Source organism: Pelophylax lessonae, assembly GCF_965119305.1.
Source record: "Pelophylax lessonae genome assembly, chromosome: 13".
Taxonomy (NCBI): domain Eukaryota; kingdom Metazoa; phylum Chordata; class Amphibia; order Anura; family Ranidae; genus Pelophylax; species Pelophylax lessonae.
This window is the reverse complement of record NC_138780.1, coordinates 109,400,224-109,544,402: the sequence shown is the minus strand read 5'-3', so window position 1 is coordinate 109,544,402 and position 144,179 is coordinate 109,400,224. Positions and strand designations below refer to the sequence as shown.

At 44.8% G+C, this 144,179-nt stretch overlaps 2 protein-coding genes across 3 annotated transcripts in view; one reads left to right on the top strand and one right to left on the bottom strand.

The window, feature by feature from the left end:
- LOC309569437 (formin-like) overlaps nt 1–35,373 on the top strand; it is a 673,199-nt gene extending 637,826 nt beyond the window's left edge. For both annotated transcript variants that reach the window (XM_082275263.1, XM_082275264.1), the window contains 2 exons: nt 22,679–22,763; nt 35,323–35,373. In XM_082275263.1, coding sequence (XP_082131389.1) covers nt 22,679–22,763; nt 35,323–35,367 — 130 coding nt within the window. In that variant the 3' untranslated portion in view covers nt 35,368–35,373. The remainder of the gene's footprint in view (nt 1–22,678; nt 22,764–35,322) is intronic.
- Nucleotides 35,374–77,251: 41,878 nt separating this feature from the next.
- GREM1 (gremlin 1, DAN family BMP antagonist) lies at nt 77,252–133,323 on the bottom strand. The gene is made up of 2 exons (XM_082275125.1): nt 133,105–133,323; nt 77,252–78,270 (listed from the first exon to the last, which is right to left on the bottom strand). The coding sequence occupies exon 2, from the start codon at nt 78,267–78,269 to the stop codon at nt 77,721–77,723; it is 549 nt and encodes a 182-aa protein (XP_082131251.1). The 5' UTR covers nt 78,270; nt 133,105–133,323; the 3' UTR covers nt 77,252–77,720.
- Between the last annotated feature and the right edge of the window lie 10,856 nt (nt 133,324–144,179).

The window sequence follows — 144,179 nt, the reverse complement described above, 5'->3', positions numbered from 1 at the left end:
CGTCTCTGTCTTGGGATATCTGGACGATATCTTGCTTCGGTCTGCGACCAGTCAGGGCCTGGTGAACGACTTGTCCACCACGATGCAGACTCTGCAGGAGTTTGGTTGGATGATAAATTTTCCAAAATCAACTTTGTGTCCGTCGGTTCGTCTTCCCTACCTGGGGATGATCCTGGACTCTGCTCAAGCGAAGGTTTTCCTGCCGGAAGACAAGCTCCGGACACTTCAGGACGAGGTCGGGTTCCTCAGGGACACTCAGTGCTCGTCCCTCCGGACATGTATGAGATGTCTAGGTCTAATGGTCTCGGCTTCCGAGGCGATTCCCTTCGCCCAGTTTCACACGCGGGGTCTTCAAGCGGAGATCTTGGCCAAGTGGGACGGGCGTCCGCAATCTCTGGATCTGCGGATTTCATTGACCCGCCACACCCGAAGGGGTCTTTTGTGGTGGCTCCAGTCCCCGGCGGTGTCGGGGGGCAAGCCCTTTCGTCCTTTGTCGTGGACGGTGATCACCACGGATGCCAGCCTGTCGGGCTGGGGTGGTGTTCTGGGCGTTCTGTCCGCCCAGGGAACTTGGTCGGAGGAGAAATCCTCCCTTCCGATCAACATTCTGGAATTGCGAGCGACAAAACTTTGCCTTCTGCATTGGTAGGAAAGGGCTTCAGGGCCGTCCGGTTCGGGTTCAGACGGACAATGCCACAGCGGTGGCCTACATCAACCATCAATGGGGCACCAGGAGTGCCCGTGCTGCTCGGGAAGTAAACAGCATCCTGTCGTGGGCCGAGACGCACGTCCCGGCGATATCGGCTGTACACATCCCGGGGGTGGAGAACTGGCAAGCGGACTATCTGAGTCGCCAGACCCTGGACCAGGGGGAATGGTCCCTTCACCCGGATGTCTTCCAGATGTTGTGCGCGAAGTGGGGTCTTCCGGATGTGGACCTGTTCGTGTCTCGTCTGAACAACAAGGTGGAAAGGTTCGTGGCAAGGACGCGCGTTAGTGGTGCCCTGGCATCGGTATCGTCTGATGTATGCCTTTCCACCGATTCAGCTGCTGTCCAGGCTGCTTCGCAGATTGGCCTCGGGACCGCACGCGGTGATTCTGGTGGCACCGGACTGGCCTCGCCGGTCTTGGTACGCAGACCTCGTAAATCTGGCAATCGACGCTCCGTGGCGTCTGCCGCTTCGAGAAGATCTCCTGTCTCAAGGGCCGATATTCCATCCTGCTTTACAGTCGCTGGCTTTAACGGCCTGGCTGTTGAAAGCCAGGTCCTGAAGGATAGGGGTCTCTCCCCTGAGGTCATTCCCACTTTGATCAAGGCTAGAAAAGCCTCTTCGGGAACAATTTACTACCGTACTTGGAAAGTGTACTTTGCCTGGTGTGAGTCCAGGGGGTATTCCACTCGCTCATACTCGGTGTCGAGAGTGTTTGCTTTCCTCCAAACTGGAGTGGACCAGCGTTTGGCGCTGGCCACGATTAAGGGTCAGATTTCTGCGCTGGCCGTTCTTTTTCAGCGCCCAGTGGCGTCCAATTCATTGATTAGCACCTTTGTTCAGGGGGTGCGACATTTGGCCCCTCCTAGGAGGGAACCTTTGCCTCCATGGGACTTGAACTTGGTTCTGTCCGTGTTACAACAGGCTCCCTTTGAAAAGATCAGGGAGATCTCGTTGTCTCTGCTGTCCAAAAAGGTTGCCTTTTTGGTGGCGATCACTTTGGCTCGCAGGGTGTCGGAGCTGGCGGCTTTGTCCTGCAGTTCTCCCTACTTGGTGATTCACTTGGATAAGGTGGTCTTGCGACCTAACCCATCTTTTCTTCCGAAAAGGATCTCGGAGTTTCACCTGAATGAGGACATTGTCTTGCCTTCGCTTTGCGCGAAGCCTAAGCATCCGAAGGAGGTGGCTTTGCATGCCTTGGATGTTGTTCGGGCGATCAGGGTTTACCTGTCATCGAATAAGTCCTTTCGCAAGTCGGATTCCCTATTAGTCCTTCCAGAAGGACCTCGGAAGAGCATGGCGGCGTCGGCTGCTACCATCGCCAAATGGATCAGACAAACCATTGTGCAAGCCTATGCTTTGAGGGGGAAGGTTCCTCCTTTCCCTGTGAAGGCGCACTCTACCAGATCTCTGAGTACGTCTTGGGCTTATCGTCATCAGGCTTCTGTGGCCCAGGTGTGTAAGGCGGCGACTTGGTCGTCCGTTCACACCTTCTCAAAATTTTACAAAGTGGATGTTCAGGCATCGGCAGATGCTTCCTTTGGCCGTAAGGTTCTTAGTGCGGCAGTGCCTTAGGGTCCCTTGTTTGGGCCCTTGGCTGTTGGGGTGTTTTTACCCCTGGGTTACTTGTTCTTCCTGGGTTGTTGCTCCTGTTGAGCACGTTTTCCTGTTGCCAGGTTGGTTCTCTTACTTTGGTAAGGTTCCTTTCTCTGATGTGGGTACTGCGTTGCTTTATGCGTGGCTGCGTTTTTTCCCACCCCTCATGTCTACACTGCTATGGGACGTCCCCATTAGTGAAGATTATGAAGTGGCGGCGACTGTCGGAGGACATAAGAGAAAACTGAATTTTTGTAAAATCTTAACGTAAAATTCCTTTCTCTGAGTCCTCCGACAGTCGCCGCCCCGCCCCTCTTTTGGGGTTTGTTTATGTACTCTACTGCTATGCTACTGAAACTGAGTTGAGAATGCTGGAAGCAGGGAGGTATTGACTGAGGTGACCACCCCCTAGGGGTGTGATATGCTAAAAGCTTTGATATTAACAAATCTTGTTGCCTAGCTACTCCTGCGGAGCAAAGGTCAATTACCTCATTAGTGAAGATTATGAAGTGGCGGCGACTGTCGGAGGACTCCGAGAAAGGAATTTTACGGTAAGATTTTACAAAAATTCAGTTTTTCGTGCCTCGGGGGCACAAGAAAAAAGTAAACCGTTCAGAGCCTCTGGAGGGAACAAGAAGGCTTGGTCGAGTAAGCCCAAGACTAACCAGTACGGTTCGGTTGACAAATCCTCTTCGGCATGAAGGGGCACCCTCACCCGAATCGGGGGTGGGGGGACATCTTCCTTACTTTCAGGAACCCTGGACATCTGATTCAGGACAAATGGGTTCACAAACTGATTCGTTCAGGGTACCAGATTGAATTTCGGTCTCGCCCAGAAGACACATTTTTTTCTCTCAAATCTTGGTCTGTCTCCAGATCGCTTGAAGGATCTCAGGGAGGCAGTGCAGGATCTCCTTGCACAAGGAGTGATTGTGCCAGTTCCTCAGCGGGAACGGTTTTGAGGTTTTATTCAAACCTGTTCACGGTGCCCAGAAAGGAGGGCAAGGTGCGCCCAATTTTGTACCTCAAGTCACTGAACCGTTTTGTGCGGGTGCAGAAGTTACCTGGTCCCCTTGCAGAGGGTGCAGAAAATGTCCTGGCAGCATGCTTCAGTGTTTGTAGCTGATGGTGGCCATTTTATTAGTCTGGCTGATCTCTGGTTTGCGGCCATGTTTGTGTAGTCGGATGATGTCACGGAGGCCATTTTAATTTAGTCTGGGAAATGCTGGAGACAACTGAAGCCTTGTGGGGATGCCGAAGCTCCTCCTCTTCCTCCTTAGTTTCCTCTTCCTGTGCCCGGGACATATGAACAGGTATAGTGTCCATGATAATGCTCGGTTCAAATTTTTGGCGCTCCTCTGGTCAGTAGGGTGAGTCTTTGGGGGTCCTTGTTATCGCTCTCTCCTGATAGGTACCCTGAGCTTTGAGGGGATCCTTTAGTGGTGCCAAAATATCAATATTGTACTGCAAGGTCTTCCTTTCCTTATGGAGCCTCAGAGTCACATCTCCCCCACTGACCCCTTATGGAGGTGGCAGGTCCCTTGGAACCCCAGCTTCCCATGGTTGCACTGACGGTTTTCCTGCAGTCCTTAGTGTTCTGGGTAGAAGTGGCGTGTGGGCAAAGGCCCAGGAGGAAGCATCCCCCCCCCCCACCTTCCCCTGCTCAGGCTTTCTCATCTGATTCTGAGCCTGATGCCGCCGTGGACGCGGCCCGTCCAGGGGGACGTAATATCATACCCCCTGATCATCCAAAAGTGAGGGTGATTCCTCCATGGTCGCAGCAGCGCACTTATCACTGCAGTGAGTGAGACCTTAAAAATGGAGGATGCGGCTGATGTAGCCACGGACAGGGATGTGTCTTTTGGTTCGCACAAGTCGCATCGTACTACCCTTTTGAGGAGTCCCTTAAAAAAAAGTGGGCTAGTCCACCAGCAGTGGACCCTCCGGTTTCCAGGTTGAATAAAGCAACCATGTTGCCAGTAGAGGAATCCCCGTCCTTTAAGGACCTGGCTGACAAAGCAGAGGCTGTGGCACGCAGCATGTTTACTATGGCTGGTTAGGCATTGCGGCCAATCTTTGCCCCAGCCCTGGTGTCTCAAACCCTAACTGAATGGGCCTAGCTTTTGCGCCAGGGCCAGGGGGGTGAGCAGGTCCCCACTGCTTATGTTGATTTAGCGGACCAGTTGGTCCATGGGCTGCAGTTGATTTGTGATACAGCTTTGGATACAGCTCCTGTGCTGTCCAAACCTTCTGTTTCAGCAGTGGTGATTAGGCATGTGCTTTGGCTTAAGAATTGGTCTGCAGACCAAACCCCTAAGAAAGGTCTCATTGATCTGCCCTTTCAAGGCGATCGCTTGTTTGGGGCTATCTTGGATGACCTCATTAATGGTATAACGGGGGGGGGGGAAGAGTACCTTCCTGCCACAGTCAAGAAAGGGAAGGAGCCTTGTCGTCAGCCCATAGAAAATTATTTTTGTGCTTCTGGGACGAAGAATAAGGGAAATGGATCTTTTTAAATCTTCCCCGAGATGGTTCCAAGGAACCTTAGTCTGGTAAGCCTAGAGCTAGCTTCCCCGACAAGCAGACAAGACTCCTTCAGCATGAAGGTCTGCCCTCACCCATTTTAGGGGTGGGGGGACATCTTTGCTGGTTTCCGGCCCGCAAAATGTTTCATTTGGGGGTACCCAGAAAAGGAGACAAAGCTTGTCCTTTTCAGGTTTTTTAGGTCCTGAGTCTCCTTGTGCGGATTTAATTCCTGCAAAGGTTCAGGTGATATCTGAACTACCTAAGGTCCCCCCTATCCCAGTCCAGGGAATTGATTTACCTAGATCTGATTCTTTTTCTGACCGGGGTGGTCCTTCCTCTGGAAAAATTCAGGGACCACAGGCTGTGATTCACCGGCTGCTGTCACACAGATAGTTCTCTCTCTCTCTCCCATTTTGCATATAAGTTCTGAGTCTGGTGGTATCCACCTTCAAGACACTTCTGTTTGCACAGTCTTACATGCAGCTCCTTTAGCAGGTTCGGCTCCACAGGAGGATACCGAAGTTCGTGACGAGGACACGGGGGTCCCTCTGATAGACTCCACAGGCATCCAGGGGCCACCGTAAGGCAAGTATCATCCTCAGCTAAGGCTTCTCCGCAGTTCCTGTGAGGAATCAAGAACGAGGATCTTCCAAACATCCTGGTGGCTGTAAACCTTCATTGGGGGCTTCCTCTCAGAGAAGACCAGTTGTCCCAAAGGCTGATCTACCATCCAGCTTTACAGTCACTGGTTTAATGGCTTAGCTATTGGAAGCCAGGTACTGAGGGATAGAGGTCTGTCTGGATCAGCGATCCCTACTAGGTGAAGGCGAGGAAGTCCTCTTCCAGCAAGATATACCATTGTACGTGGAAAGCGTACATTTCTTGGTCGGATCTTAACCTTTTTTTTAACAGGGCATGGATCAGAAGTTGGCCTTAAGTACCATCAGGGGCCAGGTGTCTGCCTTGGAAATCTGCTTTTAGTGACTCCTAGCCATGCACTCTTTAGTTTGTACCTTCATTCAGGGGGTTCAACATGTGGCTCCACCTGTACGGTCTCTTTTGCTGCCATGGGATTTAAATTTAGTACTTTCGGTTCTCCAGAAACCTCCATTTGAGAGTATTCAGGAGATTCCCTTGCCTATATAATCCCAGAAAGTCACTTTCTTGGTGGCTATTACCTGGGCTGCAGGGTATCGGGATTGGCGGCATTATCCTGTTGCAGTCCCTATTTAGTGGTCCAATGGGATAAAGTGGTTCTTTGTCCTTGTCCATCAATTCTGCCTAAAGTTGTCTGACTTTCATTTGAATGAGGACATTGTGTTCCCTTCCTTGTGTCCCAAGCGGGCTCATCCCAAGGAATTTGCTTTGCATACCTTGGATGTGGTTTGTGCGATTCGGGTGTATCTGGCAGCTACTGAGTCTTTTCGGAGGTCAGACTCGCTTTTTGTGGTTACGGACGGACCAAGAAAAGGACTGGCCGCTTCTTCAGCTACCATCTCCAGATGGATCAGACAGATGATGACTCAGGCCTAATCCATTAAAGGTCAGGTTCCACCTTTCCCTGTCAGGACACATTCTCCTCGGGCGCTGAGTGCTTCTTGGGCCTTCCGTCATCAGGCATCAATATTGCAAGTTTGCAAGGCGGCCACTTGGTCGTCTGTGCATTCGTTCAAAAAATGGTAGATACTTTGGCATCTGCGGATGCTTCTTTTGGCTGCAAAGTTTTGCAAGCTGCTGTTTAAAAGGGACTGTTCCCTCTTGAGGGGTATTTTTCTTTAAATTTTTATTTTTCATATGGGGCTCCTGTGACCCAGTTAAGGCTCCTTTGTCCTGTTTAAGGGCACCTATGTTTAGCCTTGGGTTATTTTCCCCACCCCTCATTTTCCTTTTGGCACTGCTTTTGGACTTCTCAGTAGTTCTGATTTATGGAGCGCTGTGTCCATCGATGAACGAAAGAGCAAATGGAATTTTTGTATTTATCATAAAATCTATTTCTCTGAGTTTGACGAACGCAGCGCCCACCCCTCTGTTGTTCTGATACTTCTATTACTGCCTGCTACTAAACTAATTACCTAGAGCAAAAAGGGGGGTTCTATACCAGCTGAGGACAGCCCATGGGCATAGCTAGGTATTTTTTGTTCTGCCTAGTCCTACTCCTGGAGGAGGCATTATAACCCACTAGTTGTGATTTATGGAGCGCTGTGTCCGTCTATGAACTCTAATGTTGGTGCTCTTGGGCTGCATGCAGGGGGTAGCTTTAGGTCTGTTCTTTTCCTTTTTTCCTTCTCAATTACTCAGGGCTTTGCTCAGCCTAGTCCCCCGCCTGGAGCACCAACATTGTCTTACCTTTGTTGCTCTGGTTACTTTCCTTTTTGCGGCTTTGGTATTTTTGGATTTTTATTTTGTTCCCGCAGGATCCCTACTCCATGCATCTCCATTCTAATTTTTTCTGCGTTTTACACACCCCCAGATAGGGCGGTTCCCTGCCGGAGTACCTAGTAGGGATATAACGATATCAAAATCTCACGGTACGATACAATTTCGATATTGACCTCACGGTACGATATTTATTGCGATATTGTGGAAAAGCTCATGGTATTGTTAAATAGCTCATGATAGTGTTTGTGATGATAATAGCGAAAAAATACCGACATTTATTCTGCTTTTGCCAGTCAACAGGCAATTTATTGTTGTATTTATGGATCCATGACAACATAAAACACTGATCACGTAGTGCTTTTAAAGTGCAAGTTGTAGTCAGGAACATCAATATTCTGTATAGTAATATTTGGTTGCATAACTGATTCTTCTGTGCAATGTTCAAGTTAAGAAGCAGCTAGAACAATTTTAAACAAACAATAGGCAATTCCCTTTAAGTGCAAACAAAGATCAAGTTAAGTCAGGTTTAAATGTGCAAGGCAAATAAAGGCAGCCTTTTAAAACTGGTATTTAGGAACATAACTTAAACTTAAAAAAAATAGTCAGTCAAAAAGCCTTTAAAAAAAAACACTGACCTATCATTTAACTTATTTTCACGTTTTTCATCAGAAAGATCAAAATATCTACATTGCAAGAAAAAAAAAAAAAAACAGTAAAAAAAATCCTTAAACTCTGGTCTATGTAGTTAACAATGATTTGTTCCGCGGGACTGTGTTTATTCCTCTTGCTTTTTGACGGACACCTGTCCTTTTAATATTGTAACCCAACCACGACGATATCGAGACACGACGATATCGAGACGACCACGGCGATACGATATCGCGATATCTTCGATATCGTTACATCCCTAGTACCTAGTGTGCTCCTTTAGGGACCCAAGTAATACGTGTTTCTTTTTAGACTACTCCTTTCTTCCCCCTTGCACTTCCCTCTTCATTCTTTTTCCCTTTCCTCCTCCCTTTTTCTTTTTTTGTGGTCTTTCTCTCTCTACCCCTGGGCTGGACGGTGAAGTCCTTTTCTTTTGGCCCTTCATCTATCAGATTCCATTGTAGTCCTCCATGGGTTCCTTAAAGGTCACCTTCCTCAATGCACGAGGTCTGAATGAAACGCTCTCGGCTGCTAGCCGACTTATGGAAAAGTAAAACTCAAGTTGCCTTTCTACGAGAAACGCACTTTAGGATCGCCAATGTTCCCAAATTTACCAACAGAGACTTTGCGTTGGCGTACCAGAGCCCTTCGCCTATTAAAAAATCTAAAGGGGTCAGCATCCTTGTCGCCAAATCTGTGCCATGGTCCTTTGATGTGGTGCGGCCAGATGGCCATGGTCGATTCCTTTTGCTTAAGGGGAAAATTCTGGATTTACAGGTTACCTTTGCCAATATCGGTTTCCCCAATGTAGACCAATCCCAGTTTCTGCAGGACCTTCTGGTGCAGCTGGAGTTCTTAGAGGGACTTTTGGTCTTTGGTGGGGATCTCAATTTTGCTATGGATCCTTTGCTAGATGTGTCCAGTGGTGCCTCCCACCTTTTTTACTCTGGTCTGAAGTGCATTAGGGCGGACTTACAGCTTCTGCATTTGGTAAACCCCTTGAGGCTTCTGTACCCCCCAAGAGTGGGACTATTCTATTTTCTCTCAAGTTCACCATACCTACTCACGGCTGGACTACCTCATGGTTACATATAAAGACCTTCCCAGAGTCGTACATGCACACATCGATGTCTTCTCGTTCTCCGATCGCGCTTTTATCCATATGATACTTCAATTGGGTTCGGTTACCCAGAGCTCTCCATGTTGGAGGCTGAATAAAGCACTATTACAATCGGCATACTCAATTCCTGAGCTAGGGACTACCTTGATGGAGTAATTCTTCATCAATCGTGACTGAGTTGACAATCCTTTAGTGGTTTGGGAAGCTCATAAGCCAGTTAGGGGTGTTCTGATTAGAATTGTGTCGCGCCTCAAGAGCGGAGCGTACACGACGAACTGACAAGCTCTTATCAAAGCTGCATAGTTTGGAATGTTCCTACAACACGCATGCTCCACATATCAGGATCTCCTTAGGGTAAGGGAAGAACTCCTGTCTCTCCTTTCCCAATAGACGAAGCATAAATTTGCGTGGGCGCAACGCGGCATGTATGAATTTTCAAACAAACGGGGCTCTACGTGGGCCTCGAGCCAGAACTTACCCCTTTGACCACACTATCTGCTATCCAGACCTATATAGCCTCTCAGGTATGCCATCTCTTACCCCTTGAGGTTAGGAGGCGCTAGAGGAACCTATTACGGTGGAGGAAGTAGGGGTAGCTCTGGCCTGTTCCAAACCTAGGAAAGCACCTGGTCCTGACGGGCTTATTCCAGCTTACTACAAGGCTTTTGCTGAGGTCTTGTTCCCACATTTAGTTTACAAGCTCAATTCTCTTACAGGGCCTGTATAATTCTCTTATAGGCCTCTGCCTATAGATGCCCTAAGGGCCTGTATCTCCTTGGTCCCTAAGGAGGGGAAGGATCTCTTTGTGGAAGCTACCAACCCATAGCCCTTTTAAATTCCAACCTCAAGCTGTAAGCTACTTCCTTGCATCTCCTATCTTGTTCACCGAGATCAGCAGGATTTGTACTCCTGCGAGAACCCAGAGATAACTTTTCGGGTTGTAGACTTGATCCATGCTGCCAGATCTGCCCATTCTCTTTCTATCTACGGATGCAGAGAAGCACTCTGGAGCATATTGGGCTGGGGTCTTTCCATGTTGGGCTGGATCTTTTCTCTCCACTCCTGCCCTTTAGCCGCTGTCAGGGTCAATGAAATGCATTGTCATTTCTTCATTGTCCTGAATGGCACACGCCATGGCTGCCCCTTTTCGCCCTTCATTTTTATACTCTCTCTAGAGCCTTTTTTATGTACAATACGAACAGATCCTGGTACTTGGGGCTACAAGAAGGCCTCCGGGATACACAAGGTGCCTGCTTTCCTGAACGATTTGATCTTCCTCTTGACGGACCCACTGGTATCTCTGCCAAAATTGCTTCAATCATTGCATACGTATGGCAACCTTTCCTATTTTAAATGACCTTGTCTAAGTCCTCAGCTCTTCCTATTTCAATAGACCGGCAGTGGTTGATAATCTCCGCCCCTCTTCTGCTTTTCCATGATTGCCTTTCTGCTGCCGAAGGTTCTTCGTTATCATTCCACTCGTGGCTCCTCGATTTCTCCAGTGCCTTCCGCCATGGTTCCTACTTTGGGTAATCTGGAATTCAAGCCTCGCCTCCAGAACCCCCTAGTTCCTCCACCTGGTGTCGGGCGGTCGTCTCCATCTGTGGGACTTCTTGGGGTCAGATGACAAACTTTAATCCACAGCACTTGCCTCTGCTGTAGACCCCCCCTAGTCTTTTGTAGTGGCCTCGTTTTCCAGGCATCTCTCGACAGCTCACAGAGCTCCCCCTTATACACCCTTTCATTCAGTTTGGATATTTTGCCATGCAGTTTTCTGCTGCTATTGTGTACCTGATTATGTTGTCTAGACTTTACGTTCTTATTGGGATATACTGGCCACAGGGGATTCTCTCCTAACCCCAGTATTTTCTCAATATATTTTCCACAAGGTTGCATCACTAAGTTGGGGCTATCCTACTGTATATATGTTGGTAATCCTGGAGATCTTTTCCACTGTTCTTTCTCTGATAGATTCCTACCTGCCCAACTTAGAACTCGTTGTTTGTACATGCTCTGCTTTGTTGAGCTACCTGTGTAGCTCTGATGCCATTTATGTTACCAGAATAACTATGTAATTGTATTTTGCAGTACTCTTGTTTTGGTATGTATAATGCAAGTTCTGGTTAAATGGATAAAAAAAAAAAAATGTGGTAGGGGGCGTTTCTTAGTGATGGCGGAATGAGGGCACTGATTCCAGAGTTCTGCATGGACCGGAAACAGCCTGTAGAACCACGCTGCTCAGCCTATCTTTCATGTCTGGGGACTGGAGACTGCCACTGACAGCTGGGGATACTAGGGGACGCGAAATTACCCACTACTTCCTCCCGCGGCCTCTTACAAGATGGCGCCGCAGCGCACCAGCTCCGCCGGCCAGGCTTCCTCAAAGAGGGCTCCATTGACGCAGGCCTCTGCTCAGGGGAACGCTGCAGCAGCTCTACTTCGGCTGGATTCACCAATCCAATAACCAGAGATCCCGCGGGCGTACTCCCCGACGTGGTCTGTTCTGACACATGGTCTTGACAACTGCACTGAGGGTGCCATTCTGGAGATCATGGCAGATTTACCTATGAAACAGGACCTGCAGGACATGGCTGCTTCTATTGTTACTACACTCTGCAGGGAGCTACAGGAGATTCGTAAGCAAGTGGACACTGTTGAGGAGAGAGTGACATACCTTGAGGCAGCTTCCACTTCTATGGACACTCAGCTCACTGCCCTAGAGGCTGACCAACAGGCACTCCACTGCCATTTTATTGATGTTTAGCTGCTGCTGGACGATAATTTAAAATCTCAGCCATTCCTCCACACCAGACTCTCCCCTGAATGCATCATCCGCAATTCAGTCCTATATAGGCTCTTCGGGTATGCCATCTCTTTCTACCAAGGTGGGAGAGGAACTAAAGGAACCTATTATGGCAGAGGAGCTGGGGGCGGCCTTGGCCAATTCAAAACCTAAGAAAGCTTCCAATCCTGAGCCCAGCCTATTACAAGGCTTTCTTTGAGGTCCTGTCTTCCTACTTGGTATCTGATCTCAATCCTCTCATGAAAGGGTAGTCTATGCCAATCGATGCTTTGATGGCCTAGATTTCCCTGATCCCCAAGAAGGGGAAGGACCTCTCTGTGCGGTAGCATCCCATCGCCCTCTTAAACACCGACTTTTTTGCTAAAACTGTTTGCTAAGATTCTGGCAAATAGGCTGCTCCACCACATCCCTCGTCTAATCTGCCGAGATCAGGCAGGATTTGTACCTTTACGTGAGCCTTGAGACTATATGGGTTGTCGACCTATACCATGCTGCTAGAACGGCCCGCCCCAACCTTCTCTTGCTATCTACGGATCTGGAGAAGGCTTTTGATAGGGTCAGTTGGCAGTCCATGCGTGCCACCCTAGAACATATAGGGCTGGGGTCTTCCATGCTGAGCTGGATTTCTTCCTTCCTACTCTCGTTCCTCAGCTGCTGTTAAGGTTAACAAAACGTGTTCTATTTTTTTCATGATCACAAATGGAACCTGCCAAGGCCGTCATATTTCTCCTTTAATCTTTATTCTTTTTATTAAAGCCTTTTCTTTACAGTTCGGGCAGACTCCGGAATTGTGGGATATCAGAAGTCATCCAGGGTTCATAAGGTTGGCACTTTTGTAGACGACCTGATCTTCTTTTTGACTGCCCTGCTGGTGTCTCTGCAAACGTTGTTGCAATCGTTGCGTACTAATGGCACCCTATCTTACTTTAAAATTAACTTGTCTAAGTCCTCTGCTCTTCGTTGATAGTCTTCGCTCCTCTCTCTTTCGATGGGCAACTGATACCATCCGCTGCGTGGGAGTTAAAATTACCTCAGACCCTGCTGCCCTTTATGCAGCCAATTTTGATCCTCTGCTTATCTGATTGTGGGCTGATCTACTTCACTGGCACACGCTCATTTTGACCTGGTTTGGTTGCTGTAGTGCCTTTAGGATGACGTTGCTACCCAGGATTCTATACTTGATGCATGTTCTTTCTATCCATCTGCCTTCCTCTTTTTCAAATGCATAAACTCCATGTTCCAAGGGTTTGTATGATCCCATCAGAAACCACGCCTTCAACTTCAGCTTCTCCAGCTTCCCAAAAATCAGGGTGAAGTTAGCCTACTGTAGAGTGGCTAACCTCACTAGGTTTGTTGACTGGCATTGTCATGCCAATGAAAAGCACTGGGTGGCCATGGAGTTGGAGGACTCAGGCGGCATGGCAAAGAGTTTGCCATGGATTGACTGGCTGTTGCCGAAGGTGCTTGCTGATCATCCCACTTTGGGAAGTAAGTTACTGGTGTTCAGGGATGTTTTCTGTTGCTCCTTGATCTCTCCATTACCTTCTCCCATGTTCCCTATTTTAGGCAATCTGGAATTTGAGCCCAGTCTCCAGAGCCCTCAGTTTCTTAATCTGGTGTCCAGTGGCCATCTTCATTTCTGGGAATTGTTGGGGTCAGATGGCAAACTCTCCCCTGCTTCATTTGCTTCCGCTGCAGAAACCCCCCCACCCCCTTAGACTTTTCTCCAGCTTCCGCACTTTCTCTGCAAATGCTTCCGTCTCCCAGGGACCTCTGGTCCGCTCACGGAGCTGGAATTTATGTGGCATAGGAGAGAACTGACTCACCATAGTCTCGCTCTCATCTACACTGCCCTAATTCGACCGGCGTCTGATTTTACCCCTACCTACCTACCTTTTTCTCTCTGTGGGAATCCGACCTTGCTATGCAATTTACCAACTCAAAAAGAGAAAATCCTCAACTTTGTGCAAAAATCCTCAATAGCCTCAAAGGTCCAAGAAACCAGTTATAAGAATTTGACAAAGTGGTATAGGGTGCCCACGACCCTACAGCGTATTTTTTGCAGGTGCCTGACACGTGCTGGCCTAGGTACCATGTTGCACATTTTCTGGGAATGCCCAAAACTTAAACCATTCTAGCAAGCGGTGGCTAGTATTATCAAACACCTGACTAATGTCAACCTAGCGGACAACCCTGCCACATGCTTGCTGCACCTCATGCAATGGCCTATTAAAAAATATAAGACCTTGCTTACCATCTAGCTTTTAAATGCGGCCAAGGCATGTATTCCCTTGTGTTGGAGGGGGGGGGCTCTGATGTAAGGGGTCTCTGTGGGGGGGCTCTGTGTAGCGGGGTCTCTGATGTAAGGGGGGCTCTGATGTAAGGGGAGCTCTGTGTGGGGGGGGTCTCTGATGTAAGGGGTCTCTATGGGGGGGTCTGTGTGCTGGGGTCTCTGATGTAAGGGGGGCTTTGTGTGAGGGTCTCTGATGTAAGTGGGGCTTTGTGTGGGGGGGGTCACTGATGTAAGGGGACTCTGTGTGGGGAGTCTCTGATGTAAGGGGGGCTTTGTGTGGGGGGTCTCTGATGTAAGGGGGGCTTTGTGTTGGGGGTCTCTGGTGTGAGGGGGGCTTTGTGTTGGGGGTCTCTGGTGTGAGGGAGGCTCTGTGTGGGGGGGTCTCTGATGTAAGGGGGGCTTTGTGTTGGGGGTCTCTGTGTGGGGGGTCTCTGTAAGGGGGGCTCTGTGGGGGGGTTTCTGATGTGGAGGGGTTTCTGATGTGGGGGGGGCTCTGTGTGGGGGGGGGCTCTGATGTAAGGGGGGCTCTGTGTGGGGAGGCTCTGATGTAAGGGGGGCTCTGTGTGTGGAGGCTCTGATGTAAGGGGGGCTCTGTGTGTGGAGGCTCTGATGTAAGGGGAGCTGTGTGTGGGAGGGCGCTCTGATGTAAGGGGAGCTCTGTGGGCGAGGGCGCTCTGATGTAAGGGGAGCTCTGTTGGGGGGGCTCTGATGTAAGGGGGGCTCTGATGTAAGGGGAGCTCTGTGTGGGGGGCTCTGATGTAAGTGGAGCTGTGTGTGGGGGGGCTCTGTGTAGCGTGGTCTCTGATGTAAGGGGGTCTCTAATGTAAGGGGAGCTCTGTGGAGGGGGCTCTGATGTAAGGGGATCTCTGTGGGGGGGGGCTCTGATGTAAGGGGGGCTCTGATGTAAGGGGTGCTCTGATGTAAGGGGTCTCTGATTTAAGGGGGCTCTGTGGGGGGTCTCTGATGTAAGGGGGGCTCTGCGAGGGTCTCTGATGTAAGGGGGGCTCTGTGAGGGTCTCTGATGTAAGGGGGTCTCTGTGAGGGTCTCTGATGTAAGGGGGGCTAAGTTATTAGTGATCATAAAAAAGAAAAGTCAAAGTGCAAAAAAGGTGCAAGAAAATGCGTGGGGGGCCACAGGATTAGCTCGCACAGGGCCCCTGAACACCTAAGACCGGCCCTGGTTGGAGGTCTGCGCATCCGCCTTTGAGGTCTTTCTGGTTCTCTGAAATTATCGAACTCCGGGAAATGGAAGGCCTTACGGCTAGCCTCCATAATCGGGAGGAGTCCTTTCATGACATCTGAAGACCATGAGAACACTTTGTTTCTCTATCGCTCATTGACAGACGTAGTCTTCTTGATTCTCAAGAGCTGGGTTATGTTGTCTCCGCAGGAGTAGGACTAGGCAGAAAGACAAAACGTTCTGGCTCCACCTTAGGGGCAGTCCCTGAGGGTATATCCTCCCTCTCTCTGCTACAGGGAATCAGTTTTTTTCTGTCTAGTCAGGAGTAAGGACCTAAGTTCCTTGCTGGGATCTTTTGGTCCTGGCAAGACTTTTTTCTTTAGAAAAAGACATTTTTTAGGTAGTTTTTCTCCAGTGTTTTTCCTGTGAGATCTTCAAGCAAAAACGCCGGACTGGGCGACACGTGTGGTCACCCCAGCCGGCCTACGAGCGCGCGCAGACCATTGCATTGCGCTTGGTCGGCCGCGACACATTCAAGTAAGTATGCGGGGACGGGCTGGATGTTGAGATCCAGTGGTCACCCCGGTTTCTGCCTACGAGCGCGTGCAGACCAGAGCTCCGCGCTGGGTCGGCCGCGACGGAGTCCCAGTGGAGGGACTGACCTTGCGAGTTAAAAGTCTCGCTTGGACGCCAGGAACCAGAGAGTCGAGGCGTCCGGAGTGGTCCACAACCCCCCACCCCGGTGGAGAGGGTATTGTGAAGAGAGGGTGCCTGTCGGTTTGGTATGGTGAGTAAACGTTCCCCTTTTTCTTTCCTCGTTATGAGGCAGTATGAATTATGGGCCCCTCCATACATGGTCAGTATATACCTGACACTAAAAGTCCCCCTTGTAAATACAGTATGTGTTTGTGGGAAGTGGACTTGGTTTGAGAGCTAACACTCTACCCAGCAGACTGTAGCATTACAGTAGACATAGGAGGTATAATCCTACCTTATTTGTACTGTATCTCCTGTAGATCAATCAATCGCCACTCAGCAGAGATGCAGGTGGATGTGCTGGGAAAAACGATTTCGGCGGTCCGCCGCCATTTTGCCGTAGACCAGGTGCATGCATGTCCTCAGGTCACGCCGGCCGCCATGTTTTTGGAGTCTAATGTCTCCTGTATGGGGGCGGCCATGTTTCATGAGCCTAGCTACCTCGTGGAGAGCTGGGAACGCCGGAAGGCGTACACAGGGGGCGGAGCCACGTCCTTCTACCCGGGAAAAAGCAACAGCTCCTTCCAGTCTGTAAAGACAGACGCTGACTGCAGTTGGTTGGAAACTTCACTGCATCGGTTGGTGAGCCTTGGGGGTCCCTCTCTCTCTCTGTGGGATCGAGAAGCAGGTACTCTGAGGGGCGCTATTGCGCTAGGGGGAGACACATAAAAAAAAAAAATTAAAAAAAAAAAAAAAAGAGGTATTTTTTATTTAAAAAAAAAAAAAAAAAAAAGTTTTTTTGTGTTTTCTGGCAAAGGTGTCCTGAATTAACATGGACCCTGCCACTCATGTATCTCCTCCGGATCCCCTCGAGGGGTCTGCGGGATCCTCCAGCACCCCACTGACGATTGAATCATTGTCTGCTATTGTGGAAACTTTTGTGTCCCGGGTGGAAGTGGCTTGTCAGGGACAGGGCGCAAGTAAGCAACCCCCGCCTAACCCCTTATTATCTGAAACCTCGGATTCAGACTCTGAGCCTATTTCTGCAGTTGCAGGTACTTCATCTGGTATTGGTGTCTCGTGTACTGTCTTTTCAGACAGTGAGGAGGATGTTCCGGCATCAGCCATAGCCAGAGAGGAAGCGTTGGTAAACGCACTCATTGTATCTGTTCAAGAAACCTTAAGATTACAGGGTATTCCGTCAGAAATAGCTGAAACTGTAATCCCTTTTGGGACTAAAAAACGCATCAAAGTGGCGAAGGTTTTTCCATTGCCCAAATGTTTTGGCAATCCAATCAAAGAAGAATGGAGTCTGCCAAAATGCATTTCTACTATTTCTAAACGCATTAACAGGCGTTATCCGTTTGAGGAAACCCTCATTAAGAAATGGACAGAACCACCTGTGGTGGATTCACCAATTGCTAGATTGAATAAAGCCACGGTTATTCCTCTAGAAGACGCTCCGTCTTTTAAAGATCCAGTGGATCGCAAGATAGAAGCTATGTCTCGCACCATATTTACCTTGATTGGATCAGCTTTCAGACCAATAATTGCTATTGGTCTGGTTTCGCAGGCTGTAACTGTATGGACCAAGTGGTTACGCCGGGACCTAGAAGAGGTCCCTCAGGCGGTATCAGATTTGTTGGAACAGATGATACAGGGGTTACAGTTTGTGTGTGATGCGGCGTTAGACGCCACTTCATTATTGGCGCGAGCATCTGTCTCAGCGGTGGTTCTCAGGCGTACACTGTGGCTAAAAGGTTGGTTAGCCGACCAAGGTTCCAAAAAAGCATTGGCTAATTTCCCCTTTTTAGGAGAGCGTCTATTTGGAGCCAACTTAGATGAGATCATTAAGGATCTCACGGGTGGAAAGAGCACCTTTTTACCGCAAAATTTTAAAGGTAAAGGAACTCGTCAAAGACAAGGGCCTTCTTTTTCTGCTCACAAGAGGTTTTTTCGTCCCGCGGGTGAAAAAATTAAGTCCTCCAAAGCTCCTGCAGGAGGCGTCAGGGGTCGTTGGTCGGGCAAGCAAAAGCCCGCCCCCTCTAGACCTGAAGATAAACCGTCCAAAGCCTGAAGGTGCGCCCCCACCCATAACTGGGGTGGGGGGACGTCTTCGCCGGTTCCCGGATCCATGGCCTTCCAGAATCCCGGACAGATGGGTTTGCGAAGTCATAAGGTCAGGGTACAAGATCGAGTTTCGATCTCTCCCTCCGGCGCGATTCTTCCCTTCCAATAGCCGACTATCCCCGGATCGTTTAGACGATCTGCGGAGAGCAGTCACAGATTTACTACAACAAGGAGTGGTAGTCCACGTTCCTTGGACTGAACGCTTTCAGGGGTTTTATTCAAACCTATTTACAATACCCAGGAAAGAGGGCAAAGTGCGTCCAATTCTGGACTTAAGGGCACTCAATTCTTTTGTCTACATAAGAAGATTCAGAATGGAGTCCATTCGCACAGTAGCAGCCTTTCTGCATCCAGGGGATGTCCTAGCGTCCATAGACATCTAGGACGCATATCTTCACATTCCCATTTTTCGCAGGACATCAGCGGTTTCTACGCTTTTCCGTAGAAGAGAACCACTATCAGTTTGTGGCGTTACCTTTCGGTCTCGCCACGGCTCCGCGGGTCTTCACGAAGGTGTTGGCCCCAATGTTGGCACTTCTGCGCCAAAGAGGCATATCGATTCTAGGTTACCTAGACGATCTTCTGCTTCATGCAGAGTCTCCTCAGACCCTGCTACAAAACATAGAAATTACTATGATTTCTTTACAGGAATTCGGGTGGCTGGTGAACCAGCAAAAGTCATTTCTGGTTCCCACCCAGAGGCTCGAATATCTGGGTCTAATTCTAGACACAGTCAGAACAAGAGTTTTTTTTTTCTTCCGGTAGGGAAACTCCGAAAGATTCAATCAGCAGTCCAGTTGTTACTATCCAACAGCTGGTCTTCCCTTCGGACTTGCATGAGGGTTCTGGGGTTGATGGTGGCTTCCTTCGAAGCAGTCCCATTTGCCCAGTCCCATACCCGAATTCTTCAGCAAGAGATTCCTCTCAGATGGAATCGGAATCCGGAATCCCTGGACAATCAGATCCGATTGAGCAAACAGACCAGAGAGTCTCTGGTCTGGTGGCTTCGGTCTCCGATGCTCAGCCAGGGAAAGTCATTTCTGCCAATATATTGGACGACAGTGACCACGGATGCCAGTCTATCTGGATGGGGAGGAATTCTCGGTCAATTATCTGTCCAGGGACTTTGGTCCCCGGAAGTATCCAGGTTACCGATAAATGTATTGGAACTGAGAGCGATCAGACTTTGTCTGATTCACTGGACCGAGCAGCTCCAGGGCAGCCCGGTTCGGATCCAGTCGGACAACGCCACGGCCGTGGCTTATGTCAATCACCAGGGGGGCACCAAGAGTGTCCGAGCGGCCAAAGAAGTGGCTTGCATTCTTCGCTGGGCAGAACGATTTGTTCCAGCAATCTCTGCGGTGTTCATTCCGGGGGTGGAGAATTGGCAGGCAGATTATCTCAGCCGTCAGACTCTGGATCAGGGGGAATGGTCCCTCCATCCAGACGTTTTCCACCAGTTGTGCCTACGATGGGGCACCCCGGATATGGATCTGTTGGCATCTCGATTCAACAGGAAAGTTCAGAGATTCGTGGCTCGCTCCCGCGATCCTCTAGCAGAAACCGCAGACGCACTGATCGCCCCGTGGGGGCAATACCAGCTAATGTATGCCTTCCCTCCTCTTGGGTTACTGCCAAGACTTCTTCGCAGGATAGAGGAGGAAGGAATTCCAGTAATCCTGGCAGCTCTGGACTGGCCTCGTCGAGCTTGTTACGCCGACTTGGTCAGACTGATGGCGGACGTCCCGTGGAGACTTCCTCTCAGGGAGGATCTACTGTCTCAGGGACTGATCTTCCATCCTGCTTTACGATCGCTGGTTTTAAACGGCCTGGTTATTGAGACCCAGGTGCTGAAGGACAAGGGATTGTCAGCTTCAGTTATTCCTACTCTAGTTAAAACAAGGAAAGCGACTTCCAGAAAGATTATCATCGTTCATGGAAGTCTTATATTGTGTGATGTGAATCCCTTGGGTTCCATCTACATCTTTATTCGGTAGTCCGAATATTGGCTTTCTGCAACAGGGAGTTGAGCAGAAGCTGGCCTTGAGTGTTATCAAGGGTCTGGTTTCAGCATTTGCTATCTTCATTCAGAAGCTTTTGTCTACTCATTCCTTGGTGCGGAATTTCATCCAGGGGGTGCGACACCTGGCTCTGCCAGTGCACGCGCCGTTACCATCCTGGGATCTTAATTTGGTGCTGTCGGTTCTTCAGACACCTCCCTTTGAAAATATCAGGGAGATTCCCTTGCTTACTTTATCCCAGAAGGTGGTCTTCTTGGTGGCTATCACTTCTGCACGCAGGGTGTCAGAACTGGCTGCATTATCCTGTTGTTCCCCAGATCTGGTGGTTCATAGGGATAAGGTTGTTCTTCATCCGAATCCATCCTTCCTTCTAAGGTGGTTTCAAAGTTTCATTAAATAAGGACAGTGTATTGTCCTTCCTATGTCCTTAGCCCAATCATCCTCGAGAATTTGCATGGCATTCCGTGGATGTAGTTCGGGCGATCAGGATATACTTGAATACTACGGATTCAATTTGTAAGACGGATTCACTGTTTGTGATCACGGATGGCCCTAAGAAGGGGTTGCCTGTTCTGCTGCGACCATCTTTAGATGGATCAGACAGACGGTGGTATAGGCTTATTTTATCTAAGGGTCGGGATCCCCCGTTCCCTGTTAAGGCGCATTCTACTCGGGCGCTTAGAGTTTCCTGGACCTTCCGCCATCAGGCGTCAGTGGTTCAGGTTTTCAAGGCGACTGTTTAGTAGTCGGTTCATACCTTTACAATATTGTATAAGGTTTATGTGATGGCATCGTCAGATGCCTCTTCTGGCCGCAAGGTTCCTGCAGGCCACTGTTTGAGGAGACTGTTGGTCTACCTCGAGGATTTGTGGGGTAGGTCTCATCTGTTTACTCGATGAGTCCTTTGATACTTCTGGTTGGCTCCGGTTGGGCCTTCTAGATTGGATTTTGATTCTGTCAATCCCACCCCTCATTTTGTGGCACTGCTTCTGGATGTCCCAGCTCTTGAGAATCAAGAAGACTACGTCTGTCAATGAGCGATAGAGAAAAATGGATTTTTGTAAGATCTTACCGTAAAATCCTTTTCTCTTAAGCTCATTGACAGACGTAGTACCCGCCCCTCTATCATTGAGTTGGGTTGGGTTAAATTCTCTGTTACTGCTTTAGAACAGAACTGATTCCCTGTAGCAGAGAGAGGGAGGATATACCCTCAGGGACTGCCCCTAAGGTGGAGCCAGAACGTTTTGTCTTTCTGCCTAGTCCTACTCCTGCGGAGACAACATAACCCAGCTCTTGAGAATCAAGAAGACTACGTCTGTCAATGAGCTTAAGAGAAAAGGATTTTACGGTAAGATCTTACAAAAATCCATTTTTTCACGGATGCAGATGCACATATACAGGAGGTCTTGCAACATGGCTTATTTTTCTAAGGCCTACTTAGAGGCTCTGGACGAGAGAATCCAATTTTCACGTCTCTGTAGGTCCTTGTCTCTTTCCTCTAATGTGCTTCCCTTTCCTCTTCTCCATCCATTCCTCCCCATCTCTATCAGTTGTATGTATGTTCTCTCTCTCTTTATATTTACACATTTAGCTTGCAAACCTCTCCCTTGCAGTTTTCCTGCTCTTATGTTCATGTACATGAACATGTTTGGTGGACCTCATTCCCTTTTTTGGGGTAATTGGCCGGGGTAATTGGCCACCCTTGGATCTATCCCGACCCCGGTATTCTACACTCTATATACCATTAGTTTGCATTATTACGTTAGGGCTTTTCTATATAGGCTGGGAAATTTGAAGATACTTAACACTATGTCCTCCTGGTTATGTTTTATCTGTCTGACTTGGAGTTTGTCATATTTGTGTACTCCGTTTTGTTGAGCTGTCTTTGTAGTCCTATTGCTGATGTCTACTGTCTGTTAGCAGCAGACTTACTTCATTGTACCCCCGCCTTGGTTTGTACAATGCAACCTTTGGGTAAATAAAGGCATTACCAAAAAAAAAAAAAAAAAAATAACATGGTAAAGCTTCACTTTTTGTACAGAATACCCAACCAGGTGCAGAGTAAATAAAAAAAAAAAAAAACATTTTTGCTTGCTGGATGATGGAAATCAGCAGGGCTTTACCACATTTACTAAGCTCTAGGAAAAATTAGTGCAACTGCACTTGTAAAGTGCGCAGTCCGTTTAATATAGTAAATCCACCCAATTGTGTTCATTCGTGGATATCCGGAACACTGTTCTCATGTAACAAACTTCTTCATTGGGTCCTGTATAGGCTTCTATGGCTTGTAGTGTCTCTGTATATTTATGATGTGGATATCCAACAAGTTGTTATGCTCCCTTTTTCTCCACTTAAACTTCACATTTTCATGTATTCTAGGTCAAACGTGTCCAGTCTGATGGTAAAGTCTTGTAAGACTTGCCAAAAGTTGTTGCTATTTTGTATGACTTTTATTGACATATTTACACTGCAATATGGAGCAGAGTTCTATTCCCAGATACAAACTACATTCAGATATCTCCATGCTGAGCATTACATCTGCAATGTCTTGAAGCATTTTCCCTCTTACCTTTCAGGCTCCGACTGGCTCAGGAGTCTGTTACCAAGCTGACAGCAGAGAAGAAAGTGGAAACAAAGAAGATTAACCCTGCAGCAAGTCTGGTAAATTTTGTGAAATATTTCATTCATTGTATTAATGATTATTAAGTTTGACTGCCAATCTCCTTTTGCCTGATATACAAGAATAGAAAAAAATGCTAGAAAACGAAATATGGAAGACTGCTTACATCTCTATTACTTTACTGTTCATTGTTTTGTATTCCACTTGGTAAAACCGGCCTGAAGACAATTAGGAGTACAGAAAAGTAAAGTTTACCATACACTTAGTGAAAGGGTCACCATGCTTGCTCAGTCTGCTTGTACAATCCGCTTTAGTGTTACCAAAACTAGGTATCCATCCAGTCAAGCAGTCTCTAGCACTACGTAGCTGTTGGTAGATGCAAAGGAGATTGTACAATCCGATTATAACATTTAACGTGATATGGATAGATGTACAAATTTGAAGGAACTTGATGTGTTGCTATAGGCAGCCTCTTATCTATGTTTACACTTTTCCCTTCAAGCTTTTATTGAAGTTTAACACTGTATGCATACAATTATCAGTAAGTAGTCTGAGAGTTAGCAAAGTGTTCATCATTTTTTCAGCTTTTCAATGCACACAGACCTTTATTATTTGAAAGGCTACTGTGAATAACTATGGGATCCCTTTGAACACTTAACTGCCTGGCAAACATTTCACTCACTTAGCTAATGAGGAACAGACAGCATCAGATAGCTGTCAAGATATGTGAATTTTTAAATACACAAAAAGGTCCAATTGTTTGTAATGTCAGAGCAAGATTTTACACACACAACTTGGTTATTTTTACTATTCCTGTCCTGTTTATGGGTAGCTCTGGACAAATATACAACAGCACTTTTACATCGAGCATGCAGCAATCCTTTTTTTTTTTTTTTTGCCGGTAGACCATAACTAAAGATTATAGAAAAAACCCTAGGTACACATTCAGATTTGTTTTTTCTTTTCTTATCACTTTTTAGTGTAACAGAGGAGACTAGTAGTGGAAATGTATTTTCCCATATAATCTCTATATACAATGAGAGGGTTGTTGACGTCCTCAGCAATCTGTGTGCATAGATAGTTGAAAGCAGTAAGACAAAACGTGGCTATTCCTTCCCTATTACTTATCAGTCTTGTATGGGAGAAGCAAGTCACTGAGAATAAGGAAGTGTACATGCAGAAAATGATGGGCTCCTTGGATACAGTAGAGGAGGGTGTAGGAGGCAAGGTACCTTCTTTGTGATGCGATGTCTGACCTAGGTTACCCGCATTATATATTCATACTTAACCCCTTCTGGTAGTTGAACAGGTTGATGAAAATGATTCTAAATTTATCATTTGGAAATTCTAGTTCATTACCGTGGTAAGCCCTGCTTATCTGCTCTGATTTATAAGAAAACTAATCCAAGGAGGGCAAAACAATGTGAATCATTTCCGCGTTTTGGCTGCACATTTAATTGCTACCCCAGAGCAGTGGAATTTCCCAGGCTGTAATAAGCTGTCAAAGTATTGTGGAAAATGTATCTTTGCCCTCAGACCGATGAAAGTGAATCTGATCCAGCCCGCGTCAAGAGCAAGACGTCATTACACAGCCTTAACGAGAGATGTCTCTGTGTTATGTCTGGTGCAGCAGCCAGTCTAAGAAGCAAGGAGGTGGCTCGTGACCACTTTCACTGAGGTGCTAAGAACCAAGACATGTCTGTAACCCATTAGAGAAAGTTGCTGTTGCCCAACTGCTATAATCCCTCAGGGTGGCCACAGTGACATCTGTCAAGCAGGTGATAAGCAAGAATGAATACATGTCCTTTTTTCCTCGTTAAAGCTTTATGTAAAAGCAAAAATCTGAAATATTTGTAGAACTTATTTAGTGGGATGCTCAAAAACAGTTGTATGGCTTGTTGCCTTGAGATATTTAGTATCATTCACATTAGCTTCTTGTAGGATTTTTTTTTGTTTTATATGTCCATATATATATATATATATATATATATATATATAGGGAAATAATAAATCAAATTCAGAAACAGGTAATTATATTGCTACAAAAATGCATAGAGCAATACAGGCTCTTCTCAACGACCAGGTTCCATTCCAGCGACCAGGTTGTTAAACGAATTGGTTGTTAAACGAGGAACCACAAGTAATCAATATTTTAAGCATTCCTAACTACTGTACTGTATTCTGAAAAAAAAAGTCTTAACCCAAAACTCCAATTTAATAACATTGTTTTAATTTGGATAAGTACAGAAAACAAAAATATAAACAACAAAAATCCTGTACTGTACTGTACAATACAATGATGTACAGTGGCCAAAAAGCTGGTCGTAAGTCTGAGCAGTTGTTAAATGAGGAGTGTCTGTATACAGTGAGATTTAGATCTGTCAGTATCCTATTTAAGGCAGTGGAGGTATTACTGATGCAGCATACAGCGTTCAAGGCTATTTTCTAATACAGGGAAGCAGAAAGAACTGACGTTTTAGGGCCCATTTAACCACTTAAGCCCCGGAAGATTTGGCTGCTAAAAGACCAGGGGGTATTTCTCTGTCGCTCATTGACAGACGTAGTCCTCTTTGATTAATATCAATTGGGTTATGCTGCCCTCTACAGGAGTAGGACTAGGCAGAAAGAAAACGTTCTGGCTCCACCTTAGGGGCAGTCCCAGAGGGTATATCCCCTCTCTCTCTGCTACAGGATGTCAGTTTTTTTTCTGTCTAGTCAGGAGTAAGGACCTAAGTTCCTTGCTGGGATCTTTTGGTCCTGGCAAGATTTTTTTAGAAAAAATTTTTTTTTTCCTTTTTTAGGTAGCTTTTGTCTCCAGTTTTCCTGTGAGATCTTCAAGCAAATCACGCCGGATCTGGGCGACGGGCTGGATGTTGAGATCCAGTGGTCACCCCAGCCGGCCTACGAGCGCGCGCAGGCCATAGCTCCGCACTGGGTCGGCCGCGACACATTCAAGTAAGTATGCGGGACCGGGCGACGGGCTGGATGTTGAGATCCAGTGGTCACCCCGGCTCAGCCTATGAGCGCGTGCAGACCATAGCTCCGCGCTGGGTCGGCCGCGACATAGTCCCATTGGACGGGGACTGACCCTGCGAGTTAAACGTCTCGCTTGGACGCCAGGAACCAGCAGAGTCACGGCGTCCGTATTGGTCGACAGCCCCCCACCTCGGTGGAGAGGGTACTGTGAAGAGAGGGTGCCCGTCAGTTCCGGTATGGTGAGTAAATGTTCCCCCTTCCCCCCTGTGGGGTTTTTGGGATACGGGCCCCTCTGTGTATGGTCGGATCCTTTTCTGACATTAAGGTTCCCCCTTTAGCCTATGACAAATTCACATATCCCCTGTGATAGTGTGATCTGGTTTGGGAGCTGACACTCCAGCAGGCTTGGTTTGGGAGCTAACACTCTAAGCAAACCTTGGTTTAGGAGCTGACACTCTAGCAACCTTGGTTTAGGAGCTGACACTCCAGCAGGCTTGGTTTAGGAGCTGACACTTCAGCTGGCTTGGTTTGGGAGCTAACACTCTAAAAGCAACCTTGGTTTGGGAGCTAACACTTCAGCAGCCTTGGTTTCTCTAGCAGATTGATCCAAGGAAGCCTGGTTCGATTTACCATAGTAAACATATAAGCATCCAGAGCAAAGGAGGTTATAGCCTACCTTAGACTGTAGCTATCGCCATGCTCCCGCAGGCCGCCATCAGCCGTTCCAGAGCCGTTCACAGGCCGCTGCACTGGAGGAGCCACGCTAGATCGGCAGTCTGCCGCCATTTTGTTGTAGACCGCATGTCTGCATTGCCTACACAGGCCGCCCGCAGGTCACGCAGGCCGCCATTTTTTCGAAGTCTATTGTCTTCTACATGGGGGCGGCCATGTTTGATGTGCCCAGCCGACCTCGAGGAGCAGCTGGGAACGCCGGAAGGCGTGCACAGGGGGCGGAGCCACTTCCTTTTACCCGGGAAACCTAGTACAGGACTTCCCAGTCTGCATAGGACAACGCTGACAGCAGTTTGATAAGGAAACTTCTCTGCATCAGGTGGTGAGCCCTTGGGGTCTCTCTCTCTCTCTCTCTCTGTGGGGGTCCAAAGCAGGTACGCTGAGGGGCGCTATTGCGCTGGTGGATTACAGATAAAAAAAAAAGAAAAATAAGGTATTTTTTATTTTTTCAAATTTTTCACTGGCAAAGTGTCCTGGATTAACATGGACCCTGCCGCACATGTATCTCCACCTGATCCCCTCGAGTTGGCTGCAGGACCCTCCAGTTCCCCACTGACTATTGAGTCATTGTCAGCAGTTTTGGAAACTTTTGTATCCTGGGTGGAAGTGGCTTGTCAGGGACAGGGCGCAAGGAAGCAACCCCCGCCTACCCCCATTTCATCTGAAACTTCAGATTCAGAGTCTGAGCCTATCCCTGCAGTTGCAGGTACCTCATCTGGGGTTTGTGTCTCGGGTACTGTCTCTTCAGACAGTGAGGAGGATGTTTCAGCATCTACCATAGCCCGAGAGGAAGCGTTAGTAAACGCATTAATTGTAGCCGTTCGGGAAACCTTAGGACTACAGGTTAAACCATCAGAAGTAGCTGATACTGAGATTCCATTTGGTACTAATAAACGCGCCAAAATGGCAAAAGTATTTCCCTTACCCAAGTGTTTCAGTAATGTAATTAAGGAAGAATGGGGTCATCCAAAGCGAGCCCCTACTATTTCCAAACGCATTAATAGGCGTTATCCGTTCGAGGAATCCCTCCTCAAGAAGTGGACAGTACCATCTATGGTGGATTCTCCAATCTCCAGATTGAACAAATCTACGGTTATCCCATTGGAGGATGCTCCGTCCTTTAAGGATCCAGTGGATCGTAAGGTGGAAGCCGTGTCTCGCGCCATCTTTTCCCTGATTGGGTCAGCTTTCAGACCAGTAATTGCTATTGGTCTGGTTTCTCAAACTGTAACAGAATGGACCAAGTGGTTACGCCGGGACTTAGAAGGGAGTGATATCCCTCAGGCGGTATCAGATCTGTTAGAACAGATGATACAAGGGTTACAGTTTATCTGCGACACTGCGCTAGACGCCACTCCATTATTGGGGCGAGCATCAGTCTCAGCAGTGGTTCTCAGGCGTACACTGTGGCTAAAATGTTAGTCGGCAGACCAAGGTTCCAAGAAGGCTTTGGCTAATCTCCCTTTTCAGGGTGAGCGCCTATTTGGGGCCAACTTAGATGAGATTATCAAGGATCTCACTGGAGGCAAGAGCACTTTCTTGCCACAAAGTACTAAGGGTAAAGGACCTCGTCAGAGACGGGGGCCTTCCTTTTCCGCCCATAAGAAGTTTTTTCGCCCCACGGGCGAAAAAGCAAAGCCCTCCAAAACTCCTTCGGGAGGTTTTAAGGGGCGCTGGTCGGGCAAGCAAAAGCCCGGCTCCTCCAGACCTGAAGATAAGACTACTAAAGCCTGAAGGTGTGCCCCCACCCATAGCTGGGGTGGGGGGACGTCTTCGCCGGTTTCCGGATCCATGGCTTTCCAGAATCCCGGACTAGTGGGTTTGCGAAGTCATAAGGTCAGGTTACAAGATCGAGTTTCGATCTCTCCCACCGGTGTGATTCTTCCCTTCCAATATCCGACTATCCCCGGATCGCTTAGAAGCTCTGCGGGGAGCGGTCACGGATTTACTACAACAAGGAGTGGTAGTCCACGTTCCTTGGACAGAGCGTTTTCAAGGGTTTTATTCAAACCTGTTTACAATACCCAGGAAAGAGGGCAAGGTGCGTCCAATTCTGGACTTAAGAGCACTCAATTTTTTTGTCAAGATACAAAAATTCAGGATGGAGTCCATTCGCACAGTGACAGCCTCCCTGCATCAGGGGGATTTTCTGGCGTCCATAGACATCAAGGATGCCTATCTTCACATTCCCATTCACGCAGGACATCAGTGTTTCCTGCGTTTTTCTGTAGAAGAGAACCATTATCAGTTTGCGGCGTTACCCTTCGGTCTCGCATCGGCTCCTCGGGTCTTCACAAAGGTGTTGGCCCCAATGTTGGCGCGGTTACGTCAACGAGGCATATCGATTCTAGGTTACCTAGATGATCTTCTGCTCCGTGCGGAGTCTCCACAGACCTTGTTACAAAACCTAGAGATCATCATGATCTCTTTGTAAGAGTTCGGGTGGCTGGTGAACCTGCAGAAGTCATCCCTGGTTCCCACCAGGAGGCTCGAATATCTGGGTCTAATTCTAGACACATCCAGGGCAAAAGTGTTTCTTCCTGCGGGGAAACTCCGGAAAATTCAATCAGCAATTCAGTTGTTACTATCCGACAACTGGCCTTCTCTTCGGACTTGCATGAGAGTCCTGGGTTTGATGGTGTCTTCTTTCGAAGCAGTACCATTTGCCCAGTTCCATACCCGAATCCTTCAAGGAGAGATTCTTCTCACAGTACAAAAATTCAGCCCAGCGCTCACTCCGAATGGGAAGACTGGCGTGCTGCTCTCCTCAGGCAGGGAACTCCAATACGGGTACATAGAAAAGAAAGAAAGAGGAGGCGCAAACACCTAGTGCATTACCCGTGGTCAATTTGCAAATTGTTTAATAAAAAATGCCAAATGCATACTCACAGACGTAGAGATAAAAACATGTTACAAGAATCCACCATGTGTGAACTGGGACACGTCCTTCAGTCAGGACCGCTAACGCATTTCGGGGGTCAGGCCTCCTTCCTCAGAGCTCTTTTTATCTCTACGTCTGTGAGTATGCATTTGGCATTTTTTATTAAACAATTTGCAAATTGACCACGGGTAATGCACTAGGTGTTTGCGCCTCCTCTTTCTTTCTTTTCTATGTACCCGTATTAGAGATTCTTCTCAAATGGAATCGGAATCCAGAATCTCTGGACAATCGGATCAGATTGAGCGAGTGGACCAGGGAGTCCCTGGTCTGGTGGCTTCGATCTCCGACGCTCAGCCAGATGAAGTCATTTCTGCCAATATATTGGACGATTGTGACCACGGATGCGAGTCTTTCCGGTTGGGGAGGAATTCTCGGTCGATTATCTGCCCATGGGCTTTGGTCCCTGGAAGAGTCCAGGTTACAGATAAATGTATTGGAACTGAGGGCGATCAGACTTTGTCTGATACACTGGACCGAGCAGCTCCAAGGCAGCCTTGTTCGGATCCAGTCGGACAACGCCACAGCTGTGGCTTATGTCAATCACCAAGGGGGCACCAAGAGTGTCCTGGCGGCCAGGGAAGTGGCCCGCATTCTTCGTTGGGCGGAACGGTTTGTTCCAGCTCTCTCCGCTGTGTTTATTCCGGGGGTGGAGAATTGGCAGGCAGATTATCTCAGCCGTCAGACTCTGGATCAAGGGGAATGGTCCCTCCATCCAGAAGTTTTCCACCTATTGTGCCTTCCTTGGGGCACCCCGGATGTGGATCTGTTGGCATCTCGACTCAACAGGAAGGTGCGGAGGTTTGTGGCTCGCTCCCGCGATCCTCTACCAGAAGCCGCAGACGCGCTGGTCGCCCCGTGGGGGCAGTATCAGCTACTGTATGCCTTCCCTCCTCTCAGGTTGCTGCCGAAGCTTCTTCGCAGGATAGAGGTGGAGGGAATTCCAGTTATTCTGGTAGCTCCGGACTGGCCTCGTCGAGCCTGGTACGCCGACTTGGTCAGACTGGTAGCGGACGTCCCGTGGCGACTTCCTCTCAGGGAAGATCTGCTGTCTCAGGGACCAATCTTCCATCCTGCTTTACAATCGCTGGCTTTAACGGCCTGGCTTTTGAGACCCAGGTGCTGAAGGACAAGGGGTTGTCAACTTCAGTTATTCCTACTCTAATTAAAGCTAGGAAAGCGACTTCCAGGAAAATATATCATCGCACATGGAAGTCTTCTATTGCGTGGTGTGAATCTCTTGGGTTCCCTCCACGTTCCTATTCGGTTAACCGAATATTGGCTTTTCTGCAACAAGGAGTTGAGCAGAGACTGGCCTTGAGCACTATCAAGGGTCAGGTTTCAGCATTGGCTATCTTCTTTCAGAAACCTTTGGCTACTCATTCCTTGGTACGGAATTTCATCCAGGGGGTGCGACACCTGGCTCCGCCAGTGTGCGCGCCTTTACCGCCCTGGGATCTTAATCTGGTGTTGTCGGTTCTTCAGAAACCTCCCTTTGAAGATATTAGGGAGATTCCCTTACCTACGTTATCCCAGAAGGTGGCCTTCTTGGTGGCCATCACTTCTGCACGCAGGGTGTCAGAACTGGCCGCATTATCTTGTCGTTCCCCATATTTGGTGGTTCATAGAGATAAGGTGGTTCTACGTCCGAATCCATCCTTCCTACCTAAAGTGGTTTCAGAATTTCATCTGAATGAGGATATTGTATTACCTTCCCTGTGTCCTAAGCCCAGCCATCATCGGGAGTTTGCTTTACACTCCTTGGATGTGGTTCGGGCGATCAGGGTATACTTGAAAACGACGGACTCGTTTCGCAAGACGGATTCACTTTTTGTGATCCCAGATGGCCCCAAAAAGGGGTTGCCTGCATCTTCCGCGACTATTTCCAAATGGATCAGACAGACGGTGGTACAGGCTTATTCTATTAAGGGTCGGGAGCCCCTGTTCCCTGTTAAGGCGCACTCCACTCGGGCGCTTAGTGCGTCATGGGCCTTTCGCCATCAGGCGTCAGTCCTTCAGGTTTGCAGGGCGGCTACTTGGTCGTCAGTGCATACCTTTGCAAAGTTCTATAAAGTTGATGTGATGGCATCGTCAGATGCCTCTTTTGGCCGCAAGGTTTTGCAGGCCGCAATTTGAGGAGACCGGCGGTCTACCTCGAGGGTTTTTTTCAGTTGGATTTTTATTTGAGTCTCATCCCTTTGGTCTGATGAGCCTTTGAACTTCTAGTTGGCACCGGTTGGGCCTTCTAGATTGGATTTTGATTTCCGTTAATCCCACCCCTCATTTGTGGCACTGCTTTGGGACGTCCCAATTGATATGAATCAAAGAGGACTACGTCTGTCAATGAGCGACAGAGAAAAATGGATTTTTGTAAGATCTTACCGTAAAATCCTTTTCTCTTAGCTCATTGACAGACGTAGTACCCGCCCCTCTACTTTTGAGTTGGGTTGGGTTAAATTCTCTGACACTGCTTTGTGACATAACTGACATCCTGTAGCAGAGAGAGAGGGGATATACCCTCTGGGACTGCCCCTAAGGTGGAGCCAGAACGTTTTCTTTCTGCCTAGTCCTACTCCTGTAGAGGGCAGCATAACCCAATTGATATGAATCAAAGAGGACTACGTCTGTCAATGAGCTAAGAGAAAAGGATTTTACGGTAAGATCTTACAAAAATCTATTTTTTGCGATTCGGAACTGCGTGACTTTAACGGACAATTGCGCGGTCGTGCGACGCTGTACCTAAACGAATTTGACGTTCTTTTTTTCCCACAAACAGAGCTTTCTTTTGGTGGTATTTGATCACCTGTGCGATTTTTTGATCATGCGCTATAGACAAAAAAAGAGCGTCAATTTTGCAAAAATAACAATATTTTTCACATTTTTTTTTATATGAAATTCCTAAAAAAAAAAAAGTAAAAATCAAAATTTTTTAACATTTTCGGCCAATTTGTTTTATGCTACATATGTTTGGTAAAAAAAATCTCAAAAAATGATTGGTTTGCGCAAAAGTTATCGCGTTTACTAACAAAGGGAAAGATTTTTGTCATTTTTGTTGTTTTTTTTTTTAACGCGTAATGGCGGCGATCTGCGATTTTTTTTTTTTTTTTTTTTGCGGTACTGCGACATTGGGGCGGACAGATCGGTCCCTTGACTGACATTTTTGACACTTTTGGGGTTACCAGTGACATTTCTACAGTAATCAGTGCTATATGTATGCACTGTTACTTTAAAATTACACTGGCAGTGAAGGGGTTAACTTTATTTGAGAGGGAAGGGCTGTGTGTGTCCCTAGGGGCGTGATTCTAACTGTGATTGGCTGTGGCTTGAGCTGTAGGAACAATGATCAACGGTCCTACATAGTAGAACCGTATGATCATTGTTTCTACACAGGGGAGAATGACAGGCGGCTTGTTTACACTAGCCGCCTGCCTTTCTCCCTCTCCCCCGATTATTGCAGAGTGACCGGCGGACATCGGGTCCGCCGGTCACACGCGCGGGGGGGTCCGTGACCGCGTGGGAGCGTGCCGCCAGCGGTTCGCGCTTGCTCCCCAGAGCCTCACAGGCTAGTGACGTACCGATACGTCACTCTGCCTGTGAGGGGCTGACCGCCACAGTATATGTACTTGCGGCGGTCGGCAAGCGGTTAATTGTATTAACATTGCATTATGTAACGCATTTACATACACTATGGTGAAGCATACCTGGAAGATACAATTTGCTGCCTGCCCCCTGCCACCCAGGCAAAATTTGCTTACATTTTTTTCTTTAACCATTTCTGGACCGGAAGGTTTTACCCCCCTTAATGACCAGGTCATTTTTCGTGATCCGGCACTGCAATACTTTAATGGAAAATTACGTGGACATGCATTTTTACCACAAATAGAGCTTTCTTTTGGTGGTATTTGATCACCTCTACAGTTTTTTTTTTTTTTTGCGCTATAAACAGTGCAACAATTTTGGGGAAAAAAATATTTTTTACTTTCTGCTTTAAAACCCATCCAATAAAAATAAAAAAAATAATCATTTTAGGCCAATATGTATTCTGCTACATATTTTTTGGGGGAAACCAATTCCAAGAAGTGTATATTGATTGCTTTGCATAAAAGTTATAGCGTCTACAAACTAGTGGATAGATTTTATGGCATTTTTATATATATATATATATTTTTTTTTTTTTTTACTAGTAATGGTGTATTACTAGTAATGGTGGCGATCAGGGATTTTTAGTGCGACATTGCGGCAGACAGATCAGACAACTGACACTTTTGAGGGGACCAGTGACATTACTACAGTAATCAGTGCTAAAAATATGCACTGTTACTGTACTAATGACACTGGCAGGAAAGGGGTTAACACCAGGGGCGATATAAGGGTTAAGTGTGTCCTAGGGGAGGCTTTCTAACTCTGTGGGGTACGGACTGACAAAATGAACACAGAGATTGGTGTTCTTAAATAGCAGGAACACAAGATCCCTGTGTTTATCTCTGACAGAACGGCGGCTTGCCTTGTTTACATCAGCAGACCGCTGTTCTGTCTCTTTGGGTAGCGATCGCAGGTGACCGGCAGACATCGCATCCACAAGACCCGCTGATTGGCTCCCCCTCAGGCCAATCAGTGCGGGCGCACGCCACTGGCTATGGCACGAAAAGATGAACAGGTACATTGTTTCACGCAACAAAGCCAACTTGCCGCAGTATATGTACTGCTGGTGGTCGTTAAGTGGTTAAAGAGGAACTGCAGTCTGCTCACATAATTTGTAATAAAAATGGATTTGCCATTCTGAAGCTTTCCTCCAACCACTTTGCATCTTATTTTTTTTATACTGTGATTCTTTACTTTCCAAATATGCTGCAGAAATCTCCCTCCACGAAGTCTGGCTGCAGCCATTTTAACTATGGACAGCTTCAGCTGCTGCCTGTTCGCTTCCTGGATTTACACACATACACGTGTGTATATATATATATATATATATATATATATATATATTTTTACTCGAATACTCATAGATCTCTGCAGTCTCTTGTTATCTCCAACCTCATCCAGCCCCCTCCAGCTTTGCAGCTCTCATTGGCTTTCCTATAACTCAACCCTCCTCCCTTGCTGGCAAACTCTCACGAGAGTTGGGGAGAGAGCTGTGCATTACGTCATTAGCCTAGGCTTTTTACCAGAGGAAGTATAAGGTATTTACTGACAGAAAAAAAAAAAAATTACTATCCAAAGTTAAAACAACAAGAGCAGAGGATATAATAGATGGAAGGATGAAAAAAAGGCTGAAGAGCCGCTTTAGGAAGTATCGCCATAAGAATAAAATGTATGTTAAATCCCCCTGAGAAGCATTTACATTTTCCCTGGATCAACTTTACCTATAAATGTTATTACCCAGTTATCTGATGTACATTTAGGAAAGAATCCAGGCCTTTTTTAAAGCCTTTTTTTAATCTACTGAGCTGGCCAGAACCATTTCTGTGAAGGAGTCTATTCCACATTGTCACAGTTCTTACTGTGAAGAAACCTTTCCGTATTTGGAGATTAAATCTCTTTTCCTCTAGACGTAAAGAGTGCCCACTTGTCTTCTGTGATGACCTTAAAGTGAATAACTCAAAACCAATTTCACTATATGGAACTCTTATGTATTTATACATGTTTATCATATCCCCCCTTAATTTCCTCTTTTCAAGAGAAAATAAATTAATTTCCTCTAATCTTTTCTCATAGCTGAGCTCCTCCATGCCTCTTATCAGTTTGGTTGCTCTTCTCTGCACTTTCTCCAGTTCACCGATATCCTTTTTGAGAACTGGTGCCCAAAACTGAACTGCATATTCCAGATGATTAATGATTTGTACAGTCCATACCTCTCAATACTAAAAAGGACTTTGCTCGCTTAGGAAACTGCAGCTTGGCATTGCATGTTATTTATTTGTATTTTTTTTTTTTTCTTTGCTCTTGCTTTACAGAAAGAGAGACTACGACAGAAAGAGGCAAGTGTCAGTGGCAATTAATTGCATCCAACCATAGAAAGGAGTTTCATTGAGAGTGGCTCTTGCAGTCAGAAGCAAGGCTGCAAGGCATACTGAGAAGAATCATAAACTGCTGGAAATCTGTAAATTACTTCTATTTGACTGAAGCTGAAATCTTTTGTATAGAGATTCATGTAAATATACAGCTATATGGCCTGTTTAATAGTGGGCTGGATCAATAACCTGTATATATGTTCAATGAAAGACAAAGCTTTACGCTTGCAGATAGGTTCCCTATTTAATCTGGTGCTAGGCAAACTGTTTGAAATGCTCCAGACTTTTAATAAACATATCTGCAGCAATTATTTTATTTCTGTTACTTTTATAGAATGCACTTGTATATTGTTGTATAGTATATTTGAGATAAATATAAATCTATTTATGTACCTGTGCAGGATAAAAAAAAATCTATTATATATTTAATGCTCTTCATGTATTGTATGTAAAAATTGATTTTTATAGATCCCCCCTCAATGGCACCTGCTTTGTAATCTGACTCATGTTGGTCTAGAATGGATGTTTGTTTTTTGATGTTTTTTTTTTGTTAACTGAGCAACTGAAAGCTTGCACTAGAGACCTGTTTTAGACTTTTTTTAAACAGAATTTGTGGAAAGTAATGGCATCTCTTTTACAAGAAGCTTTTTGGGATTTTAAATGTCAGCTTGTGAATCCCACAAGCACTCTCTGCACCAATCAATAAAGTCTGTGAAGGTGCTTTACTCTTCTTAATCTGTAATATGAAGTGAGAACCCTCCCATGCTAAAACATATTTTGACTGGCATGAGAAGGGGGAGTTAAGTCCCCAGCCAGGTCTCCATCACAGCCAAAGACCTTGATGGTGACCTGCCCCCCAAATCTCCTGTTAGCCATACCAGGCTGGGTTTGACTTTTCTGCCATGCTTTTCTTTTCACCTGCCTGGAAGTTCAGCGTGTATTCCTATGGGTTTACCACAGAGCTATATTGAGAACACTTGGGCCATTGATAGTTTGGCTCCCAAGCAAAGCTTAGCCTGTCACAGCTGTATGGATAGCGGGAGACCCCTTGTCATGGTCAGTAAGAAACTTCAGGATCCAATCTTTTCTAAACAGGACAATCGATTTTCAGTTATTTGTTCTGCAAAAGATGACTTATGGTCATTTTAGAATTCATGTATTTTTGACAATTTGCAGGAAGATTGTACTTATAAATTCCTTTTCAATAGTATGGAAGGTTAAATTTGAATATATAAGCATGCAACAGGTGAAAGTAATAAACATGCATAGTTTTTGTCTTGTTTTGTTTTCTGTTTGTTTGTCTTCTGAAACGCTTGTGTGTATTGTTTCATGGTACAATACAGGCAAAAGCAGTTGAAGGAAATCAATCTTAGCTTTGCACAGTGTTGTTTGTGTTTTACAGGTCTATGCAACTGCCAGTCGCCATAATATACAACATTTGTTACCATTATTATTCAAAATGAAGTTCTCCATGTGGAGTATTTTGCTATTACTATTCAATAAAATGCCTTTTTAAACTATTTAACCAGTATTTTGCCTTTCATTTATTTCTATCCTGGAATGTACCTTTTTTAAAGAAAATCTCCAGATTTTATTGCAAACAAAATTGCTTTCTAAGCGAGCGAGACACATTGCAAGGATTTCAGCAAATGGTAATAGATTTTCCTGTGTCTATAGTGGAGCACCTTCCAAAGGCAAGTGCATATGACTGAATAAAGGGTTAGATTCAGAACAATACACAGAACGACAAATGGTTTGTTGGGTGGCAGGCCTTAGTGGGCACAAAACCAAAAAACACGATACTTGGATACAAATCTTATAAAGCTTTATTGCAATAGATAAAAAATAGGTAAAATACTAAATCCAAGCCATCAAATATCCACAGAAGGGTACTTCAGATGCGTCCTGTAAAAGGAACCCTGCGTTGGGATGGTCTATCCAGCAAGCCGCTCCACTATGGTGGTGCAGTGATTGCCGGAAGAACCTCCCCTACCTTTTTTGTGATTTATATCTGTCCAGACAGCATGGCTGAGGCTGATGCATCCAAATTTGGATGGTGGTGGTTGGTTATGCTGCCAGATTGACCCGAGCATGTTTACATTGGAGACTAGTGTTAAGTTTTGGGCCTTTTTTTTTTTTTGATTACAAAAAGTTTTCTCCTGCATTCATTGATGGAAACAGCTCTTTTATTCTTGACCTTGGGGTTTATAGCCCCACCTAGAAAAGTAGGACACTAGGTAGAAAAAAAGCTGGGCACTGCCTGTGGGCTGTCCAAGCTGGTATAAACCCCCCTCTCTGCCTAGTGTTAGATGAGTAAGGGCCTAGTTTTCTGCTGGGACCTGTGGTTCCATAGCCTTTTTTTTGGGGGGTAGATTTTGTTCCTGCGGAGATCTGAAATCAATAGCCGGGCTGGATAATCTAGATCCAGTGGTCACCCCAGTCTGGCCAGTGAGTGCACGCAGACCTTGAGCAATGTGCTGGGCACCTGCAGTTCATGTCACAGTGATTTCTGGACAACAGCCTCCCCACTTTGGTGGTGAGGAGGAACTGTCTTGGGAGTGTTCCCCTCAACCTTAGTGGATCGGTAAGCAGATGCCCCCCTCCCTGGGCATAAGTGGGGCGCAGGTACTCTCTTGAGGTGTCAGCCCTACGGAGTTCTCCTCTCCTTCAGGGCCTGCATCCCCTACTACCCCTCTCTGCTCCTATACCTTTTGGGGCAAAATGGTGTTGGGTTGGGTACCTGTTCCCCTAATCTCCAAGGGGAGGGTGAATCTGATGGGACGCTGGGCTGTGTGTGCCTGTGTGCTGTCTCCTTCGCCATACCCCCAGATAGACAGGTGGCCCCCTGGCCTAAGAGTTTACTGGTACTTGGAAACTGATGATCCACTGCTTCATGTGCATCTCCCTCCCCTCTCTCCAGGTGGATTTGTAAATCCAAAGAAAGCAGGGGCCATGCAGAGTGGGTTTTGAAACCTGCAACCTTTATATTGAATTGGATTACTCAATGGTAGTGGGGATGCTCTGGCTCCCCTTCTTGTCTGGGACTTTGTTTTTTGGGCCATCTCGAGACAAGAGGTGGGCTGGGGTACACTCAGATCAGGCTCAATGTACAGCCAACAGCTGGCTGTCCCCCCAACAGCTACTGCTGTCAGTTTGCGTAAGTTGCAGCAAGGTGGGCGGACGCAGTCTGAGAAGACAGGTCCATTGCTTTGCTAACCCTGCTCTGCAGTTCAGCACTGCTCCCCTGTAGTCTGAGGATACTGTTTAAAATCCCTGATCCCTCTGAAAGCGAGGATGGGTCCTATGCCTGTGTTGCCGTGCAAAAACAAATGCTATTGCCTGCACCTTTTATCTCAGGAGGGCGGAAAGGTAAAATGCGAGGACCATTCAGGAGGCTGTAGTTAATGCCACTTTTGTTATGCCTCGGCCAGCTATGATTAATCCCCAGTGGGCAGGGTTAAACATGTCAGGGGGCTTGGTTTTTTGACCGAGACTTGCTGGCTGAAGCAGATCTTACTCAATATGGGGGCTTGTCAGGAGAGCAACATCTTTCATTTGATGTCAGCCAGCTAAGATGTTGAGGTTTTTCCTCATCCTTTCCTATTTGGTACATTTGTTTACAAAGCATGTCAATGTGTGAAGCTCCCCTAATTTCTGGGTTGACTGATGCAACCACGTACTAGTGTCTGAGTTTCCTTCCTTTATGGATTCTGCAAGCCGTAAGGCAGTATCAGTTGCTCGATCTGTTTACCACTGCCGGTTCAGTGCTGCGTCCCGTGTTGGCCCTGGTGTCTCATTTCCTTAGGCATGGACCAAGCTCTTATTAGAAGGTGTGAGCTCAGGACATCTGTCCAGGGCCTTATGTGCAGGATATATCCTTAAAGGCATCCCCACTGCTCTCCAAGCTCTCTGCCTTAGTCCAACACCTTGAGTACATTCATACTTCGTGACCTGGATTAAGTATTTTATCTGTTTATTCCAATAAAGCTTTATAAGATTTTTATAAAAGTATTTTGGTGTTTGATTTTTTTGCCAAGTAAGGCCCCTGCCGCCTGACAAACCATTTGTGTTTCTATATATTCAAGTTGTTTGGGGTTGGGCACCAATGTAGTTTCCAAACACAACTTTTTCTGTATTTCTCAAATTCAGATTGGACCTGTTTCGCATTCCCATTCCTGCTGTGCAGTGCTTTCCTATTCAACAAATCTGATATAATTTACTGTGAATCTGAGTAAGATCATTTTTTTCTGCCTTGGAACTAGTATAAAGCTTAAAAGTCTGGGAATGCCTGCTTCCATCGAAGGTTTCTGACAGGTGGTTTCCTAAAGACAGATTTGCTTTAAACCAGTACATGTTTACAGAGGGGAAGATGCAGACATGAATTCCCCCTAGAGAGGGTTGTATAATAAATTAAAGGCCCTGTGCGTGACCTGTCCCATACCTTGTATTTGACCCTTGACAGGCTTTGTCACAGGTCCACATAATTTACCTCTGATGCTGCATATCATCTGTCACTAAGTTGTGCTGAGAGTTTTTTTTTTTTTTTTAAGGGGAAAATTTGATCTTTTGTACACTGCCCTAAGACGCCATTACATCATCATTCAGTGACAGTTGTCAGACCGACTGAGGAGGAAGATACATTGTTGATTCTAAACAGAGACCATATCATGTTTACTACATGCTGTTATCCTAAAAGCAACGAAAGTCCTATACTGCAGTGCTAAACACAATTTATTACCAAAAGTGTTGTAACGCCTGCCTTTACATGAACTTTATTGGCATCCCAGTCTTTTTCCGTAGGGTTCAAAATTGAGTTGGCCCACCATTTGCAGCTATAACAGTTTCAACTCTTCCGGGAAGGCTGTCCACAAGGCTTAGGAGTGTGTCTTCAAGAATGTTTGACCATTCTTCCAGAATCACATTTGTGAGGTCAGGCACTGATGTTGGAGAGGAGGCCTGGCCCGCAGTCGCCGCTTTAATTCATCCAAAAGGTGTTCTATAAGGTTGTGGTCAGGACTGTGCAGGCCAGTTAACTTCTTCTACCCCAAACTCGCTCATCCATTTCTTTATGGACCTTGCTTTGTGCACTGGTGCCCATTCATGTTGAAACAGGAAGGGCCAACCCCAAACTGTTCCCACAAAGTTGGGAGCATGAAATTGTCCAAATTGTCTTGGTATGCGGATGCCTTAAGAGTTACATAGTTAGTGAGGTTGAAAAAAGACATCAGTCCATCCAGTTCAACCTATGATGTGTGTGTGTTTGCTTTTAACCGTACATTGTGTACCCCTGTATGTTGTGGTCTCCAAGGTGCCCACCTAATAGTTTTTTGAAACTATCAATGCTCCCAGCTGATACGACTGCTTGTGGAAGAGAATTCCACATCCTTACCGCTCTTACAGTGAAGAACCCTTTACGCATTTTAAGGTTAAACCGCCTTTCCTCTAGTTTTAGTGAATGGCCACGTGTCTTATTGTATCTCCTCTCTCTGAATAGTTTGTTCCTTATGCTAGGGTCGCCAGTACAGTATTTGTACATTGATATCATATCCCCCCTCAATCGTCTCTTCTCCAGAGAGAATAAGTTCAGTGCTTGTAGTCTTTCCTCATAGCTGATGTCCTCCATTCCCCTAATTAATTTTGTTGCCCTTCTCTGGACTTTCTCCAGTTCTAGCACATCCTTCCTGAGGACCGGTGCCCAGAACTGGACAGCATACTCCAAATGTGGCCGGACCAGAGTCTTGTAGAGCGGGAGAATAATCTCTTTATTTCTTGAGTGAATCCCCTTTTTTATACAACCCAGTATTCTGTTGGCTTTGCTTGCGGCGGCTTGGCATTGCATGCCACTGCCAAGCCTGTTGTCTACCAGTACCCCGAAGTCCTTTTCCATCCTAGACTCACCCAGAGGTTCCGCCCCTAGTGAGTAGCTTGCTTTCTGGTTTCTGGCCCCCAAGTGCATTACTTTACATTTTTCAACATTAAACCTTATCTGCCATGTAGTTGCCCACCCCGTTATTTTGTTCAGGTCCGCTTGTAAGGTTTCCACATCCTGCATAGAAGATATTGGCATGCTTAGTTTAGTATCATCCGCAAATACTGAGATTGTACTAGATATCCCCTCCTCTAGATCATTTATGAATGAATTAAACAGGATTGGTCCCAGGACAGAACCTGGGGGACCCCACTTTCCACACCCGCCCAATCCGAGTACTCCCCATTAATCACCACCCTCTGGACTCTCCCCTGGAGCCAGTTCTCTATCCAGGTACTCACCCTATGGTCCATACCTACCTTCCTTAGTTTGTACAGTAAGCGTTTGTGGGGAACGGTGTCAAAGGCCTTTGCAAAGTCCAGATACACCACATCCACCGGCTTACCTTTATCTAGGTGGCAGCTCACTTCATCGTAGAAGGTTAATAGATTGGTTTGGCAAGAACGATTTTTCATGAATCCATGCTGATTACTACTAATAATACAGTTTTCATTACTAAAGTCTTGTATGTGGTCCCTTAACATCCCCTCCAAAATCTTGCAGACTACAGATGTTAGGCTGACCGGCCTATAGTTACCCGGGATACATCTCGGCCCCTTTTTAAATATTGGTACCACGTTGGCTTTTTTCCAATCAGCTGGCACCATACCCATCTGTAAACTATCCTTAAAGATCAAGAATAATGGTCTGGCAATCACCTGGCTGAGCTCTATCAGAACCCTCGGGTGCAAGCCATCCGGTCCCGGTGATTTATTTATGTTAAGTTTCTCTAGTTTAGTTTTAAGTCTATCTTCTGTTAGCCATGGTGGCACTTCCTGAGGTGTGTTGTTTAGTTTGGCCTTACAAGCTGGGTTTGTGTAGCCCCCCGATTCTTTTGTGAAGACTGAAGAGAAGAAATTATTTAACACTTCCGCCTTTTTTCTGTCCTCAGTGGCCATATTTCCTTTGTCATCTTTTATGGGGCCAATGTGTTCTGGCCTCGCTTTCTTACTGTTTATATACTTAAAAAACTTCTTGGGGTTCTTTTTACTCTCCTCCGCTATATGTCTCTCGTGTTCTATTTTAGCCGCCCTGATTTCATCTTTACATTTCTTATTACACTCTTTGTAATGTTTAAATGCTTCCAATGACCCCTCAGTCTTGTATTTTTTGAAGGCCTTTTCTTTAGCACTAATATACATTTTTATGTTGGAGTTTAGCCACCCAGGGTTTAGCTTTGCTCTTTTAAATTTATTTCCCTTTGAAATGCACTGGCCAATCCCCTTGTTAAGTATGGTCTTGAAGCACTCCCATTTTTCCTCCGTGTTCTTTGTTCCCAGGGTTCTATCCCAATTGATATTTTCTAGCAGTGAGCGCAGTTTTGGGAAATAGGCTCTTTTGAAATTCAGCGTCTTAATATTACCCTTGTGCTTCCTTTTACTGTAATTAATACTGAAACTTATTGACCTATGGTCACTGTTTCCTAAGTTCTCCTGTATTTCTATATCCGTGAGCAGGTCTGCATTGTTAGTAATCAGTAGGTCAAGTACCGCATTGTTTCTTGTCGGTGCATTCACCATCTGACCCATGAAATTGTCCTGCAGAACATTTAGGAACTGCCGAGCCTTTGCTGAGTGTGCGGTTCCTTCTGCCCAGTCTATATCAGGATAATTAAAGTCCCCCATTACAATGACATTTCCCATCCTTGCTGCCAATCCTATCTGTAAAATGAGGTCCACCTCCCCCTCCTCCCTCTGGTGGGGGGGCCTATAGCATACGCCCAATATTACCTTCCCCACCGTGCCTTCCCTTTGAAGCTCTACCCATAGGGATTCTGCCTCGTCCTTAGCTCCATTATTATCATCCCTCATATTTACCTGTATGCTGTTCTTAATATACAAACATATCCCTCCCCCTTTTTTACCTTCTCTATCCCTGCGATAAAGGGAATACCCCTGAATGGTCACCATCCAGTCATGAGAGCTGTCAAACCAAGTCTGTTATCCCCACAAAATCTAAGTCCTCCTCCTTCCCTTGACTGGAACGAAGGGCCAAGCCCTGAAAACCAGGGTCCATAAATACGTGGATGAGCGAGTTTGGGGTAAAGAAACTTGACTGGTGTGCATAAAATCCTCTACCTTAACCTGATAGAACACCTTTGGGATGAATTAGAGCGCAGAGGTCCATATCAGTGCCTGACTTCACAAATGCACTTCTGGAATAATGGTCAAACGTTCCCATGGGAACATCCCTAAACCTTGTGGACAGCCTTCCCAGAAGAGTTAAAGCTGTTATAGCTGCAAAGGGTGGGCCAACTCAAAATTTAACTGTACGGGCTAAGACTGGGATGCCATTAAAGTTCATGTGCGTGTAATATAGTGTATGTATGTGTTGTTTGCCAAAAAAAAATTCAAGCAAAATCTTATTTATTGTATACCCTGTATTAGCAGATTTTAATTTCTGAAACTGCTAATAAGGTTACACTCCCTCTGCATAATACATAGCAAAAATAATGCTTTCCTGACAGACTCCATGGCAGCATACGTTTGAGCGGGTAGGCCCCGCCTCCTCTCCTACCTCATAGGACCCCACTCCCATAAATCTTTGCTCCCTTTCAGCATCAGTGTTCTTTTTTCGTCCTCCTCATACATACGGTGTTATGTTCCTACTATTCCAGTCCTATACTTTGGAGCAGAAGGGGTCGTAGAGTCTCCGCTAAGCCCTGGCTATTAGCAGGGTATGGAGGGGGCAATGGAAGAAACCCCCTTGCAGGAGCCTGGGGGTCTGGCCGAGAGAGCCCTGCTGCCGCGGGTGGCCTTAATTTGCCCGAAGATATGGACCGGTGGTGCGCCTCTGGGACTCTTCTCTGCTCTGGGCAGGGTGGTAAGCCCTGTTATGGGACCTCTTTTTACTTCGTTTTACTTTGTGTCAGTGTCTTAGGTACTTACTGTGGCTTGGTTGAGTGTGGGTTCTGTAGCTGAGTGTCACTTCACAGCGTTTTTGCCCCTGTTATCGGTGCCCGGCGGCTCCCGGTCTTGCCGTGGCCGCAATTGCGGCCGCCGCTTCCGGGTTGCGCGGCGCTTCTGCGCATGCGCGGTAGTCGTCGGGCACAGGATTCTGTGCGCATGCGCGGGGATGACGCGTGACGTCACTCGCGCATGCGCGGTAACGTTTGGCGGCCGCAAGGCGCCATATTTAAAGCCTGTGTTTGTCAGAGCTGGTGGGAAGGTCGGCAGCGTTGATACAGCCTCCCCCAGACTCTGACTAGCGTGATTCAGGTAAGATTCGCATTTTTATGGGATCTTTCGGCAGTTCTCTCTTTCCTTTAGTATTTTTGGTACAGTATGTCTTTTGTATCTCACTGTAGGAAGAGTGTTTTTGCCCTCTATTGTTGTGACATGGACACTTCTCCGCCCCCTAGTGGCCAGCCCGCTCATACCAGGTATGTGCTGGGCATTTAAGGGGGGGGGGAATCTCTCGGTGTTTCTCTTATATACCTCTACATGTTTCTATCTCTAGCTCTTCTAGGTCTGATCAGCAGCCTAATGAACGCAGAGATGATAGACGTTCAAAGTCGCATCACCGACACTCCTCATCCAGGTCCAGACGCAATTCCCCCCATAGTAGGGGACGTGATGGCGAAACTTCTGGTTCAACACATCATGGCCGTTCTGATCGCCCGCACGGGAAGAAATGCTGGGGATGTGGTACCATAGTAACAGATGGTTCCTCTCTGTGTAAACCCTGTTATGCCCAAGCTACGGGTGAAAGGGAGAAGTCGGACCATCATATTGAGGAAGTGGTACGCAGAGTCCTCAAAGACTCTCTGGCTGAGTTACAAAAGCCAAGTACTTCTGCAGGGCCATCCCGCTCTCCGGAAAGAGATCTTCTGGTTCAGGATCCTTTTGAGTCCTCCCAGCCCAGCCATCCTTCTATCCTTCCGTCAGAGTCCGAATCTGATTCAGATGACTCCGGTTCAGGATTTGAGTTCAGCCATGTCTCCCCTCTAGTGAAGGCGGTGAGAGAAGCTCTTGAATGGGAAGATCCAGCTGTCTCCTCCCCAAAACAACGAAAATATTTCAAGCAGCTATGCAAAGAGCGCTTGGACTTTCCATTTCTTTTTTTTTTAAACTGCGTTTTATTAAATTTATCACCTGAACAGTACAAGAATACTACAAAACATTGGAAATACAGAGAGTCATGGAGTAGTACCGGTCATCAATGAAATAACACAAAGGTTCAATATAGGTAAAGGATATCCCATAGATACGTAGATACAGAGATTTACAAATTTGTCAGAATAAAGCAGATATCCTTAGGTATAACACATGCAACACATGCTCGTTATATGCAGAAACAAAACAAAAAAAAAAAACCCCAAAGAAAAAGGAACAACTCAGCAGAAAAATGCAGGTGGTGGTCAGAGTCACAGCCTTACTCGTCAGCGGAGCGTGGGCCCAGAACAGCCCCCCCCCCCCGTACCCGGACCGCCCTCACCCTTAGGGCGGTGTGGAGCTGCACGTGTCAGATAAAGCAACCCAAGGACCCCATACTTTCAGGAACTTTTTTGGACAGCCCCTGGCCTCATAAGTCAGCCTATACAGGGGTAGGACATGGTTGACTAAATTTTTCCAAAGATCAAGAGGGATCCTGTCCACCTGTGTCCATTGCATCACTACAGTTTTCCTGGCATAAAACAACAAGAGTCGGAGAAGCTGTTTCCGATGGGTGCCGAGATCAATCTCCCCGAAAATCCCCAGTAAGCACCACTTAGGGCTGCAGACATTAGGGAAATCCAAGGAGGTCGAGAGAAAGTGCGTAACTTGGGACCAAAAAGGTCTAACTTTCGGACAACTCCACAGCATATGAAGCAATTTTCCCTGGTCCCCCCCACATTTATGACAGTCTGGCGCGGGTCTCTGCTTCATCAGAAACAACCGATAAGGAGTATAATAAGTCCTATGAAATATACGTAACTGTATCAGACGGTCCCTGGCTGAGATGGGTGTCCTAAAATATACCTCAAGCACTTCTTCCCAATCATCGTCCGAGATATCCGGGATGTCTCTCGTCCACCCGGCCCTAACAGCCTCCAGGCGCGATGGCACACTAGTAAGAAGGATTCCATAGTAGGAGCTAGTCAGCTTAGTGTGCTCATCCCGCAACAATTCCTTTTCCATAGGAGAATTGTCTAGCATGACACTGCCCGGCCCAAATTGGGCCAAGGCAGCGTGTCGCAGCTGGAGATAACGATATTGCCAAGAGCCGGGCACCCGAAAGTCCGCCCGGAACTGGGAGAACGTCTTAAAATTCCCCCCCTCAAACAATTGATGGGCATACTTCAGGCCCCGTTCTGCCCACCGCGCCGCATCCTGAGACCCAGCGAAGTGAGGCAGACTAGGATTGCACCACAAGGGTTGATTCGGGGAACAGAGGCCCGGAGTCGCCGCCAACAGAGACTCACATCTGACATATATCTGTAGAGAGGATTTCAAGAGTGCCGTACCCTCGGAGGACGCAACGCAGCGCCGGTAAATAAGATTAGCAAGCGTTTCATAGGAGGAAACCACCGCTGCTTCGACAGCCGTAGCCGCACTGCTCCTCCGAGGGAAGAGCCAACCGTGGACATGTCCCATTTGTGCTGCATAGTAATACAAGCGCAAGTTTGGAAGGGCAAGGCCCCCCATCGCCACCGGCTGCTGTAAGGTGGCAACAGAAAGCCTAGGCGCCTTCGGGTACCATAGGAAACCGGAAATAAGAGAATCAAGATCCCTGAAAAACTTATTCGGCACAAACAGTGGAGAGTTGGCAAGGAGATACAGAAATTTCGGCAACATAACCATTTTAAATAAGTTGACCCTACCAGTCAGAGTTAAAGGCAGATGCTTCCAGTGCTCCAGTCTAGATTTGAACAGGTTTAGGCAGGGAACAAGATTATTTTGGAAATACAAGGATATAGGTTGCTGAACTTGAACACCTAGATATTTAAATGAGAACGTAAACTTCAAGGGGCAGTCAGTCGGCAGCGAGAGCGGGATGTCCATATCGACAGGAAACAGGCTAGACTTAGTCCAGTTAACCCGAAAACCAGAAAAAGAACCGAAATGTCGAATAAGTCGGAGAACGGGCATAAGCGATGTGTGTGGATCAGTTAAATACAACATGTCGTCGGCATAAAGAGAGACCCTCTCCTCCAGAGACCCCACCGACATCCCTTGGACAGCGGGGGAAGTTCGCAGCAGCTGAGCCAAAGGTTCTATTGCGAGCGCGAAAAGCAAGGGGGATAAAGGGCAACCCTGCCGCGTACCCCGTCGTATCTGCAGTGGACCAGAAACCATCCCATTCACCCTAATACGGGCAAGAGGTTGAGCATATAGGATCCGAAGCCAAATCAAAAAATTCTTTCCAAACCCAAATCTCTCAAGTACATAGAACAGGTACGGCCACTCCACAGAGTCAAAAGCCTTCTGTGTATCAAGTGAGAGGACCACCCTTGGTAAACGGGAGGGGTTCGGGACCTGCAGATTGGTGAACAACCGACGAATATTCGCATAAGCCGAGCGCCCCGGAATGAAGCCAGTCTGATCTATCCCCACAATAGAGCCAATTATCTCATTAAGACGCAATGCGAGAATTTTAGTAAGGATTTTAAGCTCTACATTAATAAGCGATATGGGTCTGTAAGAGTCACAGTATCGCGGGTCCTTATTAGGCTTAGGGATCAAGACTATGAGGGCCTCCTGGAGTGAAGGAGGGAGGGAGCCACCATCAAATATCGACTTGAAGAGCACCAGGAGTCGCGGCAGCAACAGTTCCCCGTGCTGTACATACCATTCTACCGGAAAACCGTCAGGGCCCGGAGTTTTATGTTTTGGGAATGATTTAATGGCTACCCCCACCTCCTCCAGCGACAGAGGGGCCTCCATACTAGCTCTCTGCTCAACACTAAGTGTGCGGAAAGGAATAGAGTCCACGTAAGCATAAAGCTCTGGGGGGGTATAATGGGCCCGAGAGGTGTACAGGTCCGAATAAAATTTGTGGAAGGCGCCAAGTATGTCCTCCGTAGCCAAGAGAGAGTGCCCCGCATGATCCAAAATAACAGGGATAGCAACCGGTTCCGGAACAGGGCTAGCCAAAAAGGCCAGCAAACGACCGTTCCTGTCCCCGGTCTCAAAAATACGTTGGGACTGGTACAGGAGACGCTTCTGGGTCCTCTGCACCAAGGCCAGCTCGTAAGCCCGCTGCGCCGCTTTCCACGTTCTATTATTCTCAGGGGTGGGATCCAAAGTGTAAACCCGTTCGGAGGCACTCAGAGCATCTGCCAATTCCTCGATTTCTGCTGCCACTGCCTTTTTGAACTTAGAAACCCCCTGCATGTATGCCCCGCGCAGGACAGCCTTAGAGGCGTCCCAACAGGTGAGGTCCTGCACCCCTTCCGCATTCTCCGCCCAGAAATGAGTCATGGCAGTAGCACATTCAGCCGACACCATCGGTTCCGCGAGCCAGTAAGGGCTCATACGCCACACCGATCCAGCCGGACGCCTGGCCACCGTCAGCGTCATCGCCAGGGGTGAATGGTCTGAGATTGCCCTCGGGAGGTACGCCACGTCGGAGACCAGTGGAAGCACCTCCGAGGAGACAAACCACATATCCAATCTAGAGAAGGTACCATAAGAGCTGGAATAACAGGAGTATTCCCTTCTCTGCGGATATTTCCATCTCCACGTCTCGGTGAGACCGTACGCCGCAGCCCAGTCAGCTAATGCCAGCGACTGTCGCCCCGAGCCGTGGAGACGATCCATTTGAGGATCCAAAACTGCATTAAAATCCCCTCCTATAATTAAAGACCCCTGAGCCATGGAGAGGACCGTCCGCATACAGTCATCAAGACGTCCAACCTCCACTGGCGGAGGGAGGTATAAGTTAACTATTGTAAATAAACGTTCCATAAAATTCAATACCACTATAACATAACACCCATCCCGGTCGGTCTTCACCTCCAGCACCCGCACCGGGCACGCCCTGGAGATCAAGATCGAGACCCCCCTTGAATAGGTGGAGTAAGTAGCATGGAATGCGTGAGCCACACGTGGTCGCTTTAACGCCCTTGTTTTGGGGTCCATTAAGTGCGTCTCCTGCAAAAGGAGGATGTCCGCCTTAGAGCGCTTGAAATGATCAAACACTAGAGACCTCTTAATCTTGGAGTTCATACCCCGCACATTCCATGTCAAAAGCCTCAAAGACATTTATTAACAGAAAGTAGCATGAAGAAACGCGGCCCACCCAGAGGAGAACCCCCTCCGAGAGCGCCCCGCCCCCACCTGAAAAAACATACATACCAGTACCTAGCGGGCGCACGGGCAGGGAAAGCCCCCGGGGGGCCCGTCCGGACCACACCTCCGCTGAAATACCACCTAATAGAGAGCTGACCACCACTGCTGAGAGAAAAAGCATACGGAGTAAAAATAAAACAGAAAACTGAAATCCACAACCCCATGAACCCACCCCCCCACCCCCCACCCGGCTCCCTGTCATAAAAACGGGCAGAGAGCTTTAGCCCAGAAACACGAACAACCCCAGAAGGCATAACTATGCCAGAATGTCTTTAGTTCAGTGTCCCTAAAGGAGCAGGAACACACCAGAAAAAATAAAAATAAAAACAAGAAAAATGGAAAATGGGGGGGGGGAGAAAAAAAGAAAAATTTCCCCCCCAAAAAAAAAAGGGAAAAAGACAAAAAGCTGCGGAGGTGGCGGCACCGCCTCAGAGTATAGAGGTGCAAGTTCAGGGGATGAAAACCTCCTCAGAGAACACATGAGGGAGACCGTCCGGTCCAGTATGGAGTCGCCCAGCCATCAGGATAACAGCACCCCCAGACAGGGGATATCAGCAACAGAGTCCGAGCATCAGTATGGAGGGGGCCCAGGTAGGCCCAGACCCCCGGCAAACAACAGCTGCAATAATCAAAGCATGTTCAGCCCCGTCTTCCCAAACCATCAAGCCAGGCCGATGCATCCTGCGGGGAAAGGAAGAAGTGAGCCTTTCCCTCATGGATCACCCTCAATTTAGCTGGGTAAAGCATGCTGTAGCCAAACTGCCCTTCCCTAAGCCTGCGTTTGACCGCATTGAAGGCCATGCGTAACTTCTGTGTAGCAGCAGAGTAGTCAGGATAGATAGAGATTTTAACTCCATTGTATTGAAGGTCAGGAAGATCGCGTGCAGCTCGCAGGATATTTTCCTTGTCCCGAAAATGAAGGAATTTTGCCAGTAAAGATCTTTGAGGGGCCCCAGGAGGGAGAGGGCGCATAGGAACCCGGTGTGCTCGTTCAATGGCAAACAGGGGGGAGAGATGTTCCACACCTACAGTATCCTTAATCCAGGTCTCCAGAAAATCCTCAGCATGTCTCCCCTCAGATTTCTCAGGAAAGCCAACAAAGCGGAGATTATTTCTGCGCATCCTGTCCTCCAAGTCCCCAAGTTTATCAGAATGGACCTGTAGATCCTGCCGTTGTGTGCGGACCTCTGCCTGCAAGGGGTTAACTGTGTCCTCAACATCACTGATACGCTGTTCAGCAGCAGCGATCCGAGTGTGAATCTTCTGCACTTCATGTTTAACTATAGATAGGTCCAGCCGGACAGTCTCAATTTGAGTGGTCAGAGTGGATTGGCAAGTGTGAATAGCCTCCATGATGTGCTGTAACGTGAGGCTCCCAGAAGCTGAATCTCCCGCCTCAGTAGCCCCCTCCGGAGCCCCCCCTGCTTGGGAGTCCCCCGCATCCCATGTCCCATCTGCCGCCCAGGGATCTGAGCCCTCCTGCAGCCCCGGGGATAGAGCTGGGGGTCCCTTAGACAGCATGGGGGAATCAGCGAAATGGTCCCGAATAGTGGTCGGGGGTCGGGCCTTCTGGGGCACGCCATCAGGCTTACCCGAGGAAGCAGGGATCCGTGAAGGAGGCTGTCCGGCCCGGCCCGACTTCTCCTTGGGCGGACGCTGCGGCTGTGAAGAGGGTCCGGCGCCATCTTGGGAGGCCTCGCGGCCCGGGCTGTTTCGGAAGGCCGCACCTGCCTTGGTGCCCTGGGGGCCGATTTTGACCATGGTGGCCGGCTCCGGAGGTGCCAGGATAGGTGTGTCAGCGAAAATTGAGGGGTTGATCGAAAGGATTAGTGCCAGGATCACTGAAGGATCACCAGGTGCCGCCGGAGCTCCGAGACCGCGCTGCTTACATGCCGATCGCTAGCCACGCCCCCTGGACTTTCCATTTCTAGGGGAGCTGGGAGATATAATTACAGAGGAGTGGAGCAAAGTGGAAAGGAAAAATTCTCTGACCACAAAAATGGCAAAGCTGTATCCATTTAAACAGGAAAAGGTGAAGTACCTGGAATCTTCCCCAAGTGTGGATGCAGCCGTGATGCGTTTGGTCAAACATGTCACCCTTCCAATGGAGGATACAGCCTCTTTTAGGGATCCGTTGGATAGGAGGATCGACGCTGACCTTAAACGAGCATATCTTTCGGCCGGCATGGCCTGTAAGCCAGCTTTGGCTTTGGCTACAATTTCTAAGGCCATGGAAGTCTGGATTAATGCCCTCGAGGGCACTCTTGGAGGAGTTTCGGAAGAAGTGCTCCAGAGCTCCCCAATCCAGGAGCTGAAGATGGCTGCGGGTTTTCTGGGGGAGGCGTCTCTAGACACCATTCGCCTTTTGGCTCGAGTTATGCTGGCTTCGGTTACGGCTAAACGCGCCCTTTGGCTTAGGCCTTGGGTTGCTGATGCTGCTTCCAAACAGGCGTGGTGCCGAATTCCCTTTGAGGGTTCTTCCCTCTTTGGGAACAAATTGGATGCAGCCATAACTCGGGCCACGGGTGGAAAATCTGGGTTCCTCCCTCAGGATAAACGCCCAGGCGCTCAGAAGCACTCTTTCCCGAGAAGACAAACTACCAATCGTGCCAGGGAAGCACGCAGCTACAGACCAGGCAAGTCTTACGGAAGAGGTTGGAAGTCAAGGCAATCCACCTTCCAGAAAGGCCCTAAAGGCTCTTCGTCTGGTGACCGGGAGGCCACCAAATCCTTTTGAGGTTGGGCCCGTCCAGGCCTTCCCGGTAGGGGCCAGGTTGCTCCAATTTCGGGATGTCTGGGCGGCCTCGATCCAGGATCCCTGGGTGTTAAACATCGTGTCCCAGGGACATTCGTGGGCGTTCAACAACGTTCCCAAACCCAGGTTTGTCGCAACCTCACTTCCTCTTTCGGCAGAGAAAAAGAAAATTCTTCTCGCCTACGTGGACTCCTTACTGGTTCAGCGAGCTGTTGTGCCAGTTCCCGAGGCAGAACGAGGGTTGGGAGTCTATTCACCTCTGTTTCTCGTTCAGAAGAAGAACGGCACCTGGCGTCCGGTAATAGACCTCACATATCTCAACAGGTCTATCCGTCAAGAGAGGTTCAAAATGGAGTCCCTAGTCACCATTCAACATTCCATCCTTCCAGGAGATTGGTTGGCATCGATCGATCTAAAAGACGCATACTTCCACGTTCCTGTGGCAAAAGAGTACCATCAGTTTCTCCGGTTTGCTGTAGGTCATGCCCACATGCAATTTACGTGTCTTCCCTTCGGGCTCTCAACTTCGCCTCGTACGTTCTCCAAGACCTTGCTGGCAGTTGTGGCTCTCATCAGGACCAGAGGCATCAGATTGCATCATTATCTGGACGATCTTCTCCTTCTGTCCCAGGACAGACATCAGTTACTCTTACATCTGGACAAGTGACATCGACTCTTCAGGAATTCGGTTGGATTCTGAATCTAGAGAAGAGCCATCTGGTGCCTACGCAGTCGCTGGTGTTTCTCGGGGCACTGTTCAACACGGTGAAGTGCACCATTTCCCTGCCAGAAGAGAAAATTCCTGTAGTCCAGAGCAGGGTGTCTCACGCTCTCGCTGCCTCTCGTCTCACTGCTCGTCAGTGTCTAAAGGTAGTAGGGACGCTTGTAGCCACCTCGCCCATGGTGAAGTGGGCTATGTGGAAACTGAGACCCTTCCAGAAGGGGTTTCTCCAACAATGGACGACGGAGAATTTGTCACAGGTTATTCACCTGACTCCATTCATGAAGGGATGCCTTCCCTGGTGGTTACGTCGTACAAATCTGACCAACTGCCACTCAATCGCTCCGATTTCCTGGATAACGATAACCTCCGATGCCAGCAGTACCGGTTGGGGAGCCCACTGTCTGACCGAAGTGGCACAAGGCAGATGGAACTTCCCAGGTCACGGAGTAGTGTCCAACGTTCTAGAACTACGAGCCGCCTTCAAAGCACTCCAGGCTTTTCACCATCTAACACAGGGGGCTTCAGTGCTGTTAAGGATGGACAACACCACGGCAGTGGCTTATGTCAAGAGGCAGGGAGGAACACGCAGTTTATCTCTCCTCCAAGAAACAGAGCCGATCATGACATGGGCTCAGCATCATCTGGCCAATCTTTCAGCGGTCTTTGTTCCGGGAGTGTTGAATGTGGAGGCAGACTTCCTATCCCGTTTCCAACTAGAACTAGACAACAACGAGTGGTCCCTCCATCAGGAGGTGTTCAACTGGGTGCTGTCCCTGGGGATTTCACCCGAAGTGGATCTGTTTGCGAGTCCACGCAACAGGAAACTTCGGAAGTACTACACGAGATTCAGAGATCCTCAAGCTTTCGGAGTGGATGCCCTCACGGACAGGTGGGACTTCCAGTCTGCTTATGCCTTTCCACCAGTGCCAATAGTACTCCAATTCCTGCGGAGACTGAAGATGGAGGAAGTAGAGATCGTGGCAATAATTCCCTTCTGGCCCAACAGGCCATGGTTTCCCCTGCTGTCCCTTCTGAGCTTCAGGGATCCAATCCCTCTACCTCTCAGGTCAGACCTTCTGTCTCAGGGTCCTACTCTGCACCCTTGCCCTGCACGGCTGCACCTCAGGGCTTGGTTTTTGAGAGGGGGAGGTTGGAAGCTCTCGGATGTCCAGAGGAGGTGATTCCGACTCTCATGAGTTCAAGAAGGCCCAGCACCAACAGGGTATATGAAAGGATATGGGCCAGGTTCATGAGTCATCAGGCCCAGGGGTCAGGTCCAGTAGGTACGCCTACTGTTCAGCAGATTTTAAGTTTTTTGCAGTCTGGTCTGGATCTGCCCCTCTCGGTTAGTTCTCTCCGGGTGCAAGTATCCGCCATTTCAGCCTTTACCGGAATTCAGTGGGCAAGCCATCATCTGATCCAGCAATTTTTTAAGGGAGCAGTCAGGCTTAGGCCTCAGAGAAGGCCAAGATTCCCAAAATGGGATCTTCCTTTAGTTTTGGACTTTTTTTCTTCAAAGGATGTTGCTTCCATGTCTGTCAAGGAACTTGCGTTGAAAACAGCATTTTTGGTGGCTATTTCCTCTGCTAAGAGGGTCTCCGAGATACACAATCTGGGTCACAAAGAACCTTTTTTGACCTTTTTTCATGACAGGGTGGTCCTTATCCCCATGCTAGGGTCAAATCCAAAAGTGACCTCTGTCTTCCACGAAAATGCTGAGATAGTTCTTCCCACCTTCAGAACTGATGAGAATTCTTCAGTCCATCCTCTAGACGTGGGCAACACTCTAAGTCAATATTTGGAGGCCACATCCTCCTTCCGCCAATCGGACTTCCTTTTCGTTCTGCTACATGGCAAAAAGAAAGGAATGCGGGCATCTTCCAGAGCAGTGGCTGCGTGGATCGTTCAGGCTATCCAATGGGCGTATAGAGCAAAGGGCTTGGCTCCTCCAGAGGCGATTACAGCTCACTCTACAAGAAGTGTCGCTACGTCTTGCGCAGCTTCCAAGCACGTCGCACCTGACGTGATCTGCAAGGCAGCATCTTGGTCATCTGTTAATACTTTTCTTTCCCATTATTGTTTTGAACCTGCTGCTTTGTCTTCCGTTAATTTTGGCGTTCAAGTCTTGTCAGTTGACAGTGCCAATTAAAGTTTTCTTTGTTCAGCATCTTCCCACCCGGGAGTGTATAGCGAGTTATTTCCCAAACGTATGCTGCCATGGAGTCTGTCAGGAAAACGGAAAATTGATATCAAATACTTACCGTAATTTTCCTTTCCTGATGGACTCCATGGCAGCAGGAGTCCCCTCCCAATTCCTGAGTAGGCTAGTTACAGAACACTGATGCTGAAAGGGAGCAAAGATTTATGGGAGTGGGGTCCTATGAGGTAGGAGAGGAGGCGGGGCCTACCCGCTCAAACGTATGCTGCCATGGAGTCCATCAGGAAAGGAAAATTACGGTAAGTATTTGATATCAATTTTCCGTTTTTCTACCCCCACCACCATCAAACTATTAAAAATAGAACTAGTTAAGATAAACCCAATAGTTAAGTTTAAGGTAGATCTAAATCCACTGACTAAAATCTTATATAAGATTTAATAAACCCACTGGCTAAAATGTTATATAAGTTTTAATATGATAATGTCATTTGCAAGTTGGTTTTATTTATTTTTTTCCCATTTAAAGTAATACATGGTAGTGATTCTAGCATAAAAGTACTTGGTCAGGCACTTCTTGCTATGGGGTGACAACTCTGTCCCAACGGTATTCCCATGTTGTCTCCCTGTTGTATATGCCCTTGGTAGCTCTACCAACACACATTGTACCGGCATGGTCCACTATTGTATGTCTTTATTTGGAGACTTGTTTAGACAATTGATGTGCAGCTGATGTTGGCGCTAGTACATGTAGGCAAGAAGTGTCTGAAAGTGATCAGTGGCACTGTGATGCAAAACAACATGAGAAAAATGAAAACTGACAGTTTTATGATGTGCAGTGCTTTTAAAAGTCATCCAGTTAGGGTTTAGCTACACTTTAATTCTCTTTAGATAACAGTAGCTCTATCTGGCTTTAGCAACACAGTCCCCCCCCCCCATTTGGGGAAAAAGATCATTTGAAAATGTTTGCAAATCTTGCTCATGATTTTTTCTCCCTAAGATAAGTGACACAAGGAGCTACACTTACTCCATCCAGTCAGGTAAGCATGTTCCCGGATTAACGGACAGAGGCCTTTACGTTACGTACACCTCAAGGCTCCGTTCACACTAGCCAACTCCAAAGTTGCACGGTTTTCAGTGCAACTTTGGAGTCCAGCTTTGATACGACTGAAGTGACTACCAGAGAGTGAAAAAGTCTTATCAAAATAGTGCAGGAACCTTTTCTGAAGTTGCAGCAACTTCAGTAGTGTCAATTGGAACTGCTCTTATAGAGATACATGGCATTCCACATGTCCTGCAACTTTTTTTCTCACAAGTTACTAAGGCCAGCCATACACGGAGCAAATTTCTTTCCTGCCTAAGGTTGCAGGAAAGAAATTAACTAGATCACCACATCTACACAGACAGTGTTGATGTGGGAATCCCTCCTGCCAGGCCATTGTCTTTTGGCTGGTAAAGCCGTCCCCGCCGAAAGAAGACAGTGATTATTGCTATAACAGCCATTAGCGATAATCAGAGGTAAAACCCTGCATGCTGCTTGTACCCAAGTTGATCGATCAATCAGCTTGGTACATTCAGCCTGCCCGTACATGGTTCAAATCTTGGCCAGCTCCTGCAGAGCCTTAGCCTTTTGTGCAGAATTTTATGATTTATGTATGTTTAGCAATGTAAACTGAACAGCCAAGAACGGATAGAAGAAAAGCATTATCCTAATGGAAACTGCCTATATGTCAATTTATAGCATGCTAATATCACTATATTACTGGAGCTTGTATATTGTCACCTATTACGTGTGTAGGAGAAAATTTTCAATGTTTCTGAAGTCTAATAAGTGTCGTTGCATATAGCAACGTGTCTCTGGCAAAGTCATGTTATACAGTTACCTCCATGTTTACTCACACAATTGTTTATATTGCCAAATTTTTGAAGCAAATGGTACATATGGCTATAATACCTAAACTACATTTAGTAGTTATTGTAACCGCCTTGAGTAGCAATACTTTCAGCCTATCAACATTTATTGCGGCCTATCAGATGGAAGGTCACTAAATAAGTAGACAGTGCTGGGATTTTAAACAAAAAATCCAGAACAACATACAGATTTAATTATAATTTTAAAGTTTTTCAGCATGTAAATGTTTTAAAAAAAAATGTAAGTCAGGGGTATCGAACCTTTTATACAAAAAGGGGCAGCGCTAAAATGACTGATTCAGTCCAATTAAAGTATCATAAAATGATAGAAAAGTGAAAAAAATTGATGGGTAATGGTGAGTCCCAAGTATTGAAGATTGAAGCATAAATGTGGAACCATCAAAACTTGCACACGTGATCAAATAGGAAAGAATTTCCACACCAACACACTGAATATTGAATGCGCTCACCAGAGGATATGGACCCAAGTACCATATAGCTAGAGAAGATCTGAGGTTTTGCCTGTAATGTGACCCAATTGGGTGCTGGACCCTAGTCATGAAACCCTGGGTTTTATTATCCCAAGGAGTTTTCAGCAGGGTGCTCTACAGGTCCAAGGGAGTGGACACCATTAAAAAAGGGGGACCCGGTCCCTGAAGGTCGGATTGACCAAGCTCGCCGTGATGAGTGATGATTGAGTCCTGCTGAGGACCCTGCGGCAGGACTGGTAATGGTAAGTTATTCCTTTTCTCTCTCTTAGAAAGAGTTTTAATGGAAGAAATGAGCATGTTTTCTCCTAGCTGGAAGTCTGTTTTTGGTCACTAGATGTCAGTATTCTGCAGTTTTGGTTTTTACCTGTCTCTGTAGTCTGGTCCCGGTCAGCTTGATGAGGATTTTTTCCCATGTGGCTATGAGAGCGGAACTCGCAGATGACGTCACGGACATGCACATGAATGCCCTCACCTCATTTAAAGCAGGCTGCTGGCTGGATTGCGCTGGAGCAAGCTACTGGAAGTTTCTGGCCCTGGATATTTTGGGACACAGAGCAGGTGGATCAGACTGTCTGGGCATGTGAGTGACCGTGGGACAGGTTTGGAGAACGGTAGTTCTGCGATAGCTTTATAGTGCTGGATCACAGTATGCTCTACCATTGTGCAATAGGGCCTCACTTCTGGGTCTTACTTTACTAAAAGCAATGTCTTCCAGAAAGAGAAGTAGGGGGGCACAGCAGGGAAGGGGTCTAGTGTCCCCAAATCAGGATTGAACAGTCCTAGTCTGATTCCCGCTGTACTCTCCTCCCCTGATAGACCTGATGCTACTGGCCAGTCTGAGCCATTGTGCTTGTCAGGTATGGTTGCTTCCTCTAATGCCTTTATCTGCTTATGTTACTAAGGACGATTTGGCATATGCCTTGGCTTGCCTGGAAAGTAGAATAGCCAGCATGATTGCTTCTATTTCACAGGGCGAGAAGAAGCGGGATAGATCCCATCACCTGCACGGGTTTCCCTGCTATAAAAACCTTGCAGTTGCCTCTGGTTTACAGCCAGATTGGGCAGAAGATATTGAGGAGGTAGCTATGGGTAACTTGGAGGGGGGAGCAGGCTAAAGATGGTGCCTCTTCTGAAGACTCCGATTCTGAGGTACCGTTTGTGGCATCTCACACTCAGAGGTTACTAATCCAGTCCCTTACTGAAATGGTGCGGACTGGGTTTAAATGACTTCCCCTGGAGGTATCAACGGCCTCTTTTTCCTCTCTGGGATCTTTGCGTCAGCAGAGTTCCCAGGCTTTTCCCTTACACCCTCTACTAGAGCAGTTGATGTATGAGAATTGGGGTCACCCTGACAGGTTGTTTATGCTTCCAAAGAGATTTTCTTTGCTATATCCAATGGAGGAGAAATTCAAAAGGAAAAGGGGTATGCTGTCTGTTGATGCAGCTATTTCTTCTGTGAATAGGAACTTCACCTGTCTGGTGGACAATGCCCAAGTCTTTAAGGGCCCAGCAGATAAAAATCTGGAGTCGTTGCTTAAAGCTTCCTTTTCTGTTGCTGGCTCTGCTCTTCAGCCTGTTGTGGCAGCTATAGGAATCTGTCTGTTCTTAAGAGACCATATTAAACAACTGACCAAAAGTTCTATCCAGGAGGAATCTGTCAAAAAATTGGCAGAAATGCCTTGTGCTTTCTGTTTTGCGATTGACGCCCTCAAACATTCTATCCAACAGATTTCCCGGGTAGCCCTTCTCTCTGTCCATATGCACAGAGTTCTGTGGCTTAAAAATTGGTCAGCAGAATTACCTTGTAAAAAACTGCTGACATGCTTTCCCTTCCACGGTGAACGTCTCTTTGGGGAGGATCTGGATCAATACATCTTAAAGATCTCAGGGGGAAAAAGTGCCCTGTTGCCTATAAAAAGGAGGAATAAAATTTCATCCTTTAAGGCTCCTAGTGTTACTGTTCCCTCCAACGTATTAGTATCTAAGCAGTTTCGACGGCCTTAGCCATCGGGTTTCAGGAAAATTCAGGGTCAAGGTCAGAAAAGACCCTGGGTCCAAAAGCCTGGTAAAACGGGCTCCAAGTCTGCCTTATGAAGAGGCGCCCCCACTCACTCCGGTGGGGGGAAGACTTTTGCTCTTAAGAGCTTGGGAAAAGGTGGTTCAGGACAAATGGGTCTTATCCACTGTAACTCATGGCTACATGATAGAATTCAGGGAGTTTCCTCCTTTTCGGTTTCTGGGTTCAAATGTTCCTATGTGCCTGGTAAAAAGGGAACCCTTGTTCCGGGCTCTGAAACACCTGTGGGTACAGAGTGTAATTGTGGAGGTTCCAACCAGCGAAAGGTTCACGGGGTTCTACTCGAACCTCTTTACAGTGCCAAAACCAAATGGGGAGGTAAGACCCATTCTGGATCTCAAAGCACTGAAAAAGTACCTGACCGTTCAGTCGTTCCGGATGGAATCCCTTCGCTCAGTTGTAGCCTCTTTAGGAAGAGGAAATTTTTTTGGCCTTCATAGATGTCAAGGACGCATACCTCCATGTGCCAATCTTCAAGTATCAGAGGTTTCTGCGGTTTGCAGTAGGGCAGTGTCATTTCCAGTTTGTAGCACTACCGTTCGGTCTGGCTACAGCTCCCCGGATGTTTACAAAAATCTTGGCCCCGGTGTTAGCCTTTCTAAGGTCCCAAGGCATCTCTGTCATGGTATACCTGGATGACCTGCTGTTAAAGAATCATTCAAGCTTAGGGCTAACTCAAGACATGTCCCAAACAATCCAGTTTCTAGAGGGTTTGGGTTGAATTACCAATCTAGAGAAATCCACATTAAAGCCTGTTCAAGTCTTGGAATATCTGGGTCTGGTTCTCGACACAGTTCAGGCAAAAGTTTTTTTTTTTTTTTTTTTTGTTTTTGTTTTTTTTTCCGTCAAAGGTTGTGGCCCTAAGAAGCCTGGTTCAGGTCGTAGGGAGAAAAAAGTTTCCCTCCATACGACTATGCATGATGCTGTTGGGCAAAATGGTGGCTTCTTTCGAGGCAGTCCCTTATGCTCATTTCCACTCCAGACTGTTTCAGAACAGTATTCTCTCTGATTGGAACAAAAAGGTTCAAGCATTGGATTCCCCTATGTCTCTTGCTCTGGGGGTCATGCAGGATCTAAGCAAAGGAAATAATTTTTTGCCAGTAACCTGGAAGGTTGTAACCACAGATGCCAGCCTGATTTGCTGGGGGGGTGTCTTGGAGGGTCTTTCTGTCCAAGGGACTTGGTCTTGGGTAGAGAGACTCTTGCCTATCAACATCTTGGAAACCAAGGCAGCCCGTTTGGCACTGTTATTGGACAACCAGGTTTTTAGGGGTGTCTTGTCAGGATTCAGTCAGACAATGCAACCCTGGTGGCTTATATAAACCATCGGGGGGGGGGGCACCAGGAGAAAATTGGTTCAGAAAGAAGTGAACCACATACTGACATGGGCAGGTGTGTTCCCTGTTTGTCAGCAGTATTCATCCCCGGTGTGGACAATTGGCAGGCAGACTTTTTAAGTCCCCAGCAATTGTGTCCAGGGGAATGGTCCTTGCATCCCGAGGTGTTTCAACTGATCTGTCAACATTTGGGTACCCCGACGTAGATCCATTGGCATCCAGATTCAACAACAAGCTGAACAATTTTGTGTTCAGAACCAAGGATCTGAACGCTATCGGAACAGATGTCCTAGTGATCCCTTGGTCACATTTCAGCCTGATGTATGCATTTCCTCCGATCCAACTTCTGCCACAATTGTTGAGCAGAATTCAGGTGGACGGGAAGCCGGTGATCCTGGTGGCTCCTGCGTGGCCCAGGGGGCCTTGGTTCGCACAGGTGAGGTTAGCTATGGGGGAGCCATGGTTGCGTCCATGTCGACCAGATCTGCTCTCCCAAGGTCCCATATTCCATTTTGCTTTACGGTCGCTGAATTTGACGGCCTGGCTATTGAAACCAGAATCTTGAAGGATCTGGAGATCTCGGCTCGGTTTTGGCTACTCTGATTAATACCAGAAAACCCGTCTCTAGGAGAATCTTTTATAAAGTTTGGAAATCCTATAGCTCTTGATGTGAATACAAGAAATGGCATCCTCGTAAGTAGGTCATTGGTAGAATTCTTGCATTAGGGACCATTAAAGGTCAAGTCTCAGCCTTGTCGTTTTTTTCCCAGAGACCTTTAGCGACGCACTCTTTTGTGAGGACGTTTATGCAAGGTGTGATTCGCATGGTTCCGCAATTAAGCCACCCCTGTGTCCTTGGGACCTGAATCTTGTACTCTTGGTGCTGCAGAGGCAGCACTTTGACCCTTACAGGCAGATTCCCTTGGTATTATTGGTAAGGAAATATTTTTTTTTGGTTGCTATAACCTCAGCCAGGAGGGTCTCAGGGTTAGCAGCTCTTTCCTGTAGAGAGACATTTCTGATCCTTCATCAGGATAAAGTGGTCTTTTGGCCTCATCCATCCTTTTTGCCTAAAGTAGTGTCAGGGTTTCACCTAAACAAGGGTATAGTTCTGCCTTTTTTTTTTTTCAAATCCTCAGATTCCAGAGGAAAGTTTATTGCATTCACTAGATGTGGTTCGTGCAGTTAGTCTATTTGAAGTCATCTGCACTAATCCGTAGTACCGATGCCTGTTTTTGTGTTGCCAGAAGGGCCTAGGAAAGGCCAAGCGGCAACTACTTCCACTATTTCTAGGTGGATTTGTCAAGTCATTGTTCAAGCTTATGGCTTAAAGGGTAAGATTCCGCCTTTTAAGTTAAAAGTGCATTCTACAGGAGAGTGCTTCTTGGGCAGAACATCATCAAGTATCTATGTCTCAGATTTGCAAAGCTTGGTCTTCAGTTCATACATTCACAAGGTTTTATCAAGTGGATGTTAGAGCCCAAGAAGGGGCTCAGTTTGGTATTAGTGTGTTGCAAACAGCACTATAAGTTCCTATTATTCTTTGCTCAGGGGGCAGTTATGGTATTCTGTGTCCCTTCTCCTCAAGGGCATGGCTTTAGGACATCCCAGATAGTCATTATTACCTGCTCTGTGTCCTGTGATGTACGATAAAGAAAATAGGATTTCTCTTACGTCCTCCGACAGTCGCCGCCCCCTTCCAAGTCCTCACCAATGGGTATTGACCTTTGCTCTGCAGGAGTAGCTAGGCAACAAGAATTGTTAATAGAAAAGCTTTTAGCATAGACACACCCCTAGGGGCTGTCCCCTCAGTCAATACCTCCCTGCACCAGCATTCCCAACTCAGTTTGATCTTGCCTAGCTTAGGAATAGCTGGCTTTCCTGTGCTGGGGCTCAGTCTCAGCCTTCTTCCCTTTATTTGATTTTATTTCAAGTATTTTTCTCTTTTCCTTGCTAGCTGTTATTTTGTCAGCCTTAGTTTAGGGATCTTCTGATGAAGAATCGTCATGCGGAGCTGGGTCTCGGACTGGCCGCCCTGGATCCCAGGGCTGAGAGCCAGATGGATCCCTAGCCTGCCATCGAGCGTTCAGCTTACGTTTTACCCTGGCACATTGAACGACCCATCCCTGTTCGCTGCAGGGATGCTGCCTGTGAGGTGGCTACCTCACTGGACGCCATGACTGCGGTCCACAAGCGTCCTGGCTGCGGCACTCCCTGTCTGCCTTGATAGCGGTTTGTCGCTGGAGACGGCTCCCCACGCCATCTGGTACGGTAAGCAACTTCTGTGTGGGGACCTTTCTGTATGGGTGTCAGTCTGTGGCTGTGTAGTACCCTTCATGTCTTTGTAACTGCGGGCTCCCTGTCAGATCCCTGTGTGGCTGCACTGCCTGTGGGCTGCGAGGGGGGGTCATCCTGCTCTGCTGTTTATTATGCTCTGGGTGCAGTTTTTGTGTGCAGACATGTGTGTGAGCGGCGGTCGCTGCGGCGATCCGCCATTTTTTTCTTTGCCTAACTACTGTGACCGGCCCTGTCCCTGTGCAGCGCCGTGTTTTGGCGCCATTCACCGCCATTTTGGCGGGCGGTGCTCATCCATGCACATGGCGGCCCCATTTTATTGTAGCCTTCTCCCCTGGCCGAGCGGCCATTTTGCCGGAGCCTTAAATAGGCTATATCAGTCAGCCATCATCGCATCACTTCCTCTTTCTCTGGGAACAGCGATCGGTGGAAGCAGTCTGGTGTGCTCTCTCCAGGTTTTTACCTTCTTGTCCTGTCACTCCTTGCTCAGTATTGTCTATCCCTGCGGGGTCAGTGCATACAACAGTGTGCGGTGGGCTGCGCTCGCCATGGTATTAAAGGGCCAGTACCTTTATATTTTTCTGCTGTACTGGGGAATGGATTCTCAGGATAGCAAGTTTCCCCCCGCCCTGGGGGGGGGACCAGGGGCTGCTGCTACCCCCGAGGGGGCCGATCTGACCACTGTAGTGGCTTCCTTAGTGTCTCAGGTGCAGATGCTGTTGGCTGAACGATCCGCAAAAAGGGCCAGGTTATCCATTTCCTCTGATTCAGAGGGCGATGTGGCTGCTGTGACTGGCGTACCCTTCTCAGGGTCCCGCTCATCTTTGGACCTTGTGGGGTCCGAGGGGGAGGCAGAGGTGGAGGGGTTGATGTTTCTCCCCCTGGCTCGCCTGAAGAGCTTGCACTCATGAATGAGCTAATTGCTTCCATAAAGGATACCTTGCACCTGGAGGATGAGCCTGCTCCTCCTGCTAGGGTGTCTTCTTTTGGAACACAGAGGACTCGCAAATCGGCGCAGGTTTTTCCCTGCCCTGCTGAATTTCACCATACGGTTAATGAACAGTGGCACAATTTAAAGAAGCCCTTTACTGTGCCAAATAAGTTTAAACTGCTTTATCCGTTTGCGCCTGCCACCGACGAGCGTTGGTGTGTGGCGCCTCCGGTGGATCACGCGCTGGCCGTGTTGAACAAAGCTACTGCGGTGCCTTCTGAGGATACCCCGGTTTTCCGGGACCCTACGGACAGGAGAATAGAGTCTCTTGCCCGTCATGCCTATTTGGTGGCTGGTTCTATGCTGAAGCCTATTTTTGCTTCCATTATGGCGGCACAGGCTGTTGCTGATTGGACTAAGATGCTCAGGCGCACCTTGGTGGCTGATTCAGCTTCACCTACCACGTTGGCTATGGTGGACCAGATCCATCAGGGTGTCATGTACTTGTGCGATGCGGACTTGAATTTAGCTCCCTTGGCTGCGCACCTGTCCAGCGTGGCGATACTGAATCGTCGTCTGATTTGGCTGAAGAATTGGTCGGTCGACCAATCTTCTCGCAAGACGCTGGCGGATTTTCCCTACGCTGGGTCTCGCCTTTTTGGCGAGGCTTTGGATACCCTGATAAAAGGGGTTACGGGGGGCAAGAGTACTCTCCTGCCTCAGTCCTACAAGCATAAGTCCTTCCGTGGTAAACGGAATTCCTCGTCTAGGCCCTCTCAGGGGTCCTTTCGTGCCTTTCGGTCACAGTCCAAGGGCAAGCCCTTCAAGGGCCAAGGCTCCCAGAAGAAGCCGTGGGCGGGGAAACAGAAGTCCGGCCAGTCCGGTTCCACTTCCCATACCACTTCCGCCTGAAGGGGTGCCCTCACCCGTTTCTGGGGTGGGGGGACGTCTGCGCGGTTTCCTACAACCTTGGCTGACCCGCATTCGGGACAGATGGGTTCAGGAAATCGTTCGATTTGGTTACAAGATCGAATTTCTCTCTCGGCCGGCGGGCAGATTTTTTCCCTCAAATCTTCAGCTGTCTCCGGAGCGCTTGCAGGATTTGCACCTGGCGGTGCGGGACCTGCGGGCCCAGGGGGTGGTGGTCCCGGTGCCTCATCGGGACAGATTTCGGGGGTTTTACTCCAATCTGTTCACTGTGCCCAGAAAGGAGGGCAAAGTGCGTCCGATTCTGGACTTGAAAACTCTGAACCGCTTTGTACGGGTTCGCAAGTTTCGCATGGAATCCCCCAGCGCTCAGTGGTGGCTGCCCTGAGTCCGGGGGAATTCATGGCCTCCATCGATCTGAAGGATGCGTACCTACACATCCCCATTTTCGAGGGTCACCAGAGGTACCTTCGATTCGCCATTGCGGAGGATCCCTACCAATTCGTGGCGTTACCTTTCGGTCTCGCTTCGGCTCCGCGGGTTTTTACCAAAGTGCTGGCGCCGGTTCTGGCCCTGTTGCGAGCACAGGGCATTGCGGTCTTGGGGTATCTGGACGATATCCTGATAAGGTCAAACGCCAGTCAGAGCCTGGTGACCGACCTATCCGCCACGATGCGGACGCTGCAGGAGTTCGGTTGGACTATAAACATTCCGAAGTCGACTCTGTGTCCTTCGGTTCGTCTTCCCTACCTGGGAATGATTCTGGACTCTGTCCAAGCGAAGGTCTTCCTGCCGGAGGACAAGCTTCAGACTCTTCAGGATGAGGTCGGGTCCCTCAGGGACAACCGGAACTCGTCTCTCCGGACATGCATGAGATGTCTAGGTTTAATGGTCTCGTCTTTCGAGGCGATCCCCTTTGCCCAGTTTAACACGCGGAGTCTCCAAGCGGAGATTCTGACCGAGTGGGACGGGCGGCCGCAATCCCTGGATCTGCGGATCTCGTTGAGCCACAGCACCAGAAGGGATCTTCTGTGGTGGCTACAGTCCCCGGCGGTGTCGGGGGGCAAGTCTTTTCGTCCATTATCGTGGACGGTGCCCACCACGGATGCCAGCCTGTCGGGCTGGGGTGGTGTTCCTGGCGTTCTGTCCGCCCAGGGAACTTGGTCGGAAGAGGAGTCCTCCCTTCCGATCAACATTCTGGAACCGGGGCCGTCCAGTTCGGGTTCAGACGGACAATGCCACCGCGGTGGCCTACATCAACCATCAAGGGGGCACCAGGAGTGCCCGAGCGGCTCAGGAAGTAGCCGACATTCTGTCTTGGGCCGAGACGCACGTCCCGGCGATAACGGCAGTTCACATTCCGGGGGTGGAGAACTGGCAGGCGGACTATCTAAATCGCCAGACCCTGGACCAGGGAGAATGGTCCCTTCACCCGGATGTCTTCCAGATGTTGTGCGCGAAGTGGGGTTCCCCGGATGTGGACCTGTTTGCGTCTCGTCTGAACAACAAAGTGGAAAGGTTCGTGGCAAGGACGCGCGATCCTCGGGCAGACGCCTCAGACGCGTTAGTGGCGCCCTGGCATCAGTATCGTCTGATGTATGCCTTTCCACCGATTCAACTGCTGTCCAGGCTTCTTCGCAGGTTAGCCTCGGAACCGCACACGGTGATTCTGGTGGCGCCGGACTGGCCTCGCCGGTCTTGGTACGCAGACCTCGTAAATCTGGCAGTTGACGCTCCGTGGCGTCTGCCACTTCGAGAAGACTCCTGCTTTACAGTCGCTGGCTTTAACGGCCTGGCTGTTGAAAGCCAGGTCCTGAAGGATAGGGGTCTCTCCCCTGAGGTCATTCCCACTTTGATCAAGGCTAGAAAAGCCTCTTCGGGGAAGATTTACTACCGTACTTGGAAGGCGTATTTTGCCTGGTGTGAGTCCAGGGGGTATTCCCCTCGCTCATACTCGGTGTCGAGAGTGTTGGCTTTCCTTCAAACGGGAGTGGACCAACGTTTGGCGTTGGCCACGATTAAGGGTCAGATTTCTGCGCTGGCTGTTCTCTTTCAACGCCCTGTGGCGTCTAATTCATTGGTCAGCACCTTTGTTCAGGGGGTGCGACATTTGGCCCCTCCTAGGAGGGAACCTTTACATCCATGGGACTTGAACTTGGTTCTGTCCATGTTGCAACAGGCTCCCTTTGAAAGGATCAGGGAGATCTCGTTGTCTCTGTTGTCCAAGAAGGTTGCCTTCTTGGTGGCGATCACTTCGGCTCGCAGGGTGTCGGAGCTGGCGGCTTTGTCCTGCAACTCTCCCTACCTGGTGGTCCACAAGGATAAGGTAGTCCTGCGGCCTAACCCATCTTTTCTTCCGAAAAGGATCTTGGAATTTCACCTGAATGAAGACATTGTCTTGCCTTCGCTCTGCGCGAAGCCTAAGCATCCGAAGGAGGTTGCCTTACATTCCTTGGATGTTGTCCGGGCGATCAGGGTTTACCTGTCCTCCACTAAATCTTTTCGCAAGTCGGATTCCCTCTTTGGCCTTCCTGAGGGACCTCGGAAGGGCATGGCAGCGTCGGCTGCGACCATCGCCAAATGGATCAGACAGATCATTGAACAAGCCTATGCCTTGAAGGGGAAGGTTCCTCCCTTCCCTGTGAAGGCGCACTCTACCAGGTCTTTGAGTACGTCTTGGGCTTACCGGCATCAGGCATCTGTGGCCCAGGTGTGTAAGGCAGCGACTTGGTCGTCCATTCACACCTTCTCAAAGTTCTATAAGGTGGATGTTCAGGCATCGGCTGATGCCTCCTTTGGCCGTAAAGTTCTCAGTGCGGCAGTTTCTTAGGGACCCTTGTTTTTGTGGGCCCTTGGTTATTGGGGTGTTTTACCCCTGGGTTACTTGTTTTCCTGGGTTGTTGCTCCTGTTGAGCAAGCTTTCCTGATGCCCAGTTGGTTCTCTTACTGTGGTAAGGTTCCTTTCTCTGATGTGGGTGCTGCGTTGCCTTTCTACAGTTGCGTCTCCCACCCCTCATGTCTACACTGCTTTGGGACGTCCCATTGGTGAGGACTTGGAAGGGGGTGGCGACTGTCGGAGGACGTAAGAGAAAACTGAATTTTTGTAAAATCTTACCGTAAAATTCCTTTCTCTGAGTCCTCCGACAGTCGCCGCCCCCCGCCCCTCTTTTGGGGTTTTTGTGTACTCTTACTGCTATGCTACCAAACTGAGTTGGGAATGCTGGTGCAGGGAGGTATTGACTGAGGGGACAGCCCCTAGGGGTGTGTCTATGCTAAAAGCTTTTGTATTAACAATTCTTGTTGCCTAGCTACTCCTGCGGAGCAAAGGTCAATACCCATTGGTGAGGACTTGGAAGGGGGCGGCTACTGTCGGAGGACTCAGAGAAAGGAATTTTACAAAAATTCCGTTTTTTCCTACTGCTTATCTGTAAAATCCTTTTCTTGGAGAACATTACGGGACACAGAGGTCCCTCCCCTCTTTTTCGCGGATCTTCATTGCTTGCTTCAAAAATGGAGCTTCTTCCTGTATGGGAGGGGTTATATGGGAGGAACTTCCTGTTTATTGGTTGCCAGTGTCCATTCACCTAAAGGTAGCGAATAACCCAGATAGTCATTATTACCTGCTCTGTGTCCCGTGATGTACTCCCAAGAAAAGGATTTTAGAGGTAAGCTGTAGGAAAAATCCTATCTTTCACTGTTTTATGATAAAAATGTCTTACAAAAAAAATGAAAAAATGAAGTTACATAATCTATATCCCTGATCATTAACTTGTAATCTGCTCATCGGCTATTCTCATTGTTAGTGTATTTTATTTGTAGCCCAAAATAATTCCTTCTCTTCCAATGTGGCTCCAAACGTTGGACACCCCTGAGCATTATAATATTTTATGGGCTAATTTGAACCATTGCTGTATTTACAATAGTATAATTGTATATTTTTAAGTTGTTTTGCCTACTTTTAGCTAATGCCACAGAATTTCAAAGGAATTGAGGTTAGGGCTTTGCCTTTCTAAAAACAAAAATACATTTCTTGCTAGAGCCGCTGTGGTAATTTATTCCTATATTTTAGCGCATTGTAATTTTTAATGACCCAGTTAGTTTTAAGATGACAGGTAGCCTTGATGTTGTAGAATTTAATACAAATACAAACTGCTACTCCTTGGTCCTTTAGTCTTTGTAGTCATCCATTTCCCAAGGCACCCAAATTATTCTGCTTCTTCCACAATCATTTTTTTTTGTGAGGATGAAGGCTCTGGACTTGTCATCCTTTCACAACTTGGTGAGCTGCTGACAACATCTGTTCTGCACCCTTGACTAAGTAGTGAAGAAGTAATAGGGAAGCAGCACGTCTAAAAACAAGTCAGCAATGGCAGGTTTCATGATATCTATCTTGATTGTTTCCTCTTTACTCCTAAAGCACCTCATTTGTGAAATTACACTCCCTGTGACACTGCCTTCAAGATTTACTGCTGTGAAGTTCACAGGACAATTTGTCACTTCTCTTCCACTGTTTATGTATTGGAAAATCCCCCACTGACATCAATGTGGCTTGCATTCTGACAGGAAGGAGCATGAAGTGTAAAAGATTGCTGTTAAAACAGATCCAGCAGGTCTTGGGAGGCTGGAGATTTTGCACACTTAGATTCTGATTCATCAACCTGCACAATACACTTTATGGTTTCCAAAATAGCACCCAAAGGCATAACAAAATGACATACGATGATAGACTGAAAGGTCAGTTTTAGCATACCTTAGGCACACTTTTAAATGCTGCCTATCTCATGATGAATCAGGGCATACATTTACTAAAGATTTATTTTTCTTTCAATCTTTCAATAAAAAATAAACTCACCAAAGTTATTTTTATGGTCGCTAGCAAACCCAATCATATCAGTATCTTTGCACTAGAATTCCCAGCTCCTCCCACCTTTCTCAGTTATCACTGTATAAAAGCAGTCACATAATATAGTTGGGGAAAAAATTTATGTAAATGCCACTGAAACTGGAATTTCTATGTTATGAACTTATGATGAGGAAAAGAGACAAACTACAGTGGAGAAATCATACCATTGTAATGTATTTAATATAATAAAGGACAGATATCTCACCTGAAAAGAGCCCACACAAAACTGACCTCCAATTTGGATGGAGCTGGGGGAAGGGAATTGCTTCCCCTTGTTCCCCATAGGTAAATACATGAATGAGTTTCTGATCCTTTCCTACTTTTTCTATTAAAATTTGAATGCAGTTCAAAGTTTCCTACCTGTAGAGAAGTAATCTAATAATGTGGCTATATACAGTGGGTACGTAAAGTATTCAGACCCCCTTAAATTTTTCACTCTTTGTTATATTGCAGCCATTTGCTAAAATCATTTAAGTTCATTCTTCTTCCTCATGAATGTAAACATAGCAACCCATACTGACAGAAAAACACAGAATTGTTGACATTGTTGCAGATTTATTAAAAAAGAAAAACTGAAATATCACATGGTCCTAAGTATTCAGACCCTTTGCTGTGACACTCAGATATTTAACTCAGGTGCTTTCCATTTCTTCTGATCATCCTTGAGATGGTTCTACACCTTCATTTGAGTCCAGCTGTGTTTGATTATACTGATTGGACTTGATTAGGAAAGCCACACACCTGTCTATATAAGACCTTCCAGATCACAATGCATGTCAGAGCAAATGAGAATCATGAGGTCAAAGTAACTGCCTGAAGAGCTCAGAGACAGAATTGTGGCAAGGCACAGATCTGGCCAAGGTTACAAAAAGATTTCTGCTGCACTTAAGGTTCCTAAGAGCACAGTGGCCTCCATAATCCTCAAATGGAAGACTTTTGGGACGACCAGAACCCTTCCTAGAGCTGGCCGTCCGGCCAAACTGAGCTATCGGGGGAGAAGAGCCTTGGTGAGAGAGGTAAAGAAGAACCCAAAGATCACTGTGGCTGAGCTCCAGAGATGCAGTCAGGAGATGGGAGAAAGTTGTAGAAAGTCAACCATCACTGCAGCCCTCCACCAGTCGGGGCTTTATGGCAGAGTGGCCCGACGGAAGCCTCTCCTCAGTGTAAGACACATGAAAGCCCGCATGAAGTTTGCTAAAAAACACCTGAAGGACTCCAAGATGGTGAGACATAAGATTCTCTGGTCTGATGAGACCAAAATAGAACTTTTTGGCCTTAATTCTAAGCGGTATGTGTGGAGAAAACCAGGCACTGCTCATCACCTGTCCAATACAGTCCCAACAGTGAAGCATGGTGGTGGCTGCATCCTGCTGTGGGGGGTGTTTTTCAGCTGCAGGGACAGGACGACTGGTTGCAATCGAGGGAAAGATGAATGCGGCCAAGTACAGGGATATCCTGGACAAAAGCCTTCTCCAGAGTGCTCTGGACCTCAGACTGGGCCGAAGGTTTACCTTCCAACAAGACAATGACCCTAAGCACACAGATAAAATAACGAAGGAGTGGCTTCACAACAACTCCGTGACTGTTCTTGAATGGCCCAGCCAGAGCCCTGACTTAAACCCAAGTGAGCATCTCTGGAGAGACCTAAAAATGGCTGTCCACCAACGTTTACCATCCAACCTGACAGAACTGGAGAGGATCTGCAAGGAGGAATGGCAGAGGATCCCCAAATCCAGGTGTGAAAGACTTGTTGCATCTTTCCCAAAAAGACTCCTGGCTGTATTAGATCAAAAGGGGGCTTCTACTAAATACTGAGCAAAGGGTCTGAATACTTAGGACCATGTGATATTTCAGTTTTTTTCTTTTTTAATAAATCTTCAACAATGTCAACAATTCTGTGTTTTTCTGTCAGTATGGGGTGCTATGTGTACATTCATGAGGAAGAAGAATGAACTTAAATGATTTTAGCAAATGGCTGCAATATAACAGAGTGAAAAATTTAAGGGGGTCTGAATACTTTCCGTACCCACTGTATGATTAAAGTAATCTAAAGAAAAATTGTTGTCACTATCTCCCTGCTTTGAAAGCTTAAAGCCCAAGGACTCATTCAGACAGGCATACTAAGCATGCACCCCTGCAAGGACCATATTTGCTAGTACAGGATGCACAGGTGTTGCTTGTATTCCCATTCATGTCAATTGTGATGCAGCGGCTGCACGGACACAGCAGCTGCTTTCAATTTGACATCTGTGTAGGTGCACAGCCCTGAATGCAGCAAACGGTCTGCATTTGAGGCCATACACCCACATGGATGTCAAATTAGAAACAGCAACTGTGTCCATGCAGTCCCTGCATCCCAGTTGGCATGAATGGGACTGCCTGCATGGGGATGCAAGCAACACTGGCCTCATGTGGGTGTACACCTGTGTGAAGGAGGCCTATTTCTGGCCAGTAAAGTAATAAAAAGTGGATACATCCCCTTGGAAGGGGGTAATAGCAGGCACGCTGTTTGCACAAAGAGGTAAGGATGCCAGTGCATTGTAAAACTGTAGGCTAGCTTTGTCACACTGGAATAAGAAATGGAAATGGCACATCTGGATTCGATGAAATATCAGGTAAATTGTAATAGATAGCTAGAGAACAAAGAATAAATATTTGTCCACCAAGATTAATGGGACATGAAAAATATTGAAAATTTTTAATTTGGCTATTGTGTACCTGCAATTTGAAAAATACATACAATGTGTAAACGAATGATGTCACTCATGTAGAGTGGGGCCCATGTTCTTTGTAAATGTTTGGTTAACATAACACTTTTATTTTTAACTTGTAAAAAGCACAGTATTTATGGCACACAGATGTAAATATGCTCAGCGTCACTTTTAATAAAAACCTGTTCTCGTGTGTCTGCCGCTTCATGCTGTTTGTTTTTATGAGGTTCTAAATTTCCTCCCCTTAATATACTGCTTCATCACAGAAGTAGGAAGACTTCTAAGGCTAGGGAGGGGAGTTATGCAGTGATCGGGCCTCAGACAGTTCAAATATTGCAAAATCCCTCAGTTGGCAAAGCTGTAAGATGTTTTAACTGCCAAGCTCAAGCATCCCGAGGTCAGCAGGGTTAAAAATACTAAAATGGGCAACGTTTTGCAATGGATATGGTAAATGTTTGACTCTGAATCATGTCTAAATATGTTATATTAAAGGAGGACTACTAACAAAACACAGCATTCTGTAGAAAGTATGTTTGTTTGAATTTTTATATACCTTATCCTTTTTTTTTTTTTTATTATTCTTGACTACACTGTTTTGCAAGCTATTCTGGGCTACTGTATATAACATAACTCTTAAAACCTCCTACTGATCTTAGTGTTTGTGAAAGTGCTGTCAAAGCAAAGTTGGTCTGAACTAGGAAAAAGTCTGTAATATGTCTGTTTGCAAACGTGTAAGCATTTTTTGTCATTCAGTATGAAATGAGGTGAGTGTTTTATTCATTACGAAAAGAAAAGAATATCCCACAGGGCCTTGCCTTTTTCCTGTTGCATTCCCAAGCAAGACCTACAGCCACTCCATTTTCCCACTTCTAGTGAGTGCAGTAAAAAGCTGTATTCCAATTTTCTGGAAACTGCACCAAGCTCCCTCAATCAATGTTTGCTTGGCTAAAGTTCTGAAAATCAATGAGGCGGAGGGACCCAATCACTGCAGAGAGGAGTCTAATGCCAGTAGAATGATTTTTTTCAAGAATTTGTCATTTAATTTGTGTATTCCAATTACAAATCATAACTGTAGATGACCTAAGCTCAATCATGGTCCCTTCAAAAGGTGAAAGGACTGGGCATCTTTCCCCCGCCCCCCCCTCTTCTTCTTCCTCCTACACCCTTTCTTCTCTCCCTTGCGCAACCTCCCTTCTTTTTTTTTTTTTTCCTGAATTTTATTTGTGTACAGGGGTCTATACGTGCAATGCTGCATGCAGTGGTATTTTATGCCATTCTAAACAGGTGCGGTCATGGCAGGCAAGGTGACCAGACATGATGATGATGTTCTTTGACTTTGTATTGTAAACCTAACCGTTTTAATTTTGTCATACCTAACATCTTAAAGCTCCTATCAGGAAGTATTTGTACAATTCTGTGTTGTCTCCCTCTTTTTTTATGTATACCTTCTCTATCTTGGTATATTGATAAAGATTCGGGGGGGGGGGGAGTGAAAAACAATATATAAAAACAACTCTAAGCTGTTAGCAACTGGGCTACATTAACAATTTTCCTATTTAAAAAAATGTGGGTAAAGTATTAAATGGACGTTCTTAGCTTTTTATTTTAAAACAGTATAAAACATTAAAGTGGAACTTCACTTTCTTAATCAGGTCACATACAGCGGAGGAACACAAAGGGGTTAATGTACAGCATAAGAGGTGAAAAGTTAATATACAGGTCACATCAAGAGAGAGTGTGGAGATCATTAGTGTAGGATAGGAGGGTGTGAAAGGGTAGAGAAGTAGTATGGCCAAAGCTTTTTACTATACTTCTCCTGTGGGTCACAGGAGTGCACTCAGATGACATCCCATAGACCGTCCAGGCTTGTCAGGGATCCCGACAATAATCTCGGAATCTGCCCAGATGCCCCGACCAGCAGCTAGCTCAGCCGATCCTGCCCCCTCCCCAGTCGAGTGCTACAGTGAGCTGACAGTCGCCACTCTCTACTCACTGAAGATCAGGAAATAAATGATCCGTGTTCATGTGATCAGTTTCCCAGTCTTAGAGTCGGCAGGGGACAGCTGAAGACAATTGGATTGGCTCTGTACACAGTGGCTGTTAATAGAGCCATTGGAGGATGCCTCTGTTCACCAACATTAACAAGCAAAACGTTGGCCCGATAGTGCTTTATCCAGAGCACGCTTTGCTGGGATTTTTTTCGCCTTCCTCTGGATCAACTGCGGGTATAGGATTGTGTATATGGGATTTTATGGTTTGGTTTTCTTTACTGATTTTTGTTTATTGGTTGAGCCAGATGGACTTGTCTTTTTTCAACCTGACTAACTGTGTAACTATGCAAGAGCTATTTATAAACTGCACTGAACAAATAACTCTCCACCTCTTAACCATTTTAAAAGGTAGGGCAGTACAAAAGTGGATAAAGGATGTCAGCATCTCAAAGTTCTGAAGCCATTAGTTCAGCATAATTGCAAGGGAACTAGCAATTTCAGTAGAGATTACCAATGACAGCCTAGATATGTATATCTCTCATTGAAGGTTTTTTTTCCCTCAGGGATTTTCCTTTACTTCCTGTCAAACAGAACAGGAAGCAAGAAGAATATATATTTTAACAATAAAGGAATATCTTAACTTGGCTCCCTTTTCCCCCTTACGTCCTGTTCTCAGGGCAATCTAAAATTTTAAATTACCCATTGCTCTGTGTACTTGGGACAACGGTCGCTAGGATCAAGGACCAGGGCAATCTCCCCAGTAGGAACACAGGCAGTAACACAGACCACATAAAAACATTTTGTTTTAAAAGTACTTTTTAAGTGATTTCATTCCCAAAAAAATATTTCTCATGCTTCAGCTGTGTTGTATAAACGCAAGCAACTATATTCAGTAAATTCTATGTTAGTTATATAAATAGAGTTCACTTGCTCTTGTGTGTCTAGCTTTGAATATGTTTGAAGTTGGGAAAAGCAGTCATCATGTGAAATCCTATTCAGTCTTGCTTTTGATTTGTCCTTCAAGTCAGAATTTGAAATCAGAGACACCTTTGCCTGTTGCCTCCAGGCTTTTTTTCCCTCTGTGGTCCCTCCTCGTGCGGCCAGCGCGTTGGGTAACAAATTTAAAACTCATCAGTGTGCAAGAATCAAAGGCACAATAAATTGTAAACCAATCTTATTGTCTGAGCCCTGACGTGTTGTTCAGATCAAAGGAAACACAACATCTGGCCAGTCCGAGTGGGGAGCTTGAGAAGAGGCCAATAAAACAACTTCATCTCCTTTAGGGGATGCCTAAATCTGGCCTACACTGGTAGATCTGTTAACTGCCTCTGGTTATGGTACACACAGTGGTATATAATAATACAAGTACCATATTCTAATACTTTCTGATTACAGCACATAAAACAGATTAACTTTATAGGTTGTACTGTAAATGTTTTGCCGTGCAATGCTCAGCTGTAGGAACGCTTCAGATATCACTGACTCGGAAATCGCAAACTAGAGCTTTGACTGTGAAGGTATCTGGGGCATGTTGCTTGGTCAGGCTGGCAAGTAAAAGCAGCTATTTACCTCTGTCAGTGAGGGGCTACAAACCAGGTAATACACAATCATTGAGTGGCTTGCAGTCTTGTGTATGAAAGCCTATTACAGAGTCAATGGTTCTACAGGCCAGGGGTTCCCAACTCCACCTATTAAATCTTTTTGGAGATTAATTTTGCTTACCCCAACATACAAACGGATGATTCACTCTCCCACTCTGTATCAGTTTCTTTAAGCACAAAGATTACTGTTAAATCTGGGGCACAGATTTGTATGCTTTTGGCTCTTGATAACTTATGTACAGAGTTTGAGGGCCTATTTACTCCAGGTAGATGTGTTGCAGTACATTTTACACAAGCTTGTTGCTTCAAGGCCACCTATTCATTAAGTGTACTAGCCCTTAGAAAATTGCATTTGCTAGGTTACAGCTGAGATTTATATGGTAAACATTTAAAAAAAAATTGTACGTGAACCCACTGATCATTAATCTGGCAATAGTGGTCCCTACAGCCTCAGCAGACATGGCTATATAATGCCATAATAATGTCATGGGTCAGTTATGATACTGGTTTTCATCTAGAGTTGTTGCATGCCAAATTAGAATGCTTCAGTAGTAACATTTCCTTTAAATATTTCAAGATCATAAAATTGGGCCGTTTGAAAGATGTACACAGGAATACATTAGTAAAATAAGTCAGTTGATGCAGCCATTTTTTTTTTTTTTCAAAAAGCTACTTCAAGTACAGTAATATTCTTTTCCAATATAAAGTATGGAATCGTGCAACCCTGTCAGTTTCTGTGCATTTTCATCCAAAAAGATATATTGTAGCTGCTTTAAAGATGACCAATTTCATCAAATTTTATTACATGTAATGTAATTATGCCTCACTATATGGTGTAATTTGAAAAGCATCATCAGTTTATCCTTACAGATCATTCAGAAACTAACTTTGGCAGATGGAAACAGTCCAGGTACTGTGGCCCTCTTAGCTGTATCACAAACATTTAAGTGTGAATAAATAATATATACACAATGTATACATGACAATTTGCAATAAGGGGCTTGTATACTCCAAATAAGAATGCACTTTGTGCATTAAAGGAGCATTTAGTTCATAGTCTGTAGCAAGGTAGATATTTTACATAGCAGAGTAACAGGTTTAAGTAGCACTGAGACCAGCTGTCTTAACAGATGTCCATAGTTTGATAAACATTACATGTTCTCCACATATACAGGCCACTAGCATCTTTTAAGTCAGTGATGTCCCAAGCATTGGAGAAACCAGGTCATATCTAGTCCAGATCTATGGAGATACAGCGACACTGCTTGACACGTGTAATTCTTTTCTTCTTTATGGGTGGTTGTAATTCCGGGCAGTTGAGTGTGACCACCATATTGGTGAATTTTTTAGGCTTACAGAAAGAGCAAGATTGAAAGGATCCCTCCTCCCGGCGAATGTGCCTAGGGATGTAAAAGGAATTGCATTGCCCATAGCAGAATCGGTTAAGGATGGTACGTTTGTTACATCCCTCTTCATGAATAGTTTGCTTGAGTGGCTGTGTCTTGCACCAGTCCCTCTTCAGATACTTTCTCTCAGTAACTTGCAAAGCTTCCTGACTGGACTCCAGCACCTCCTCAGCCACTAGAGCTTGTCCTTTACCTTTTCCCCCATTTCGACTGCCTGGATGTGTCAGACTTTGTTCAGAGTCATTTGCCTGCCCTTTGTCTGGTGGAGGGATGGCCCCTTGGGATCCACGAACCTTTTTATTTCCTTCAATATTGGGTAATAGGAGTCCAAAGAGCAGGAACATTGGTCCCAATGTATAAACCAAACGGTTCATCCTAGTAGAGACATGAAAAGGTGTTATTTTACATAAAAAATTAGGCAGAAAAACATAAAAACTACAGGTATATTTTACAAGGTAACTCCACATATGTGGAAAAAATATAGCATATGAAATTGCTACAAAAGCCATGTTGTAATTTTAATGTTTTTAAAAAATGACCTTTCCTTTTCAATCTGCAACACTGTAATTTTTTGGCAAAATTCAATGCAACATGGCAACCTGGAGGCCTTCTGTACACAGTTGAGGTACAGAACACATCCAAAAATTTAATTTCCTGCTTGTGTAATTGGCTAACTTATTTTCCCACAAGTCTAAGATAAGTCAGATTTTATACCAGAGTTTCTCAACCTTTTTCTAGTCAGGGCACCCTTAAAAAATATTTTCAGTCTCAAAGCACCCCAGTCTAAGGCTTGGTTCACATTACTGCGAGTTGGGAATGTGTGCAAAATTATGTGCATACCCAACATGCAGACAAACATGCTGCTCTTCAGTAAATGCACAGGGGTGCATTTAATTGGTAATCGTACCCCCACACATTGTCAAATGCAGTTCTTTTTTTGATGCGGTGTGCTTTCAAAAAAAGGATCAAGGACTTCTTACTCTGCATTTATGTGGATAGGGCAGCCTATTTAAATGAATGGGCTGCCTTACATGCAGTTTCACAGATGTAAACCAAGGATTCGCCCACACAAGAGGTGTGGGCAGTAAAACCAAGTGATTGAGCCATATTTTTACCACCTCCCTTTAGAGGCAGCAGGATCATACTCGAATACAATTATATACTGTATACAAGCACACACATGCATACAGCCTTCATAAAAAAAACTGCACTGCTGTCCCTTCTGGGTATTGTACTGTTGGGGGAGGGGGAGAGGTCTAGACTCAGGAAGCTGCCTCGCCCTTCCTCTGCACTTTACTTCTCTGTCCTGCTCAAGCTGCTGTTCTTCCAAAGTACAGTTTGGCAGAGGTGCAGTAGCTCGGCTCTGATCCAGCAGCCTTTCTCAGCCAGGATGCCGTGGCAATCTTGATGACCTCAGGTGGCACCCCAGTTGAGAGAGGGTGTTTTAGATGACCATTGCAACAGAAATCTAGGCTCTGGTAAGATAATCCCAGTTGTTAAAGAGATGCAGACTCTGTAGCTTTCGTCATTAGAACCCAGAAATTGCATCAACTGAATATTAATGAACCAGATCCTCGTATTCAAAGTGAATATGTGATCAGTATGGTGAAACAAAGGGCCATTTCGTCACAGCAACAAAAGGTAGGAATCTGCTTCTTTGTTAAATCCTTGCAATATACATTGATCACCCAGAACATCTTGTATGTATTATCAACAAATGTGGAGTTAAGCCTCGTACACACGATGAGATTATCAGACGATCTTTCGTCCATTTTTTGTTGCATGCTAGTCTCATATGGAAAGTGAAGAGGTTACTTTCATACGAAAATTCTTGTCTGGCAGAATTCAACTCCAGAAGTGATGTCATGTGTTGAATTGTTTTGTATGTGTTCTTTCGTTTCTGAGCATTCCTAGTCTTGCTCTTACGATTTTTTTGGATGAAAACTGTACTAATTAAACAAAAATCGGACGTTGTGTTGACGTACGATAAAAATTTTATAGCCTGCACATCCAATTTTTGTCATCCGAAAATTCGTAATCGGGGCTGTTGAAAGCACTATACTAACAACCCGAAAATTGGCAGATCGTTCGTCTGATGAAATTTTACTTGCGATTTTCGTATCGTGTGCACGGGCCTCTCTTTCTCTTTTAACTCTTTAAGGTTAGTGACCATGATGAAAGTTTCATAGTTGTAAAAAGAACTTGTAATACAAAAATATGGTAAAATATGGCTCCTTTGAATTGCGTTGACTGAAAATATGACAGTATGCTGGAGATGTTTGTTAAAGTTTTCTATAGTGTTAATAAACCTAATTAATAAAACATAGCTACCATTCCTTTTATTACTTTTTCACTTTGCTTTCACTGTAATGTCACAATTAATCCTATGAATTTTCTAACTTGACTATCCCCCTTTGGAGTGCATCCATTCACTGGCAGGGCCCCTTTGCAGCCATGACAACATGAATGCTCCCCCATGGAATACAGATCAATGTTAAGCCACTCTGTAAATAGAAATGCACAGGCAGCACAGTGACTTCCTGAAGAGGAGGACACTTGCCTTTGATTGGCATGAGGACAGACGGACCTGCATAAATGATCTTTGATTCATCACACATGTGCATCAGCAATGCACGCAAATGGAATCATGGGACATGTAGCCCCACCAGTGACCATGAATGAGAGCGAGTATGCATACTACCTGAATTGAAATTTAAGGAGCACTGCACTTGAACCATGAGGTTTCTAAAACAAAGGTAAATTTAAAGTTTTCAAGAAAGATGATTTGAAATTTAATAGATTTCATAAAGAGCTTATATGTAATTTTAAAAATACAGATAGCTTCTAACATAAGGGTTTATTTACGCTTTAAGCTTAAAATGGCTATTAACATAGAAAAGGTAGAAACAAGCAAAGTTTGCTACTGTTTTAGGCATCCTTAAATTTTGCACAGGAATGGTACTTTCTGCAATTATTATGTTTAGGAAACTGTTAGGGGTACCTTTTAGAAATTAGATCAGCCTTTCTCAACCTTTTCAACACAGAGGAACCCTTGAAATAACTTTCTGGTCTCAAGGAACCACTGCTAGAAATTACTATATCTACAACTCATGATAATCAGTGAGAAGAATGTTCCTTGCCCTTGTGGTCATTGGGAAGAATCAAATGCATACAATGTTGGTGCTGCACTATCAGATACCAGCTAATAAGTAATAGGTGAAAGAAATAAAGGGATAGTGTAAGTGCCGGTTAACACTGAAGCGACACGACTTCGAGGGCGACCTGTGAAGTCGCGTGCACCGCGACTTCGGCGCGACTTGCACAGACTTCATAAAATGAATGTCTATGCAAGGCGCTCCAGGTCGCCCCGAAGTAGTACAGGAACCTTTTTGTAAGTTGGAGTGACTTGTGTCGCTCCTATTAGAACCGTTCCTGTACCACACAATGGACCGCGACGGTGCGCAACTTGTCAGGCTGACCAAGTCGCCTGACAAGTCGTACTAGTGTGAACCGGCACTAAATGCTACAATGGATATTAACCACTTGGGGATAGTGTAAATGCTACGATGGATATTAACCACTTCAATAAAGGGTCCTTCCACCCTCTTCCTGCCCAGGCCAATTTTCAGCTTTCAGCGCTGTTGCAATTTGAATGACAATTGCGCGGTCATGCTACACTGTACCCATATGACATTTTTATCATTGTTTTCACACAAATAGATATTTATTTTGGTGGTATTTAATCACCACCACTTTTATTTCTTACAAAAAAAAGAAAAAAGACAAAGTTTAAAAAAAAAAAAAGTTTTTCTTATTTTTCTGTGAGTAAATTTTGAAAATAAGTCCTTTTTTCTCCTTCACTGATGTGTGCTGATGAGACGGCACTGATGGGCACTAATGAGGAGGTACTAAAATGCCGCACTGATAGGTGGCACTGATAGGCGCCACTGATGAGCACTGATAGGCAGCACTGGTAGGCACTGAAAGGCAGCACAGATGAGCAGGCACTGATGGGCATTGGTTGGGGGGGGACTTATGGGCACTGGTTTTTTACTCTAAAGTGAGTGAGTGATGATCAGTGCCCCGATTACCTGTCCTAGGCTCCCCTTTAAGGAGGAGCCGCTGATCGGCTCTCCTTGCCACACACTCTGACAAAATGAGGCGAGGAGAGCAGCTAAACTGCACTTTCTCATTTACATGTGACTGGCTGTGATTGGACATGTCATTGGCTCTTTACCAAGATTGGGGTCATGCCGTGTCCTAGCAATACGGCGCTTCCACGATCGCCGCACTGCGCACCCCCGCGAGAGAGGCCGTTTTGGAGCGCCATCATATGATGTCCCAGAACGAGAGCCTCACCGCTCCGCCATAATTTGACGGTGGGCAGGTGGCAAGTGGTTAATAAAACAAAATAAGTGATGAATCCACTGTGCAAACCAAATGTGAATAAAGAAATAACTTCAACAAATTCAAATGTGAATAATGATAACTTGAAGCAACATATATATGAAACCATTATTAGGCTAAGTGGTCAGAAGATTTTTCAGAGTGACTAGTTACAATGAATAAACCTGATGGCCAAAGTCAAACAAAAAAGGGTGATTGATAAGTGAAAAAAATAACAGAAAAAGTATAATCAATATAAATGCATAAATAACATTCAGTGCACAGATAAATAAATCGGTGTAAGGTCCCTTCATCATGTGGAATTAAAGGCAAGTGACTGGTGTCTTTTCATTCAAGTGCAGTGACACCTATGTGTGCGCTAGCCTCTCATCTTTCAGCTGTAAAGTAACAGCATAGGTGGATATCTTTCGCTGAGTGGTCCTATACTTTCAGTAGCCTCTAAGGATCCTCCTGGTGGCTCTTTATGGTGGGTAGCATCTCTTCTATGGTGATCGGGGGGTCTCTTTAAATATGTCCTCTGTATTAGTATATGTGTGGGGAAAAAAGGTTCCAAATAGTGTGGTATTGTTTCCCAAACTTTATTATATAAAAATGGCTGATTAACTCACTTGTATAATAAAAGCAAACATATAATCCACAAGCATTGAGGACATGTCAACATGGGCAATTATTTTAAAATTATTAGTTAGGAGATGTAACTAGAAAGGTTTTAAATATATATTTTTAAAAAGTGTTATTTTTGGGATTGTACCGGACCACATGACTCGGACAATGCGAAGCAGAAATTGTCACTCCTACATAAGATTTGGAAAAACCCAAGTGGAGCTAATTGATATACATCTTTCAATCCAATCATTTGATCGATTAGTAATATCCCAACTAATGGGAAGCCAAAAGGGGTATAACAGACACCGAAAATATGGCCGCTATACGACTTCCTGATGATGCCTTCCAGGGAAATGCATTGAGGTCCAGTGTAGCGGTGATGCTTCCGGTTTTGTCATGTCCGGCCCAGGTGGAATGCACGCCACTTCGGATAGCGAACGGCGAGGATTGTATTAAACCAGGCAATTCATAGTGGGTGCCGCTTGTGGGCACACCTAAATGTGAGTTTTATGGCATATGAATTTTATGTGAACACTTTTAAATAGTGTATTGCACGATTATTCTATTTGTTTTTCTGGGAAATCTCTGCTGATGATGCTCAGCCTGATCTGATGTTAAAGAGATTAATTTTTAGCTGTAAGGCCCAGGGGAGCCCAGTGGCATTTGGTTAACTAAACTGGTAGTTTTGGACATAAGCTGAATCCCTCCTGGAGTGAAGGATTTCCATATAAGCTGTACAGTTCCTGGTGGCCCAAAGTCATCTGGTGAGTGGCCCCCTTACTTAAGGTGGAGGAGCACAAAAAAGGAGCACTCTTTAAGAAGAATATAGAGCAATCATATGCACGTGGTGTTTTGAAGAAATTTTATTATGGACAGTCTTGATTTAATTTGAATATAGAATGTTTTGTTAAATGAACAGCACTGTTTTTGTTCATTTATGCATTTGTTGGGTTCTTATTGATATTTAAGTTAGCACCTAAATTATAATTAATTGATATATATGTCGCTTCAAGTTATTGATATATGATAATATTGATATTTCTCCTTTTCAAGTTATTGATATTCACATTTGAATTTTTTAAAGTTATTTCTTTATTTACATTTGGTTTGCACAGTCGATTCATCACTTATTTTGTTGTATTAATATCCATTGTATCCATTGTAGGATTTAAACTATCCCCTTCTTTCTTTGATCTATTACTTATTAGCTGTGTATCTAACAGCACAGCACCAACATTGTATGCATTTGATTCTTTTCGGCCACGGATTAGCTGATCGGTGCCTGCGGCAGTCAGCCATTAGACCATCTTTAAAGTGATAGCATGGGAGTACCACCTTATATTATTCACATTGGGAAGAATAATCCCTTACAGGTAGTAAAAAGATCACTCGTGTCGGTAACTTAGCTTAGAGGTAGAAATTGCTCAAGGGACCCCTAGAAAACTTTGGAGGAACTCTGGTTGAGAAAACCTGCATTAGATGAACATTACCGGTTCTGTTCATTTTGGCAGTGGTGAGTGACTATTGTTACTGCAAGTGTTACTCTTGACTGTTAGATCCACCATCCTGGGAGTATTTTTACTAAGAGGCAAATATACAAAAATATAAAAAATCAGCTCCTGTGTCCCTTTCAGCTATCAGGCACCTAATGTGTTGTAGGGTGAAGGATCACTTTGTGATATACATCCACCTCTATAAAAGAAATCAGAAGAGCTAATAATCACACATTATCATAGGTAACACAATAAGTTTTTTTCAGTGAGATCACAAACAGACAAAAATTTCCTAGCACACTTACCTGCAAAAAAAAAAAAAATAATAATAATAATAAAAACAAATGACCCTGTCTAACAATTTACAAAATAAAACAGGTGAGATCAGCAAGATCATCAGCCCCTCTACATCACAACCGGAATATTTTTTTCTGATTTAAATAGAAAAGGAGGGCAGTGCTGTACAAAGTATCTGAGTGCATTTGTGCAACTATTTGGCAAAACAATGTTGTTCCTTCATTTTATTAATTAAGACATATAAGTAAAAGTAATCCTTAGACAGGAATAGATATTAAAGAAGAACAAAGGAAAAGCTGTTACTAAACGTCTCCATTAGGCACATAAAGTACCATGAAAGACTTCTTGATCATACAGATGAGAAAATTAGGATTGTGAAATAGCCCCCTTATCCACCTAACATCTCTAACATATGTCTGCTACATTTGAAATCATTTTATGAAGATTAACAAGACATCTGCATAAGTGTGTAAATAATTTTAATTGGTGCTCTGGATCTAACAACTAAAAGACCAATTTAAATGCTTAAAGACCACAGGAAAGAATATAAAAGGTTTCTTTGGATCCATTTATACAATTAGGCTAAGTCTATAATAGTGTTATGTATTACTCTTGAGGTTTAGAGCCACATGCAGCAAGTAACTGCCTATGTATTTCAGATTCCTGACTGCCCCTAATACAGATACAGCTTTTCATGATGTAGCTGGTCCATATGAACAGGACATGGGTGGCATACTTACCCTTAATCCTTAAAGAAGCATTGCAATTAAAAATAATAATCATATGCTGTTAAAATGCTGAAATCTAGGTAATTAAAACAAAGCATATGATGAAAAATATATAAAACATCAGTAAAAATGATCAGAAAATCAAGAGATGTGAGCCATTTCCTCTTCTGACTGCCAACACCATATCTACTATGTTTTGGTGCTGCCTTTCTGCGTCTGGCACAGGGTGCCTTCAATTTGTGCAGGGAACTAAAAACATCTCCAGTTAATCAACGAAATCTGGAGAGAAAAGTTCTGCCCACTATAATTATGAGATCGCTGAAACAGTTTGCTCAAGAAGAGTAGGCCAAACTACCTGCCTGTTGGCAGGCACAAAAGTCTGACAGAGATCTATAGAAACCACTTCTTTGCAGTGTTTTTCCTTAATTGTGCAACAAATATTGGGTTAAGGGTCTCATCATTTTCTCCATGCCATTTTCATTTGTTTTATTTAAAATATTCTGTTGTATTAAAAACCAGTCTGATTTGTATTAAATATGTATAATAAGCAATGATGGTTGCTAATTACTTTTGTCAGTTTCAAGTAATTTCAGAAAAAATTGTGGGTTTTTTGTTTATTAGTGGAAAGGTACTAACAAATTTTGTCCACAGTTGTGTATATATGTACAAACCACACTTTACAAACTTGATTTCTGAAAAACATGAACATACTTTGATCATTCTTTATCTAATATCTACTATAACAACAATCAGAATTCAGCGCACTCAAGAAGAAAGGTCCTTCAGCTTTGTGTGTTGAGGTGCACGATCCCACATCTGTGGCCTAATTCTTGGATCAAGGTCACAGTGCAGCACTAAGAAATTAGAAAATAACAGTGTAATGGCTAAATATTGTCTGTTGTGTGTTCATGTACTAAGGGTTACCATACAGCAGTGGTCTCCAAACTGTGGCATGGACCAAATGCGGGCCTTTGCTTGTCTTTATGCAGCCCTTGGGACATTTTTCCTCCAGCTGACACAAATGATAAATTTAATGTAAATGTAAAGGTATGCACTTGGGGGGCTAAGAATATGCATGCATCATATGTACGAGGGGGAGTACAACTGGGGGGAATCAATGGTGGAGAAGGATCTGGGTTCTGGTAGATCATAAGCTTAATATTAGCATGCAATGCCAAGCTGCAGTTTCCAAAGCGAGCACAATTCTTTCTTGTATTAAGAGAGGTATGGACAGCAGAGAGAGATAACATTTTGCCCCTGTACAAATCATTAGTAAGTCCTCATCTGGGATAAGCAGTTCAGTTTTGAACACCAGTTCACAAAAAAGAATATTAGGGAACTGGAAAAAGTGCAGAGAAGAGCAACCAAACTGATAAGTGGCATGGAGGAGCGCAGCTATGAGGAAAGATTAGAGGAACTGCATTTATTCTCTCTTGAGAAGAGATTAAAGGGGGGGGGGGGTAATAGGGTCAGCCTGTATAAATACATGAGTGGTCCATATAGTGAACTTGGTGTTGATTTATTCACTTTGAGGTCATCACAAAGGACAATCTCTTTACATCTGGAAGAAAATATATTTAATCTCCAAATGCAGAAAGGTTTCATCACAGTAAGAACTGTGAAAGTGTGGAATAGACTCCCTCAAGAGCTGGTTCTGTCCAGCTCAGGAAATTGCTTTAAAAAGGCCTGGATTCTTTCCAAAATGTACATAATATAACTGGATACTAACATTTACAGGTAAAGTTTTTTTGCCACCTTCTGGATCAACTGTGGGTATAGGATTGTGTATATAAGATTGTATGTTTTTTTTCCCCCTTTTATTGGTTGAACAAGATGGGCTTGTGAATTTTTTTAAACCAGAATAACTATGTGACTCTGATGGGCATCATTCCTCCCACTGACATCAATGATGGGGCATTATTCCTCCCCCTCATACCAAGAAAGAGACACCATTCCTTTCACAAAAACAATGATGGGGCATTTTTTACCTCCAATGGCTAAAGTCCGGCCCCCTGAAGGATAGTACACTGGCCCTTTGTTTAGAAAGTTTGGAGACCCCTGTCATAGAGGAAGAGGTTAGCTCTGCAAGGGCAGTGGGTCTCAGAAGTGCTGTAATGACTTATTTAGCAGCAATGTTTCAGATGAGATTGCTGCATAGAGTAAACTACGCTTGGCCAATCAGGGAGTTAATAAAGGGGACCACTTTCATGTGTTCCCTGTTTGGTAAATTGGAGAATATCCAGTAAGAAGTTTTCTTCCTTTTATTCCTTTTAGCCCTTCTCCAGCAGTCTGCAGGCCCCCCTCTCCCACCAATAGTCCCAGCCAAGTTCAGGTGAAATGTTGGGAGCACTGTGATGGCACCCCCCCCCCCCCCCCAATATGTGTGTAATTACAGTGGGTACGGAAAGTATTCAGACCCCCTTACATTTTTCACTCTTTGTTATATTGCAGCCATTTGCTAAAATCATTTAGGTTCATTCTTCTTCTTCATGACTGTACACATAGCACCCCATACTGACAGAAAAACACAGAATTGTTGACATTGTTGCAGATTTATTAAAAAAGAAGGACTGAAATATCACATGGTCCTAAGTATTCAGACCCTTTGCTCAGTATTTAGTAGAAGCCCCCTTTTGATCTAATACAGCCAGGAGTCTTTTTGGGAAAGATGCAACAAGTCTTTCACACCTGGATTTGGGGATCCTCTGCCATTCCTCCTTGCAGATCCTCTCCAGTTCTGTCAGGTTGGATGGTAAACGTTGGTGGACAGCCATTTTTAGGTCTCTCCAGAGATGCTCAGTTGGGTTTAAGTCAGGGCTCTGGCTGGGCCATTCAAGAACAGTCACGGAGTTGTTGTGAAGCCACTCCTTCGTTATTTTAGCTGTGTGCTTAGGGTCATCGTCTTTTTGGAAGGTAAACCTTCGGCCCAGTCTGAGGTCCAGAGCTCTCTGGAGAAGGTTTTTGTCCAGGATATCCCTGTACTTGGCCGCATTCATCTTTCCCTCGATTGCAACCAGTCGTCCTGTCCCTGCAGCTGAAAAACACCCCCACAGCATGATGCTGCCACCACCATGCTTCACTGTTGGGACTGTATTGGACAGGTGATGAGCAGTGCCTGGTTTTCTCCACACATACCGCTTAGAATTAAGGCCAAAAAGTTCTATTTTGGTCTCATCAGACCAGAGAATCTTATTTCTCACCATCTTGGAGTCCTTCAGGTGTTTTTTTAGCAAACTCCATGCGGGCTTTCATGTGTCTTACACTGAGGAGAGGCTTCCGTTGGGCCACTCTGCCATAAAGCCCCGACTGGTAAAGGGCTGCAGTGATGGTTGACTTTCTACAACTTTCTCCCATCTCCTGACTGCATCTCTGGAGCTCAGCCACAGTGATCTTTGGGTTCTTCTTTACCTCTCTCACCAAGGCTCTTCTCCCCCGATAGCTCAGTTTGGCCGGACGGCCAGCTCTAGGAAGGGTTCTGGTCGTCCCAAACGTCTTCCATTTGAGGATTATGGAGGCCACTGTGCTCTTAGGAACCTTAAGTGCAGCAGAAATCTTTTTGTAACCTTGGCCAGATCTGTGCCTTGCCACAATTCTGTCTCTGAGCTCTTCAGGCAGTTCCTTTGACCTCATGATTCTCATTTGCTCTGACATGCATTGTGATCTGGAAGGTCTTATATAGACAGGTGTGTGGCTTTCCTAATCAAGTCCAATCAGTATAATTAAACACAGCTGGACTCAAATGAAGGTGTAGAACCATCTCAAGGATGATCAGAAGAAATGGAAAGCACCTGAGTTAAATATCTGAGTGTCACAGCAAAGGGTCTGAATACTTAGGACCATGTGATATTTCAGTTTTTCTTTTTTAATAAATCTGCAACAATGTCAACAATTCTGTGTTTTTCTGTCAGTATGGGGTGCTATGTGTACATTCATGAGGAAGAAGAATGAACTTAAATGATTTTAGCAAATGGCTGCAATATAACAAAGAGTGAAAAATTTAAGGGGGTCTGAATACTTTCCGTACCCACTGTATATGCTATATGCAATGTATAAAGGCATGTCTGTCAAGAAAACAGAGTAAAAACATAGAACTTGTATATAAGAAGGGTGGGCCTGTAACAGCTAAAAACTTATAATAGCCAACTAGTTATTATAATATAGAAAATTGGTCATCATGGTTCCGCATTAGAAACCAAATCCCTCTGCTCCTGTTTGCCTATTCCTCATTTTGGTTTGATTTATATGCCCCTATTAAAATTGTACTTTATAACTATCAATGATCTACTGCACTTTCATCAAACCTCCAAATTATTACATTTTTTATTTTTAAAAGCCAGTGTAAAGGAAGTGTTGGTGGGAATGCGCTTGTGGTTTCAACCAATGATTTTTTGCATTTCTTTCCTCACTATCAGTGTAATTGGGGCACAGCAAAGGTGTGCTACAGTATCTCCCATTTTCAGCTCAAAAAGTTGGGAGGAAGGGAACAGTTCTTTCAGTTCTCTAAGGTGGGATGTTCTAAACAGAGAAGTGAGCTGTGGTTATTAGTTAGACCAGAAAGAATGATCCCAGACGGTAAAAAGTAACAGAGTAAACACTTGGTTTTCTGATGCATTTTTCTAAGCATTATGAGAAGGGGTGGTTAGCTTGGCCTCTGTCATCTATTAAAGGGTTCAAACTAAAGGACAACAAAGAGGTTTTCTGTGTCCATTGTGCCTAACAGATGGTGTCCTCACCCTCTTTTACACGTATAGTGTTACAAAAATGATTGTTTACATTCACATTTCTACCAGGTGAATAATGCAAGACTAGAGAGGTATGAGGAAACTAATACTAGAACAATAGAAAATGTCAAGGCTGCAAAATGGTGAAGACTCCAAACCCCAAATATTTACCAGAATAATCTGATACTAGCAAACAAACAATTCCACATTCATTAGATCATTTTAAGATGTCACTCCCAAATAAAAATGTCATATTAAAATATTTGTAAGATGACCAAATTTTCCAAATAAAAACCACTGGCACAGAACTGTGCGATGCCACTTTAAACTGCACTATAAAATGGCATGCATTTTGTTAATGAGACACAAAAATACTTGATTGCTTTTTGTTATGTCATTTATTGTCTACTAAACTGTATTTTTAATGAGTAAGGAGTTACTGACTGAAAAGATGAACCAGTAGATTCCTATTGCAAAAGAGACCATGTGCGGGATGACAAAACTTGTTATCCATCAACAACTCCTAACAGTCATCACTGTTGTTCCTTACATTTGCGCGTTCGCATACCATTAGGTCAATGTGTCTGTGTCCATCACTAACTTAAAACGCACTTGCACTTTTCCCTGCAAGTGGAAATGCCCTTTTGGGCTCCTACGTAACATTTCATGCACTTCATCCAGCTGTGCTTTTGCTTGTATCGTACTCCATTGTGTTATCAGTATTAGAGAGCCCAATTTATATTAGTATTAAATGTGAAAAAAGGTATAGTGCGCTCAACACAATCATAAATATTAAACATATGACATCTGGGATGTCATATGTTGACCCAAATATTATGGTGATCTTCATACAGGGTGAAAAATCATATGTGAAAATTCTTTATGTAAAAACATATAATTTATAACAATCGTGAAAAAATATATATATATAAAGTCCTCCGATTGATCCAGATAATCTCAAATAGCCAAAGATCAAGCTTCCATCAATAGGGGATCTTCAATCTTGCTAATCTTAGACCCATATGTGAGGGTGAAAAAGAAGAAATAGCCTCTTATCAGATAACACTAAACAGTGAGCCTTATTGGTGAATAGGCACTTTCCACACGTGAACAAATGAAATCAAGTGAGGTGACACCTCGGTGGTAGTGCAATCTTCTTACCAGAAGTATGTAGAGGGTAGGCATAAACCACTGTTTTTTATATGGATGCCCCAGATAGAAGGTATCCAATGGCGGCTTCAATGCGTGGGCTGAATGTTTCTCCGCTCTACCACATCCAACTCACCGACGTGGCTGGCGATACTGTACTCTAATGTAGCTCCCCCATAACAAAAGATATAAAGTGTCAATAGTGCATTATCCTTTTAAAAAAACTTTATTAAAAAAGAAACACACTTACATGGCAAATGGAAGGAACTGGGCATAAACAATGGTTCCAAGTGTACCGAACGTGACCGCCTGCAGTGAGGAACAAAAGTGCTTACAGAGTGAGGGTTCAACACCACCCTAATGTCAGTCCTTAAAGCAGAAGCATGCCTCCTAACTTTGGAATTTTCAAAAGAGGGTAATTTTGGGATAGAGAAAATATGCTTTGCACAGCGCACACCACATAGAAAATGGGGGTGGCTGAACTGCTTTGACTATTGGGCATGGCTTAAAGGAGGATGGTTAAATAGTCTGAGTCTATAGATTGTATACATTGTACACAGTCTTCAGTCCTTGTACCATAAAATACTGCAAAATTACATCTGTGAGTGAGAGTCTCACATAGACTTAAAGGACCAAAAAAAAAAAAATATATACACAGAGAGCGAACACTTTGTCTGAGCCTAACTTTAACAAGAATTCCATCTGTTGGAAACTGCAATGCATAGAGCAAGTATTGAAAAAAAATAAACACTTTGGGCAGGACAAGGTAATACACATAATAGCTTATAGATTGCAGAGGTCAGGTCTGTATGATCCTTTACACCAGCCTTTCTCAACCTTTTTAACACAGAGGAACCCTTGAAATACATTTTTAGTTTCAGGGAACCCCTTCTAAAAATAAAAAATCTACAACTCATGACACATTAGTGTGACAGTCAATGGGAAGAATGCTCCTTAGTCATGTCATCATTGGGAAGAATTACCCCCTACAGAGAGCTAAAGGGAACAACTGTGTCATTGGGAACTTATCTGAGAGCCAGAAATTGCCCATTTCTCAAGGAACCCCTAGCAACTTCAGGAGGAACCCTAGAGTTCCACGGAACCCTGGTTGAGAAACCCTGCTCTACGCAGTACTTACAGTGCAGCAGTTAGGACAATGCAATGTACAAAATAGTGTAAAAAGCACAGCAGTAAGGAATACGTATTATAAAGTGTCTTACATTGCTGGCCAGTGGAAGCAAAACTGCAACAGTGTCATTTGTGGGGAAAAAAAATTTAATTAAAAAAAAAAAAGTCTGAGCCTAAAGTAAAGAAGAGCTTTGTTAAAATGTTTGCGAACTACACAGCAACTGGCAACTGTTATGAACATAAAATCAGGTCTATGTAACACACAACATTGTGTATACATTGTAGGGACCCGGTCTATATATCTCAGAATAAAGGTCACTGATGGCTGCAGGGGTACAATGGTGGTCAGTGGGGTTGGGAGGGTACACTCAGTGCCATCTTAAGAGCATTTAAGGGTCCATGGGCAATGCTGTGCACTGGGGTTCTGCCTATACAATAACCCACAAGAATAAAAATGCAAATTATGGATAAGGCGATATTTATTGGTACAGCAGTGCCAGGCTAATGACAGCTTCCAAGTTCGGCGGTTGGGTCCTGTGAACACAAACACGTACGGGAGTCAGACTCGACTGTCCTGTGTGTGCCTGTTCCAGTGGAGGCGGACAGGCATTCCTGCAGTTGTGGGCTCTCCCTCCACGACCCAAGTGGCCTGACGGCAGCACAGGGCCGACGGGATGCACACAGGAATCAGGACTAATGCTTGGCTGGGGCTGGGGCTGCGTCACTGGGCAGGTGGGGCCCCCTGGCCACTGCCCAGTGCTCCTATTCGGTAAGATGGCCCTGGGTACACTAGAGATCAATGCAGTCTGGTTTAGTACATTAAAGTTCAGTGGAGGCGGGAGGGGTACATTAAAAGTCAGTGGGCACTTAGAGCATGACATCAGTAGTAGTATTATGAGCTCTCAGCTTTATTTGTTAAAACATTACATGCTTGCAGAGAGAAAGTTCTCTGATGAACCTGCACAATTCCACTTGACAAGAACAAATAATAACCTACACTGATCAGCCATAAATGTATGACCACCAACTATAACTTGTTGAGGAATGGACTATACTAGACCTCTGAAGGTATGCTGTGGCATTTGGCACCAAGCTGTCAGTAGCAGATCTTTTAAGTCCTGTAAGTTGCGAAGTGTGGCTGCCATGGATCGGACTTATTTTTTCAGCATATCTCAGAAATGCTCTATTGGACTAAGATCTGGAGAATTTGGAGGCCAAGTTTATATCTTACTCTTTGTGTTCCTCACCCAATTCTTGAATTCATTAGACCAGGCCACCTTTTTCCATTGCGGTTCAGTTCTGATGCTTATGTGCCCATTGTAGGTGCTTTTGGCTGTGGACACGAGTCATCATGGGCACCCTGACCAGTCTGCGGGCACACAGCTCCATACACAACAAACTGTGATACATTATATATTCTTTCAAGAAGAGAGAGAGAGAGAGAGCCCAGCGCCGATCTGAGTGTAGCACAGCAGTACTTTAATGACACACAAATTACAATGCTACTCACAAGAGGTAGATAAAAGCAGGCATCTAAAATCAATGGGGGGAAGTCTCTGTAGTCACATCCACGGTGGAAGGTCCGGTCAGGCGGGAGCGCTGTGATGAGGGAGGGCAGCCGATGTCCTCATGTGGGAGGCAGGGGACGTGCCGATCCTCTTTGATGTTGATGCAGCGTGGGACCGCCGGTCGGATGGGTGCAACGTCACTCAGTAGACACCAGGGGATCAAACGGTGACGCGTTGCGGAGCTCAGCTCCTTCTTCATGCCGTGCGGGGGCCATGTTGGTTGTGGTATTTATGCCAGTAGTCCGGGGTAGGCAGTATGGTGGCTCGGGAGGGACAAAAATGGGGAAAAGCAAACCAGCAATGGGATAATATGTTGAACGAAGGGGGGAGGAGGCTAGAGGGCGGAGGAGGGGAGGTGTGAATGTGTGGGAAAGGGGGAGGGGGGGGGGAACAGGGAAATGGATGTTATTGAATTAAAGGCAATAAAGGCAATGTAGGTGTGGCCATACAGAATGAAGCTGTATGGAGAGGAGAATGATGTACATGAAGGGGCCAAATGTTCTTTTGGGTGCACTCGGGTGCGTGTATAGAGCGACCCGAGGGATGGGAGCGCACTTATCTAGGTGTCTGTGAATAAGGATGTTGTTATGATGTGAATGGTTATGTATAGGGTGTCAGGGAATGTTGGGAGTTTTTAACATGATAAGATAGATGGAATCCAAGTGATGTTAGTGAGGTATATGGACCTACGCTTGGAGGCATACATGGGGGGGGGGGGGGAAGGATGGAAAATGTGTGTGCGTGCTAGCATGCATAACTGTGCACGCATGTTGACAGGTTCTAGTTCATGGTCGGAAGTTACGGATGCCAGCCCACAGGCTTGCATGTATGTGTATATAGAAACGCACACTCACAAACATGTACGTGGCGCATTGTGCATACAGATACCGAATTAAAAGTCCAACCACACACGCACAAGCACACACATGGGAATCGTGCCAGTGCGCGGGCGGTTATCGAGCGGGGCATGTACAAAAGAGAGTCGTGCTGGAACTGGGATGTTGGTAAAGAAACTGTATGAAGGGGTTAACTTATATACGGTACTTACTTTGGAGTAGGCTTGGTGTAGGGAAGCATATGTAGGAGGGTTCACAAAGATCTCTGGAAGGCGGAGGGAAGAACCTGGGCAAAAAATGGTCATGTTAGTAGAAGGGTTAATGCTTGGGGAGATGGGCTACAGCAGCACATTGATTTCAATTTCTTCATTCAGGCCTCCAGGCGAGAGCGTTTCAAGGGAGTAGATCCAGAAGGTTTCCCTCTGGCACAACCGCTTGAAACGCTCTGTCCTGGGCAAGGTGTTCGGAATTGATTCGATTACCCACACCTTGAGTCCAGAGGGAGATTTGTTGTGGGACTCTGCAAAGTGTCTGGGGACACTGTGTTTGTCCTTCCCTTTTTCGACCAGCCTGCGATGCTCGCCGAAACGTTTTCTGAGGGGCCTGATGGTGCGGCCTACATAGAATAGTCTACATGGGCAGGTTAGGCAATAGATTACATATTCTGTGGAGCAGTTGTAAAATTGTTTGATGGGATATGTTTTGCCTTTCACGGTGAACTCAGTCTGGCCGTGTTGGACATGGGCGCAAGTGAGGCACAGAGGTTTCCGGCACTGGTACATCCCTATGAGGGGGATGAGGCAGATGGTGGTGGCGGGGTGGGGAGTGTTGGGTTTGAGTTTACTCGGGGCAATGAGATTTTTGATATTTGAGGATTTTCTGTAGGAGACTTTGGGTACAGGTGGGATGGAGGAATTTAGATGGGGGTCCTCTGATAGGATGGACCAGTGTTTTCATAAGATCTTTTCCATTTGTTTGTGTTTGGTATGGAATTGTGTGGTAAAACGGAGTGGTTGGGGCAATGAGTTCTTTGGTCGTGGTGAGGCCTGGGGAGCACTAGGGTCATATTTGGACAGATAATCTGAGTGAGCTTGTTGGACCAGGGATGCGGGATATCCTTTATCTACGAATTTTTGGGTTAAGAGGGCACTTTGTTCGCGGTAATCCTGTTGTTTTGTGCAATTACGTTTCAAGCGGCAGAATTGACTCTTTGGGATGTTTGAGATCCACCTGGGATGGTGGCAACTATGGTAATGTAGGAATGAGTTTCCTGCGGTGGGTTTTGTGTAATTTTTGGCTACGATGTTGCCTTCTTCATGATATAGGGTGAGATCTAGAAATGCCAATTGAGCCGAATCACATTCAGAGGTGAAGGATAGATTGAAGGGATTTTGATTGCAATGTTGTACAAACTGTGTGAAGGTGGGAAGTGAGCCGTCCCAGATGACGATAATATCGTCTATGTATCGGCCATAGAATATGATGTGAGGTGTGAAGGGGTTGTTATGCCAGATGTATTGGGCTTCCCAGAGACCCATGGTGAGGTTGGCATAGCTGGGTGCAAAATTGGCGCCCATCGCTGTGCCAGTGACTTGGAGATAGAAGTCTCCGTTGAACTCAAAGTAGTTCCGGGTGAGGCAGAATTCAGTGGCATCTAGGATGAATTGAGCTTGCTGGGGGTGGATCGTAGGGTCTGCAGATAGGAAGTGTGAGACGGCCCTGAGTCCAACTTGATGGGGGATGGAGGTGTACAGGGAATTGACATCCAGGGAAGCCCACATGTAAGTGGGTTCCCAGGAATAGTGGCTGAGGAGGTCGAGTAGGTAGGCTCCGTCTCTGATGTATGAGGGAAGGCTTTGTGCTAATGGTTGTAGGAATAAATCAATGTATTGGGAAAAGGGGCTGGTGATGCTGTCCATGGCGGCTACGATGGGTCGGCCGGGGGGGTTGGTGCTGTTTTTGTGGATTTTGGGTATGTGATAGAAATATGGGGTGGAAAAGAAATCTCTGTTGAAGAATGAGAGTTCATGTTTGTTGATTATTCTCTCTTCCATAGCGTCTCTGGCGAGGGACTGCGCCTCTGCTTGGAACTTAGTGAGGGGGTCCTGTGGGAGGGGGCGGTATGTGGAGGTGTCTGAGAGAAGCCGGATGGCCTCCTGGATGTAGTCGGCCCTGTTTTGGACAACTATGCCTCCACCTTTGTCCGCGGTTTTGATAATGAGGCTATGGCTCTGGGTGAGGTGTTTCAGGGCAAGTTTTTCTGCTTGACTGAGATTGGAAGCTGGAGCATGGGAGGGATTTTTTGATCGTTTGCACATTTTGAGAATGTCCGCGTAAACTACTTGATAGAACGTTTGGAGATACGGACCTTTGGACTGGGTGGGGTTGAATGTGGATTTGGGCCTGAGTGAGGAATGGCGGACTGGGGGGGAAGAGGAGGGGTGGAGGGTAAATGGAATGAGGTCCTCATCATTATGGTGTTCTATGTGTAATTCTTCTAAAATTTGGAGGGCCAGTGCGTCCATAGAGGAGTCAAGATCAGGAGTGGGAGGGGGGGAGGGTTGTGGGTCAGGAGGAGGGCCAAGAGTGGCCTTGGAGGATTGGATGTTGTAATAACGTTTCAGGGTGAGGTTCCGAATGAACCTGTTGAGGTCTTTGAACAGGGTAAATTGGTTTGGTGGGGTGGCCGGGGCAAAGTTAAGGCCTCTGTTGAGTAAGGAGGTTTCTGCAGGGGATAGTGAGTGGGAGGATAGATTATATATTTTTACTGTGTTAGTAGTTTTGCTCTTTTGTTTATGTCTAAGTCTGCCCCCCCCCCGCTTTCCTCTGTGTCTAGTTTTCTTTTGTTTGTTTGAGGAGTCGGTACATGCGGGGGGGTTGATTCTAAAAAATGGTCTGTGGGAGGGCAACTGGCGAGTTCGTTGGTGTGTTGGTCAGGTGGCCTGTTGGGATCATGTGCTGGGGATGGGGGGACCCTGTCCGTGCCAGTGGAAGAGGGCTCGGATGCGGGGGCGGGGACCGTATGGGGAGGTGTGGGTTTTATGTGAGCTCTGGGGGAGCTGCTGTAGCCCGTTTTGGGGTTGGATGTCACCACTGCTGGGTTGGAGGGGATTTTCTGGGGGTTGGTAATGCGGTGTCCTTCTTGGACCCTGGGTTGGGGCAGTGTGGTTCTGGGTCTTCTAATTCTTTTCGGTTTGGGGGTGGGGGCTGTGGGATGTGTGTTTGCTTGCGGGGTCCAAATGAGATTAGGGCATAGAGGGGGTATAGGCGGGGCAGGGGGTGGATGGAGGGGGCGAGGGAGAGGACCCAGTAGGGATGGGGGTTGGCCTGGGGGGCGTGGAGCTATGGGGCGGCTGGAGGTCTGGGGTGGTAAAGGGTTGGGTGGAATCCCTTGTTTATTCTTTTTCCAGTTGAAAACTCTTTTGTGGTTGTAATCATCCAGATCTCTCCTAATTTTGTTCAACTTGGTTTTTAGTAATGTATCTTCATCTTTTTTGGTGTGTAATTTTAGTGTGGAAAGCCAATTTTTAGGAGCATGGGGAATGTGTTGTGAGAGATTGGATATGGTTAGGATGATGTTGGACAGGGTGTCTTTGTATTTTAATTCTCTCTGTTGGGCGATGATCTGCATCCATTTTTTGGTGCAGAACTCGGATATGTGTGACCATTCTCTGTCTAGGTCTGGGTTAAGGAAGGAGCATGTTTTGAGGATGCGTAGGCCCCGGGGGGAGATGTTCTGGGAGATGTAATGTTCCAAAAAGAATTTATCCCACCAATGGTGGTTTGCTGTGGATATGAGGCGTTCAATTTTTCTAAAAATGTGGCAACTGCCTTGCAGTTTGTCTGTGGGTATATTGTATAGGGGGCAGAAGAAGTTGGTGGGGAAGGGTGAATAAAGTTCCTCTAAATTTTGGTATTTGGTGGATTCTACTTGTTTGAGGAACTCCATGTGGGATTTACAGGGGGGGGGGGGGGGCACGGAGTGTGCTGTGGATGGATGAATGGATGGAGGAGCACCGGGATGGGGCTGACAGGGGGAGTGTGGGTGTAGGGGGGGGGGGGGAAGTTAGGTATATGCGAATAGATGGCCAAATGGGGCGGATGTTTATGTTGGGTTGTCAGTGGGGGATGTAAGGATGCGGATGGATGGAGGGGTGGGTCAGCACAAGGATGTTAGTGCGACAAGGGAGTTGCTGGCAGAGGGATGAATCAGGATGGTGGCAGATGTGGGTACAGTGGTATAAAGGATCAGTGCAATAAACATAATAAATACAATAAAAAAGGTAAAATAATGTCAAATGTTCTTAAAACATGAGAGCAATGAGCATACAATTTGTGTGAAACCTTTTCGGGTAAGTCCATATGCTGGTAGGTAAACCATTAGAGTTCTGGCTGGAGAAGAAGGGGGGGGGGGTAGGGGGTTATTTAGTTATGGTGGCAGTCCCGTGTCTGATGCTGCTCAACAATAGTACTTCTGTTATTCAGGTAGGCAGATGGGGGAAAAAAGTTGGCGCAATCAGACAGTGTGGGTAGCTGCCGCAGTGTCACCTGTGGGCAGAAAATGGGGGGCGATCCGATGGCTGTGCACTGGGATGGCTGCAGGCTTGTAAAGGGTGAAGTAACCCTGTAAGATACCAAGAAGAGAGAGAGAGAGAGAGCCCAGCGCCGATCTGAGTGTAGCACAGCAGTACTTTAATGACACACAAATTACAATGCTACTCACAAGAGGTAGATAAAAGCAGGCATCTAAAATCAATGGGGGGAAGTCTCTGTAGTCACATCCACGGTGGAAGGTCCGGTCAGGCGGGAGCGCTGTGATGAGGGAGGGCAGCCGATGTCCTCATGTGGGAGGCGGGGGACGTGCCGATCCTCTTTGATGTTGATGCAGCGTGGGACCGCCGGTCGGATGGGTGCAACGTCACTCAGGAGACACCAGGGGATCAAACGGCGACGCGTTGCGGAGCTCAGCTCCTTCTTCAGGCCGTGCGGGGGCCATGTTGGTTGTGGTATTTATGCCAGTAGTCCGGGGTAGGCAGTATGGTGGCTCGGGAGGGACAAAAATGGGGAAAAGCAAACCAGCAATGGGATAATATGTTGAACGAAGGGGGGAGAAGGCTAGAGGGCGGAGGAGGGGAGGTGTGAATGTGTGGGAAAGGGGGAGGGGGGGGGGAACAGGGAAATGGATGTTATTGAATTAAAGGCAATAAAGGCAATGTAGGTGTGGCCATACAGAATGAAGCTGTATGGAGAGGAGAATGATGTACATGAAGGGGCCAAATGTTCTTTTGGGTGCACTCGGGTGCGTGTATAGAGCGACCCGAGGGATGGGAGCGCACTTATCTAGGTGTCTGTGAATAAGGATGTTGTTATGATGTGAATGGGTACGTATAGGGTGTCAGGGAATATATTATATATTCTTTCACCTTTCTATCAGAACCAGCATTAACCATTACCCTAAACAACAACTTGGGCTATAGTAGCGCTCCTAGTGGATCAGACTACACAGGCCAGCCTGAGCTCCCCATGTGCATCTATGAGTCTTGACCCTGTCGACAGTTCTCTTTCCTTGGACCACTTCTACTGGGCCCTAACCACTGCAGACTGGGAACATCCCACATGAACTACACATTTGAAATCGCTTTGGCCCAGTCATCTAGCCTTAACCTTGGGGTCAACATGTTCACTTGCTGCCTTAATATATTCTACCTACTTTCAGATGCCATTGTAATGATCTAATTAATGTAATTCACTTTACCTGTCAGTGGTCATAATGTCATGACTGAACGATGTATAAATGACTTTGCTTTCACTGTCACTTTAAGTAGTTCATTTGGATAAAGGTGGTCCAAACAGACAATTTCCATCATGAAGTGCTGCATTGGCTCTAAGTGCTGTATGAACTGTATGTAGATTCAGCAGCGTTCAGCAAATCAGAAGAAGCTTTGGATTCTGTGAATGAATACAACGCTTCTTCTGATTGGTTGAGGTGGAGAGGTGGGCTGATGACATCACAATCTCTGATTCTGCCAAACTGAGGAAACTTTGTATTCATTCACAGAATACAAAGCTGCCTATGAATGTCTGGGTACCTGTCAGACCATATCTGTTTTGTTGGTGTGAGACGGAAAGTCACTACCCGACAGCCGGAAAATAGCACTGTCTACTGTATGCAGCCTTAAGTAGAACTATAGGCAAAACTTTTTTTTTTTTTTTTTTTTTTTTTATTATTATTATTTTCGCCATCTGTGTCCCATTGCAGAGATTTCCTTTAATTTCCTGTCCCATAGCCAAACAGGAAGTGGGAGGAAATCCTTGCAAATTAAGGGAATTCTTTTGGGACCCCCCAGGTCACCAGAACTCAGTCCCCATTGAAAGATTTCTCCTCTATTACTTTTTCACCTCTAAAAATTTTCTGGGGTCAACCCAAATTGGGATTTTCTTTTCTTTCAATGATAATGATAAACAGGACAAATCGAGAGGGTTAATCTCCTTAACGGGGGCACATATAGCAGTTACAATTGGCATGTATTCTTATCCCTCTCCACTCTATCCAAAACAAAAAAAAAGTTTTGCTTTTAGTTATACTTTAAGCTACAAACCGTTCATATAGCAGTTAGTGAAGGAAATAATTCAGAATGATATTAATAATAACAAACTATTTAAAATGACAGGAAATATGGAGAGATCAGCTTTAACCTCTTAGCGCCGGCGCCTCCCGCCCCTTTAAGAGGTTTATGATTCTGGAAGGCAGGGTACGGCTTAAAACCATATGACCGCCGTGATTGGCTGTCACAGCGGTCACGTGCTCTGGTAACCGTACAAGGAGCCCATGCTCTTGACACAGGTGTATGGGCAGCAATTCAGGCAAATATGAGGCTCTCTTGCGCTAAGGACTAGGTGCCAAGAGGTCGCATTTTTGCATATGGCTGGTGCCAAGGTGTTAAAGAAAGAGGGGGGCATACCTTCTAGCTGAATATATTTGTTATTAAGGTGGCTAAATCACTAACAAGTTTACAAACAGAACTGGATTGGAAATCATATACCCAGTTTCTGTAGTGACCTCTTCAACATCTTTTTTTTTTTTTTTTTTTGCGTTGTGTGCCCCCTTCTCTGTGTCCCACCTGTTCTATCCCTCTGCTAGGGCTATATAGACTCAGCCAGGCAGGAGATAACTTCACACACAATTTCTGCATAGAACAGAAGCCTTAGTTCAGAGTTCTAAAACAAGTGTTACAGCACTGCCCCTGGGATGCAGCCTGGAGCTGCTAAACAATGAGCTTCTGTTTGAAACCAAGGACAGCTACAAGGAATCCGTTGATAGAGAGATGTAGTTTAATTGATTGCTTTTTTTTGGCGGGGGGTGGGGTTATGTACATAAAATAAAAGTGAAAATCATTGTGCTCAGGTAAAATGTGAAAAGTAAAAGTGTGATTCCAGATTAACAAACAAATAAAAAAAAAAAAAACAGTGCAGTGCTTAAATATAAAGAAAAAAAACTATCATATAAAATATTGAGTGAACCCAATTATTTATTAAATAAGATGTGAAAAATCAATTGCTCTAATATGCAAAGTATAAAGAAATGAATAGATCTATAACCACTCATGACTAAATAGGTGATTAAATCCACATCACGTGAATATCGCATGCAAATCAAATAAACCACTACAAAAAATGTCCATAAAATATCCAAACACCAGGTGTTGTGCTCAGCTCTTAAAAAGGAAAAACTCTGCAATTCTAGATACAGTAGTAATGCCTGTCTCTCTCATGATAGGCATAAGAGCTAAAAGGGAACTCTAGATTCTTCCCTCCCTAATGGCCAACAGTGCACGTGGAGCCCGCGGTCATGAGAAATCTGCAACTTAGAAGCGAGGACGCTTCATGGCACAATTAACTTCACAGCGACATTACACAAATTGACTAACTGTACACAGACTTCCTTCCATGGTGTAGCACTTTTGAGGGGATACTGCGTACCCGGTATCCCACTCTCCAGCCCAGCTTTGATGTCATCCTTCTCTCAGGGACAAGCTACCAGCATTAAACCAATTCTTGAGGACCCTCTTCACACTTCCTCCTCATGGCATGCATTTAGCCACCCCCTCGCTACCAGAGCTTACCGTCATCTATGCTAGTCATGCTCTACACATGCTGACTGGCAGGTTAAGCATCAAACATACTACTGGTTACTCATGGCAGCCGCAATCAGATCATCAACTTGTGGCATCCTCTACCTGTAAACCTTTAGTAGCACACATCCGCTGATATAAGCCCTGTTCTTTTGATACACCGACCTAACATGGACCCCTTTGAAGGAATTTCAGACCAGGCATTTAGTAACTTAAGAACCTTTACTTAAAAAAACTTTTTTTGCAGATACAGGGTTAACAGATTTCAGTCTTCCACAGTTCATTGCTGACACAGTTCCAGTTCATTCTAACTAACTCAGGCTGCCCATGTTATACCTCTAAGCAAGGGAGAGTCCTTGTCTAAGGGCCATGTTCTGGTTCCAGTACCCCAACTGGGTACCCCAAGAGGATGGGTACATGTTGCCAGAGGAACTACATCTTGCAGCACAGCTTCCTGTCAGTTCCCATGAGGAAGGGGAAGAAAAGCCCAGAGAGACTACCTTCCTTGTATTTATAGCCCTACACAAGCAGGTAGAGCTATGAACACCCAAGAATAAGCAGACTTAACCCCTTTCTTTCCTCTCTGGGCAGCCTGTACAGAAAGCTCACAAACATATACACAATGCAGTACAATAACAAGACACATGGGTTAATTTACTAAAACTGGAGTGTGCAAAATCTGGTGCAGCTGTGCATGGTAGCCAATCAGCTTCGAATTTCAACTTGTTCAATTAAATGATGAGTCCAGCCTAAAACTAAAATCCCTGCATCTATAGATCTCCACAATCTAACACTAACGTATCTAGCCCTGTAAAGAAGAAATTAGTATACATACCTCTTTTGAAGCTTATCCGATCCAGTCTCCAGCGGCGTAAGCTCTGCAGAGGACACAGTCGACAAGGGCTGTGAAATTAATGGATAGTGACGTCACCTATAGACTTGCTATGGGGCTTCCGTTATCGGCTGTGTCCTCTGCACCCGCCTTCACAGCAAACCTGCAGCTGACAGCTCAGCGTTGGATTGGGTCGGATCGGCTTCAAAAAAGGTAAGTATACCGATTTCTTCTTTAGGGGGCTAGATAGGTTAGTGTTAGATTGTGGAGATCTATACTGTAGATGCAAGGATTTTAGTGTTAGGGTAGACTTATCCTTTATGCTTTGACAATAAACCTGAAAGCTGATTGTTTACTATGCAGAGCTGCACCAGATTTTTTTCTCACCAGTTTTGGTAAATCAACCCCATAGTGTGCACTCTTAAATTAGGCAGCTGCCTACACACTCTCCTTCTTAGTGCATTACTTGCCTGACCACTATGCCCATCCCACAGGTGCATGGTTGAGGAATTTTGTAGTGTAGTGGGCAGAGCCTGATTTTGAACTTAGATGATGCTAATTAACAGCGCATGGCAATGGGTGGATCCATAGCTATTATTTAGTCCAATGGCTGTTTTCAAATCCACCCACTGCCATATGCTGTCACTCAAAAGTAAAACAGACCTGATGGGGAACTAGACTCTCAGTCCTCCATCAAGCTCCTACCACCCAGTGGCTCATGTAATTTTCCAAAAATGGCATTTGCCATATAATGACATCACCAGTATGCTCAGCCCCTTTGGTTTTGGGCTAGTGAATCTTCCGGCTGACAGCTGAATGGAGCCAGGGATAAAGCCTTTTGCGGGAAGCTGTCACAATTTATGACAGCTTTTGAGAACAGACATAGAAACCTACTCTGGGCACTGTAATCTCTCTGTATGCCAACTCACAGCTGATCTTACTTGCTCCCAGTTTCCTAATCAGTAAACTGGTGGTAATACTTTAAAAATCTGCCACTGGGAAAATAACAAGTTCTTAAAGTGGTGGTAGTTAGAACTACCAGAATGTGGTGCAGTTGTCAGCAAATTTACAGAAACTGGCACAAATGCTTGCCTGGATTAGGCACAGGTAATTGTTGTTAAAGTGTAACTCCACTCTTGTTGAGAAAAAAAAATTCCTCTCTGGGTGATCTATGTACATTGCAAGGATTTTAACAATCTTTGTTGCAGTTTCCTACCTTTTGTTATTTTGAAGATATAGCAGTTTGTTTGTCTGTGTCCATGTGCACAATGAATCTGTACGAGGAAAGCAGCAGGGTCTGCATCTCTTTAGACATGATTTCCCTTTGGGAGTATCTCACCAAAAATGAAATTTTTATCGTAGGTGATGCCAAAAATTTGACTTGTATCTTAGTGCAGACTTCTGGGAAAATCAGTAAGCCAATCACACAAGCAGGAAATTACATTTTCAGGGGGTGTTCTGTACATTATCTGTGTACAGAACACCTCTAGGTTTCCATATTACATTGCATTTTACTGAAAATTACAGCACTGCAGATTGAAAAGGAAAGGTATTTTTAAAAAAAAAAACATTAAATTACAATATGACCAATTGTATATGCTATATTATTATTTATTTTTGCTATTTTTTATTCCAAGTGGAGTTACCCTTTAATGCTTTATTGTATAATTTGAAAAAAGAAAAAAAATAGAAAATGTATAAGGTAAAGAATCATTATTTATTTGCATATCTTCATTGTCTTTTAAAAATTTTTGTTTTTCCTCTGTAGTGCTTCTCAGCTCCCTGTAGCGCTGTTCTAATTGTAAAATGGGCTGGCTGCTAGGAAGCTCATTGTCAAATACGTTCTGTCAATTGATACTTTCAGCCTCAATGTCCTGGTTATATCATTGGAAGCAGAAAAGCAATCTGTAATGAAGAGCTGTTCATGCTGTAGCTGGAAAACCACATAAAAAAAATCTATTAGAGTGTCTTGTGATGCACCATGAAGGAAACATGCAAGGCATCGTAGAGCAAGGGATGACATCCTGACAGAAACTGATACTGCTAAGAAAAAAACAATTTTCTCAAGCATAATTATCTAGTCAAGGTATTTTAATATGCATGCCTCTTTTTTTGAATAAAATACCAAAAATATTATAGATTACTCTGCATTAAACAGACTCAGATCTCTATTGAATCACTCTGAGCTGTCCCACAAAGGCAGGTGGCTGCTCTTAGCAGCAGAGAAGTAAATACCCTCCTGTGCTAGTGGGGTTGTGGAAAGCTCTGTCCAGAAAGAAGCATGTTAGAGAGCACCCAGAGGGGACCCCAGTAAGAAGCAATTCCTAGGGCCCACAAGAGGCAAAATCTGGCCATGAAAAAGGGCAGCTTAAAGGTGAGAACATTTTAGTGCTGAAGCAACTGCAACAGTGGGCCCACCAAGCGCCTCTATGACTGAAGAAGGGGACTTTAAAGGAAATACTACCTCGCCACACTCCCTATTACTGTTCTTTTCTATATTTTTATACTGCCCACCACTGACAGGACTCCTGGGTGCAGTGGCAGAATAATTTATTCCACTCAGTTGAATTTGTCTCTATTTACAGGGCAGCTTTTAAAAATGTTTAGAACAGAGGATGCCAAGCCCTGGGACATATAGGGACAGATAACCATACGCTGTGACCCTGTCAATACGGGATTATCATTACCTTTTACTATATATGACCCTCTGTGGTCTCATTTACCTCATACATTACAGGTTCAGCATATGAGCATACCCCCTTTTATGGGAGTGGTCCCCATTGAACCATATACTTTCCGATCATCGTGGTGCCCTGTCGGTCCCTCTGGGCAGCTACTACAACTTTTCTTACACTCTCACGATTCCTTAGCCCTGAACGGGCCCGTGGGAACTTGGGCATCCCTCCACACGGTAGCGATACCGTTTTTAATTCGACAGACCTGTCCAATCCATAGTTTGGACGCAAAGGGCATAATAGGTGCTTTATCTGGAACTTTGGGTGACCCCTGAGGAAGGGCTTATTCTATGCCCGAAACGCGTAGGGTCGTTTCCGGTTCTATGATCACCATATGCATCTGAGCGTCCTCAATGCGGTCTGGTACATGGTCTGTCAAATGCATGCATATTTTAATGCCCTGTATGTGGTTGTGATTTTTGTACTTCCCTTTTTTCTGTTTGTTTATTATTTGTAATTTCAATAATAAAGTTATTTTGTTTGTACAATACACAGTGTCTAGTGGCATTTACAGTCCCATTCCAAAAGGGGAATTCTCTTTGTATACAAATTAAAAATGTTTAGAAAGTGTCCAGGGATGTGGGCAAGTGGAAACGATGTTCCACATGGTGGACGTTCCCCAAAGTTAGATGGTACTGAATACGAGTTAATTCCCTGATCTTCATGGTGACCATGACAAATTATTATTAAAAACACCAGAACTGCACTGCTTAATGAACCCATAGCTAGAGTTTCCAGATCTACCCAGACTAATCTATTTTATGTTCCTGGCAGCAAAAATTGCGATTGTGGCTGTCTGGAAGAGTCCAGTTGTGGACTTTATGTTGATGAAATGTAAACTCTTCTGGATCATGATCAACGAGAAGATGGTCAGTCTCTTATATGATGCCTCCACCAGGTATGAGCCAATCTAGAGCCCGTGGATTAGTTACTTGTAGACTACATCTTAATAACATATCCTTTCTCCTTGCTGGGATAGATGGGCCTGTCGCGTGGGTGGATTATGGTTCTCTCTTTGCTCTTCCCCTCTTACTCCCTTTTCCTTCCTTTTATTCTTCTCTCTTGATTTTCCCCTTTGATGGGTTAATGTCCTTATATGACTTAAAGACAAATTGTGTAACCCCCTTGTCTTTTTGTGCCTGTTATCTACAGATACAAAATGGAGAAGAATCAGGCTCTGGTCAACATGAGCTGCTCCCACAAAGTTACCATATACATTCCCTTGTTTCTGTTCTTGATTTTCTTTGCTATCTACCTTTTGAGGGTAAATTTTGATATTTGGGTTTGCTACACCTATCATACATGTTATCATTGTATGCCTTTTTTCCTTTTTTTTTTTGTCTCGCCTGTGTTGCGAGCTTCATTTACCATTACCATTATGGATTATGGCTGTTTTGTTATTTGTATGTTAACCCTCAATAATAATATTGAAACAGAAAAATATTTAGAAAGTTCGAGGTGGGGGCATGTGCAGGTTGCAGAGGCAGGTCCTCCCTATGGTTTACTAACTAGATATTCATAGCAAGGGAGGGTGAGCTTCTACTGCAGAAAAGTAACTGGTGCTAGCGATTAAAAATTCATTTTTCCTTGCTAATGCCCGCATGTGATGCAGAGCCTTCAAAATTGAAATAACTGAAATCTGATTTCCTTCCACACTCTGTCCAAAACTAAAATCACTATTTTGCAATGCCTGCCTCCAATCAGACAGCACAGCATGTCACCATCTGATCTGCCTGTGTAAGGTAAGACAGTGAGGGAGATGAAGTTAAACTGGGCTAAGGACTGAATATGGGAGGGGATGCTGAGGATTGCAGTGATGAGTCTGAGGACATCAAAGTGGGGGGGAGCTGAAGACTGGAATGTGGGGGAGCTGAGGACTGGGATGTGGTGGAGCTGAGAACTGGAATGTGGTGGAGCTGAGGACAGGAATATGGGGGAGCTGAGAACTGGAATGTGGTGGAGCTGAGGACTGGAATGTGGGGGGAGCTGAGAACTGGAATGTGGGTGGAGCTGAGAACTGGAATGTGGGGGGACTGAGGACTGGAATGTGGGGGGACTGAGGACTGGAATGTGGGAGGAGCTGAGGACTGGAATGTGGGGGGAGCTGAGAACTGGAATGTGGGGGGAGCTGAGGACTGGAATGTGAGGGAGCTGAGGACTGGAATGTGGGGGGAGCTGAGAACTGGAATGTGGGCGGAGCTGAGAACTGGAATGTGGGGGGACTGAGGACTGGAATGTGGGGGGACTGAGGACTGGAATGTGGGGCGAGCTGAGGACTAGAATGCTGGGGGAAGCTGAGGACATCAAAGTGGGGGGAGCTGAGGACTGAAATGCGGGGGGACTGAGGACTAAAATGTAGGGGGAGCTGGGAACTGGAACGTGGGGAGAGCTGAGGACTGGAATGTGGGGGGATGGTGTAAATAGGGGCAGAGGACATTACTGTTAATGGGGGTTGATGTCAAGGAAGTGAGAACACTACTGTGAAAGGGGTGTAGGGGATGATGTAAAGGGGGAGCTGAGGACACTCATCAAGAGGGGACTGTGATGTGCCGTGGGGACTGAGGACGCTGATGTAAGAATGGGTATGGATCTGTGCATGTGCATTAGGTGAACACATCATGGGCTGCACTACCCACAAGAAACACAGAAAGAAGTCCTTTACCTTTTTTTAAAAAATTGTGCTGCACCAAGCCACACGGTGCTGCAGCAACATGCCATTTGGCACACGTGAAAATGCACAATGATGCCAACATGATATTCTGACCTCTGAGAGAAGAATATTTTACTGATCAATTGTAATTCAATACCCCTGATCTGGAGATAGACATTGATGAATTTGACAAGCTTTTTTTTTTTTTTTAAAGGTATTTTATTAGTAAAAGAAAAACAAAAAAAAAAAACACACACAAACACCGGTAACAAAACCAATACAGGTACAGGAGTACATCATAAAAATAACAGAAGCAAACATAACAGCTTATCAGTAATTCAGGCTAGACATTCCAGCAATTAAATCAGTCCCCCGTATTCCCACAGAGCAACAACAAAACAAACAAAACAAAAAAAAAAATTTTTTTTTTTTTTTTATGGATAGTTACTATATTTTTATCAAAAGTAAAAAGATCCAAACAGCAACACAACCCTTCACATCATAAATACCCTTAACAACAGTATAGATACCATCTGACCATTAATAAACAGCGAATGAATCTGCTGACACAACCCCTATGGGTGGGGAAAAAAAAAAACACACACATTCAATGAAGAAATGCCCAGGGGCAGAGAAAGATCATAGTATAAACCGGACCATCTGAATTCCTCCCCATAAATACGGCAACCCCCAGGGGTCCTAAACCTCAGCCGCTCCCAACACCGATCCAGTCCAGGAGGACCATACCCTACGAAATTTTTTCGGGCACCCCCGGGCCATATAAGTAAGTTTATACATGGGAAGGGCATTATTAACCAGGTCAACCCAAGCGGACACCGTAGGCGGCGCATCTTGTTTCCACCTCAGAGCAATCAATTTCTTGGCATAGAAAAAAAGGATACATAGTAAGGTTTTCTGGGACTGCCGAAGACTCTCCTCCTCCAGATTGCCAAGAAGGCACCTATCAGGAGAACAGATATTCGGAAGTGCCAGTTTCTCTTCCATAAAAGTACACACCCCTTTCCAAAAGGACTGAATCACCGGGCACAACCACACCATATGAAAGAAGTCCCCCTTGTCTCCCTGACAGCGGGGACAGGACGGAGAGGGGAGCCTCCCCATCACATAGAGGCGATAAGGGGTATAGTATATCCTGTGTAAGTAATTCAATTGGATAACCCTATCCCCTGCGGCTATCAGCCCCTGCGACTGAGCCCCAAGAAGATCTTCCCAATCCACCATTTCCAACTGAGGCAGGTCTGCTTGCCACCTTGCCTGTAAGGTCGCCATTTTCCCTCCCCCATCGCCAAGAAGCAACCCATAGTATCGAGAGATAAGTTTAGTGTGGTCAGAATTCATCAGCTCCTTCTCCAGCCGAGTCGGAACCAGGTGGACCCCCCGAAGTCCAAACTGTGCCGCCACCGCGTGCCGAAGTTGCTGGTACAGAAACCAGCATGTCGAGGGGACCCCCAGCTCCGACCTGAACTCAGCGAAGGTCTTAAACGTATGGTCCGAGAACAACTGATGAGCGTACTTCAAATCAAAGCCCGCCCAACGCCTAGGATCTGCCAATTTATATAGGTCTCGCAATCCCGGATTATACCACAGAGGGGCGTTGGGGGATTGATTAAAAGAGGAGCCTCCCACCCTAGCATTACACATATGAGTAATCCTACATGCCATCCGAATAATCCCAGCTCCCTCCCTCCGATACGGGCCTTTCCTATATAAGGAGTTCAGGAGTGCTTCATAGGATCCCATGACCGCCGCCGAGGCGGTAACCGCCGCATTAGGCAGGTCAGGGAAAAACCAGTCGTGCACATGCGTCAGTTGGGCCGCTAAGTAATAGGATTGGAGGTCCGGAGCCGCCAAACCCCCAGCGTGCGCAGGGAGTTTTAGCGTGCTAAGGGAAATCCTCGCCGGCTTCGCCCCCCACATGAACGACAGCAACAGGGATTCAATACCAACAAACAAGCGTTTGGGCAGATACACCGGGGCCTGCCAGAACAAGTAAAGAAAACGGGGTAGATATATCATTTTAAATATATTAATTCTGCCCAGCAAATTGAGTGGCAGCTTGCCCCAGGTGGGCAGAGTCTGCTTCAACCGCTGGACCATCGGGGCAATATTATTGTCGGCAAACTTCGTAATAGGCTGCTGGATGACCACTCCCAGGTATTTAAATTTAGTCACCGCCTGCAGCCTACGAGGAAGAACCAGGGTAGGAGCACTAAGAGGGTCAAAGGGGAAGGCCACCGATTTGTCCCAGTTCACTCTAAACCCGGAGAACCTCCCGAAAGATTCAATGATGATCCGCTAAATAAAGAAGCATATCATCCGCATACAAGGACGTTTTTTCCTCCAGGTCCCCCAATCGGCATCCCCGGATCCTAGCATCTCGTCTAAGCAAGGCAGCCAATGGTTCTATCGCCAGGGCAAACAGCAGGGGGGACAAAGGGCACCCCTGCCGCGTGCCCCGGCAGATAGGAAACTGATCAGTAATCTTATTATTAACCCGAATGCGAGCCACAGAGGTGTCATAAAGGAGCTTAACCCATTTAATAAAGTTCGGCCCAAATCCCAACCTGCCCAGCACAGCAAACAGATAGGGCCACTCTACCGAATCAAATGCTTTATGAGCATCTAGCGACACAATAAGTCTAGTATCCACTTCAGTAGTCGGCATCTGGAGATTCGTAAAAAGACGTCGTAGATTTATGGCCGTAGAGCGCCCGGGAATGAACCCAGTTTGATCAGAATGAACAATAGTAGAGATAACGGTGTTCACTCTACGGGACAAAACCTTCGCCAGAATCTTGATGTCAACATTGATTAAGGATATGGGGCGATATGAATCACAATAAGTAGGGTCCTTATTTGGTTTAGGAATTAACACGATCAGCGCTTCCCGAAGGGAGGCTGGAAGCACACCACTCTCAAAGGCTTCGGCATATACCGCAGACAAACGTGGGATCAATGCCTCCGAGTAAGCCCTGTACCACTCGATCGGAAAGCCGTCCAATCCCGGCGTTTTATTAGCCGCAAAAGAGGAGACTGCCTCCGCAATCTCCGCGCGAGTAATAGGTCCCTCAAGAGACAGGCTGTCCTCCGCCTCCAGCGAGACCACCGGGATGTCCTGCAAATAAGATGCCAATTCCTCCCGAGAGTAGGCGGCTCCAGAGGAGTATAGAGAACGAAAAAAATCCAAAAAGGCCCCCGCGATCTCCGGTCCCTCCGTGCACAAACGGCGTTGGCCATCATACACAGCAGAGATGGCCGTAGCCGGTTGCTCAGAGCGAGAGAGATATGCCAATATTTTGCCATTCTTATCACCATATTCAAATACCCTTTGTTTCTGGTAGAGCAATTTTTTCTGGGTCTTCTCCAGTAATACAAGGTCCAGTTGTCGGGCACTGTCCCTCCACAAGGCATAGTTAGCGGAAGTGGGATTCCGGATGTATTCCACCTCAGCAGCCGATGCCTCCGACTGCAGAGATTCAACTCTCCACTCTCTATCCTCCCTGAGCTGCTTGATCACGCTGGCCACTGTACTCCGCATGGTAGCCTTGAAGGCATCCCACACAATAGCCCCAGAGGCAGTGTCCTGATTGACCAGCCAGAAATGGGCCATCTCCTTAGCCGTGATGTTAAAGAAAATTTCCTCATTGAGCCACTGAGGGCTCCGGCGCCACAGGTTGTATCCGACCGATGAGGAAAGGCTAAGCTTAACCAGCATAGGAGAATGGTCCGATATGGCTCTTGGTAAATAGGAGACAGACAGTATTCTCGAAAGCAAATCTGGAGAGACAAGGCACAAATCAATCCGAGAGAGTGTTTTATAGGAGGCAGAGTAGCAGGAGAACTCCCTTCCCGTCGGATTCCTCCACCTCCAGCAATCCACCAAATGGTATTTCTCCATTGAGGCCGCTAGAGGAGAGGAAGCCGACCCATCCCCCGGACATCTGTCCATATCGGGCGACACCACGGTGTTGAAATCCCCCGCAATCAGGAGAGGGCCCTCCGCCACCTGCAGCAGCTGTGCCATCACCTTGTCCCAAAAGGCCAAAGTGAATGGAGGTGGAATATAAAGAGATAAAAATGTATAAACCGCATTATCAATTTGAAGCAGAACAATGACATATCGCCCATAGACATCTGTAACAACATGTTTCACCGAGCATTTAAGAGTTCTTGTAACTAAAACAGATACCCCCCTAGCATGACTAGAGAACATAGAATGAAAACCATGCGCCACAAACGCCCTCTTCAGGGCCAGAACTTTGGACCCAGTCAAGTGCGTCTCTTGGAGGAATATCACCTGTGGTTTGTATTTGTTAACATAATTAAACACCAAGGCCCTCTTCACTTTGTCGTTTAGGCCCCTGACATTCCAGGACAGTACAGTTAGTGTGTCCGTAGCCATAGTATCAGAAAAAATGTCCGCGGCCCGATGAGCAGAAACATCATTCCCAGGGGAAGCGGTCCATGCCAGGACCGGTCAGCAGGGGGCAGCACAGCAGCACGAGTCATAGACAGTACCATACAGAGATCAGAAAACAGGGAAATAATTTGTGAAGGTATTAAAACAGTCCCCGAACAAAAAACAAAACCCCCCACCCTGCCCGCAGCCCCAACTTGCCCGAGCTTGAACCCTGAACAAAACCAAGTCATTAACGAAGTGTGAAAAACAGGTAGAAGGGGTGTTCCTAGAGAGCTACCGAGCATTCGAGCCCGAGCATTGTGTCCATCTGAGGCAAAAGATCAAGAGAAAGGCACATCCAAGTTAGAAAGCCCCCAAATCCCCTCAGAGATGCAATGGCACCACAGATCAGCGGAATCCAGGGAGAGGGCCCAGTCAAAGAGCAACAGAACAATAAAGGTGTAACTAACAGTCTCCCAGTCCCTCATCCTCTGCCCAGAGAGTCTAGCCATTGATCAGCCTCCGCAGGATCCAAAAAGAATTGCGTCTTGCCCTTAGCCACCACACGCAATTTAGCAGGATACAACATACTGTAGGGAAATTGACGCTCCCGGAGCCTCTTTTTAACATGGACAAGCGCGGCCCTCTGCCTTTGAGTGGCCGCTGAGAAATCTGGAAAGATAGTAACTATGGCATTATCAAAGCGTAGATCCTGGGAATCCCTGGCCTTTCGCAGGGCTGCATCTCTATCCCTGTAATGGAGAATCCGAGCAAGCAAAGGCCTGGGCCTGGCACCCGGTGCGGGGGCCCTGAATGGGACCCTATGTGCCCTCTCCACAGCAAAGAGCGGGGAGAACGTATCAGGTCCCAGAGTCTGCTTCAGCCATGATTCCACAAATGTTTCCGGATTCTTGCCCTCTGCGCCCTCAGGGAATCCCAAAAACCGGAGATTATTGCGGCGGAGACGGTCCTCCATGTCCCCCAACTTTGCCGCCTGAGCCTTCTGTTCCGCCTGAATATCACGCAGGGCCGCAGGAATAGGAAAGACATCATCCTCTACTGCACTAAGGCGCTGTTCAGCGGTAGTGACCCCCTCTGTCTGATCTTCTGGACATCGTCCTTAAGCAGAGAAAAGTCTACTCTAAGGGCATCAATGTGCGAGGCCAGGGATGTGTGGCAGGTCTTAATGGCCTCCATGATTTGGGATAGCGTGGGCTCCGTTACCTGAGAGGGAGGATGTACTTCATGTTCCAGCCCGGGTCGAGCCTCCGGTGACAGCACCGGCCATTCTGCACTGTCCCCCAGCCAGGATGACTGTGATGCAGCTTCGAGCGCACTGTGTGGAGGAGACGGACGGGCGCCATCTTGGATCTGCCTCGAGGGACCCGGCTCCCGAACGGGAGAAGCCGGCCGGTCCCTACCATACTTGACCATCGCTGGAGGATGCCAGAGGAGGTAAGGAGACTCCGAGGGCAGTGTGGAGGTAAATCAGGCCTCGGATGGATCAGGATTCTATGTCGGATTAATGGTCGGCAGCGGAGCTAGGAAAGAACGCTCCTCACATCCCGGAAGTCGGCCACGCCCCCTCCTTGACAAGCTTTTTTGCTCATGCTTCTTTCACACGGCCGCTCAGTTTATTTCGTCCGATGCGGCACTTTTTTTTTACGGACACGGATGACACTTGTGTCATCCGGTCCGTATGTCCGCATATCATCCCATCCGTTTGCGGATGATATACGGACATAATGTATGTCTATGTGATTGCAGATGACACTGCTGACATCCGATTTTGCGTCCTTTCCGTTTTTTAAACGGAAGAAAAATAGGGTTCTGTTCCGTTCCAAAAAACGGAACAGAACTGAAAGGACGCAAATCGGATGTCAGGATGTACGGACATTCGGAACGCCCGTGTGAAAGAGGCCTAAGTCTGACCTAAAAATTGAACGTCAGAGAATAAATTTATCTGATTTCTGTACCCATACACAGTTCTTATTCTAACAGTCTTTATAAATAAAACCCACAATCTTCAGATTGCTGTTAGAAGTACAATACAGAATGATCAAAATGGTTTTGTAAATATTTATATTATATAAGACTACTTGCTTGCTCATTGTACATTTGTCTACACACGGTCCTTGTCCGTAATTATTCTTACATTACCCCGGTACTGGAAGTTCAAGTATTTGTGTCTGTCCATCAAAAAAGAGACGTAGTTAAGATGACAAAAAACATGCTGGCTCTCATATTTGAAGGCTTTCTTCCTGTTGCTTCCATGTTTTATCTTGGATTCTTTAAATCTCTTTATATAGACAATATAACTAAAGCAATCTTATCTGAAAAGAATGAAATCCAGATTTCAAATATTTTGTTGGATCATCATTTCATAGCCATACATGGATAGAAATTCAGCCAGTTTAGCAGGGACTGGCCAAATTTCGATCCATGTATGGGCACTGTGGTTGTACAGAAATCAATCTACTGATCGACATCAGTACAACCACCCAGTCAGATTTTCCCTGTTTAATCAGTGCTGCAGGCCTTTAGCCTGCAGTGCTGATCTGTGTATTCTGATGATGGAGAATTCTCTCTCTTTCTCTCTCTCTCATTTTACAAGATTTGGGTTTGCTAAATATATTATTCTGCCGCGGCAATATTAACTACATTCCTTGTATCATGCAAATGCCATGTGAGTTTTTTACTTGATTTTTTATTCTAAATAAATGTACATACTTGACTATTTGAACCTCATCTGTTTTTGGAGGGACATCATTATCCATTATGCGTGAAATGTGAACATATGATGATATATTATTGTTGATGAAGTATCGTGGTGGACCCTATCCTGGTGGCTATTTCCATGTTTCATGCCTTTCTGACCTTCCTTAACAGGGGGTCTTATGTTCCGGTAAGGGAATTACTATACATGAGCATGTGGTGGTCTTCAGGACTGTGGTCTAATCTTGTGGTGTTGGAATCTTTCTTAATTTATTTCTGAAATTAGCACCTGGTTTCACGGACTTTGTTTAGTCTTTTTTCTGATGCATTCATATGTAGAAATGTTTGGCGCTGTACTATATATTTTGTTAAATATATTATTCTACCTTGATTGATGATGGTGCTTAAAGCCTTAATAGCCTACACTGCATGTTACCTTAATTTGTGACTTCTTGGCTCCTATGACCCCAATCTCCGAAACACCAAGTGCTCTTTTGCTGAGGTATAATGGTACAATGGTATACTGTGGTGTACCCTCCAATGTTTCAACCCCAAACAATGCATACAATTGATTGACAACACTATCCTTTTCCTTTATTGTTAAGTTAAATGTTGCTGTCATTGCCTAATTATTGGAAATTATCTCTCTTTCTTTCTCTTTTCTTTCTTTCCCTATGTATTATTTGGATACAGGCCTTCTCTCCGTTCACTCTTATTTATCTTCCACACCTCAGTCTGATCTCCTACTTTACATTCATTTACTTTTTCTCTTAACTCACCGAGTATGATTGTGTATAATTTCAACTTCAGCAAAGCACATTGAGAAAAAGCACCAGGATCATGGTAGAGATAAGTCATTATCCATCGTGGGAAACAGTCTCTTCTTTATATGTCTGTGTTTGGAAATTTGACTTGAGTTCCTGTCCTGGTGACTATGTATCATTGAGAGAGGTGCAGCCAAAATAGTGCTCATAAGTGGACCATAACTTGCAGGTTTTCCGATCCCTATGTTTTGTTGCACCGGGGGCTGAAATTGGGGTCCACTTATGGCGGCTTAAAATGTAATTCAGGATAACTAGGTTTTTTTTAATACCTCATTCTGAATATGTTAATTGTATGGCTGTAGATGGCTTCACTATTTATAAGTCACAGACCAATTGGCACAAAAAGGCAAGATTAGTGATGGCAATCTAAACATTTTATGCCCAGATCATTATATGGCATTTCCTCTTTCTCTTTCCTCTTCCTCAACAATTCTGCAAACAAAACATATGTCTTATTCTTGACACACACACACATACACCTAATTATATTCTACAGCTACAACACTGGATTGAGTCAATAAAATCTGGAGCAGCTGTACATAGTAATCAATCAACCAATCAGCTTCCAGCTTCAGCTTATTTAGTTGCTTTGAAAATGAAAGTTATAAGCTGATTGGTTGCCATGCACAGCTACTCCAGTTGTGAGTAAACATGAGGAATGAGCCAAAAAATGGCAACACAGTCAACAGACTTCAACCTAGTATTGGTGCCTTTAGGTTATCTTCTGTGATTATCTTTATCCTGAAACAATGATTACTATTCAAACATCAAAACCACTTTTATTAGGCAAGGCAAATCTAGCATCTTTACAGTATATACCTTTACTTTGCTTCTGCAGACTAAGGTCATAATAGCATGTAGCACTGCTCCTGTAAGGACTGCCAGGTTTCACACTTTCAGGCCCCCCGGTGTTACCAGCATACAAAAATGTAAATCCTTACATTCTCCTTCCTTGGCTCGCTCCAATAATCAGTCCAGGGGTATTTTGGTTGTTTTTTGTTTATTATAAATAGAGATAGGAGGAGGGAATAGTGGGATACTCCAAATTAACTATGCACAAGTTGAGGACTCCTATCTTCAGGTACAGCCAGGCTGTTCATTCACCCTGCCACTATGGGTGAATTTGAGAATTTAGTCTCTTTTCCTAAGACGACTTGGTGGACTAGCAATTATCTTCAGGACACTCTCACTAGCATCCGACACCCATCCACTGACTATTCTACTCCTGGGGTGGCCCCCCTCAGGTCAGGCCCCTTGACACGAGTCCCTGTACTCACAATACTGTTTTTCCAGGGTCTCCAGTGTCTCCCCTTTAGTCAGCTCTCCCGGACCTCTGGGTTCAGATCCGTTCCTCTGGCCCTCAGGATTACCTCCTGCGACCACGTGCCACTGCTACAGAGGAGGAAGCAGCCACCCACCTCCCTCCGGGACTCTGCTCTCCAGCCAAAGACCTTGCAGTACATGTGCTCCTGGCTTTTATACAGTATCCCAGAATTCACAGAGGCATCCTGCCCCCTGCCAATCACCAGGACTGTATCAAAGCCCATGCATCCATTTGTCAGGTTTCCTCCCACTGTCCAACATGCCTCTCTATTGGACCAGTGTGAAACACTCCTCTAGACATAATGAATTGCATACTGAGCACAATGAGCAGACTTCACTAACAGATCCTGCTCTCTGGTAGGCAGAGAACAATATAGATTTACCTGCAGCCCCTCTGGTAAGCAGATAAGGCTCAAAACTATACTTTCTCACTAGCACCTACAAGCACATCCCTGCAAAAGCGTTCACATTAGTGAGAATTAACAAAAGTGGGTATTTACACGAAAACCATTATAAATAAATTGTTCAGATAATTAACTAGTCTGCAGAGAGAGATTCTTATACATTTATACAAGGCAATTAAATCACCTAGTAGAAGCCACTTCTAAAATAAACTAACCTAGTTTAGTTGCTTGTCTGGATTCTTTTTTAACTCTGTTCTATCATTTTTTTGTAACCGAATGATCAAAATACTACTTTAATATTTCAGATTTTGTGTCCGTATAATACAATGTAACAAAATGCTACACACATTTTGCAAAACTTGACAAAAAATAAAACAGGAAGTGAAGCCCGGCCTACATGTTTCGGGGAATGTCCCTTTGTCAAAAAGGGAGTGAGCATGCATGAGTGCCCCCACAGCAAGCAGCGTGGTATAGGGGCACTCAGCAAAAGGGAGGGACCCAGAGTGCCGACGTGGGGACCTGAGAAGGAGGATCGGGGCTGATCTGTGTAAAACCATTGCACAGAGCAGGTAAGTATAACATGTTTCCTATTATTTTTTTAATACAATTTTTTCATTTACAATGAGGTTAAGAATTGAATATTTGTATAGTTGATACAACTTTCTTATAGTTAATTTCTGTTTAAAAAAGCAAAAAAAATAATAAAATAGGATTAAACATAGAAAGAGTGAATCCAGAGACAAAGTTTGCTAGGTCTGAGGAAACATCTCAGGGGATGCTGGAGGAACATATGTCCAGCGTTGAGGAAGGAAGGGAAAAGAGGGACATGACTGAATACTTTATATACATTAGGGTGTAACTAAGGTTGAGGAGGGCAGTGATTTCAATATTAAGTGCAGCTCAAGAACATGGGGACATGCCCTCAAATTAGCAGGAAGGCCACTCAAAAGTAACATTCAGAAAGTGATTTTATCAAAAGAGTAGTGGATACTTGGAAAAACTTGTAGTAAATAAGTCAGTCAATGAAAAGTGAATTTAACCACTTGCCGACCGCTCACGTTGAGGGTACTGTGGCAAAGTGTCGTCAGACACAGCGGGAGTCGGGCCAGGGGAGGAGAGGTGGTGATCACCGCCGCTCTTCCCCGATCGTCAGGGATCGAGTGAGGAAATCCGCCCACTTGTGTAAACAAAGCGGCGGATCTCCTCTGAGACAGGCAGGGACAGATTACAGGATTCAGCATAGCTGAACCTGCGATCTGTGTCTGTGTCATACAACCCCCTCCCCCCACACACGTCAGTAAGCATGAGGCATACATTTAACCCCTTGATCACCAATAAAGTTAACCCCTTCCCTGCCAGTGTCATTATTACAGTAACAGTGCATATTTATAGCACTGATTACTGTAGTAATGTCACTGGTACCCCCAAAAGTGTCAAAAATGTCAGTTAGGGGTCCGATCTGTCCGCTGCAATGTTGCAGTCCTGCAAAAAAAAAATCGCAGGTCGCCGCCATTATTATTGGAAAAAAAAAATAAACAATAAAAATTGCAAATCTTTCCCGTAGTTAGTAAACGCGATAACTTTTGCGCAAACAAATCAAAATACGCTTATTGTGATTTTTTTTTACCAAAAATATGTAGCAGAAAACAAATTGGCCTAAAATGTTAAAAAATTTAGATGTTTTAATTTTTTTTGGGAATGTTATATATCAGAATGTAAAAAATATTGTTTTTTTTTTTTCAAAAGTGTCGCTCTTTTTTTCAAAAATTAAAAATCGCACAGGTGACCAAATACCACCAAAAGAAAGCTCTATTTGTAGGGAAAAAAAGGACATAAATTTAGTTTGGGTACAGCGTCGCACGACCGTGCAATTGTCCGTTAAAATAACGCAGTGCCGAATCGCAAAATATAGCATGGTCAGGAAGGGGGTAAAATCTTCCGGTCTTAAAGCGGTTAAAAATACGCTCATTGAGGATTTGTTTGTCAAAGACATGTAGCTAAATACATTTTGGCCTAAATATATGACAAAAATTTAATTTATATTGGATATTTTTTAACTGTCAAAGTAGAAAATGTAAATTTTTTTGCAAAATTTTCGCAATTTTTTTATTAATTTTGCAAAAAATGAAAAGTGCAGAGGTGATCTAATACCACCAAAAGAAGGCTCTGTTTGTGGGAAAAAAAGGACGTAAATTTTGTTTGGGTACGGCGTTGCATGACCACGCAATTGTCAGTTAAAGTCGCGCAGTGCCAAGTTGCAAAAAGTGGCCTGGACGTAAAGCAGGAAAATCCTCCGGTGGTAAAGTGGTAACTCTCCTTTCCTGGGTAAAAAAATCAGCAAATAAAGAAAAAACTATATAGCGTATACACTTGCCACACAAATCATATTGTAATTGAATGTTATTAAAAATTACCTTTCCTTTTTAATCTTCAGCTGTTGTAATTTTCTGGAGATGCAATGCAATATGGCTACCCGGAGTTGTTCTGTGCACAGAATGTGTACTAGCCACACCCCAGGAACATAATTTCCTGCTTGTGTGATTGGCTCACCAATTTTCCTAGAAGTCTGCCTGATTCAAGTCAGATTTCTGGCATTTCCTTTTTTGGTGAGATACTCCCAATAGGAACACGTCTAAAGGGATGCAGACCCAGCAGTTTTCCTCATTAGAGCCCTGCAGCTGCCATAGCTGATAGATAATTATAAAACCCCTCCCATTAGACCCACTCAGCACAGAGGAACAAACAATGATTTCTTCAGAATAACAAAAGGTAGGAATCTGCAACAAAGTTTGTTAAAATCACTGCAATGTACAGAGATCACCCAGAGGGGAATTTTTTTCTTCTAAACAAAAGTGGAGTTAGGCTTTAACCATGCTTGTTATTAAAAGAGATCTATCCTCAGACAAAAATGTTAGAAAATGAAAAAAAAAAAAAAAAAAACAACCTTGATAGTCCACTTTGCCTTTTTCTACTATAAGTCTTTATGGTTTTTTTTTTTTTTTTTACCAAAGGAGGCAACAGAATCACTATCATTGTTTGGTCTTGGTGTCTGGTGTCATTACCTCTGATCTCTGCCTAATGCATTTTGTCCAGTAGAAATTCATCAGAACCATGCAGCATCTTACACATCCCCCTTAGCTTACCTTCATACAATTGTGATAGTAACAATCTGTTAACTCACACTGTGCTAAACCAAATCCATTTATATCTCTCAATCATCTGAAAGGATGAATTGCCTAAATGAAAACTTATTAGAATATACAGTATGAGAATATTGTGTTAAAACTATAAGTATATAAAAGAACCGGAACTTTTGCAAAGGGGAAGTGTGGGTTTCAGAATAAAGTTGTCTTCAACCAGGACAGGGCCGCTGTGAACAGGGGATTCCCTTCATGGGATATTAACCAGTAATCTAATCAAAGTAATTAAGAACAGCTGAACTACTGCAGCCAGCATATAACATTACCATAAATGTATTGATGCACACCAGTATGGAAATAATAGAAGCTTTAAAAGATTAATAATAGCACATACATCCAATATACAAACAGGTATTAATAGCAGAAGTGCAAAAAGAGTCCTGGTGGATTTGTGCACATTATAACCTGGTATATATAGTTAATAATAAAGATATCTCTTGATGAATATTGCAGCAAAATTAAATTGCAGAGGCCCCTAATCAGGGTGTTGGTTTTTGTGTCCGAGACCTGAAGTCAAGATCAGCAGTGATAAGGAGATCCTCCAACCATTTTCCAACCTACCTGGAAAGTTGCTTTTTAAAGGCAGATACTGTGGTACGGCACAGGAACTCTGCGTCTTAGTCCCTTAAATAGGACATAAATGATTCTGTTATCAGTCTTTAGATATACATAGTATACATATAAACCCAAAAGCTATGGGCAACAATAGTAAACCTAGTAATAGGAGCACTTGCCTAGTATTCCATGTATTCTGGTCTGGGTTAAGCAACAACTCTATCATGGATAACACGCGTGTCTCAGACTTTCTAACTCTCTCAACTTCCGCCTTCTGTCTTTACAACCCAACAACCCAGAGACTGGAAGTGCTGTGCTAAAGGCTCAACTCCATTTTTTTACATACTTTACATAGTTTGTTTGGGTGAGCTTGTTCTGATTGGCTAAATCAGAGGTTGTGACATCATTAGCCCACCTCTCTGACTTATACAGTGTTCCTGGTACCTTCTCATTTGTGTCCCATTTATCCTGCTTTACCTAGCTACTTATCCAGACCTATGATGGATACTTACTGGTCCATATGTATGACATTTTTTTCTTAAGTTAATGGACCTCCCAGATATTTGGATTTCTGGGGTACTCCAACAACAGAGATCTCAAGGTATGGGCTGCCATTTCTAGTGTCTTCTTTAAATGTGGACTCTAGGCAAATATGGAATAAAAATAACATAATAAAATATCATTAATGGATTTGCTAAATACAAGCAGTGTAACTAGCTAGACGTGGCTTGCTATTGGCCCCTTGAAGTCCCTGTACAGAAGAAATGGAGTGTAACCAGTTCACCAAACCACTGGAGAATATTGCAAAAAATTCTATTTTTTGCTAGAGTTCTACTTTAAAGCTGAAATTATGACAATGTAAGTAGCGGTAAGTAGAATTAGTAGTGTTATTAAAAAGAACACATAAAAATGTGTAGGCGATGTTTGGAGCACACAGAGATTTCTGCCCACAATGACAAATATTCATTATTTTTGCAATCTGAAACTCATAATCATCTCCTGGTTCATCCTTCTGATTCTAAATGAAAACAATTGAGCAGAATCACCATGGTACAAGTGAATGTTGAATCTATTTCCAGCATTGCTGATTCTAATCAACAAAACTGCAAACATTCATAAGAAGCAGACCTTGAGATGGTTTCCAACAGGATGAATTTAATTACAAAGGTTTAAGAGAAGTGCAAAACAAATTTTATCCCCTAAAAATTTTGATTAAATGTAAAAAAGGTTTTGAATACCAATGGTATTTCATTCTGGCATCTTTGCTCCCTCTAACTTTAAAGTGTATCCATAAACAATTGTATTTTTGTTTTGAAAAGTACAGCACTGTAGAGAAGAAATTGTGCCTCTGTCAGAACTGTATTGCTGTCTATTGGCGCTTTTCCACTGCATGGAACCGTACCGGTTCGGCACGCTTTTGTGCTTTTCCACTGCTGGTACCGCATGGTATAGGGTCGGAACGGTTCGGTACGGTACAGTATAGGTTTGCTTTTCCACTGCATGGAACCGAACGGTACGGTACGGTACGGCTCTGAAAAAACAGTACCTACTCGATTGTGGTTCCAACAGGTACCAAACTGGTACCATATCCCACAATCCTTTGCATGCAGTCACTACTAGCCACTGATTGGTCAGAGAATCCCACCCACCCCGTTGTTATCCCACCCACTTAACTTTAGTACTACTTTAGTGGAAAAGCAAACCTATACCGTACCGTACCGAACCATTCCGACACTATACCATGCGGTACCAGCAGTGGAAAAGCAAACCTGGCCAAGCAGGGCCGAGTAGAGCCGAGCCGGTACTTGCAGTGGAAAAGTGCCACATGTCCCCACTGGAAAGATTTGCCTTCTCGCCAAGTTAGAAAATAATGGTGAAATCTAAATTTCACATTTGTCACCGGGACTGGGTGAAGATAAATCTTTTATTGGAGACACCTATTCTGGTGACAGCTGGATAAAGGGAGAATTTCCTCACTTTATAAACATTTCCTCTTACCTCTGTTGGGTCTCAGAAAGAGGAAGTAAAGGGAAATCTTCCCAACAGTACACAGATAGCAAAAGATAAATTGACATGATTTAACCCTTCCCTACTCTGTCCAAATCCACAGGTGATGCTTTAAAAGCCTTTACAGGTTTCCAGTTTAAAGTTACACAGGAGGTCTGGCACTAGCATTATTGCTCTTGCTCTGATGGTCGCAGCAATATCTCATATGTGTGGTGTGATCATCATTTATGGGACCTTTAAATTTTATTTTTTATTATTATTTAAATGTAATGTCTTTAACACTGCACCTTTATTTATTTCCTTACTTTTATTGCTATCACAAAGGATGAACAAAATCCCTTGTGATAGCATGGGTTGTGACAAGTCCCTTTTATGGAGAGATCTGGGGTCTATTAGACCCCAGATATCTCCGCTGGCCTCCAAAGCATCTGATCAAACTGAGATCGGTTTTATCAGATGCTAGGACAAGCCGGTAATGGCTTGTAAACATCAAACCAAAACCGTAAGTGAGGAAATCCTCGTCACTTCTGGTTTCTGATCTCCCAGGGACGGAGGAACAACTTTAGTTCCTCTCTCTCTCTCTGTTCATTGCACCAGTAGGAGCAGTCTTGGGAATCCCCGATGGGACAGGAGAGCCTGAGAAATGCGTCAGCAGAGGGAGGGGGGGACTTCCTTCCGCCGCCCTTACAAGTGATCATTTCTGCATTAAAGGGAATCCCACCTGAAAATTTGAATACTCAGATGATCCCTACAGCAGAATCCTGGTATAACCAATGGAACTCTAGGACCTCATCCTACGGTTGGAAGGTAATTAAAGCTGAACTCTGAGCACAAAAACATTCATTTTAAAAATGTATTTCTTAATTATCACAAAGAATATAAATCCACTCTGTGTGCACCAAATGCCTCTGCAAACCCAACTTTTACAATTTAAAACTAGCAGTGACGTAATCACTGCACTGTACAGAGAGCAGAGTTGTTGGAGGGATTCAGCAGGATCACCCCATACTGGCTGCCTGAAGAATATTGTGGGGAAGAGGAGGGGGTGGATAAAAGACCAGTCAACCTGCAAGGAGAGAGAGCAACGGTGACTGGTCTTTTGTAACCGATATCTTCTGGTGCACACAGGCAACGTTTTCTGCTGGACACAGATCTGGAGGAAATACACAGAGCACACCAAGATCCAAGTAAGAATACATATACATACTTTTGCTTATCCTGAAATTCAGCTTTAACCAACAAATGTATGTTAATAAACTAACCCTTTCATCCATGCTCAAAATTATTGAATTTATTCTAAATCATTTTTTGCATTGTTTCCCTTGGAGTATATTTATGTGACCATTTTACAAGATAAATGTGGATTTGTAGATTGTAGAGATCAGGCACTACAATGTGTTTGCCTAACTGCTTCATTTAGTTTCAGCCACACATTGCTTTCAGTAAATTGGTCAACTCATAGACTTGTGTAAAGGGGTAGCAAGTTACAACCATTATCTAGCACTCCAAAACAGGTCTGTGCTCGTAATAAGGAAATAAAGCTGCCCTCGTGTACATAAAGAATTACAATTTATACACAGAAACAAGGTTTTTACACGCAGACATTAACACATATTAATAAGATTTACATCAAGCAAATCTAAAAACTTATTGAAAAGTTAAATTTAAATTTCAGTTAAATTTATGTGGTTCTAAAGGCTCACGTTTTTTTATCTTCATGCATTCTATGCATAAAGGTAAAAAACCTTCTGTGTGCAGCTGCTCCACCCCCTGCCCCCCAGTCTCACCTTAAAGCATTTGTTGCCCCAAAACTTCATATTCCTGATATGTGCCTGCTGTACAATGTACTTGAATGAAAAAGTATCCTGTTTTCTTTGTGTGAAATCCCTGATGTTACTACCAGTCTCTCTGCTTTCCTATTAAAAACTGACCACACTAAGCAGGACAGCACATCATGGTCAGTTCTCTAGCTATGCTGGAAACTCAGTGTGCTCTTCTCCAATGATCAGACTTGTCCTTACATGCCCCCACTGCACAGCCATTCACTGGGAAGTTCAGTGTACTGCTGCTTTTCCTCCTCCCTTAAAGGGTAGTGCCAGTCAAAAATACAATTGTTCCTATTAATACTATGTTAAATATCTTTATATTTGATATTATTCATTTTCTGGCTAGCTGCTTGTCTAGCTTAGAAAGTCTTATTCAAGCTAGACAAACAGCTTCTTCCTGTTCTTCACCGACAATGCTATCTCCCTTTATCTGAATTTGCTAAGCTGTCCTTTTATTCCTGAAAAGGCTGTCGGTCTTCCTTAGACAGGCATGCCTAGACCTGCCCAGCCCCACCCCCATCCCTCCTATCCTTCATAGAACATGATCTTCTCCTGTCTTCATGAGGTACAAAGGAACATTTGTGAAAGTGTAGAAGAAGACAGATCCATTACTATTACTCATTACATGTGAGTATAGAGTTTTAGGTTCCATTTCCACTAGTGCGACTTGTCATGCGACTTTGTACACAAAGTCACATAACAAGTCCCAGCCTATAGATTTCAATGGCACCCATTCCCATCCATGCCACTTTGAAAATCAGCGACTTTGAAAAGGTGCCTGCACTACTTTGATGCGACTTTGATCCAGAGAGTGTAAAGTTGGAATAAAGCTGCACTCAAAGTCACACTCTAAATTGCACAACTTAAGAGTCGCACTTGTGGAAACATTAGGCTAGAGTGCGACTTTGGAGTGTGACTTTAATGCGACTTTCCTCTCCACTCGCTTCCAGCTCTCACTGGCTTTGCTGAGCCAGCAGTAGCAATTCGATCCCGCTAGTGTGATGAGGGAGCGGTGGGCAGGCCGAGTCTATTGACACAGACAGTGAGGCTCCGGAGCAAGCCCGCATGAGTGCCCCCCATAGGAAGCGGCTTCCTATGAGGGCACTCACCAGGTAGAAGGAGCAAGGAGTACCAGAGGGGAACTCGAGAAGAGGAGGTTCAGGGCAGGTAAGTATAAGCCTGTTTTTTTTTTGTTAATTTGTGTGCCTGTATTTCATAGAATGTTCAGACTGTTCTATGGTGTGTTCAAGAGGCATGCTATGATTGGAATGGGGGGGGGGGTATCTGAACAAGGTATACAATACAGGCATGCTATATGTCTGCACAGTATCCTGTACATCTGAATAGCCAGACAAAAAATAAAAACTGACCATGCTAACACAGATCAGCTTCTGTGCTTTATGTGGTCAGCTTAGAACAAGGAAGACATGTGATTGGCAAGCTACTTCAGATAGAAGAAGTACATAAAATTAATAGACTATGATTTATAAAATACACATATGTGAACACACACATACAAAAAAGAATAATAACTTAGGGTAACATACACTTTAGGTAAATAGACCGTTGACTTTTCAAGGGAATTCTCCCTTAGTTTAGTAATTGTGGCAAAGCTATGATGACTTCCATCATTCAATCATGTACAAGCAAAAAATCTTTTTTTTTTTCAAAGGATAAGTTTACCTTTACAGAAAATCTGTAAGGTGAACTTACACTGATTAACCCCCCCAGTCCCGATGACCTGGAGTCCTGCAATCACCCGCTGTGAGACATCGGATCACCACTTTACCGGTCTGGGGATTTGAAATCCCCGAGACTTAATTTCCTAAACGTACCTCTCTGCATTTACAGATAGGAGGCATTCAAATTGGTCGATGCCGTCACATGGACAGCGCTGACCGATCAGAACCTGCCTAGCCCATCCTGTCAGCGCTGGAGAAGAGGAGAGAAAGCCGCGGGGATTTCAAATCCCTCGATCGGTAAAGCGGCAACTTGATGTCTGGCAGCGGGTGATCATGGGACTCCAGGTCAGTGGGACCAGAGGGGATCCGTGTAAGTTCACCTTACAGATTTTCTGTAAAGGTGAACTTACACTTTAAATGTTCCTTGCTCATGACTGGGTATTCTTTGCAAAGTGAATTTTCACCACATTCACCAAGCTAAAAGATTATTTCCCTTGCAAAGTGAACAGCTTATTTGCCTTCAGTAAATCAACCCCAATATCCCCATTGTGCACCTAATCAGCTTTTCCTACAGACTGTCACGGCTTCATTATTGCATTTTGCACAATATTGTTATTTAAACTGCTTTAGTAAGTATAGAGAGTTAGTGAGTTTCTTCTCTGACTATGGCACCAGTACTGAGCAAGAAACCAGACAAAGTAAATCAATACTGAAAATTGAAAAGGAAACCGTGATTAGAATACCCAAATCAATTCTGTACCATTATACTTATTCCAGAATGACGCTAAAATGAAAAGAAAAAATGTGACATATAAAGAAAATGCAGCACAGCATTATGACATACATAACTGCTTAACAATGATGCCTCAATGTCCCCCATACATAGCAATAATTATCTAATAATCCTACTTATGGATCCAACATAGGATCACATTTCATTTTTAAACATTTGACTACTTTATCTGCAGCGCTCATTACAATTATATGAAAAGCCACGTTCTAATAAAATAATATATAGCGTCTGACATTTCAAAGTTTCTGTAGTGTGCTAATTTATGTAAATAACTTTAGCCATGGAAACCAGTGCAAGCTTTAATGGTTTAGTAGGGGTTTAGATGGTCAAACATTATCCTCAAGACCCTCTCAGCTTGACTACATATTATGTCTCCATGGTACCAGAAGGGTTTAACAAGTTATTAGAATTGAGATAGTGTACACACTGTGTAAGGTCATTCTGCACAAGGCTAGGTCACGTTGCTAAAGAAAACTTTTAATTAATAATTACAGGAGAAAACAGTTCTTCTTGACCCCACAGAAGCAGTCAAATGTATTCCCTGTAAAAGGATATTTCTATAGAACCATATACTTTGATCATTACAGCTCCTGCCGTTATAATAATCATGCAGTTATTTCCCAAATTTCGTCACTTGTTTTGCCATTGCTACCTTATGTGGTAAGGCATTCTGCAGCTCTTACCATAAACCCTCCCAACATGGATGATAAAATTGATTTTCCTCATGAGTAGCTGATACTCTTTATACTTTGTATGGGACATGGAAAAAAATTCCAAATTTTGCTGACCTTGAATATATTTTTATATATTAACTTGATCATCTCCAAAGGTATTTTTGCCCAAACCATACAATCCATGTAATAGCAACCTTTTATTGTAAGACCTCGCTCACTTTTATTAATTTAGTGGAACCTACCCTGTACCTCCCATGAACTTATTACAACTCGGAGCCTAGATGTGTATTCCATATTAGGGAAAAAACGAAAAAGTCATCATGAGTTTTTTTTAATCTCTAGTTTTTATAATCATGTTTTTTTTAATCTCTAGTTTTATAATCATGTTTTTATCTGTCTTTTTTCTTTTTTTTTCATAAACCATAATATTTATTTGCTTGGCTTACTGATAATCAATATTTAAAACCCGTATCCAGCTTTGTCTCCCTATATTCTTTAATTTACGGGGACAATGATATTACCTCTGGCTAGATCCAATTCAAATTTTTACCATAATCTGCCATTTTTCTGCCCACGCAGTTATTTTATTTGTTCAAAAGCCTTTACCCAATAAAATCTGATGGTCCATTAAACAAACCATATTTATGAACAAGGCAACGAAAGTGTTGATATTTAACTTTTAAGTATCAGCCACAGAGAACCAAAAAACATAAAGAAGATCTAAGTTGGAAGTCCCGAGCCTTTTCCACCGTGTAAATATAAACAGGTGAACAACTTTGAGTGGGGCTAGAAATGCATCTTGCTAATTTTTGTATTACAATGGATGATATTGACACGCAATAACTATTTCTAATATTGGTTCACACAAATATGTAAGGCAAATAATATAATAATTATTTATGAAATCAATAATTCAAAACCCTTTAAAAAATGTAATCTTTCACTGACCAAAATTCAATAGTCATAATAGTTATAAAATATATCAACAGTTGTAGCCCTCTTGCAGCCCTACTGGATGGTCTGTGGGGTAGAACCTGGGTTCCAATAAATACCCTCACCTGATGATGCATTTACCAAAACTATTATCTCCCTAGTTGAACAAAGTTATTGATATAATATAGATTGGATAACTAGTGTTCACATCCACAATAACGACAGACGTCTAAAATTTTTACAGGTATTTTAAAGCGGAAGACCTGCTAAACATTTGCCATGAACAACATTTTTTGGCATTGTAGCTCATACATTTTTGATTAAACAGCACCTACCCCCCCCCCCCCCAATTTCATTATATTGTGTATGACTAAGACATATTTCTGCCTATGATGATATTTGTTTTTGCTTTATTATAATCCTATATATATTCTGTTATAATTCAATATCACTACATCTAGGCCTCCAAAGCTCATGCTGTATGCTCTTTTCTATTCTTCAATAAAATATTTTGGTAATGAAACTATTGGTTTAAAAAAAAAAAAAAATAATCCACATGACTATATCTTTAGAAACAGTATGGTCACTAAAACCATTCCTAGAATAGTGATATTTATTTTTGAGCAACAAATGAACATACAAATACTCCCAGGGGTCTATTTATGAATGTTTGGATTTAATTTGGAAAATGTGTGAATCCCGGGTGAAAGTTGTGTAAATATTGGCTGAAAACATTTATAAATAGATCCCTATGAAATAAAAATTGTATAATGTTTGTGCTGCTTACAAATCACAGGATACTTTACAGGATATACCCACACAGGTATATGAAAATATAAAAACTCTAAGAACAATTTTGGTTGGGAGTGTGGGATACAACCGAAAAGTTTATTTTTTGGGAAAAAATAGTGCATATAGTATGCAAAATTAATGTGTTATCCAATCAAGACTTGATCAACCCAAGGCTAAGTGCTTAACAACTTAGCATCTGTGCTGCCATTTATAATAAACAAAATTTTGTAACTGTGATCAAGAACCAAACTACAGAAAGTAGGAACTTGTTCCGCTCCATCAAAACACTTTCATTAATTACCTACATGTTCTGGCTTATATTCAAATGAACAATTTATGTACAAAGCATGGTTGCTTGAAGTCCCTATTAGCACGTTGTCCTATAATGACAAAAATAACACCCCACATACATATCATGTGGCATAGGTGACGGAGGAAATTCTATTGTAATCACCTAATGATTACTTTGTTTTCCCGAAAGCTTGTGATATCAAGTAATACAGTCAGAGCAAAAAAAATAAACCATAGTATCATTAATATAGAGGACCAAAATTATTATCAGCCTCATAAGATCATGCTAGCCTTGTGCATATAACGCACAGCAAGGTACTGCGAAGAAAATTATGTTTTTTTTTTCTTTTTTTGCGAAAGTTTGCCTAAATTACATCATTATTGACCAAAAAAATTGATGCACAAAAAAAAGCCGATCATGCACAATTCTGTAAGTTATTGAAGGTGGTGCAAGATCGTGCATAACCAGAAAGTGAAAATTAATACCATTGTTACCTTGTATAGGTAACAATTTGTGAGACAGTGCTACAACAACAAGGTTGAACAAAAATTCAGAAAGTGTAATATTGTGCTGCCATATGGAATGATAGGCTGCTTTAATTTTTCCGCAAATTAATGGAAATAATATTTAGAAAGAGACAATTTATTGCAATCTAATCAATTTTTAAGCAACTTTACACAATAAAATTATAAGCCCTGTATTTGTAAAACAATTACTACAGCTGTGAAGAAATGACTAAAGTCCATAGAAACAGTTACCAGTAAATGAATTGCTATATTTAATATTTAAGTAAAAGTACTGCAATCTACAATATTCTATACTGTGGAACACTTAGTTGACAAGTACACTAAAAAATGTAAGTAAAAGTACTGCAATCTACGATATTCTATACTGTGGTACACTTAGTTGATAAGTACACTAAAAATGTAATTTCCTTTCAGGACCTTCAGAATTCTATGCACACATGACGGAACAGATAAACAGATTGCAAGTCTGATACATGCTCCCCAAATATATATAATCTTAAATTTATATATACTTTTTTGCCAATGTTAAAAAAAAAAATCCACAGACATCCTGATGCGGAGCATCGTACTAATGTGAATTGCCATAGTGCCTATAAATTATAGGACTGTAATTCCTGCCTATCAAGTAGATAAATGGTATAAAACAATATACTTCTCTTAGATGATATTCTACAAAATTTCAATCCAATAAATAAAACAGTGTGGCAAGAACTGAATATAACATTGTGGAATGCAAGGATTAGAGTTGAAAACCTGGGACAATATATATTTCCAGGTACAAATCCCCAAACCTGTGTTTTTTAGCAATACTTGGAAAGTATTCTGCACAAACCTTTTGCACTATATAAATATTTTGTATAATAATATTAAAACTTGGCAGAAAGATTATACTATGGATTTAATTTAATGGACGGCACAATTGTGAAGGCAGGATGAAGGTCTCAGTCCAGATAGCCTTACCTGTGTGAAGTGCCTGGCTGGACCTGCCTCACAGGAATAGTGTCCTATATGAGCTGTCCATTCAAGAGGATGGAGGAAATCCTTCAGATCCAGGCTACAAATTGCTGCAGCGCCGAGCTGTCTCTCATTTAAATGTCTGCCAGCTGAGGTTTACTCTGCAAACCTCCCACATCATTGGCTGATGGACAGCACTGCACTCAGGCTGTGTGATGTCTTATCCGCCCCTTTTAACACTTCCCCTGACCTCTTCTAAAGAGAACTGAGTGAGTGAGAGACTTGGTGAGCAGAGAAACTCACTGCAAAGTCTTCCCCACTACAGAAAATTGTGTTTGATCATACAGCCTACTTCTCAGACAGCACACACTGCTATTGTCATTACACAGAGACCCACAGACATCCACTATAAGCTAGTTGTGTGTGCACAATAAGGCCATTAAGCAATATTTTTAAAAACCATGTATAGGTAATCAGCCGAGTGATCGGATAGGAAGTTACTGTAACTTGCGGTTTACTAAACAGGTGCAAAGGTATAAACAATAATGCAAAGCAGGTTCAAAATGGCAAAGAAAATAATACACTGCAGAATATCGCAAAAACAGATTATGAAAGCTGCAAAAACATGGACTCTTCACAGAATTGTCTCTGTTACTCAGTAGGTCCAGCTGAGAATCACTATCTCAGTAAAAGAGTTCACAACATAAGCAGCTACTTGTGATTATTCTTATAGAGAGCATTCCTCTCAGTAAGGTCCAGGGGTAGCCCTGGTAACACAGATCCAAGGATAAAGAGTCACCCCATTAGAATTAGAGTACTATGGTTGCAATTGGGTAGAAGCTCCCACGGAAGAAGCTATGCTATTAGGCTGGATGGGTGCCGAAGCATGCTCAATATAAAAGTTCATAAACACTTACAGGTAAAGTAATGAAGTTCACAGGTAAGCAAACATGTTTCAGGGGAAATTCCTCCTCCTTCATCCGGGCTGTTATGGTGGATGTGGTGAGGACAATTCTGGAAAAGGAATGTGGCTACGGACCTCATTTTACTGGGCTGACCTAAGCACTATAAATGAAGTGAATGTGAATGGCACAGCAAGCGTGTCTTGCACTTTTTGTGAATGAGCACAAAATCATGTAATTTTTGCGCATGTTCATGCACTACACCAGCGTGAATGCAGCCTAAAAAGAACTGCCCCTGCAATATGTCTAAATGGGCATTATATTATGAACATCTGCACTGACATTGGGCAAATGCCGCTGAGATTGTATCACTGGAGTCGGTGGGCACACAACCTTGGCACCTGCTACTAATATTACTAGTATATTATTATACTAGTATATTACTAGTATAATTTTATTAGTATATTTTCAATTTACAATGTTGTAACAGTATAAATAAGCTTCTATTATATCACTACTAATGGTGATGGAAAAAAATGTGTGACTGAACAGTGAAAAGCCACCTCTTTTGCCTGCCACCATTATTTACAAGTCTAATGTTCATAATGGTAAATCCAGCTGTTTCACTGTTTGTGCTTCTTGAATAATACATCCAGGCTGGTTGCTTTGCTACCTGAATGTGCTTGAACAAATTCAGTTGGGAAGTGCCCACAGACTGCAAACATCTGGATTGGGTGACCATTCTGTCTGGAGGCACTAAAAGTCCTGCTTTCCTAGCTTACAAATGCTCTCCTAGTTAGCGACCAATGAAAATCAAAGGGGCTTGCACCATCAATCAATATGGAAGCAATGTCCAGTGCAATGTTGTACCACTATGCACAAAGTGAACGGTTTGAAGGGTGCTGCTTTATCCAACTCAATGCAACTTGACATATCTGACGTTTGGGAATGGTTGGAGGGCATCAGTGTCAAACCAATCAGTGCTTACATCAAAATATAAGTATATAAATATTAATAACATTGTCAAAGAAAATGTAAACTCAAACACAATGTCCATTACAAAAAAAGTTTCATAATGTGCTCAAATAGTATTTCAATCTTGTGCTCCTGGGTTTAACATATTTATGTATGATCAGACCCTCCTTGACCACACACCGCTGTGATAATAGGTGCCTGCTCACCTGGACCCTCTAATTATAGGAGGTCATCCAGCGTAAGTAACCCAAAAGGGTAGTTATCTTCCACTGCTCCCCCTTCAGGCATGTCCACTATGCCAATCTTAGATTAACCAGCAGCTCTCTGGACCTTAAGGGGTAACTTTTCCTCCTTCCACTTCAACACCAGCAAAGCTCATAGAAACAAAATAAAAACTCATATTGCTTACTGAAATTCCTGGTTTATTGAAAGGTAACTTGATGAGCTTCCATTTCAAAGCAGAGTAACATTTCTCACAGATAACAAGTATCATCAAGTAAACAAGTAACAGGAATCAAGGAAACATAGGGGGATCCCACACTGCCCAAGCTCCTGCAGACAGCTGATCAGGACAGTGAATCCTCCCACTGAGTGTGATGATGTCAACAGCAGAGACTCAGCCTTACACATTACGTCTGAAAGACTGTAATTAGACATCTGGATTGGGCGATCATTCTTTTATGTCTGAAGGCACTGTAATGGGCCATACACACTATAAGATTTTCTGAAGACTTTTTCCTTTAGACTTACCAAAACCATATAATATGAGGTCAAACCTAAACACTTTTAATGTGTATGCAATCTGGCAGGCCCTTGCACTACATAGAAAAGGTAAATCTGAAGGAAATCTAACCACAAAAGTTGGATAGTGTGTATCCAGCTTTAGTCCTTCTTCCCCGGCTTTCAAATGCTCTCCTAGAGAGGGACCAAAGAAAATGAATAGGCTTGCAACATCAATCAATATGATGTAGCACACACGCACAAAGTGAACACTTAGAGGAGTGCTGCTTTATCCAAGTCAATGCACCTTTAGACATTTGAAGTTTGGGAGTGGTTGGAGGGCATTAGGATAAAGCATGCAATGCATCTACTTTTAGATCTTGAGATTGAAGAGCATCAGACCATTTTATGTATCCCCAGTACAAACTCAAGACCAGAAGGATAAAATACACCATCTGAATGTGTTCTAGGATGTACGTGCACAGAATAAGACTCCCTAGCCCATGAGCTATATGGATTTAATAATGCCAGCTGAGCTGTGCCCTGTATAGTAGCTGTATAGAAAGGCAGCTTTATATTTCCTATATACATTTGGTTGTGCCTTGTCAATGCTGTAAGTAGGGTTATTAGGCAAAGTATCAAACATTTTACTTTAAGAGAAACCTGTACTGAGAGAAATAAAGGGGCAGCCATTGCAATGTCTTAGCTGTCTCTGGCCTAAGTACTTTGTGACTCACTCAGCTGGAACAAGCATGCAGCCAGAGATTTCAAAACCCTTGATACTTCTTCCAGGTCAGTGACTTAGTAAACATGGAATCCTTAGAATCAGCTTAACATTCACGCAACAAGAATTTTCAGGAAAGTTCAGCAATGGTGCCTTCCAAATTCTTTTTTTTTTTATATAGTTTTCCTTTTCCAGGAACCCATAGATCATGAATGCCACTTTATGGGCATTTCCTTAGTAATTACTTGTATGTAAAATTTGGCAATCATACATGAGCATTACCATTTATTATTAAATCAGCAGTACATTTATTTCATCTGTATCCATATAATAAATAGGATGATTTTCTGCCAATAAAGGCTCACTCATTGCTCCTTCTATGGCCACCTTTAAGCTAAAATCTGCAAAAAAAAAAACATATATTACCCAAATGCAAGAGCTATGTGTATTCTTAATTAAATTATGGTTTCCTTTGAGTATTTCTTTCAGATTTGTGCAGTTATCCAGGACAACTCCTGTACTTTGCTTCTTGGTAGGAGTTTCCTCTAATAAGGATTGGTCACTGCTGCTCTCCCTCTCTTGTATTTGCCTGTAAATGGAGGACCTGCTAAATTGTAGGAGCCATGTTTAGGGTGGCATTTGGCAGTTTGGAGAAGTCTTAGGAGTATACTAAATTGTATTGAATATGTTTAATCTTTTCATATACAGGTAAAAATGTTAATGCAGATTAGAAAACAAAAGTAGGCTCCTCGAAGACACTATGTTTTATGACAAGAACCAGGATTTGAACTGTATTAGAGATATTTAAAAACATCTAAAATCATGCTCAGTCTTGCTCATCAGATTTTTGTCTGCCGAAATCTGTACTGACTGACGGAAAATCGGCCGTTGTGTTGACGGCCAACAAAAATTTTATAGCCTGCACACCAGATTTTTTTCGGCCAAAAAGTCGGAGTCGGTTGTCGGAAGCATCATACTAACAAGCCGAAAATCGGCCGATCGGACGTTGGCCGAAAATTCCCGGCCAATAATCGATGCATGTGTACGAGGCATTCGTCTGCTAAAACCAGGTATTTCAGTTATGTATAGATCATTTTGATGGGGCTCTAATCCCCTGCTTTACCCTGTCCCTGAAGCAGTGTGTCTCTCCTGCTCCATTCTACATTAATTAAAATAAATCATCAATCCAACATCCAACAGTGATGTCCTGTGGCGGGGCATGAAAGGCAGGCTGAGAATTTTGGTGCACAGCCGCATCTCCCATGTAAATCCTAATACATTTTTTCTTGAGTTTAGGCATTAGACTAGGGCTACACTGTTAATCACATTTTTTTGTTACTGAGAGATTTTAAAGTAAAATAACTCTGTCTCTTGTTGTATGATAGTTGCCGATGGGTAAAACCACAGTTCACAGTGGTAGACCAGGTATCTGACAGACCTAAAAGGGTGATGAATGCTGAAGGTTATTTGGCAACTGTAACACTATTAGAGAATAAGGATAGAATCCTCTGCCTGCTGAATTGGTAAATATAATTAATCCTAATCAATCTTAGTTTTTTTTTTTTTTTTTTAGGAAACAGATGTTTAACCAGTTATTGACAGTCACCTCATCATACAACCTCCTTATGAAATGAGTAAGTAGTTACCTCTCATGGTATTGGGTTGAAGATCTCATTTCAATTGCTTGCAAGGTTACAGTTTAAGCAACTTGTTTAAAAATACAAAAAAAAGTCTTCCATTTAAATGTAATTTTATGCAGTGCAGCTCACCTTAATGTGAATGTGTACACATACTATTCTCAATCAGGTATTTGCATATTCTGAAAAAGCAGTGTAGCCTGGGCCCGGGAGCGGACTACAGTTACTTGACCCTGCAGACTTATTCTCTGCTCTCCCAGACTGTATCTATGCTCCTCTAGTGTTGGTCTCAGATTTTCATGCATCATACTTCTGAGACTGCAAGAGAGCATTGTGGGAAGTGTAGTCTTCTGAAAGATAATACTGCACTGCTAAACTGTTTATTGACCATGCCGCCCAGCAGGCCATTCACTCCAGGGAACTTGTGGGAGAGAATATAAAAGGATCAGCTGATCAGACCCACGCTCTCTTGCTTCCCGGGATCCATAGTGTGTGCATCGGTCTGCCGCAGAGAGAGAGAGGACTGCGGGCCTACTGCACACCACCCAGTTTTCTGCAGACTCAGCCCAGGCTTGACAGATGACACACGCTCCTTTGCGGACATCCCTGCAGCATCAATGATCATATCAGAGTCAGTGGGACTCACTCAATCAGTAGAGCACAGCTATCTCAGTGTCTCACAGCATGGAGAGTTGACTTGTGAACTTGCTTGTTCTTCCAGGAGTTATAAGAGGGACATCAGAATTGGAGAGAGAGCACCTGCTCAAAGTCCAGTTATCAATTGCTACAGCATCTCTTGAACAATGTATACAGACACCCTACACTTGGATCAGTTAGTGTATCATCATTAATCAGAACCAGCTATCTAACATTGCCTGTCCTACACTGTGCTACACTTGGGAATCATTTGTTCTTTGAGCTCCAACTGCCGGTGAAGATAATAGCAAAGCCTTGCATTTTGAACGTTGCTATTTTATTGCTCTTAAAGGGGACACGCTACTGGTATCTAGATTACCTCATCTCTCATTAGGATACAGGTACTATAGGCTGGCCTGGGGTTCCCCTTTAGTAGGAGTATTTCATATAGAAATTCATAGCTTTCTGAGAGATTAATTCTCTTACTGTCTGATACTGTGTATATTGGTGTTATTTGCTTGCTACTATGACTGGTTATTTAACTGTACTCTTAGTATTATTTCAACTCAGTCCTGGCGGTTTACCTAGGGACTAGTTGATTAAACCCTCCTTTAAGCCTTCCTTTCGAGTAAAGTAAATCTAAGATTTAAAACAGATTTGCATTGTGTCAGTGTGTAAAGGTATACATAACATGTCTGAACCTAGAGTGTCAGGAGGGCTGGACAGCTCACAGGGTCTAAGTGGCACAGAAGAACATGCAACTAAAAGCAACCGCCAAGGTGGCAGTGCTACAGCAGTAAAACACTTTAAAACAAGCCCTCATTCACCTCTGTAGCTATATACTGTACCTTGTGGAGAAAGTAATCTTGAAATTTCACAACAGAGGCACTGAAATCTTAACCGTTCATCAATTTATATTGCAGCAGAAGCTTAATAACCTGTCAGTCCAATACTGTACAATACTCCAACACAGAACAGTTGTTTTTAAGCTGTTAGAAACTGGCTGAAACACAACTTTAGAATCTTTGTTGTGACTTTTGAGGATTAATTACTTGACAGTGCATGAAGCTGTAGAGGTCAATTATTGCTTTTATATAGCACATTTACATCCTAAGAATATGTAAAAACTTTCATGTGCATCGTCTAGAGACAAGTGACGAGAGGGGCCGGTGAAGGCGCATTCTGGGAGAAGAAGACGCGGAAGAGGACGCAGAAGAGGATCACGCTGGCTTCAGCTGCCCACAACAGCGATGGCAATGCTGTGGAAGAAATTTTATAAGTGAGTATTTCTTTTTGCAGGTAAGTGCGAATCGGGACAGATCAGAGGCTAGCCATTGTGGAATGTATTAGCCCTGACTGTCCCGAGGGTATGTTCACTGAAAACATTTTTCTGTGCCCGGAACTCCGCTTTAACTTGTGAGTCTTGGATCTGAGGTAAAAGGTTATTGCAGGTCAGGGCTAGAGGACTCATACAAGCAGGTCTCTGATGCCTCCCCTGGTTCTGAGAGTTTAGAGAAACTTCTCAAATCTGAAGGGCAGAGGCCAAGAGGGTTGATCTGCATACTTAGGGGAGCTCTGCCAATCTCCAACCCGAGGACCTGCCATGGTGTCTGACTCAGCCCTTAAGTATGGATGAGTCAGGCTGGCAGGGGAGTTGGGTGGAAGATGGAGATGGAGTGCTGAGGAGACAGTCAGTGGCCCTTAAGGAGAACCCCTCCCCGGGGGGGGGGGGACTCTGCCCTGGGCTGGAGTTCTGGCTGGCTTGAGAGGATCCTGACAGTATTGCAGTTTGAAAGTAATCTCTTCCTTTCTGAAGGACAGGGTTGTGCTTAAATCTTTCATCAATCTTACCCTGGGTGATCTCTGGATCAGTCAGGCCCGCTGTTGAAGAGGCAGCCAAGTAGACTGGTGAAGAGTTGGTCATGGAGACTGGTAAATAGGCAGCTGGGTGGGCTGGTGAAGAAGCTGGCACCAGTGTCTACAAGGGAGTTAGGGAGTTGGAGGTACTCCGGGATGCAGTCTATAAGACTTTGTGCTACTTTCTAAAGAACTGTGAGTTCCTAGTCCTTAAGGGGCTTTTGCATCTTTCAATCAGAGACTGCCAACAGTTGGGAGTGAGATCAATCTGGAATTGTACATAAAGAAGAGGAGACAAATCTGCAGTTGTCAAGTTGGGTATCCCATTATTCCTATTCCTCATCCAGGTTAATACCTCTAATGCAACATAAAACCAAGCTCAAAGAATATTCCTTGTGTCTGGAGAAAGTGCTGTGGATGATGCTTGTTGCCTGGCTGTGCAGGAGTGGGGAACCCAGTCATCTGCACCCCCTGCCGGGGCAGTGCTACATATGATATATAAAGAAAATGCATACAAGATCCTGATGCACCTGTTTGACACACCAAGAATATTGCATTCTCTATTCATTATGGCTAGCAATCACCAATCATCACATCTCTGCAGGAGATACAACTCACTGGTGAGTTCTTTATAATTCATCCTTCTGGCTAGAAGTCAATACTCTACGATCTAAGCTGGCAAAAATCCCAAAAAGCGTGGTCCCCATTAACGAGCATGTTGAGACTTAAATTATTAATCATTAAGTTAGAAAAGAACCCTAAGAAACTCCTCACTCATGTCCTTATAGCATGGTGCTGCTTGATTTCCTTCAAATGTATACAAAATACCATAAGTCAACTCCTTGGCCAAATCACCGACTTACAACTGATGGAGAAACTGTTTTAAAAAATTCAAAACATTCTGGATAATAGTGATGCGGTATAGGGCACTAGGGTCATTGATATGATTCAAACTAAGCTCTAAACTCTATTTACAACTCAATTGCCTTCATACTTGTCGGGTAGCTCATACCCAGTGGCGTAGCGTGGGGGGTGCTGGGGGGGCCAGCCGCACCGGGTGCAAAATCTGGGGGGGCGGGCGGCAGGAGGCTGATATCAGAGCCAGTACAGCTCCGGATGGAGGGTGGGACTTCCAAGTTAACCCGCAGGTGATTGGTTGCTAGCAACCAATCACAAGCTGGTTACCTAGAAAATTTGTGCAGATCCCGCCCTCCTTCCAGAGCTGCCCTGCTTCTGATGTCAGCTTCATGCTTGCTGCCGTCCATGCGGAGCTGTCTAGCTGCTTCCTGCTCTGTGAGTATTGTGGAGGAAGCTGATGGTGCTGTGAGGGGGGAGCTGAGGACAGGAATCTGAAGATGGGGGGGGGGCTGAGGACAGGAATCTGGAGATGGGGGTGGGGGTGAGAACAGGAATCTGGAGATGGAGGGAGGATGAGAACAGGAATCTGAAAAGATGGGGGGGGCTAAGGGTGGGAGTCTAAAGATGGGGGGGGGCCTGAGAACAGGAATCTGGAGATGGGGGGGGGGGCTGAGAACAGGAATCTGAAGATGGGGAGGGGGGAGAGAACAGGAATCTGAAGATGGGGGGGGGGCTGAGGATAGGAATCAGAAGATGGGGGGGTGAGAACTGGAATCTGAAGATGGGGAGGGCTGACAGGAATCTGAATATGGGGGGTGGCGGAGGGCTGAGGACAGGAATCTGAAGAATAGGGGGGGTGGGTGGAGGGCTGAGGACAGGAATCTGAAGATGGGGGGAGGGAGCTGAGGACAGGAATCTGAAGATCGGGGGGGGAGGGGGGAGGGCGGAGGGCTGAGGACAGGATTCTGAAGATGGGGGGGGAGCGGAGGGCTGAGGACAGGAATCTGAAGATGGGGGGGGGAGCGGAGGGCTGAGGACAGGAATCTGAAGATGGGGGGGGGAGCGGAGGGCTGAGGACAGGATTCTGAAGATCGGGGGGCGGAGGGCTGAGGACAGGAATCTGAAGATGGGGGGGAGCGGAGGGCTGAGGACAGGAATCTGAAGATCGGGGGGGGGGAGCGGAGGGCTGAGGACAGGAATCTGAAGATCGGGGGGGGGGGAGGGGGGAGGGCGGAGGACAGAAATCTGAAGATGGGGTAAAGCTGAGGACAGGAATGTAAAGGGGTAGTGGGGGACATGAATGTAAAGGGGTAGAGAAGGGGTGGGGGGGACAGGAATGTAAAGGGGTACTGGGGAGACAGGAATGTAAAGGGTAGTTTGGGAAAGGAATGTGAAGGGGCAGTGGGGGACAGAATTGTAAAGGGGTAGTGGGGATGAGGACAGGAATGTTAAGGGGTAGTGGGGATGAGGACAGGAATGTAAAGGGGTACTGGGGATGAGGACAGGAATGTAAAGGGGTACTGGGGATGAGGACAGGAATGTAAAGGGGTACTGGGGATGAGGACAGGAATGTAAAGGGGTACTGGGGATGAGGACAGGAATGTATAGGGGTACTGGGGATGAAGACAGGAATGTAAAGGCGGAAGGGAGGTGATATAAAGGGGGCTAAGGACAGGAATGCAGAGGGGGGCTGAGGACAGAAATGTGAAGGAGGAGGGGCATGATATAAAGGGGCATAAGGATAGGAATGTAAAGGGGGTGGTGATGACAAGGATGTGAGGGGAGGAGTGGGGATATGAAGGTGGGCTGAGGACAGGCATGTGATGTGCAGGGGGGACTAAGAACCCTATTGTAATGACAGGATTGTAATGTGAAGGATATGAGGCTAGCTTTATAACATTGTTGCCTGTGTTCTGCATGTAGGCAGCCCATTCATTTCTTTTTGTGTAATTGTCAGTATAGTAATTAGGTTGGCCAGTGTAGTGGTCAGGTAGGTCTGTGTAGTAGTCCAATAGGTCTCTGTAGGTGTCAGTATAGTGATCAGGTAGGTCAGTGCAGGAAACAGGTAGATCTGTGTAGTGGTCAGTGTAATTGTCAGGTAGGTTTGTGTAGTGGTCAGGTAGGTCTGTGTAGGTGTCAGTATAGTAATCAGGTAGGTCAGTGTAGGAATAAGGTAGGTCTGTGTATTGGTCAGCTAGGTCAGTGTAGGTGTCGGTGTAGTGGTCTGTGTAGTGGTCTAGTAGATTTGTGTAGGGGGCGCAAATTACTTACCTTGCCCCGGGTGCTGACAACCCACGCTACGCCACTGCTCATACCTGACCCTACTCTTACTCCTAACCACCCCTATTTTCCTCTTATGTCTTGTTCTCTTCTGAGCCCCTCTCCTCCTCCTCTTTCCAATGTATTGCCCTGCTCTACTCCTCCGAAGATCTTAATGCTTCTTATTGAAAATTAATTATGATTCATTGAAATGTGATTCACTGAATACTACTAAACCCACAGCATCAGCTTAGTGGACAACTCGGTTTCTAAAACTTCTATGATTCAAATCAACTTTAATTGAATTGTTCTACACTACAATTCTGATTTGTCAGCATTTATGACAATGTGCTTTCTAGATAGCTCATATCTGTAACTTCTTTATGCACATGGTTATGTTATTTGAATAACTAAAAAAATCTTCAAACAAGTTTAATGGAGCCCAAGCCCATAGTAAAAATGTAATTCTGTGTATATTCATATATAAAATTGCACTTAAGTAAGTTTTGCCAC

Bases quoted from the DNA above. Each gene is read 5' to 3' on its own strand.
- GREM1 (XM_082275125.1), bottom strand. From the start codon at position 78,269: ATGAACCGTTTGGTTTATACATTGGGACCAATGTTCCTGCTCTTTGGA.